Source organism: Phaseolus vulgaris, chromosome 8, assembly GCF_051622355.1.
Source record: "Phaseolus vulgaris cultivar YP4 chromosome 8, ASM5162235v1, whole genome shotgun sequence".
In the NCBI taxonomy this organism is placed as follows: domain Eukaryota; kingdom Viridiplantae; phylum Streptophyta; class Magnoliopsida; order Fabales; family Fabaceae; genus Phaseolus; species Phaseolus vulgaris.
Genome location: NC_143505.1, coordinates 59,524,711 through 59,649,198, shown reverse-complemented (window position 1 = coordinate 59,649,198; position 124,488 = coordinate 59,524,711). Strand labels below are relative to the sequence as shown.

Sequence of the window (124,488 nt, the reverse complement as noted above, 5' to 3'; positions counted from 1 at the left end):
TAATTATTCATTATAATTGTTTTTTTCATATAAATTTGTTCCTATTTTATCTTTATTAATATTTTATTTTATTGTTTTATTTTAGATATTTTACTCATTTTCTTTTTTTTTAAGTATTTACTAAAAAATTAATTATTCTTAGAATTAAATTGGACACTATATTTTTATTTTATTTTTAATATTAATATATTGTCATCTTGTAAAAAATAGTTATCAATTTTAAATATTAGATATGGAGTAGTTTGTCCAACCTAGAACTAAACATTTTATTAAACGTGGGATAGTTCTTACTATTTTTGAAACATTTTTTTTTTCATATCTTTGTCTCTTTTAAAAATTATAGTTTTTATTTCTTCTTATCATTTGATTTAGTGGTTATCCCCTTCTTATTATTTGATTTTTTTATTTATTTTTTGTAAAGAATATATGAATATAACAATGATAAAAATAAAAAATGCGACTACAAAGCAAGCCCCAGTAATAATAAAGATAATAATAATATATATTTTTCTATAAATAAAGGATTATTGATATTTGATTGATTCAGTTCATCATGAGCATCAACACATATATCCATGCAAATGTAACTACTGTGAAATTACGAATCAATTTCAACCAACACAACAACCAAATAAACCTCATAAAATAAAATCGAAATTACATAAACACAAAACATCCTCCATAATTGATTTTTTTCCTATGATAATCGATTATCTCATACAAAATACACACAACATCAATTGTCTCATGCATGTAGTTGATTACCTTCTAAAAAATAATTCATAAACAATTATAAAAAACAAATAACAGATTATCCATTACCACACTTTCTACATGAATGTTTTGCTGAAAACACCATATTTAAGACCATCAGAAAACCTCAGCTACACCCCCTCAACTACACAACACAATCAAACGCGTCAGGAATCTGCATTGTTCATTTGAATGCATGGCAACCAACTTTTGTGTAGGAATCTTCATTGTGCAGCTTACGAGCGTTTAAAAACCAATAAAGGGTTATTTTAAAATGAAAGTTACGAGCGTTTCTTGGTTTTTATCCAAAACAATATTGAGACGTACCAATTTAAAATAACCCTTATCTACTGTGGGGCTTTGGGTTGTATCATCTGAAATAATCCATTTTATTTTATTTTATTATTGCAATTTTAACAATCTGCAACACTCAATCTTCATGGAATGCCTATGATTTTGGGGTGAGTGAACAAATAAGAGTCTCACTTCAAAATATGATGTTGCAGCTTATGGAATTTTCATTGGGAAGTTCCAAGATATTCATATGGTAAACATGCCAACTATTATATTTTTTTTAACAAACAATAAATAAATTAAAACAAACACGAATATATAGTCCTTATATAAGTATCAGAATACCTTCCATCTAACTTTCATTCCTCATCTCTTCTTACAAAACCCAATATCCAGTTCACAATTCATTCTTTTAGGTCACGAAAATCATAATTGTCTAGAATTAACCTAGTTGACTTTTAATTTGGTAAATTTAAGTATAATACTATTTACAAGTACATATAATTATTTAATAAAAAAAAATTAAAATCATGTCAACTTCATAAATCAGCTTGTGGGGAGGTTTACACCCACTTATATACAATGAAATGTCATAATTTTTAGTTAATGTGGATCTTCAACCATCTCTAAACATAAAAAACTATCTACACGTTTAAATCAGTTTTTTTTTAAATATAACATTTGACCTATTAAGAAAACCGATTGGTCATAGTTAATCGATATAAATTTAATTACCATAACTTAGATTTGAATTCGTCTCTGATTATTAAATGAAATGTGAATAACCTGCACTTACCAGTTTCAAACAAAGGTGCTCCGGTTCTTTCAATTCTGTGGGTGCTTCAAACAGTTTTGTCTTTTCCATATTATTATATCTCCTGATTCAATAATTTTATATGAGGAAGTAGTAACCGAATCACTTAGTGCTGTTACTTTTAAATTTTCTATTGAAGTTGATTCTAAAAAATACTCTAATTAAATCAGTGATCGATTTCTTGATTTCCCGGTAAACCTAATTAAAAATCAATTCATAGAATAAAGTTTACAATGTTCTTATTTCAAAATATGGAAACAAAAGTCATAAAGTTTCTGCATACCAGGAGCTTCCTGCAACCAGAAACGCAACACTATAATAAACGCTTCCCAACTCTTCCTACCATTGACTATGCCAAATCTCTTGACATTGTACCAATTTCTGTTCTGCTCCATCTCAGATCCTTCCCTGCCTCTTTCAACTTCTCAAAATCCACAACCAAACCAAAAGCTCTGTCCTGTAGAAATCAAGTGATGTCTCTCCGAAATTTCAATCCTCTAGAACAGAAAAGTCTATGCAGAGTTGTGGGGTTTATCTCCAGTGTGATTGGACTTATCTGTTATGCGTTTAGTTCCTCTTTCAACCATCTATTTGGAGAGTGGAACTTCTTGAAGATCATCCTTTACACCATGGTAAGCTTCTCTATCAGCGGTATCATGTTATTTCTGAAGAAATGGAAACGTTCCGGTCGTTTCTCGCCGAAAGTTCACGCGGGTGTTCTGGTTTTGTTGCTCACTTCTTTCTACTCTTTCGTGTATGATAAATCTGTGAATGGAAAACCAAACGGATTAAGTTTGATTTCGTGTGGAGCCTTTGCTTTGATGTCTTTGTGTCTTTCAAGGCAGATCGACCTAGGGTTTGAAGCAGATCTCCTCAATTTCTTCCTTGGAAGTCTAACTGTTCAACTCATGGAGATCAATTTGATGCTCTTTATTGTCGCAGCGATCTTGTGCTATTGTTTCATGATTCTTCGTTCTAAAGAGTCTGAGTCTGAGATTGGAACAGTACCAATGGAAGACCACGTGACCATAGAACTTGGTACTGCATATGGTGGAGAAAGAGGAGCCGATGACCAACAAATTCCGTTATTGAGAATGGTAGGAGAAGGGTACAACTGGAAAAAATGTGAAGATAAAACAGGGAAAGGGAATGAAAATCAAGTAAGTTACTATAAATGCACACACCCCAATTGTTATGTGAATAAAAAAGTTGTTAGAACTATAGATGGGAAAATTGTTGAGATACATTACCAGGGTAACCATGCACATTGCAAGCGTCTGAATAACATGAAGAGGAACTCTTCATCTGAATATTTATACTCACTGCTAACTTCAGACTCTGTCACCACTGAATCATTTGCCTCCCAGAGCAACCAACAATTGGATTATGATGTGCACTTCAGGAGAACTCATCAGTATCCACATGAAATATAATTTGAGTATCGAAATTTTGACATCTCTAATAATGTTGCTTCATAATACAACTGGGTGACATCACAGTTTTAATATTAAAGAAAGAGTGTGTGGGTCTAACTTGCTGAGTTGAAAAAATTGACAAATTATAGCATTTGGAAGGTGCGTTTCTGAAAGGGTTTTGGAGTGCATTCGTGAAAGGGTTTGTGGAAGCAATAGAGTTTTTTCTTCCATTGATCGGTGCGTTTGAAAGGTAGGATTGTGGATTGCGAAGGGACAACGTTTGCGTTTGAGGTTCTTCATTGCAAAAGAACAAGTTGGAATTTGTGTGCATTTTGGATTGGGAGGGTCTCAATTGGTGGGGTTTTGGAGTGCAGCGGTTTAAGGTTTTGGATTGGGCGCTAAACAATTGTACGATGGTTATTAAAGGGAGAAGGAAGCTTCATAGAGGTGCGTTGGCATTAGGGTTTTCGTTGAAGAGTGCAATTTCGAATCAGGTATGTATTTTGGTTCGTTTGGTACGAGGTTATTTGTTTGATTGTTTTGCTTTTGGTTTGATTTTCGTTGTGTAGCGTTGAGTGTAGTGTAATTGCGTTTGATTGTTTATTGTTGTGGTTTTTGAGTTTTGAATTTTTAATTGATTTGGATTTCATTGTTTACTATTTTTTGCTCTACAATTTTGGGACTGATTTTGAATTTTGTGTGTTATGAGTTCCTGGTGATAGAATTTAATGTGAATGTTTGCAATGTGATCTATCTAGCTAAGTGACGGCCCCTTCGTTTTTATGTGGTCACCTCTGAAGGAGTTTTTGTACTGTGATTTTGTCTAACAATTTTGTTCCCAAAATAAAGCTTGTAGCCTTGTACAATTTAAATTACTAAAAAAAGCACTTTCAGCCTTTAAGTTTGGAAATTTTTATATCAATTTTCTAAAGAATATTAGTTAAAGAAAGTTTTTATCATTATGAAAAAGTATTGTAATGATTGTTAATCACAAATAAGTAAAATTGTTAGTAACCATCCTTGTCATACTGTTCAGTCATAGGGTTTGATTAGATAAAAATCATGAAAATGTGCAGATTGTTGGATATATTGAAAAAAAACAAAGAAGTTCTTGGAATTATAAATTTAGAGGAATAGAAAAGCAAATATTGCAAGAATAATGGACCAAAGAAGGATAAGTGGCAAATAAAATAGTGGTTGTAGGTCAGCTGACATAGATTTGGTATAAAACCCTGTAAGTTGAACATGTATGTACCATTTGTGTAGTTTAACTGAAAAGGGTCAATATCACTAAATTTATGGCATTGAAAAAATGAATTTAAAAAAAAACTTGATATGCAAAATGCAATTTCGTTTGTTTGTTTGATGTTATGGTTTTTGAGTTTTGAAGTTTGAATGGATTGGGTTTTCATTGTTTTTTGTTGTGCAATTGTGGGACTGATTTTGGAGTTTCTGTGTGTCCAGAAGGTTAGGGACTGAGTTAGTGGTGATAAAATTGAATGTGAATGTTAATTCCTGAATTAGTGACATTGTCATGGGAAAGTGGAGACCCCTTTGTTTTTATATGGTGTCCTATGAAACACTTTTTGCATTGTCACGTTGTCTTACCACTGTTATGTTTGCATGTGTTGTTTTGGTGTTGTGAGGGTTGAAAAGGTAGTGCAATGAGGTGATTGAAGGTTAGAGAATTGATCATTGTAAGAATAGGTTCAAATGTGATTTATGTAGGTATTTATGCACTATCTTGTAACCTTCGAAGTTAATGTTTGCTTTTGGTTTTATGAGGGTTGAGATGGGCAAAGAGGTTGGGGAAGGGGTCAGGTATCTAGGAATAGGTGGTGACCTGCCACCACGTTTATGCATAGTTAAAATTCGTGTGCTTTACTAATTTCTTGCATGTATTTTGGTAGGGTAGTATTTATTTTGGTTTTTGTAGAATTGAATTTTGGTGTTCATGGTTTTCAATTGATTAAATAATTACTTGTTCAGGATATAATGTCAATTAACGGATGCTCAAATGAGGAGGTTCTTGCGATTGATCATCATCCCAAGACTCAAGCTAAGGTTTGATTGAAATGATGATTTGTTATATTTATTTTTTGATAATTTTATATATTATAGTGTATTTCTATTTGATTTGATATACAGGTGTTTAAGCATATGACATTTTGGTTGATAATTTGTGTTCAGCTTCAAAATGGATGACCTAGGAAAGTATGTCGTCTATCCATTTGGATGGTTGTGTATATCTGTTGCAGGTAATATAAAACATTTTTCTTATTGCTAAATGTTTGTAATAATTGTGCATGTGTTTGGTGTTTGACTTTGTAATAAATGAATTTTTTGTATTCATTCTTCAGATATTGGCGATGGAGCATTTGTTCTCTTATAAGCGTCAAATACCTAGGAGTGGAAATAAATATCCTCATATCATGCATTTGATAGATGTTATAGTTGGTGACAATGAACTTCGATTGGTCTGTGTAAGAATATGGTATGTCATTTTTATTGGAATTTGTATTACATTAATGTTGTTCTGAATGTAGATAATTAAGTTTGGAATTATATATGTCAACGAACAGGTTATTGTTGAGTTATGTGCTTCCAATGAAGAACTTTGCAGTGAATTTGTTCAAGAAGTTTTTCACCAAATTGGTTGTGGAATTAGGAAGAAGAAAGCAACAAAGGATGAAGTTCGTGCAATGACAGTGAAAGTTGTTGAACTGATGCGCAAATCTGAGGAAAATGAAGTATTAATCATGAGTATGGAGAAAGAGATCAACGACATACTTGAGTTAATTGCAAGCAGAAGTTCTGTTCTATTCCTGAAGTTCGGTCATAAGTAATTGAAGTTGAACCTTTTTCAGTGGATTGCACATACTTCAGAAAGCTAGAAAGTAGTCATGAAGATGTAGATGAAGAGAAAGACTTACATGGAGATGAAGACCAGCCAAATGAAGAAGTCAACATGTTTCCTAAAATGAACCGTGAACCCAGGAAACGTTTCAAGACTGTTGTTTTGAAAATACCTTGGACAACATATTCAAAGGAAGCCAAAAAAACCCAAAAATTGATGCTTAAGTACTTCATTAATCGATACGTTTTACTTTGTTATTAGTGCAGTAAACCCAAAAACTGATTCTTAAGTACTTCATTAATTGAAGTTTGACCTCTTTCAGTGGATTGCACATACTTCATAAAGCCAGAAAGTATTCATGAAAATGTAGATGAAGAGAAAGACTTACATGGAGATGAAGACCAGCCAAATCAAGAAGTCAACATGTTTTCTAAAATGAACCGTGAACCCAGGAAATGTTTCAACACTGTTGTTTTGAAAACACCTTGGACAACATATTCAAGGAAGAAGCCAAAAAACTCAAAAACTAATGCTTAAGTACTTCATTAATCGATATGTTTTACTTTATTATTAGTGTCAAGGTCTATCCTATAGAGGGTCGATGTCTATTCTATATAAGTCTATTCTATAAAAATACTCCAATTAGGTCATAATTAATTTTTAAATTTTACATAAACTGATTAAAAATCAACTTATAAAATAAATCTTATTCAAATATTCTTATTTCTTATTTCTAATTACTAATCTCAAATAAAAGTCATAAATTTTGCACCTACCCAGGACCTTCTTCCAACTTCATGCAACTTGTTGCAACGCTATAATAAACGATTCCCAAGTCTTCCTACCATTGACTATGCCAACTCTCTTGACATTGTACCAATTTCTGTTCTGCTCCATCTCAGATCCTTCCCTTCCTCTTTCAACTTCTCAAAATCCACAACCAAACCAAAAGCTCTGTCCTGTAGAAATCAAGTGATGTCTCTCCGAAATTTCAATCCTCTAGAACAGAAAAGTCTATGCAGAGTTGTGGGGTTTATCTCCAGTGTGATTGGACTTATCTGTTATGCGTTTAGTTCCTCTTTCAACCATCTATTTGGAGAGTGGAACTTCTTGAAGATCATCCTTTACACCATGGTAAGCTTCTCTATCAGCAGCATCGTGTTATTTCTGAAGAAATGGAAACGTTCCAGGTGTTTCTCGCTGAAAGTTCACGCGGGTGTTCTGGTTTTGTTGCTCACTTCTTTCTACTCTTTCGTATCTGATAAATCTGCGAATGGAAAACCAAACGGATTAAGTTTGATTTCGTGTGGAGCCTTTGCTTTGATGTCTTTGTGTCTTTCAAGGCAGATCAACCTGGGGTTTGGAGCAGATCTCCTCAATTTCTTCCTTGGATGCTTAACTGTTCAACTTATGGAGATCAATTTGATGCTCTTTATTGTTGCAGCCATCTTGTGCTATTGTTTCATGATTCTTCGTTCTAAAGAGTCTGAGTCAGAGATTGAAACAGTACCAATGGAAGACCACGTAACCATAGAACTTGGTACTGCAGATGGTGGAGAAAGAGAAGCCGATGACAACAATGGCTTCGGCTACCAACAAATTCCATTGTTAAGAATGGAAGGAGATGGGTACAATTGGAAAAAATATGAAGATAAAGTTGGGAAAGGAAATGAAAATCGAGTAAGTTACTATAGATGCACACACCCCAATTGTTATGCGAAGAAAAAAGTTGATAGAACTATAGATGGGAAAATTGTTGAGATACATTACCAGGGTAACCATGCACACCCCAAGCCTCTGAATAACATGAAGAGGAACTCTTCATCTGAATATTTATATTCACTGCTAACTTCAGACTCTGACACCACAGACTTGCCAGATCAATCATTTGCCTCCCAGAGCAACGAACAACTGGATTATGATGTGCAGTTCTGGAGAACTCATCAGTATCCACATGATATATAATTTAGCACTCTGCTTCTAGATGTTATCACTCTTCTAATAAACTTAAATATGGACAGATATTAACTAGGTATTTCTGATTTTTTAATGTACTTAGATTTGCATCTACTTGTACACAATGAAATATTCTTATTTTTAGTCGATGTAGGATCTTCAACACACTCCCTCACGTCGAGAGAGAGTGACAGCTCGTGCGTGTGACAACATATTATAAGTGGCATAATAGGCCCAACAAACACTCGTATGATAGACTTTAAATGGTTCTAATATCAAATTACAAAGAGGACTTTGAGCCTAACTCAACTCCATAAAACCGGCTCATGGGATGAGGTTTTCATCCACTTATATATAATGAAATATTTTTATCTCTAGTCGATATAGGATCTCCAACAAAACATAAAACAATTCATCCTCATCTATTCTTCTTTCTTTAAATGCTACTTTATTTATATGATTTCATATACTTTAATTAGTTATTATCCACCTTCCTTTCTAAAACCAGATTTTGTTAATAATTTATATCATTAAAAAAATAATTAAATAATAACTAATTTATTATAGTGATTAAGTTAAATACTATTTTATAAATTAAAAAATTATTGATATCTTAAAATAGTTTTTATTATTAATACAGATTTATAAAGTAATTTAAACAACACTTCTTGGGTTTCGAACAAATTGGTCTTGATTGAAAAAGTAATCACGTGACCCGAAAATAGTATGGATTACTGCACTGTGGTCCTCCTGGACTCAGAGAAACAATGTGGTCTTTTAACAACTCTAAACCAGATGGCGTTGAAGTGTTTATGATGATTCAGATTAAAATGTGAACATAGATAACAAATAAGTATTCTAAGACTTTTTTTTTCTCTTACTCTGATTTGGTGCTTGTGTCCATAGTAATGTGTCTGAAATCTTTTTTGTTGATTTACCTATGTTAAATACCTTGTAGTCCAATATAACTATGGGATTCACTTTTATGAGGCTCCCTAGCTTAGATTTCTGTCATATTTGCAGGTGTATCTGAAAAAGAGCATCAACTGTGACTATAATAATAGTTTCTTTGGCTCTCAATGCTTCTGCTATGGCATGTGATATAATGGCCTCATTTAATACAGAGTACAACAGTAAAGTTTTGTGCCTAAGATTGAAAATTGGATTCAATCAATAATATACACATATGCTCACTTCTTACAAATATTATATAACAATGAAACTAAGTTCATATTGAAAATAAAGACAAGAGTTGTAATATAAGAAGAAAATTGTGATGTAGTTCTCAGTATTATTTGAAGAATAAGGGCAAAGTTACTCTTATAAGAGAGTCTGCAAGATAATAGTAAGAAGCTTCTGTTAAATGAATACTGTCCCAGAATACATACTTTGAGTGATTACTGCATAGAGGTGTAAATGCATTACATATCTCAATCACTTCAAAGTAACCGGATCCACAACACCCTCTGTCTGTTACCTCCATACCTATTTCATAAATTTTCACATATCTTCAAAATAAATATAAGAACATGATAACTTTCTATGAGATGAAGTTGATTAATTGATAATGAAGTGAGAGTTTTCATAGAGTACATATATTAAATCTCATCCCAGAAAAACTAACTATTCTTTTTTGCAGACAATATGTTATTTAAGAGATGAAAACAGTGTCTATTGCTAAAACAACATACTATAAGTATTGAATATGAATTACCATAATGTTGAGGATTAGTAATAAGGTTGAGTAGTGGGTGATAGATATCTCCATATACAATTTTGCTTTGAGGGAGTGTAGCTTGTAACTGGGACAATCTCTGTGTCAATTTCCTATTATATTTCTCACTGTCAGCATTTTCATCCTCCAAACACTGCCTATCAATTTTGAATTTTAGGGACAGTTGAAAAGGCAGGCAACCAAGGGGAGGAAGCCCACCCACACCAATGTTCCTGCATCCTTGGTCATATAGTTCCTGCAACATCACACACAAGATAGATAATTATTAATTATTAGGACTATTCTTGAATTAATGGGTTTTTATTTTGTTGAATTTGATAAGAAAACCTTTGTCTTTGTAAGGTTAGTTTCTACCACCTCAATTACAAAGTTCTCATAAGTCTGTTTTTCAGCACTAAATGGTTGGGAAAAGTTTTGTTTACTATTTTGCAGAAAAGAAGAAAAAGGTAATACACTATGTACTCACAATAAAACTTCATTCCTATATATATATTCAGTAGGCAGGGTCACATGAATAACAGAAGAGGAAAACACAAGAGAGTTTTAAGTATAACAAATTAATAGGTAATCAGTTATCTAATACAAATTTAAATGGCCATTAACTTACAGATTGTAAGTAAATTTTATGAAAATTTAAGTTGCATAAATAACATGAAAACTTTTATTTAAAAAAAATTAATAGGTAATCGGCTAATTGGTGTGAAAGTGTGAAAGTTGGTGGTAAAGGAACTTCAAATACATTTTTTTATTTGGTTTAATTTTTTTGGACTAATAGTTATTTGGATAATGTAGATTCCACTACAAGAAAATTATGAAATATAAATCAATTTTTAAATATAAAAAATAATTAGTTGTTATACTGACTAAATTAGATAAAATTTTAGAAACTAAATAAATTTTTTTTTTCTAAATTAGTTTCTATTATTATTAAATGGTTTCTAAATTGGTATCTAATTAACAACCAAGGTTTTTCTACCAAATTTAGCAAATATTAGTTAATTAGATATCAATCTAGAAATCATTTAACAATAATAGAAAATAATTTAAAAATCAAATTTTTTTTTTTGGTTTCTAAAATGGTTTTTAATTTAGTTATTATAACAACTAATTATTTTTAATCTCTAAAATTAGTTTCTATTTATTTATTTTTTGTAGTGGTCATATTGAGGTATATGTATTTGGATCAATTTTTTTTATAAACTATTATTAGTAGTTTTCTGGTAAAAGATTGAAATATTCTTAAATACTCTTATTTATTCATATTTTATTATCGATAAAAAAATAAAGTTTTCATAAATGTGTCAATTGATATCCAAATAAAATCAAGGAAAAATTTAATTTGATGTAAACTTATAACCTATATAAAACGGTTGTTTTTGCAAAATTATATTAGAATATCTTTAGTTTATCTTTGTTTTAATTATATTTACATTTTAAAAGTATTATTTTATATTATACAAAACACATATGAGTAGATTTAATTTGAATATAAATTTAAAAAATATTTACTAATAATAAAAACTTCTTAATCCAATATTTTTTTATTTTTACAATAATATATAATTTAGTTAATATAATAATTTATTTTATTTTTTTTAAATTAATTTTTATTTAATGATTTTTTAGTAATATTTCCTTTTTATTTGTGAAATAGTATAGTTATCATTCAAATTATATAGAAATACACTTTTAATTACCAGACAAATAAGAAATGGTTCAAAGATACTTCTCTTTGTTATTAAAGATAAAATAAGAAAATAAGAAGTGAAATGGTTCAAAGATATTTGTATACATGTTAGTTTGACAGTTATTTTAAATCTTTAAAGAGAATAAGGATTAAGTTATTTTTAGAGTAAACCTAAGAATTATAATTTATTTTATATTATTTTTTAACTTTTTTAATCTAATGATTTTTAATGAATGGAGCGCTCTTAACTATTAGATTAAAAGCAATAAAAAGATAAACAAAAAAAAACAAGAATATCTTTTCAAGAGTTCCTTTAGGAGAAATTTTATTAAATATTACAACTTTTTATAATCCTTATTTTAGCCAAGATAGGTGTTCTGAAAAATTATGAAACATTTTAATACAATGCTTATCTTACAAACCTAATATTGCTAAAAAATATTAAATAAAAATTAATTTTAGAAAAAAAAATATTATTATTATATTAATTAAATTAGATACTATTTTATAAATTAAAAAAATTTATCAAAAATATTTTTTATTATTAATAAATAGTTTCTAACTAAATACCAATTTAAAAATTATTTATGAATAATATAAATTATTTTAAATATCAATAATTCTTTTAATATTAAAATAATATTTAATTTAATCCAAATAATTAATTATTTGTTGTCTTTAAAAATATAATTTTGATTTAATAATTTAAAAAAAAAGTGCTATAACAAATATATTTGATGACTAAATAATTAATAAACAAAATAAAAATAGAATATAGGAAGCTCTAATATTTTTACAAAATATAGTTGTTTATCTGAAATAAAAGTATAGAAAAACTATTAAAAAAATTAAATATATAAAGTTATATTTTTTTTTCTCTTATGATTTTCTCATTATCAACTTTACAATTAACCCTAACAAAATAACTTTAATTTACCTTAATGATGAGCTCAAGCTTATCAAGCAAATAATCTTGGTAAGCATCAATGGTGATGAACAGCACTCTTCTCGTGGGGAAGTCATGGAAATTCAAAATGAAATCATTACTACCCACAGAGATCAGAACAAGAGCGTCTCCAAGTCTTTGCATAGCTTCATCTTCTCCCACCATTTCCTTCAGCTTCACTGTGTAAGCTCTGAAATATTCAACTTGCTGCTCCATGGATAGAACATTCGTTAGAGATGGAGTGAATTCATCAATACCAGATTGTCCCAAGGCAAAAGAAACTCCTGTTAGCAGTTCTTCATCACTGAGGTTTGGATTCAGAAAAGGAGGAACAGTGTCTTTGATATTCAAGGCAGATGCAAGAAAATCAGAAACCAGTTTTCCATTGCTGAATCTCCCTGTGGGCACATGCCCGGGGAAATCTATGCCATAAGGAAAATAATTAGCCTTGGAAATAGTTAGCAGGTAGTTGTTGTTACCTGAGTCAACTGTGGAATCTCCGAAAACAAGAAGGGATGAAAAGTTTGAAGATTCAACAACCCTAATGCAAACATACATTACCATGACAAGAAACATTGTTGATGACATTTCTGCTATATTTTAGAGTGATAACTCCTCACACAGAATACTAGGGTTTATATATATTGTGTTCTTGAGAAATGCAGTAAGAGGAAGTAGTGTGTTAATTAATGTCTACAGCTATATTGTCAGAAAATAAAGTATAGTTAGGTTTCGTGGCACAGTGACAATGACCTCTTAGAGAACATACTTTATTGTTAAGTTAATTTGGTAGTTTTCAGTGTTCATCATAGCATTATTTTTTATTTAATAGATTTTACACAAATTATCTGATAAGAAAATATGTTAAGAAAAGTACTTATGTGAGTAATGTTGAGGTTCTTGAGATTTAATCTAGTAATGTACTCTATGATTGATTATAACAGTTCTTTCTTTAAATATTTTATGTACATCTTTAAATTCCAATAGTGAATAGTTGGTGAATGATGTAAAATATTATCAAAAAGAGAACAGTAAAAGAAAGAGAATGATGTACATCTTTATATATTTTGATAACTAATATATTTTTGTAATTATATATTTAAAATGTATATTTATTAATTGTATTTATATTTTTGTAGTCACTTAGTTAAATTACACATTGACTGACAAATGGGAATTGACAAAATGAAATTCTACACTTACAGTCTTAGATTTAACTACAAGTTAAATTAAATACATTTAAATTCGAAATCAAAATATTAAGATTGTCATAATAAACTTAAAATAATAATTTAATTAAAATATAGAATAAAAGATTTTAGTCATTAACTTTAGCATCTAAATAATTAGTAACTAATTGTTCCACTAAGAATCAAACTCTTTGATTGTGACTTGGTCCACTTGACTTACCCCATGGATACTTATGAAATCATGATAAATTCTCCCTAAATAGTTGTCCCATTATGAATTGAAACTAGTGACCCTAGTTCTGATATCAACTCTTTGATTATTGGCTTTAGAAAGGAGTTGAGTAAATCTTAGACTCTTTTCGTGAAAAATTAGACTAGATCGTCTAACACACGAGCAACACAAATAGCACAATCAGATTTTATATTAGTTAATCTTAACTCATAGACTATACTTAAGAGGTTTCACCAATCAAATAAATGATTACACAATTACACAAACCACTTTTGCTTACCATGAGTTTACAAATCACTCATGGTTATATCATCTTAACCTTCACATGAGATTAAGATCGCACAAAAAAAGAATAAGAACAAATATCAAAGAAAGAACAATTCCAACTCATTAGGACTACTTCGCGTTGTGAAGTTGTAAATAATTATAATAGTTTCACTCACCCATACAAAATTTTTAACATTATATGATCACTAGAAGATAGAAGAATCATAGCTAACATTGCAACATTTCTTTAACTAAGATTTGATTTTTGCTTGATCTTTATCATCAACTAAGAATCTTCTATAGTTTTCCTCCTTGATAAACGTTCTGACTAGAAACTTGTCATCAATATGCTTTTTTCATTTTTCTTCTAACTTTCTGACTTTTATTTATAGGAAAAAAATTAAAAACATTTTGCATCACTAGTGCAAAAAGAAGAAAATGATACGTTTTATTTAGTGCGGCTTTTGCGCTACCCGCTTTCGAAAAAAACGCGGTGGCATTTTTGAAATTATTTTGATTTACGAATGCGGTTATTTGAATAACCGCATTCGTAAATCAAAATTCTTTGATTTACGAATGCGGTTTTACCTTTAACCGCATTCGTAAATCTTTTTTACCCTAAATTTTGAAGCGCGCCACACACAATTTCAAACTTTATTTCTCGTCTTTGCCTTCGTTTCGCGTTCGCACTCTGAGTTCGTCTCCTTCTACTGCATCTGCATTCCATTTGTGCAATGTAAGTTTCTTGAACTCTCTTTTTTCCTCTTCATCTTCACAAATATATGCATAAATGTTTTTCGTTTTTCTTATATATGTTTTTTTCCTTGCATTGGTGGTCTCGAAGCACTCTTTCATTGTCTTCGTGGTTTCTTGTGGATTTTTTGGTTTGCTTCGTTGCTGCTTCCCTGTCCGTCGTCGCTTTTGCTGCCGCCATCGTTGTTCGCTCCCGTGACTCTTCATCAATCTTGGCTTCACACAAGATTGACGATGTTTTAAAATTTTTAATTTTTTTTTAATGATTCGGCATATACAAGTGCGGTTAAAGAAAATAACCGCACTTGTAAATGGTATTTATAAATGCGGCTTATTAGCCGCATTTATATTTCTTGATTTACAAGTGCCTGTTGATCAAATGCGGTTATAAAGCCGCATTTATAAATTCAAAACAACCGCATTTGTTTTATGTTTCTGCACTAGTGCATATATAACATTTAATCATTGTTAAATTCATTTTTCACTTAATATTGTTTTCATAAAAAAAATTATTTCAAAAGAATCATGCCTACTAAAATTATACATTATTATATATTAAAAAATTAAAAACTTAAAAATTGTATGAAATATACTATTTTTTAATTTGACAGAATAAAAAAAATTAAAACTGAAAATGTATATTTTATATACAAATTTACATTGAAACTGTATATGAAATATACGAAATTGTTTTTTTTTAAATCATAATTTAGGTTGACAAGGTTAAATAAATAGTATTTTAAATTGAGAATTTATCCATTTCTGAAAAAAAAAAATCATTTTGAAAAATTCTTAAAAAATTACACTAGATTGAGAAAAAACCTCATAATCACTTTTTTTCTTTAGATAAAATGTCTGTGTAGTTGTTTGTGTGTGTCTAGAGTTGAATTGCTAAAGTCATTGCTGATGTTAGATTCTAAATTCAAAAGATCAAGATGTGAGAATGATACCAAAACAGCCATTTTATCTAAGCCAAAAAAAACTTAGAATTTTCCTGAATTTGATTGAGCTAAGTTTCCAAAGACAAATGGTTGAGAGAGAAACTGTTTTGGTCCACTGAAGAAAAGAAACCTGTTAAGTTCCATTTTTTATAAAGCCGAATTTGAGCCCAAAGTGCCTTTTTTTGTTAAACATTCAAAAACCAAAGTTTATGAAGAAAAAAAAAATAACAACAGTTAATGCGAGGTAGTTCTATGTACCAAAATGGAAATATGAATGTGGTTCTCTAGAACCAGAACAAAAATGAACATTATTGAATTTTTTTTTTCAATAAAGTTTAATATTATGTCATTTCAAGACCTAAACTTTGTCAACATCCAAAAGAAAAAATACTTATAATTAATTAAAGTAAATCAAATTCAAAACATAGATATGATATTAAGAAGTAAATTTTAAGTCTAACTTAATCTTATAATTCAGTTTAAAGTAAGGTTTGTACTTACTAATATATTATAAAATGTCCTAAACTTTGGTCGATGTGAGATCTTTAGTACATCTCTTCAAATCGAAACTATCAACTCGTATGTGAAACTATATATTTATGAGTGGTCCAATAACGACCTGATAATTGATAATGAGTGACCTAATAAGTCTTATATAAACTCTCGTTAAAAAATAGACTATAAATGACTCTAATATAATATTAAAAAGTAAACTTTTAAATCTAATTCAACATTATAAAATTGATTTATAAAGAGAAATGAACGTCAACACAACTATATGTTTATGATGTAACTTGCTGCAATAAAAATGGATGTAATAATGTTCTTGAAATGCGGTCTCTATGGATCTATAATTATGAATACTAGTTCTGAAAGGGTGTGGAATTCAAGTAACTTTGAAAGAAAATTTTAATTCTGGTTTTGTGCATTATGGGGTAAAAAATCTGCATATATATACTAAACACATTAAATGTATATGAGAGCATTGACTTTTAGCGGCATCATATCTTACCTTTATCTGTTGATTCCATGACTGTAAAATTGTATTGGTGCAAAGGTTTGTCCAATGAAGTAAATGCAGTGTTGCAGTTTTAACTTTTATGGTAGAGATGTTGCTGTCGGATCCAAGGAGAGGTTCAATGGTGGAAATTTATGGTTAAGGTGGAAAGATACTATAGCATTCAATGCTATCATGTTACTCTTTGAATGATATTGTTCATCAACATTAAGATGGCAATGCATATTGCACTGTCTAGCATAAGATCTTTTATATACCTCTCATGTATGGAATTTATTTTATATTTTTTTGAATATTTGTATATTTATAAAATAATTTAGTTATTAGTATTCAGTGTTTTGTTTTAAGAAGAATTGTGGATGTTGTTTTAAAGTGATATATCTAATGTTGTTAAATCTAGATGAGTGGATTCAATAACAACATAATTCATAGTGAATTGAGTTATCTATTCACTATGTAGATAAAAAAAATTATTTAAATATAAAAAATATGATGATACAATTCTAGAATATTCCAAAAAAGAAAATGTACATAGATTCGTCAATCAGGGCATAACAAACTTTTCAAACGTGGATGGATTGAGGAGATTTACAAGAACATGGTTAGAGTCCAAATGAAAAAAAAAACGTAAATATGAGATGTGGAGAACAAAAAAGAAAACAAACAAGACGTGATTGAAAATATGTATACCGGAAACTATCGTGCATGTGACTGCATAGAAAAGAAATTATTATTATTTTTTTAATTCTGTTGTGACGTTTGAATGCACTGCATAGAAAAAAATTATTTATTTTTTCTTTAATTCTTTGTGACATTTGAATATTCAATTACACAACTGTAGACTTATAGTTTATTGAAATAAATACATTCCAGCTATTTAATTATTGTTATAAACGGTTTCAGATTATTTGAGGGACAAAATTTGATTGATATTCTTTTTTATTTGAATTATATTCTTATTTGCCTTGTTTTTTGTTTTCTTTTATAAATGATTTGCCGTTACAACATTTACCAAGATGTGATCCTAGCAAAATTCAAATTCAAATTGAAAGTAGCACACATTTACCACAAACCAAGAATAGAACTCCAAATCTTAGTTACAAGTTTTGGAATGTGGAAGAGAAAACGTACAGAAAGGCCAATCACAAAGAAAATTTGAAGATGGGTCCAATAGGTAATGGTCCAATAGAAGGGCCCAGTCAATCTTTTCAAACAGTTGTTGATTTGGACGGTGCCCAAAATCAAACCTTACTTTCTCTAGATCATACATAGTAAGACATGGACATTTCACCAAATTGATTTTTGGGTCCACTTCCCAAATAAATGGTGGGGTTTTTATTTCCCAATATATATCTATGTTATATCTATTCCACATTTGGTGAATTTATGAATTATTGATTCATCTTTGCCGAATCTCAAAAATCGTGGACCAAATGACTTTTCTTCCTTTATGAATTCTTTGTTTTATTTGAAACATTAATTTAATTTAATCAAAAGTATAATTTGATTTTTTTTATAAAACAAAATAAAAGGTTTGAAGTATACTAATTTATTATATTGCTAAAATTTACTTGTGTCATACATTTTATAAATCGAGTTTCTACATTTATATTTAGTATGTCTAAGTTACGTTAAGTTTTAATTTTTGGTTTAGATGTTAAACATAATGATTTTTAAACTTCCAACGCTCATATTATTATATCTTGAAAAAGTATTAATGTACATTAATGTACGAAAAGTTAAATCATAGAACATGACAAAGTATATCACTTTTGTAAAACTTTCATTTTATAAAACTATCCCTCATTATAATGATAGTTTATTTGTATATCCTTCATTCTGAGTGATATCCTTGTATTTTTAATACATCTTTCTTTTATTGTAGATAGAAGTGATAATTGTAGAATATTTGAGAAAGATAGAAGTGATAATTGATTAATGAAATTTTTAAAGTTTTGTAAGGAAAAATTGGATGTAACCAAGTGTTAGATTAAATAAGTAAATGTTTATGTTTTCTATCTATTATATATGTATTATTCTTGAATGTCTTTCACAAGCTAATTGTCAAAATTCTTTTAGACACCTTTTCCAACAAGTAGAGGATCACCCAAAGACATCTATTAACGATCGTTTTGCAACAATATAAAAAAAAAATTGTTAACCTTTATTTAATTTTTTTCTAGAGTTAACATGTTTCTTTTCGATCTCTATAAAAAATTATATGATTATAAAAGGTGTGTTGAGAAATTTTGAAGTGACCTTAGGTTTAAAAATCAACTTCTTTGAAAGTAGGTGTGAAACAATTGGGGAGGAATATATAGTTGTGATTATGGCAAAGTTTTTCAAGTGTAAGATTTTATCATTTCCTTTTTTTTATTTGAAAATTCCTATTGATGCCAATTGGAGAAGAACATAAACATGGAGATCTATTATTAGGTAGTATGAGAATTTTGTTAGATGGAGAGGTGGACAATTAACTATGGTAGAGTAATTGTGTCTCATTAATTCAATGTTAACATCTCTTTTCTCTTTTAATTTTATCCTTAAGATACCTACTAAGGGTTGTTAAAAAGATTATAAGTATTCAAACAATATTTTTATGAGACTATAAATGAGAGGAAACAAAAATATCATAAGTAAGCTAGAAAAACGTTTGTTGTCCTAGAGTCATAAGACCTTGTGAATGTTGTGTTTATCTATTAGTTATGCGATTTGTTTTAGTTTTATGCATTTTGAGTAATAATTGATTACTTGAAGCTTACTTCACACACAAGCTTTATAAATAATCAATTGTATCAAAAAATAATTGATTAGGTTGTAGTTATTAAATTTTCAAATTCAATTAAGTTGAAAGTAATCCAGTTACTAAATAATGTATTAACTCTTAGTTTTTATATAAAAGCTTTTCCATTATTTCAAAAGATAAGAATTTTATATACTTAAAGACATTTTCTTGTTCTTTACCATTGATCTTCAAGAACTTTCTAGGATTAGTATTCTGTTTTCTAATAAATTTTTCAGAGGAATTTTACTTAATTGAGGATATACTTACATAAAATTTTAATATTAATTTTTTTTAATCAATTACATTAGGCGATATATTTCCATATTCCTTTCAAATTATTGACTTAATTTTTGTTTATATAGTATTTCACGTATAATTTATGTATTTTTATAATTTTTTTTAAAAAAATCATATCTCAAATGATTACATTTGTGTGTTTTTTTATCGACAATGAATTAATTGAATTAATAGAAGTATTTAAGAGATGATTCAACCTATATACAAAATATAGGTTAAAAGTCTCAAAGCAAAACAAAAACACATATGATACTTAACAAAAACCATCAGCATAGCATATTCTTTTTTTTTTAATAATATTTTTTTTTCATGTGGTGACAAATGATTGTTGTTACTTAAAATGTCAGCCTAACTGAAATATCAAGTTGCATAATGATATATAACCGGAAAGTTTTTTATATAGGTAAAAAAGAACCACCAACATAACAAAAGTTGAGCATGTAAAGATCACACTATGTTCCCCAAACTCCCTATTGAGAGGATTTAAACCTATAAGCTTTTTCAAAGCATAAATGAACTACCCTGCCACCAGTCCAAGAAAGCTGCAGTCACAAGCTCAAATGAACTTTAAAACAAAATGCTTTATGAAGAGATTAATAGACTTTGAGCACTAAGAAAGCTACAATATTAGAAATGATAGATAAAATGTGAAGCAGGTTCTTGTGTGAATTGATATTGTATGCATCCTAATACCATAAGTTTTCTATAAATATATACATTAGTCGTGCAAACTTTTCCTGAAACTCACTAAGATATTAGAAGAACACACCAGAAAACAGTTTGTATAATTACATTTGTATGTTAAGTGTGAACAATCTAAATATTTAAAATAGTGAGAAAATCTCACTCAAATTGTTATGATTAAAAATAAATATAAATTTAAAGAATTCAATCAATATAAAAAAATCGAGTTATTTCTTTAATAAAGTATTTTTAAGAATATTTATAAAAAAATTATAGATAAAATTAAAAGTTTTTAAATATTATGTTACCTTATGATAGTGTTAAATATAATTTTTCCTATACATGCATTACATATAATTTATCTCTCGTTATTTTTATAGAGAAACTCAAGTAAAAAGTAAAAGGAATTTTTATTTATTTATTTTAATTAAAATCAATTAATTCATCTTAATTATATTCCAACAATTTTAATCTTAATTACAAATATTAAGCTCTGAACTATATGTAAATTATAAGCTAACTGGAGAATGTTTGCAAATGTTTCCATAAATAAAAAACTCATGATAAAATTAACTAACTTACAATTAAACTACAAGCTATCTCAAATATTGTTTTAAACATGCTCAAAATCCGGTAGAAAAATCAATTAAACTAATTAATATAGCATTGACCCATAACTTATCTTACGAGTTTAATCTTCAATTCAAATTTAATAATCAACTTCAAAACTTCCTCTGCCCTACAAATTAATTAAATATTGCGTTTGCATTAAATAATCGATAGAACATAACCAGCTGTACATATAGCAGTTCTATATCTCTCTTTCTTCCCAATTCAGCTCTGGATTTTATTGCAGATGACATGATCATCTATTTTGTTTGAAAATTTAAAATGTGACTGAACTTTTTTCAAATTAATTGGCGACCAATAATTCACAACTAAGTATAAATGAGAGAAAATTATAAAAATTATTATTAAGAAGTGAACTTTAAGTCTAAGTGAACCTCATAAAACTGATTTATAAGGTAAGATTTACATTCACTTATATTATTATATATAATAAATAATAATTTTTTTTTATTCCTAGTTGAAGTGGGATCTCCAACACCGTTCTGATACCATATTAAGCTCATAAAACTGACTTATAAGGTAAGATTTACCTTCACTTATATATAATGAAATTTTCTTATCTCTAGAAGTAGGATCTCCAACATCGTTCTGATATCATATTAAGAAGTAGATTTTGAGTCTAACATAATCTCATAAAACCGTATAAGGTAACGTTTGTACCCACTTATATATCATGAATTTTTCTTATCTCTAGTCGATATGGAATCTCCAACCATTATTTTAGTTTTGATTTTTTTTTTGTTATATTTTTTTTAAAATTGGAAAAAAACACTAAAAACAAAAATCCTATCCATTTAAAATAAAATACTGGATTGAATTAAAAGCCCGTCTAACTCGCGCATGCTTCCATTGAAAACTTTTATATCCAATAATTTGTTCATTAGTGACGTATGTTGGTGTGTGTATATATGACCCACAAACTTGTAATTGGAAAAACTAAAATAATGTATGATGAAGGGAAATTATTTGAAATAATTTGAGGATGAGAATGATGGCGATTGGGACCTGGAAATGAGTTGATTATTAATGGCATGGTCCACATTTGAACTAAAACACTAAATACATGAATGGAGAATTCAAATGAGTTGAAGGACATGCAAGCTGGTTCGTACCTTCATATTTTGCCTCAATCACACAATTTATCCAATTCAAGCAACCCAATTATTAGTACCTGTTCATTCTGCACTCCAAAATCAAAATTGCTTTTAACATTCAAATAAATACACATATGATTTGGAGTTATCTATTATTCTTTTATGATTTTTAAGTAGTTAAAGACAATTTTGTTTAACTTTTGTAACGTAATTAGAGTTTATATTTGCGTCAAATTTCAAAGCATGAATATAGACTATATGTGCTTCAAACATTTATACATAAATCATTTATTCAGTTTTTCAGTTTTAGGAATTGTTTATTTGTTTACTTTTCTTTTGTTTTTCTCAATTTTTATCTAAATCTTTAGAGAAGCGTGTGATAAGAGGAATTGTTTGATTCTTGGATATTTGAACTGACATTTTCATATTCCCATGTGTGGGATTGGTTCGTACATGCAAATATGCAAATGTTTAAAACCTTTAATTATAAGCAATTTTCTGGGGTTGAGATAAATTTTATACAACTGCATCGATCAATCAATTATCAGGTAAGAGTATTCCAGATACATATGTTTAGTTAACGTCTACACTAGAAGGTATGTCAATATTAAAATAAAAATAGTATTTTTTTTATTAAGAGATTAATTCTTTCAAAAGATGAATCTGGTTTTTTATCAATAATAAATAAATAAAATAAAACGAAATATTTTTAAAATATCTAAACTAACCTCACTTCTTAATTTAAAAAAAAAATATATTATATAAACATGAATATTAAGATGAATTTATATAATATTATGAAGTGAATTTTAAATTTAAATTAATTTTAAAAAATTAATTTATAAGAGTGATGTTTACACTTACTTATATAGTATGAAATATATTTATTTTAATCCATGTATATTTTCAAAAAATTTACTTATTTTAATAATTTCAGAAAAGATTAAGTATTTTACAATTTATCTTAGAAAACAAATACTTATACCTCTTAATTTATGTGTATATCGTTGAGAATGAGCAAAATTTTGGGGTATCCAAGAGTCTCATATTTTGAACTTATTTTTTTCCATTAAATTGGTTGTTGTTTGAGGGATAGATTAGATGGTAAGTAACTTAAATGATTGGTTTTCATACATGAATTTAGGTCAAATAGGACAGGAACTAGTACTTAAAATAACGGTACTTTCCAGTTCTCGATTTCAATCCTTAACTACCTACCACCGTACGTTAATTTCCTGTACTGGCTCAACATTAATCACCCATAATCAATAACTTGTTCGTACAAATAATTGGATTTTCCATCGATACACTCTCAGATATATTTGTATATATGACAATTAAAACATCACAATTGTTACAATCACAACATTTAATACATGCAATTGAGATTTCAGAGACTACAATAACAATACCTAAAATTCAATTGACAAAATTGAATATGGGACACTCAAATTTTATTATTATTATTTGTTACTGCATGAACGAATCCTTACAATTGTATTATATTGTATTTAGTTTTTATTATGAAGAGAATTTTAAGTTTAAGTGAATCTCATAAAACCGGTTTATAAGGTAAAGTTTGTTTCTATTTATATACTATAAAATGCTCTAATTTCTAGTTGATATGGAATCTTCAAACACTCCCTCACGTCGAGAGTGATAGTTCGTGTGTGGAATAACATATTATGGGTGATCCGATAACAAATCTGATAGCGGGTGACCTGATAAATCTAACAAACTCTCGCTTGGTGTGTTGGAGATCTCACATCTACTAGAAATTGAAAGAATGCATTATATATAAGTGGGTGCAAAACTCACCTCATAAATTAGTTTTAAGAGGTTGATCAGACCGAAAGATATGGTCCAATGAAATTCAACTATGAAAATAACCCTAAGACCAAAACAAATTAAGAAATTCAATGAAAAAAATAACTTACTTTATATAAAAATACTTCTGCTAAGTGCAACCTGCAAAGTTTTGATAATGTAAAATGTTTTCTGGTTTTGTCCGTATTGCAAGAGGGTAAAGGGCACTTATCTTCATTTTGGTTTTTTCCCCTACCCTTTATTCCTTTGTCTTTTATGAGTGAAAGAGTGAATTTCTTTCTTGATTCAATGGCAGTATTTAAATTTATAATTTCCATGGTTGCTTCTGGACTCATGCATGATTATTGATTGATCAAAGCCCCACAATTGTATGGGGACTGGTGTTTTTGTTTTTTCTGCTTATATTATTACTATATTTTTATGTAGCTGCATAGTACTATATAATTATGATTATTGGAAGTGACTGGTAAATTCATTCCAAGAAGTTTAAATGTGGCCACATGATTGTCCTTGGAATAAATTGAAATTTGAGGCAGTGAGAGGAAACTTTTATGTATGTTATGGAAAATTGGATGTATTTTAAAGTTAAAAATTTGTATATTACATTTCACATTATACAGTCTGGTATTATTTATTTTTTATTTCACATTATTTTCCATCAACAGTTTTCCTATAAGGATTGTTTGCAATATTTTAATTGTAAACCGTATGTACTATAAAAGAACAGAGTATAAAGAGTCTAGTATATTTGAAGCAAATTGAAGTTATTTAGATACTAATGAGTGAGGCTACTATTGTTGGAGTGTGTATCTTGGATTTAATAATGTTTTGGATTTAAACATTGATGTAAAATATTACTTTTGAGAAGCAAAGAAAAAGTCTTCTTCATTTAAATAAAGTCCCAAATCAAGAAGCTTTGATGCCACAAAAACAACAACTCATAAATAAAAAATACCAAAGTATGTATTGGAAATAATTCTCTCAAACTTGCAAAAAATTTATGAGGAGCAACAACAATAAAAAATTACAATGACAATCACAAAAGAAACATCAATATTTTTATATTTTTCCATCTAAGCCATATTCTATAACAAAAAAAAAATCTTAAGAGAATGTGGAGCTACAAAATATCTTCTAAGATGTTATGCTTTGTATGGGGAATGCTTAAGAGACAAACTCTTGTAGAAGAGAAAAAAAGATTTCAAATGCACTTACACAACAAAATGGCCTTTTAGTTAAGAGGAGAAAAAAATATGCTAGCCACTTGCCCTAGAATATACACAATATGGGAAAAATGAACCATTTCGTTAGCTTTAAATATTCTACTATCTTGTAATTAGTAGCATTATATATGTCAATATAGACTTTGGAAATGTACATGAAAAGAAAATTGAATGAGAAATTTTTGGTATGCAATTATTTGGAGTTTATGGAGAGAGTGAATTTGTTGAGTTACAAAAAATTGTGTGTATGTGAAGATAGAGTTATATAATATGTCAAATTTAACTGCTAGTCTTGGAGTAATAGAATGTATCCAAATTCATGTTTGTCTTATTCAGTAGATATACTGCACAAAATTTATGTCAATCAAGGTAGTTGTTTCTCAACAATGAAGGAGTTATTGTTGCTACAAAATTCAGGTTCCAAAAAAAAGTTGGGATAAACTCCATCTCTGTTGAGTAGATTGATCTTGACTACTTTATGTTGAAATACTCCATAAGTGTCTGGATAAAAGTTAAAATATTATTTTATTTTATTTATTTATTGTAAATAAAAAATGTTATTAATAGTAATTTTGCATGTTTAAATGAAGGTTGTTATGAGTGAAGGAGTTGTTGGAGTGTGTGAAAATGTAGAATTTATGAGGTGAGGATAATTGAGGATGAAAAAAATGAATAAATGGAATACTAATGATTAAAATATAATTAAGGTTTCTTGAAAGAAACAGAATTGTTCAAACAAAGCTTCAAAGTCAAAGAGAGATAAAGAGAAGATGCTATATTTCTTGACTTAATTTTTGGTATTCTTGTTAGCATGCCTTGCTTGGTTCTTGAGTGGTAGATATGAAAGATTTCTTATGGATTTTGGAGTAATTTATGAAGTTCTTGAAGAAAAGTTGCAATTAAAGGCTTTGGTTTATGGAATAAGAGATTCTTGGAATGAATAGATCAACTTGCCAAAATGGAAAGAATGAATAAAAGAGTAATTTTTTACTCTAATCAAAATTTATTTTTTATCAACAATAAAGAATCAATAAATATAAGCTATTTCAGAGTAGTACAATCTTTATAAAAAAGTGCATATTAATCTTTCCTAACAATTAAAAATACCTCTAACGACCAACAAAACAACTCTTATGTCAAAAACATAAAAAACCAACAAAAGTAAAATTTCGCAAAGTCCAGCATCAAGAAAGCAACCTTATACACACTAAATGATCAAAAACACCAATCAGAGTAAAAAAACGAAACAAAACGTGACTTGAAAGTAAACCAAAATCAAACCTGATCAAGATTGTCCGCACCATAATATTCACTTTCAATTGCTACAAAATAAAATTGTATGTTTAAATTTAGACTTACATATGTTATTTTACCCTTTATATAAAAACAATTAACGTACTAATGAAATAAAACTATGAATGTAAAATAACTATCATATCTATACTAATTAATTATTTTTTATCAAGTGAATTGGCTAACGGAAGTATATTTATTTGTGTATCCTTCTGTAGGATACTATTCATTCTGTAGTGTGAAAATGGAGAATGTGTTAAACGTGCCATTGATGGTTTTCTTTTTCTATGATGAAAGGAAATAAAAGAAAGGGTGTGGAAATTATTGTGCAAGTTCGGCTACTTGTTTCCTCGTTGTTTCTTCCATCAGTGGATAAGCTTTTTGACTGCGTGTATATGCAGAGTTAGAGTAAGCCACGCCAACTTATATTTTCCTCAAAAAACCTAAATTTTTTTTCGTGCACATAAAAAGGTATAAAGGTGAACCAAAAAGAGAAAAAGAAGAAGAGGAATGCATTACCAAATTGACAAGCTCTAGTTTTATATGTCAACTCACCCTTTTTATAAAAATTAATTTATTTATAAAGTTTAAAAAAAAATGATTTAAAACGATTTATTTTGGTGTATTATGTTGTATTATCTTCATTATTACACATTAAATTGTATATATTGTTAGACATTGAATTATTAAAAAAAAATGGAACTACCATATTAGATTTTTCTAAAGTAATTGAATTTTTTAAAAGAAGCTGGAACCAAATTAATTTTTTTTTTTAAATAAAATTGGGGCGATATTAAATTTTTAAAATATAAAAGAGTAAATTGGTTTTTAATATAGAAACTAAAATTGTAATTAATTCTTTAAACAATTACTTATAAACTTGATTTAAAATTATAGGAAGACTAATTATTGATCGACAGTCAATAATATTACAACTTTCCATAAAGAGAATTCTTCCAAAGACATAACGTCATTCAGTCTGCATTTGAGAACAATAATTTCTTAATTTCTTAACTATATATGGCAGCAACCCTAGGCGGCTATAGAAGCGATGAAAGATAATCTGTGTATGTTTCTAAACATAGTAATTCGTATAATTTTGAAAGATAAAATAATATCTTATAAATTATATAACTATGAATTATATAAATTAAAAAATAAAAATTTATATAGTAGAAAGATATATTTTTAACAAAATTTGTTCTTTATTTTTATTTATATGTAAACTTAATTTTTTTTGAAATTAATACATTTTTTTATAAATTGTGTTAAAATAAAATTGTCAAAATTTTAATAAATATTTTTTAAATTAGACATTTTATCAATATATATTTTAGAAATTTGTATAAGTATTGATGTTCGATATATATCTCGATACGAATACACTAGATACATGTGATAAAACATAGAAACAACGTAATCTTTAAAGTGAGAGTTATTTATAGTTTAGAAGTGGTTGTTTTGGTTTAAGTGAAGGTTTGGTTTTGGATTACGTTCAAGTCTCTCTCTGATTTTTTTCTTATTTTTCGATTGGTGTCTCTAACCTTTGGTTTGTATGATGATGGTTTCTTGATTTATTTTTGAGTTCAGGTGCTTGTTTTTAGGGTGTTTAATTTTAAATAAAGTCAGCGTTTTTTAATCTTAGACGTCAAACATCACAAGTTTTAGAATGAAGTGACCTAGGTATTTTATTACATATAAATCGATAATTATTATTCACATTTATTTATTTTTTATTCTTCATTAAAAAAAAATGTGATAAAACATAATAACATAATAGAAGGGGGAGTTTGTGAACGTTAGTGCGAGAAAACTAAAACACATTGAAAACCACTCTTTTGTGGTGGGTAGTTTGGTCAATTCCAGTCCACAATTATTATTATTAAATCCACATTTGCATTATTATGATCGTACTCAAGGTGATTGGCTGTATAAATACCCATCTGAAGCACACAACTCAACAACTAAGATTCAAAGTTTGGAACAACAGAGGAAGAGGAGCTTCAAAACCACGTCAGAGACCAACAATGGGAAACAGCTTAAGGTGCTGTTTGGCTTGCGTTCTTCCGTGCGGAGCGCTGGACTTGATCCGCATAGTCCACCTCAACGGCTGCGTCGAGGAAATCACGCGTCCAATCACGGCAGGGGAAGTTCTCAAGGCCAATCCAAACCACGTTTTGAGCAAGCCTACTTCCCAAGGCGTGGTTCGCCGGATTCTCATTCTCTCGCCGGAGACTGAGCTAAAGAGAGGCAGCATCTACTTCTTGATCCCCGCGGCGTCGCTGCCGCCGGAGAAGAGAAGGCTCGTAAAGCATGCCACTGCCCGCACCACTCATCATATTGATAATCAAAAGAACCAGGTTAACTATAAAGTGTCTTCCAAGAAGAGTAACCACGATTTGTCACCTTCACAACAATGTGATGACAAAGGCTTAGTAATTTCTAGGGAGAAGAAATTCTCGCGGCGGGATCGCCGTAACGGCCGCGGCGGATTGTGGCGGCCGCGGTTGGAGAGTATCTCAGAAGACTAGTTTTTTTTTTGTGTTTTCCGGCGGCCGGTGCCGGAATCTGGAGTGGAACCGAAGATGGTTCGATACTTGAATTGTTAAAATGTAACATGACCTTTTTCTCCTTTTTCTAAATGTATCTAAATTTGTGGATATAGAAGAGTTTCTTTGCAGTCCTATGTGATTTTTTATTTTTTTTTCTCTTTTTGGTTTGAATTAACCAAATTTTGATTCAGAATTAATCAACACATGCTTGCGTTCTACAAATCCAAAAATGAAGAAAAGGAAAATAATCGAGGGGTTATGAGTAATAATGCATCAAGTTTGTTTTCTCTTCGTCTATAGAAAGAATATTTAGTTTTCATACATTTCACAAAAATTGAAATTCAAACTAACGCATTTTACGATAAATTATTATATTATTATGTATTATGTGACTATGGTTTTCATTAACCCCCATGTAATATTTAATTATATGTTCTTAATTTTTTTTGACAGAATTATGTTCTCTAATTAAAAATAGTTAAATTACAATTTTGATTTTTTTAATATCTGATAAGCAATTTTAGTCCCTATGTTTTCTTTCTTGAGATTTTAGTTTCTATATTTGAAAAATTCACATTTTTATTTATTTAATACTCAAATTTTCATATATTATATATTTTTAGTTTAGTTTAATGGAATATCTTAACCTAACATCACGAAAAATAGAGAATCTAAAACCTAAAATAAAAAAAAAATAGAGAATAAAAATGGCATTTAAGAATTAAAGAGAGACCAACATTATAATTGAATAAAATTTTGATTTTTTTATGACGTGAAGATGAACTCAACCATAATGATGCGACACCATATACCAATTTCCATTAAAAATCCTTAATCTTTCCTAATGAAAAATTAAGAGGCATTAGATTAATTTTTTGTTGGTTTTAAGTAATGAAGGAATGCACCCTAAACATGAAACATTAATGGTGGCATCCTGAATTAGATCCATATATTCCAATGATTAAGCTGGGTTTGTATTTGATTATTTAATTAGAAGATGCATGTTAGCCACCTATGTGTTCCCAGGAATCAATTAAGGAAAATGGAATAAAAGGCTTTGATTGACATTATTATTTCAGTTGCTAATTATTTGGTTGTGGGTCTCATTAAAGCAATACTAGTTGTATTACCATGGATCCACGGAATTCAAGTTAAGGCTGCAGTCCAAATTGACCCTCTAAACACGATTAAACACATTAGTTTTTTTTTATTAAACACATTAGTATAAACCTTAACTAATATAATTTCACAATAAATTAAATCATACAAATGTCAGATAAATGATATATGTGTTAATTTTGATTTAGTTTGGTTTTGTTGTTTTCGTTTTAGGTAGATGAGTTGTTTTTTGATGGGTGTTTTTGTTTAAGTTGTGTGTTTTTTATTTTTTGTTTTCTTTATGAATTTGTATTTGTTTGTTGAGACGTGTTTTAGGTTTTGTATAAAGATTGAATCAATATGAAGTGATTCTTATTTTTTTTTATTTTTTTATTAATAAAAAAATAGAAGTATTAATCATCAAATTAGGAGGGTTGATCACTTAATTAAGCACTTAATATTTAACTCATTTTCGTAGGAAGTGAGCAAAATTACAGATTGGTCCTAACTGAGGTTGATGCTTGTGCTATGCTTCCGGTTTAGATTTTTCGCAACTGAATTTAAGCTGGTTAGTGGACTTTAGCTGGCCAACATTAAAAAAATTAAGGATTTAATATTAATATCTTTGTAGGTAAAATTATTATTGTAATTCAAAACTCAATTTAACATGATAAATTAATATCACACAGGTCATTATATATGTTAAAGTAAGGAAATTCATAATTTATATTGCAAGAATTATTTTTCATTTATATATTACTATAATTGATATGTCATTTTTAACAATTTTTTTTATTAATGACTTGAAGTTTTGAAGTTGAAAGCAAATGATCTTCTTATAATAACTATTAAGATAAATTATGATAGTATCTTATATATAAATGATTACTTACCTCAATGCTCTATATATGATAATTTCCTATCAACTTGGTAGCAAATGATCCTTCTATAATAAATTACGATAATATCTTTTATAAATAAATTATTACTTAACTCAATAATAATAATAATAATATATATATATTATCTTTAATTGTATATAATATTTTAACCATATGATTTTTTTTATTGATAAATAATAACATAAAATAATTTTTTTAAAATAATTTAATTTTTATAGAAAAATCGAATACAATCCAAGTAAGAGACGAAAAAAAGGTTTCAGTATGTAAAATATAGTCTTACATTGTTCAGGAATCAAGACAATAAGTTCATACTCTTTTAATTTATCAAAATATTTTTTAAACTCTAATTTATTGAAACACTTTTTGAAAATAAAATCATCATATAATTTAAAAGTATTTAATAATTTAAGAAATAATCATGAGAAAAGAGAGAGGGGATATATTAAAATAGGTGGAAAGTAGTGTTGATGAATGAGTAGTGAGTAGAAGAGGTTTAGTAAAAGAAGTAATAAAATGAGATAATAATTTGTTGAAAAAGAGGGGTGGAGAAGAGAGAAAGGTGGGACTTGGTAGAAAGATGGGCGACATGAGCACGGTAGAGAAGCAAGAAAGCTGGCATAACCTCCTTGACTTGTATCTTATTAAATTACTCACTTCTTCACATGGATTCCTTCTCCTCTCTCTCTCCCATACCAATAATACAACATTTTTTCCCACATCCCTTTCTCACTCTCCAACTCATCCATTTATTATTATACTACTTCGATTCGACCATATACCTACCTTCTCTTCACACTTCGATGCACATTTCTTTTACTGAACCATAAACACTCTTACTTTTCCTTTCCTTTCTTTAAATCAAATGCTTTAACTTTAACACAACATACGTACAAATACAGCATCCATTCAATATTCACTTTCTTTAATTTTCCAAACTAAAATACTTTTGTATTTGAAGTGGTTTATTCTGAAGTTTTTTTCCTCACACAAATTAAAATTTGGTCTTGAATTTTTTCAAAAGTATTATAGTAAATTTCTGATTCTTTGACTGGTACTTAAAATCCTCATGCATTCGATTAAAAGTTGTTTATAAGATGGTGAGGTTGATCATTGATTATTTTGTTATCTTTAGTTGGTGTTGATGAAGTAGAGAGTTGTCGATATTTTTGTGTTTTTGTTTGTGTATGGAAAGAGATGTGTTTGCCTTTTTTACTCTTTACGAGGGTTTAATCACTCCTAAAATTGATCACATTTATTTTATTTTTTTTACCGTAATTTTTTTTTAAGATTCTTTCAAAATCTAATCAGGAGCTTCATTTAGGGTTCATGACGTTAAGAATAGATGGTCTCTAATATGAAGTATTTTAAACTCAGTTGCATTTTTGAAGATGTGTGAGAGTTGAACAAGACAAACCATTGAAACATGTTTTAGAGTGTTTAAAATTAAACAGAATAGATTCTGAACATATATAGACGAGTGAAATGATTAACTAAATAAAAGAATTGAATGAATTTGATTGATAATGAAGCATAATTATTGTGAGAAGAAGTGATAGAGGGAGATCCCAAGGACTGGAGTAAGTAGCATTGAGCCTTGTGCTGCAGCTGGTTAGGACAAAGCAGATCAAGAAGCAAAGTTAACGGGGTTCATTCTCTCAAAACATGCACACATATCCCATCATTGGAGATTGGAGTTTCAATATATAACAAGTGCTAGTTTGATGAGAATTGATGAAGAACAACTTGTTAATACCCTCTTTAATCACCTCTTATACACAATCATATATTTATGTTTCCCATAAAATCTCTTTGAGCCTTCCAAATCAAGCATCTATTGAACTTCTATCCATCAACTCCAAATAAGTATGTTGGGAATGAATTTTTGTAATAGAGTTATCTTTCACTCTCGACATCCATTTCAACCAATAACAAGTAGTTTTATATGCATTTTTAATGTTTGTAGAAGAACTTCTTTCATATAGAGGTAGGTTTTTTTGAACAAACCATTGCATAAATATTTGTAAGATAAAACATAAAAAGAAAAACCAAACCATTTTTTCATAAATTAAAACTAGCTTAGTCATAAACTAAAGTTCTACTATATAACTTTTCAAAATTTTTTTATTTTTGGTTTACTAATATTTTTTTTATTAACAAAAGAATAAAATTAAATAAAATTAAAATATTTAAAGGATATTTCAACGCTAGAAGCCAATATTCTAGTACAAAACCATCCCGATATCTATGAAATCCAAAAATCTAAACACCTATTATACCATCATTTTACAAAACCATGTTTATGTGATGTTTATTTTAATCATATTGGATTACATTTTTGTTCGCTTCCTCGCACTTCCTTCTTCCCTGCACTGTCACTATCTCGTTTTCTCCTTTCTCCATTGATCTTCCATTTGTTCCATTGCTTCCTTCTTGGGTTTCCATTTCCAAAAGCTTCTCTACTACCGTTGAGGCTCATTTTTTAGTGTTGTCTCCTCCGTGCCTTGCATATCTCTCACGCCACCACTGCCCACCACCACTAGATTAGTAAAGCTTTTTATTTCACTTTTTTTAAGTGAGTTATATATGTTAATAACTGCCACCTATAGTTGTGTTATAGAATACAATTATTAAGTTGAAATTATAGACCACATGCACATAGATTACGATTCTACAACCGTTGCCTAAGAGTTAAAAAATCTTTCTAAAATTATTTTTGAAAAATGAACTATAACAAGAGTTTTATAGATAAAATGAGATTAAAATACCTATCAGAGTACAATAAGAATGATTTTGGGTTAGAGTTACTTAACGAGGCCCATACATTCCTCTAAGCATAGCATAATATTTCCTCAGCATAAGGATATGCTGACTTCAATAATACCTGGTTCATTTGCTTCCGTAGTGCCACCTAAACCTCTTTCCGGAGCTGGTTACCCTTTTTACCAAGATAGGTTAAGTAAAAAATATTAAAGTTTTGAACTGAGTTATTATGTATGACATTAGAAATACCCACACAACTTTCACACAAACACCATACTTTTTGTGTTAATCCTACATTGAAAGAACATATGTTTAATTATCTCTAGATCTTCCAAACACATAGGGCATTTAAAACTAGAAATATTAACTCCCCTACTTTTGTAAACACATCTTAGTAGGTATAAGGAGCCTCCAAGCAAAGAATTTCGCAAATGGTAAAGCTTTGACACCTTCCATAAGTTTGTAAAGTTATCTTCCCACTCCATATTAACCTTCAACTGAAGACAATCATAAGCAATTTTTATTAAATAAATAGTTATCAGTTTTATTCTATTTCCATCTATCTACGTTTTCCAATTAAGGTTGAACACTTTTTAAACAGTTTAAGAACTTATCAACCATCAGTTTTTCCCACTCAAACCAAGTTCTTCTACCCATAATCCGACTTCATGCAGTCTTATAGTTTTGTCTTTTACATTAGATAATAACATAGGCCAAAGTTCTAATAAGGTTTCTTCCAAGCCACCTATCATGCTAGAAAAAGATCTCTTCCTCTCCTACTACCCAGGATTTCTTGTCCCAAAACCAATTTCTCGAAGGTTTAGACCCAATTGATTTAATATCTCTCCACCATCTCAATTCCTTACCTCCCTTTATCTTTAGAATATACCTTCACACTCCATATTTAGATTCAATAATCTCTCCATTTTCTTTTAGATTTTGTCCCCAATCGTCATTATATCCACTTGCTTAACAGGACTACATTGAAACTTTTAATATCCCTTATGCCCAAGTCCCTGGTCCTTTGTTTTACAAATGTCCAATCATTTAATCCATCAAATTCTCCCCTTAAAGAAAGGTTCAATTGAATTTTCATAATTTGTAGTAGACATTTTGTAAAAATGAGGTAAGAAAAGGAATACCAGTATGCACAGATTTTACAATCAGGATGGCAATACGGGTTGGCCCGTCCTGCATAGTCTCGAATAAGGATTGATCCACGAGTTTGCGGGCCAGCCCACATAAGCAATATCTTTTTAAAAATTAATAAAATAGATTTTTAAATAGAATTTTTGAATAAATTTATTTATTTTTTATTTAAATGCATTAAGAAAATGGTCTCATAATATTATTCTCACGAGACATACGTAGTAAGATGTTATTAAAAAATTTGGAATGTAAAATATGAGACTACATTAAGAAAATATGGGACTGCAGAAAAAAATTTATACATTTTTAAGTTATGCGGATTATGCGAACTAGCCCATCCTGCACTTAGCCCACAAGAACTGCGGGTTATGGCCTATGCGGACCAACGAGTTGAAATAGATAATTCATCCTGCATTTTCTTGAGCAGGTCGCGAGTCGGTCCACTCCACTTTATCATCCCTACCTTACAAGGCACACCCTTCTAGCAAATGATAGAATTTTTCCTTTCCAAACTATCAACTTATTTTATTTTTGCTTTTGTAGAAATATCTCTGAATTTTTTTTAATAGATTATTTCAAACATAGTGTAATGTGTGCGATTGGAGAAAAAACCCTTCTTGTATTTTAAATTGTCGTAAAACCACAGTAGAAACGAAATTACTCTCACTTTGACAAATTCTCTATTCTTTTATGTTTTGTAATATTTAAAAAGCTTTTGTGGCACTTTATATATAAAATGAATATACACGGATGCATCTTGTATATGTTTGGTTGATATATGGCGCAGAGTTTAGTTTTGACAGTATAATTACAGTCACAGAACAATCTATCCACGCAATTATATTTTTAAATGTCACATCTTTTATATGTTTGTTTCGTTTTTTATAAACACATTCCCTTAAATTAGTCTATATTTACAAATCAGTGTTGGCTAATTATTTATTAACAAATATAAGTACTTCATGTACAAAGTTTAAAACTACATTAATTCCTGATCTATACAGTGGTTAAACTAATTTTGTCATAAAAATGAACATTTGATGGATTTGTATGAATCATGACATCTCATCTAAATTGATATCAGTTCACCAACAATCCCCATCTTGCCAAAAACATTGTTAAGGAATAACATGAGATAAAAGGGTAGATTAAAAATCTAATCTTGGTTAGACTAATGGTCACACAGGAGGTGCAAAGTTGGTGTGTTTTGAATAGACGGAACTGTCTAGACGAAAGTCATTCTGAGCAACCCCTGTGTTTCTTTGTTGCTGCACCACTAACACAGACCCATCAAAAGCAGAATCTGGAGACACTAACATGTCTCCTATAGACCCAAGTTCCGGATATTCATGCCAATCCCCCAACCCAGTAAACAATGAAGACTTGTTCTCATGGCATCTACCAACCAAAACCAGATCATAGCAACTTTCAAGTGTCTTTATGGCATTGATCAATTCCACACTATCTCTCACAAGTTCCTCCCTGTAATCGTGGCGTTTGATTTGGATGTAGTTGTCCTTAAACTTGAGAACCAAGTCACTATCAGCGTCTTCACTGAAGGAATTTGTAATTCTATCGCAAGGATCCACCAACCGAATTACTGTGACTCTCACATTTGGGTGATTAGCCATGCGCATGGCATATGTCAAGGCTTCACGATCATCCGAACCTTCTATGAAGACAACCGCAACACTGTAGAAGAAGACACCGTATAAAGGGTTGTTCCAAACCAAGTTGCCCCGTTCAACTAAGATCCCAACAGAGCAAGGTGCAGTTTTGAGCAAATTGCGGTTCAGTTTTCTAATGGGGTTTGCACATTTGGAAACCTCTCCCGAAATCCACTGCATGTGAAAAGGCGTGATCAACATGCATACTCTTTTGTCAGCAGCTAGCGTGCATATCTCATCATGCATTGTCTCGTAGGGTGAGAGGGAGGTGAAGAGTTTGACCATGACGTTGCCCATGTTTTGGTTGTGGTATGATTTGAAGGCGCTTATAATGTTGTCTGATTGACTAGAGTGCAATGAATTAGACATGGTGTTTTCTTGATGAACTTTTAGAAATGGTGCCGATCTGCCTTTTAGCTGAATGAGGTGCAGGGCATAAAGGCAAACGGGGCTCGAAAGTGTGGAGTGGGACATTTCTAGAAGATTGATAATGGGTAGGGCGTTTTCCTCAAAGTGCATGCATGCTAGCAAGGGAAGTACAGCATTGGGAGGGGCATGCTCAATGGTCCTCTTGCTTAAGGACAAGTAACTCTTAGATGGGTCATACAGGAATTTTACTATGGGTGTGGAAACCAGTGTCAACCATACTAATGATACCATCATTTGAGCATATGTTTGTTCACTTATAATCTGCACACATGGATCATCACATTCAAATTTAGAAAAGCAAAAGAAAGAAAATAATAAGGTTAGGTTAGGTTAGGTTAGGTTAGGTTTCTTACACGAAAGTATAGACAACTCTGGAGGTAAAGCAAATGGTTGATGCCTTGGGAACTGGTAATAAGACCCACGGAGAAAGAATCAACGAGTGACATGTTGCAGCACATTGAAGGCAACATGGTTCCCAGCACCCTCCCAACGAAGCTAAATAAGGCCACAGGCTGCACAATTGCAAAGCTATGGCCATCGATTAGACTGATATTACATTTGACACCACTGGAGAAGTAGAAGATAGGCATGAACACTGTTGTGACAAAGGTTTCTAGCTTTTCTACCAACGCTGATCCCAGAGGTGGACCGTCTGGCACCGCCAGTCCCAGAATAACAGGCCCAAGCAAGTAGTGCTCCCCAAACACCTCACCAATGAGTGAACACCCCAACACCATGAGAAAGATGGAAACCATGTAGGCCTCACTGATTGGTGTCCCTCTGGGTGTTTTGCGTATCATCCAAAACATGATTGGTCGAAGAACAAAAACGATGAAAATCGTTAACAAAAGCAAAAAAATGGTCGACAACGTGACAGAGTTGTTATGCTCTTTCACGTCAGCTGATATCAGCCGTGTTATAACTGTTTGCCAAAACGCAGACACTGCTCCATTCAACAAAGATAAAGAAAGCGCTAGCTGACCAACCTCTGAATTGAGGAGCTTTAAGTCTTCTAAGAAACCAGCAGTGACGTGAAATGAACCAGACGATAAGAAAATTGCTATGAAAAATATGGACTCGTAGATTTCTGATTCCGGGTTCCAAAGTCGTCGTAGAACAAAAATAAAAAATATGCTAAGTAAGACTGGAAATGTACAAGAACAGAAGGCAATGGCCCAAGTCTTTCTCCCTGTTTTTATCACCATATATGGATCTATTTTGACTCCCACCAAGAACAAGAATAACATGCTCCCGAAAAGAGAGATTGTCTCGCATACATAGAATGGTTTTGTCGTCGAAATCAACTTTCCAAAGAGTCTAATATTTCCCAGTACTGAATGCCCCGCTATGAACCCTGCCTGCATAAATAAATATGAAAATAATATTATCATAGAGACATGCAAGCATGCATGAGCAGGTATGAAAAGAATATTATATTACCAGAATTTGTGGAACGAAGGTAGTTGCCCCAACTTGGCTAAGAAGATATTGAAAAGATGAGGAGAACAAACAGACTAAGGAGGCCTGCAAAATGAACATGGATAAGGTGTGGTTTAAAGGGTTATCGCCGAAGAATACTCCTTTTGTAAAACGTTCAAATCTAGTTATTCGTTCGCAAACCCATACGCTCCTTTCTGAGGAGGAGTTATAGGTTACGTTCACCAAACCCGCTGACACCAGAGGAGGAGGCATACTTGCAGTCAAATTTACCCTCTCTAATGGAATGCAGAAAGAAGGAAGATATTAGTCAATAGGGTTAGCCTTTGAAAACTTGAAATGTAAAGCCATTGTGTTGATTTGTTTGGAGGATGAAGAACATGCATTGTAATTCTTAATTTCAAACGGCTAACTTGTGGGTTTGTACCTTAAAATTAGTTTATTTTGTAATTAGTTGATGATGATGATATTTTTAGCACTTAATTCGTGGTATACTGCAAACAGCTACATAAAACCATGACTCTTTTCTTTAGATTAATGGGTACAAGTTATTGTTAATCAACATACACACTTCACCACAAATCCTATAGTGGCCATACTTTCACACCATAATATTCACTTCATAACTCAAAATAACAATATCTTAATTATATTCTTTTATGTGCATAATATATTAACACTCTTAATTTAAAACTAGTTACATATATTACAATATTTAAATATTCATCTTGCATATTTTTATTTAATTATCTATATTGAAAAAATTAAAACAAAATAGTTTTTGTTTATGTGCATGAGTATTTTTTGGATAGAGTCTCTGTAAATGCAAAAATATATGCATATCATTTGCATGTGGAAACATATCCATTTTATTGTCTTATTTTATTTAATTTTATTTTAATGTGAGCATAGTCATTTTCATGTCAAAAGCTTTAAATATATATTTTATGTACTTTAGACATTCTGAATTCGAAAAAACTAAGGCATACTAAAAAAAACTTGGAGATAACTTTTAAAGTTTAGTTGGTAATATGGAATGATATTAAAATTAATCTAACAATTTTTCCATATTTAAATTTCTTTTAATTGATTAAAAAGTTTTAGAATATTTGTGTATATTAATTTCAATGTTTTATTCATGTGAGGATTCATATGTTCAAATAACTCGTGACCTTAAATCAACCCAAACACTAGATGCGGATTTTGTTATACTTAAAGCTAGAGATAAATATAATTTGACAACCCACTTTTTCAAAACATCTACTTATAATTCTTTTTAATAATAAAATATTATATATAAAATAATAATAATAATAATAATAATAATAATAAATATATATGAAATATTATATTAAAATAATATTTTATTAATTCTAATGTGGTTACTAAAAAATATATAGTTGGTAAATGATCATGATTCAGAAAGCTAAACCAACATTTTCAAACCGGCAATTTCTTCCCAGTGAAAGGACAAAAATACCCTGAAAAAAGGTACACATAAAAATCTCTGGACTCCTTTTCCCATAACACAATAATCTCTTTTGAATAATTATTTTTCAGAATATATTATTTTCGGTCTGGATTTTTTTATCTTTTGATTTTTTTTTCTGGATTTTTATATTCGAAACACAATTATCTCTTCTATATTTATTTTTCTATAATAATTATTTTTAATTTCGAATTTTAATTTCCGAAAAAAGGGTATTTTTGGAATTTTTAATTTGTGTTCGGTGCTGGTTCAAAAATGTTGGTGCAGGGAGCAATTGCCTTCCAAACCTAGTGTCCTTTTATCCACTACTGGGCTTTCATTTTTGAACTTGCAAAAAGAATTGTTGACGTGGCACTTTACTTTTTAATTATTATCTATATTTTCTTACATTTTATTTTTTATTTTTTGTATTATATCTATTCAAAATCCAAATCTTGCACAGTCCTGAAGTTTCTCAATTTCATTAAACAGAACCAAAATTGATTGACACAAGTGTCTCTTAAACAGAAGAAAGTGTAACTTTTAGAATGATATTCATATATATTTTTTATCTGTGATGTGAAGGTCCATTTTCTAGAGTTATTATGATGTTTAACCTTAAAATAACTCCATTAGAAAACATAAAAAAGGATTAATAAAGAAACACAGCAATGCCACCTGTACAATAAAAAATGCAGTTAGCAGATTGATGACATCATTCATGGGGTCATCATACGTTATCAAACTATCTAGATGGTAACACATTTATGAACACATCAGCTGTCAGTTTTAGATCTTATCTATATCTTTCTGGATCTAACAAAACAAATAAATCTTTTGAACACCCAAAGGAACATATCCTATAATTAATTCTCAAAATAATTCCATTTTTTAAATTTGTGGAAGAATCTGTTTTTTTTTTCACTTTCAAAAGGTAAAAGAACATGTCAGAAACTTTTGTCTTCAAAAAATTGCATTATTTGTTGTAAACATCTTAGTGTATCATATTCACTCCATTCTTTGGTCAACCTTGGTAAATTACTTGTGAGGTTTACTGCATTGACATAAGAAAATTTGAAACCCTAACTTCCAACCACATTACTACAATAGATTATTTGGGTTCCTTCAATTTTGTATTGTTGAGGTACAGCAAAAACAAAGATAGAATGGATTGGCTTACCAAGGTAAGGTCGGCGAGGAAGGGAAAATGCATGTGTTGTGTGGCCCCATGACAGTGACAATGAAGGCCAGGACAAATGAATCTGCAGAATTTGGCTTATGGCCGAAGGAAAACGTGTTCATCACGTAAATGTCTCATTCCCACTTCTCCTACATCCACACAACTCTCATTAAACAAAAATGTGAAAACAAAACCCTTTTTTCCATGACTGTCCCTTCCCAGCACTACTCTTTCAAGCCCCTCCAGGGGCATTCATGTATTTCAACTCTACAAGACAAAATTTTGGACTACCCCACTTCCTTCTATAGATAGGGTTGCAACCTGGAAGCATCCATTTGTTTAAGGAAGAAAAATGCAAGGAAACAACCAAAGTTGACCTTGACTGGCTTACCCACCAAACAAGCCAGCACCCTATATTTGACTAGTATGGCATCCAATTAAATGCATAACTTGTCCTTATGCCCCTCCAATCATCAACTTCAACTTCTTTCTTATGAGTTCCATTTTCTTATAGGCTATGCAGAATTATGATTATTGTGTGTAAATCAAAGTCATGTGACACAATTTAATGTTTTAACAAAAGTAATTCACATTTCCTGTGATGTTTACTGTGTATGTAGTGAACAGTTGACAAGAAGAGATAACAATCTTACAAAAGATTAATGAGGTTGTCTTCCCAACTGAAGAGAAACCCCAAAGTAATAAAAAAATTTCAACAACACCATCTGTCACATACAACAGTTATGGAATATATACTATACCAATCCTGTGGTGGCTGTATAAATTTACAACAAAACAAACTAAAAAATGCAATAAATGGAATGAACCTTATTTGTTCAGTAAATCCTAATCCCCCTTTCAAAATTTTCAAACTTTTTTTCATGTCTACCAAAAGGGAAAAAAAATTTCCTTCAGCATAGTAGAGACTCAAGGAACACGTCATCTCTGGGCTCCTCCTTGGTTCTGGAGGAGAAAACATTGTCAGATAATTGTTGCTGATTCATGTAAGATCCCATTGGATTCCCAAAACCCGAGAATCCAAAACTTCCTGGACCTTGTAGCATCTCTAGGGTGAAGGGTGATTGCGCTTCTGGTGGTGCTTGTGGCCTTTGGGTTTGAACGGAATTGTCAGTGGGATGGGTCACTGCCAATGGCCTTATGGCAGTGGCTGTGGTGGTGGGGTTTGCAGCATTGTTTAGCAGGGGTCTGTTAACAGAATGACCACCACTGCCACGGGCTGCAGGGACATCATGGTTATGCTTTCCCTCATAAGTTGTGATCACAGCCCTTAGGTCATGTGAGGCTCGTTCCACGTGCTTCCTCACTGGACATCCTGGGTGTGTGCACTTGTAGTAACTCCTACATGTCACAAGTTAATAACAACATCAGACCAGCCAATATGAGTACTTTTATTCTTCTAAATCACATGCACACATGAGAAAAACCAAAGTTGCCAAATTTGACCAAGGAATTTCAGACAAGGAAAAGGAAAAACTGGTACAAGGATAGTAGTGTACAGCAGAATTTCCACAAAGAAAATCATTATGACAAGGTATGGAAAGATATAGGCAAAGAAAAAGCAGCCATCATGCAGTTATATAATGTCTATACCATATTTACATTTGACAAAATGGTATGTACACTTACAACATTACAAATTTTACACTACTGTCATATACAGTCAAATTCTACAATAACTACATTATCTACTATGAATTCCGATCAGTCCCCTAGGAAATTCTTTATATATAAATCAAACTCTTTCTATTATAATTAGAATGAGAATGAGGAGTTCCTAAATGGATTCTCAAACTACTATTTCTTCAAAGTATAACAACTTTAAAAAAGTTGGACAAATGTAAAACCTACAGTGAGTGTCTTTGTTTACCTTGGATTTGGATTGCCCTTTACAACTTTCTGTCCATATTTTCTCCATCTGTACCCATCATCTAGAATATCAATGTCACTGGTTGTCTGAACCACAACTCTAGGCTCTCTCACTGTTCTACTACCAGGCGCTGACATACCCTCATTTTCTGCTTCAATTTTCCTGAAAAATTAATGAAAAAATTAGCCGTGAAATTAACCACAGAAATGATCCTACAAGAAAAAGGCTACAAAGTGGAATAGGGAACCTTAATTATGATGCAAAGTAATAAAGTAAAAACTGACCATCTTTTTGCCTCAGGTTCATCTTCATCATATTCATCGCCTCCTGATTTACACTTTTGAGAACTCTGCTCAAAATCATCATCTCCTATTGATATTGATGAGTTATCTGGGGTGGCGGCGGAATCCATTTGTCCACTACCATGAGTGGCATATGATTGATCTTGGATTTCAGTGCTGATGGGATTTGAAGGAGGGATTGCAAGAGAAGAGGAAGACGATGAGTTTCTCCTAGTAGATTGAGGCTTGGGATGGTTATGAGTACCCTTATAAACTATCTCAGTAATTTGTCCATCTAAAGACCTCTCAACCTTCTTCTTCGTAGGGCAATTTGGGTATGTGCATTTGTAATAACTTCTTGGATTTTCACTCCCTTTCACTTGTTTTTGGCCATACTTCCTCCAATTGTATCCATCATCTGACTTTCTGCTCAAGGTCTGAGATTGTGGGGGATAATTTCCAAAATCAGATTGAAACCCATTGCTATGGTTAGTTTGGACACTAGCAATCTCAGGGGGAAAACTATGCATGGAAGAAGAGTTTTCAGTTTTCATCATACTCTTCCCTGAAGAAAAACTATCTTGCTTTGTGGTCTCCTGAAAATTCCATGGATGTTGCTGTTACAAGGCATCAGATTGAAGATTTAGAAAACAATATCATATAATGCAAAAATCCAACAAGAGAAAAACAACTGTTTTGCTTAAATGAGTAAATGCACCGAAATGGATCACGTACGTTTTGAACTGCAACATTTGAAGATTGATATGTTAGTGTGGATGAAGCAGGAGGCCTTGGCTGGGGCTGGAAAGAGAAATTAGAGAAGCTTTTGTCTTCTTCTTTGACAATTTGCTGGTTTCCCCCTGAACTGCTCTTCCAATTGAAGCTCTGAGAAACAAATGCTCCAGTTGTTGGAGATGGCAGTATCTTTATTTAGAAACACAAACCCATTAATTCAACATCAACAAAAAGCAAGTTGGTGAAACAGGAACCACAAGTCTGTATATAAGGAAAAACAAATTACCAAAACCAGAAAACAAAAATCTTAAGCAAAGCAAGTCCAAACTCCAAAGAAGTTCCCTTGTTTTAAAATACCAACCAATCATGTCTGATCCCAACAAAACTATCTATCAAAAACTACAAACTTTATTCATTTTTAGTCCAAACTTTTCTTAACAGCCTGACTCAAACAACAAAACAGGTAAGAGAAGAGAAGCGGGGTTGAAACTCACGTTAGAAGCGCTAAGGAGAACCGGAGAGTCAAGAAGCTCAGCAGGGCTCAAACCAGGTGGAATAGCGAAGTAAGAAGAAGGAGAAATGGGAGGAGGGGAGAGAGGCAAAGAAGGAGGTGGGGTGGACTTGAATTTGGGGACACCAGAGGCATTTCTCTCAGACAAGGCACCCTGAGGCTTGGTGTCTGTGGGAGAAAGAAGGAGGTCAGAGAAAGAAGTGGTCATGAAGGGGTGTGTGGAGAAGGTGAAGTTGGTGAAGGAGTTTGCAGTTGCAGAGGTGTCTAAACTACCGGTAGAAGAAGCCATGAGAAAGGAGAAGAAGGAGTGGAGAGAAAATCTTTGAAAGTTGGAAATGGAAATGTTTAATATAAAGAGGATGAGGGTACGTATTTCACAAGGCTTTGGTTTCTATTGGGGGACGATATTTCTGGGAAGGTAAGAAACAAGAAACGAAGGGATGGTTTGACCGCTGAAAATTTGCCACCGTGTATATCTTTTTTCTGGTTTTTGGAATTTTTAAAAGTGCTTTTTTTAGTCAAAACTCGTGGGTTTGACTGGGTGGCGGCTACCCTTGCACTCAGATTTGCTTCCTTCTTTGTGTTCTGCTATTTGCAGTTTCGAATCTCCAATGGGTTTAGCTTCTGTGCTTTAAAGCCTCTTTTTTTTTTGTTCCCTCTGCATTAAAGCCAACACGTTAGCCACTTTGTGTTGTTACTTTTGAACACTTTCTCTAGAGTGTTTCTTATAGTTTCCGAAGTTTTTAGCTAGATTGTGTAACAGAGATTGCTTTGTTTTTTATGAAAAGAAGAAACACACAAACGCCTTCATATGAACACTGTTTGACATGTTTTCTGTGTCAGGAAACAAGAAACATAAGGAGAAAAAAAAAAACAAATAGATAGATTGACAGATTCATAGATAATGTGTTGGAAAAAGAAAATATAATTGAAAAGAAAAAGATAAAGATATGATACCGAAATTGTAATAATAAAATAATAACTTGATGCAGTACTTTCTGTCAAATACTATTTATGAAAAAAATGGACTGCACCAAATATCATCTAAAATATACAGGTCGATGCTCTTTGTCACGCAGTGTTTTATCAAGGAAGATCTCATGGAATTCCTTTTACAGTACAAAAAGCCTTCTTGTCTTCTAATAGGGTCCCTTTTACAAAACAATAATAAGCTTTCCATGAAGTTATTCTTGAAAACAATAGCTAATAAATGTTTAAAATAATACTAACTATCTTGTCTTCCAGTGGTTAAATGACAAGTAAATTTGATTACTCTATCAAGCAGAGACACCCAAAATTAATTAAGATGGAAGTGGAGTGTAGGTGATATGAGTGTCAATTTTTACCATTTTTGTTAGTTTAATATTTGGTAATAGCTTTTTAGGTGGTTATATTGTGAAAATTTTAGGTTTAGAAGAGTAACTATAAATTGGATGTGGGTTCCTGAATTTAACTTTGCTTTGTTAATGTTTGAACCTAGTTAAATAAATTTTAATTGTGTAATTAGAATTTTAAACTAGAATTACTATATTAAAATATGGATTAAATTTTGAACAATTGGCTTTAATATTTTAACGTGTACTTAGTATAATCATTTCAATACGTTAGTTACAAGTTTAAGAAACTTTCTTGTTGTTTTTATTATGTATTAAACATAAGTTCGTGTTTTATCATATCATATTAGACTCAAGTTGTCTAAAGTTGTGTATAAAGTTGTGTAATTGGATAAGTAAAAGCATTATTTATATGTTTTGTCTACAAAAACAAGTGTTGTGCACATGTATTACTTAAAAAGTTTTTCCTTATACACACATAAACAAGTATAATTAATCAAACAAATTTTTGTTTGAATAGACAAATAAACAAGTATAATTAATCAAACAAATTTTTGTTTGAATAGGCAAATAAGTATATTTCATTTGACAAACGCAAGCCTGGGGAACTTCACAATATATGTCAAACTTTAATAATGCTTATTTTATGCTTGCATGACTAATAAATTTTTTCAGTCTCCCAATAATATCTCGCAACACCTTGTTAACATCAAAGATTCTTGAATAATGTGTTGAAAATCGTTTCATTCAAAACAACTTCTCTAGAAAAGGCAAGATGTCAGCGTTGCAAAGTCGGTCAGTTCAGTCAAACCCAACACTTTGTTCAAAGGTGGAAAGAAGCCACATATCCAAGCTTATAAAGCTTTTCCATGCTCTAGATGTGCCAACGAAACCCTACACATTCAATCTTAAGTTCAAAGCACTTAGTGTGTCTTGAAGCCTCAAAACATGCTGAAACGTAAGAAGAAGCAATCATTCACAATGGCTACAAAGATGTGCAATGACTCTTTTCTTCCAAAATATATATATATATATATATATATATATATATGTATGTATGTATATATATATATGTATGTATGTATATATATATATGTATGTATGTATATATATATATGTATGTATGTATATATATATATGTATGTATGTATATATATATATATATGTATGTATGTATATATGTATGTATGTATATATGTATGTATGTATATATGTATATATACACTACAAGAAAATCATGAAATAGAAACCCATTTGTAGAAACCAAAATAATTAGTTGCAATAGTAACTAAATTAGAGACTATTTTAGAAACTAAAAAGAAATTTGGTTTCTAAATTAGTTTCTATTATTTTCTATTATTGTTAAATAGTTTCTAAATTGGTATCTAATTAGCAACCAAGGTTTTTGCTACCAAATTTAGAAACTAAATAATTGGTAGTTAAAACCTTAGTTGCTAATTAGATACCAATTTAGAAACTATTTAACAATAATAGAAACTAATTTAGAAACTAATTTTTTTTAGTTTCTAAAATGGTCTCTATTTTAGTTTCTATTGTAACTAATTATTTTGGTCTCTTAAAATTTGTTTCTATTTCATGATTTTCTTGTAGTGATATAATATCTCGTTGAAGAAAATTAGTGGACAAAGATGACATAATATGCGCTATCTAAGGAACTAGTATAAAAATGAGCGAGTAATTTTTTTTCTTCCCTTATCTTGTTTAAATTTAATGTTATTACATTTGTACTAACTTAAAGAAGAAGATTTTTAAACTAAATTTTTAAAATTCTTTGACAGATCATCTATTGTTCATACTAGAAATGGATTTGGAGAGTTCCAATGTGAAAAAGAGAAGACTTTCTTATGGACCAAACTTTGTAGTGTTAACCAGTCATAAGGAGAGAAAGAAAGTCCACTTGTAAAAAACTTTTCAACGTACTTTTTGAGAGTTATTACCTATTTATAGGTCTTCTTGAATTCAGACCGTTAAGAAGATATTTAAACAATTATTAAAAATAATATAGAGACAAGTATTCAACAAAGATATGAATTTTGTTTTTCAAGGTATTACAACTCTTCGTCACTTATCTCACTCCTCAAACTTAACGAGTTAACATGTAAATGATGTCGAGATATGTCTTTGCTAAAGATATGACAATTTTCTTTTAATATGACATGACTCTTCTTCACTTAGCTCTCTCCTCGATTTTAAGAGCTCATTAAATATGTGATTTTTTTCAAAACTCTCTACAATTAACTTTAAATTTTTTATCATTGTACTATTTAACTCCATATATGACGTTGATGAAAGAATAATGTTATCTTATATTAGTGATATAATTTTTTATCATTGTACTATATCAAATATTAATTTGATAAACAATCATGTAACACTACAAGAAAATTATGAAATAGAAACTAAAATTTAGTGACAAAAAATAATTAGTTGCTATAGTGACTAAATTAGAGACCATTTTAGAGACTAAAATTTTTTTGGTTTATAAATTAGTTTATATTATTGTTAAATGGTTTCTAAATTATCTAATTAGTCACCAAGGTTTTTCTACCAAATTTAGAAACTAAATAATTGGTAGTTAAAACATTGGTAGCTAATTAGATACCAATTTAGAAACCATTTAATAATATTAGAAACTAATTTAGAAGTCAAATTATTTTTTAGTTTCTAAAATAGTCTCTAATTTAGTTATTATAACAACTAATTATTTTTTGTCTTTCAATTTAATTTTTATTTCATGTTTTTATCGTAGTTTAACACCACTCAAATAAAAAATCTATTAAAATATTATAAATAAATAACTCAATTATACACCATTCACATTTATTACACATTTAATATATAGCCATATTTTTTGTTGACTTAATACTAAGGTATTAAAAAATTACAGACCGGATTATAAAAAAAAGCAACATATCGCATAGAAAAGTAATTACATAACCCATCATATCTTAAATATATCAAGAAAGTGTTTTAAATGTCAGTATCTCAGAATATAAGAAAAGATAAACTAATGTTCATTTAATGAAATTATCACTAAGATGCTCTTGGTTTAATTGATTTAAAAAAAAATATTTCATTCCTGATATCTAAAGTTTCAATAGTTTAGGAAAAAAGAGAGCAAAAACAATTGTACGCTTCTAATTAATTTTCCTGATTAACGTGAATTAATATCTTTTATTAATATTCAAGATCAGAAAATAGAACATTTCTTAATTAACTTTTTTTCACTTTTACATATATATGAAAAGTGCTAATAATTTTAATTTTCAGTGCAAGTTAAATTTTAAATAAAACAATTTATTATTTTTTTAAAAAAAATCAAACTATGCAAATCAATAAAAAAAATAATTTTAAAAATCAAAATAATTAGTTACTATATTATTAAATTAGAAACCCTTTTATAAATTAAAAAATTATTAATATTTAAAATAGTTTTTATTATTAATAAAAATTTATAAAATAGTTTTTAAATTGTTATTTAATTAAGTATCAGATTTTAATCACTATCTACTTATATTTTAAATTAATATTACTTTTTAAAAATTAATTTAAAATTTAAAATATTAGTAATTTTGATAATTAATTTAAAAATCATATTATAATATTTTATTAATAATAGAAATTATATGAAATATTAATAATTTTTTATCTTTAAATTAATATTTAATTTGGTTAATATAATGATTAATTATTTTTTATTTTTAAATTTAATTATTATTTAATGATTTTTTTTTAGTGATTATTGTAAAAAATTGTAAGAAGATGAAAATGGTGGTTCTTATGGTATTATTAGGAGAAAGTTGGGGAAGCCATTATTTGGTGTTTGCATTTTCAAAGCAGGAACAGTGGAAAAGGTGAGAAGAAGGAAGAAAATGAAATTAAGAAGGAATATTAGAGAAAAGGTTAAATGTGGAAAAATGGACAGCTTCACATGATTCGATTGCTCCAAGATGCCGCAATCTATGCAAAATATATGTTTCTAGAAGACTAACAAATAACATCTAACGTATTTAACATTTACAATAGCGTGTGGAACAAATTTTCAATAGTGTGTTTCAGGTTACAATTATTACAACAAAAATAACACTCACATTTTTTCTATACTGCTTAAAAATATTAAATCATAATTTTTTATAGTGTTATTTTTCGTTTAATGCTTTTCTTTTCTAATATAGATACGAGGTTCATTATATGTTTTCTAATAAATTTTAGTTTATGTTGTTACAATAAGGACCAAGAACACTAGAATCAGGTTGACAAGATTAACTCTTATACAAATCTTTCGAACTTTGGGTTGAACTCTCTCGGTCTCTTCTTGGGCTGGATACTCTGGGCTTCTCCTCACATTGGGTGCTCTAGGCTTCTCCTCAAGGTAGATACTCTCGGCTTCTCTTTCGGCTAAGTGCTCTCGGCTTCTCCTTCAGCTAGATGCTTTTGGCTTCTCCTTCAACTAGGTGCTCTCGGCTTCTTCTCGGATTGGGCTCTCACGGCTTCTACTCGAGTTGGGCTCTCGGCTTCTTCTCCTCACAGGTGGGTGTGTGTACTTGCAAGGCACTCCGATGCCAAAGTCAGATATAGTTTTATGTTCATCAGATAAATTGAATCCCCTTACCTCTTGAGTTGAACCTCTATTTATAAGGCTCTCTTATTGGGCTTAAGAGTTACTTGGGTCTTTTCTTTTTGCACCTAACATTTTGAAAACACACCTGTATATTTGGACCCATCTTATTGACTTTGCTATAATCACTAATTTAATTTTACTTATTTACTTTTTATATTTAACCTTTCGATCGAGACTTTCGGTACAACCTTTCGGTCGAGACTTTTCGGCCTAGACAGTACAATTTATAATACCGAAAGTATTAGAAAAAAAAGGTATTGTTAAACTTTTTATTTATCAAGTAGACAAATTTATTGATATTTAAAAGTTTTTTTAGTTAATCTAATTAAGCCGAAAAGAACATAAAATATGACAAAGAATTGTTTCAACAAAAATCGAATTCCAACAATATTGGTTAACTTATTTATATATCATGTTTGGATCTACAATTTTTTTTTATCATTTTTACCTAATACGTGAATAAAACAATCACTTGTAATATTTGTTTTTTTTTTTTATAAAATATTTTTTTTGTCAGCTTATAAAATATATGTGGTTATGTTTTGCTTCTTATAGTTAAAGGTAAACTATATATGGTGAATATCATTGGATTTAAAAAATATTCACATTTAATAATTATCTGTGTCTTGAATATACTTATTTTTTAAAAAGTATACTTGGGAATTCCTTGAATGATAATTATATACATATATATCATTAAAAATAATAATTAAATAGTAACTAAAATTAGAGATAAAAATTAATTAATCATTATACTGAAAAAATTAAATACTATTTTTAAAATTTAAAATATTATTTATATCTAAATAATTTTTATTATAAATAAAATTTTATAAAATAATTTTTAATTTGGTATTTAAATTAGTTATCAAGATTTTAACTACTAATATTATATTTAAAAATAGTTTTTGAAAGATTAATAGATGCTAATTTAAAATACAAAACTAAGACTTTGGTAACTAGTAACTAATGATTAAATATCAATTAAAAATTATTTTATAAATATTTATTAATAATAGAAATTATTTTAAATATCAATAATTTTTTAATTTATAAAATATCTCTAATTTAATCAAATAATAATAAATTATTTTTGTCGTTAAAACTAATTTCTATTTAATAGTTGTATCTTATGAAAAAACTTATTTATTTATTTTCTCATTCTAGAAGTGCTTCTAGAAAAGTTTATTTAAATATTGATAGTGTAAACTTGTGTTGCCATGTTGAGGGTCAATATATGTTTTTGTTTAGGATAGTGATGATATGATATGAATAGTCTAACTTGTTAAACCATTTCATTTTAATGGCCATTTAATTGATTTTCTTTAACTTTTAAATTTTATTATACTTTATATTATTAGTTTGTAAATAAAAGTAGAAAAAATAGATTAAATATTATAATCGTATTTTTTGGTGCATTAATTTCAAATATTTTGATGATGATTTAAGAACAAAAAATTACAAAAGAAATTTAGAGTGATGAGCAAACAAAGATGAACCTAGTGTTAAGGCAAAGACTTTTCATCCATTTTTTTCCTTCTTGCCTTTTTCTATCTATCTTTTCTTCTTCTTCTAGTTTCTTGTTTCTTTTATCTCGATCTCTTTCTTTACCTACCATTTTCTAACTTTTCTCTTGTAGAATTTTTCTTATCTTTTCTAGAATAGATTTTAGTAACTACGGTGATTAATGTTGGAGATCCCACAACGACTAGAGATAAGGACATTTCATAATATATAAATGGGTGCAAACCTCAACCTTATGAGCCGGTTTCATGGGGTTGAGTTAGGCTTAAAGTCCACTCTTTCGTAATATGGTATCAGAGCCATTTTCGAGCCTATCCTAGCGAGTGTTTGTGTTGGGCCTATCGTGCTACCCGCTATCGGGCCGCTATCGGACCACCCAAAATATATAGTCTCACGCACGAGTTGGCAGTCTCGGCGTGAGGGGGTGTGTTGGTATCCGAGCCATTTCGAGCCTATCCTAGCGAGTGTTTATGTTGGGCCTATCGTGCCACCCGCTATTGGGCCGCTATTGGACCACTCATAATATATAGTCCCACGTACGAGCTTCTATCTATCACTCTCGGCGTGAGGGGGGTGTGTTGGAGATCCCACATCGACTAGAGATAAGGACATTTCATAATATATAAATGGGTGCAAACCTCAACCTTATGAGCCGGTTTTATGGGGTTGAGTTAGGCTTAAAGTCCACTCTTTCGTAATAATTAAATATACAATAATTTTTAACCGTAATTGATAATAAATATATTATTTTAATTGAAATTTATTCAATTAAATTTAATGTATTTTAATTAAAATTATTGATTAAATTCGTATTTTTAAGTTCATTAACATACTTGTCTTTTTTGATGATATCTTAAATTGTACTAATTGTTTCCAGTTATTTTAAATGGTTTTGAAAAGTTAGAATTCCGATCTTGATAAATGAATAAAATATTTTAAAGATTGAAAAATTAAGATGATATATGCAATAGATCGTCTGGTTGTTCAATGCCCATTGATCTATTTGCTATGAATTCTTCTACGATAATAAATTCTATTGTTCTACCTTATTAGTCCAATTTACTTATTTTAGACAGAATTGAAAACAAAATACCAGAAACAAAAATCTACAAAATATGAGAAAAAGAATTGAAGAATAAAATATACAAAATCTCAAAAACAAAATATGAAAAAATATTTAAATTTTTAGAATCCCTTGGGAGTAATTATTGAGCACCTCAACATGAAACACAAGGTTTGAAATGTTGAAGGTGGAAAGACTTGGTTAAAATACCAACTAGAACGTATAGGAAGAAACTTGAAAAACTAGGTTAAAAGCAATTTGTATGAAGAAATTGATTATCATAGTAAACCCATTTAAAGTGATAGTTTAAGTATAACTTTGTCAAGACACTCACTTAAGATTAAACATGTCAAAAAAAGTATCAATCATGTCCAAACCAGTGTACATTTTTTCTAATATTATTGGCCACGACCGAAGAAAACGAAGTCAACTCCATAAGTTCACAAAGTTTACATTGAAATGGTTGTTCAATTCTATGTTTGATGAGAGCCTTATAAAATAACATTTTGTTTTGTCCAATTTAGTGAGACAAGCCACACAAACTTGTTTACACTATTAATATTTTTTGACTTGTGGTTTTCCCAAGGGTTTGCTTGTTTTTGTGCCAAGTTGGCACTTTATACTAATATCTAGAAAGTTGTGAGGTGTGGATTAACATTTAGTTAGATTGTGATCCTCAAAAAAGTGTCGGCATTTGGAATTGCATCCTTAATCAAGGTCATTGTTGGTATTGGAAGATAAAAAAGGTATTAAAAGAAAGCAAAACCAAACCACTCCCATGCAAACTTTATTGACTCTTGCTTCATTACAACACTTTTAAATATAAGCAGTAAAATGGCCTTGTCAAGCTCTCTTTATTCAAAACGTATCACTCATGCCTCGTCAAACCAAATGGATCTACTAAATTATTGAGAGTGAATCATGTTGACTATGCTTAATTTTTATTGCCCTTTTTTCTATTTTTATTGTCTTAAAAAACAAAAGGTGATTTCCCTTTAAAAATCTATCATAAAAAAAAATATACATTTATTAAATTTAATTTAATATTATAAATCAGTTCATAAGGTGAGATTTGTATTATGAGTGGTTGAATAACAACCTGATAACGAATGACCTGATATAAGCTCAATAAATAATCGTTAAGATAAGTTCGAAATGACTCTAAACCTAACTCAACTCATACAACCGACATATAAGATAAGATTTGCACTTACTTATATACTATGAAATATTTTAATGAAATATTTTAATCTATATTTAATGATATCAACAAATTTAACTAATTTGATTGATGGATTTTTTTTTTATCATTCGCTTCATTTTAGAGTTTTGTTTACAGTTCCCAGTACAAGATTTTAATTGAGTCATAAATATTTGAAGAAAAAGTTTTACCGTCTATTATAATCCTATTGGGTTCGAATAATATTGTCTCCAATAAAAAGAATCTCTAATTTATACCAAAACGAAATATATAATTATACTATTCACGAATCTTGATATTTTTTTCTCAAGATATATGAAGTTTCTTGACAACAATTTTCTATAAGTCATTATCATTCATTTTCCAAACCGATGTGAACCCTTGCTTTATGAAAACTTCGTATATCTTTTAATTTTTTTTTATCACAAAATTATGCATTTATGAGACTCACGTGTATTCTTTTATTTATATTTTATGCAACAAGGTTTTTTTTTTTTCATTTGTGATCAAATTAACTTGGTTTAGTTTTAAATCCGAACCAAATTGAACACTATTTTCCCTGGAATCCTAACCAAAAATAATGAAAATAACCCATCTTATAAGTGAGAAACCAAAGTTAAAGTTGAAAAGGATTATAGTTAAGTAAATGCAATAATCAGTAGCAGAAGGGAAATCACTATTGGATGGTGCCCCTTCTAGATTTTATTTTCTTTGACCGTTTCTGCTATTTCATACTTTGTCATTTTGCTATGTGAAGAGAGAATAGGTCAAATACCAACAGTCACATGTTCACACTTAACCATCTCGGATTTCACTAAATTCTGACTTTCAAGCTCTGAACAACAAAATCTAATGGGAAAAATCATTTTTCATTCAGATGAGAAAAAGATTTAATATGTTGTTGTTTTCAAAATATTAAATGTTTTTATAAACTCGTGTCATACGGACACACGTATCGAACACGACACTCAACACTTATTGACAAAATACCCAATTTAAAAAAATATTTGTTAGATTTATGACAATTTTAGTAAGATTCTAACTATAGTACTTAGAATTTCGTCCATGGTCATAGTTGATCTGCGGTGAAACAATATAGAATGATTTTACCAGTATTTTCATATGATCTGCATTGCTAATTTGAATGCAGATGCGTATTAAGGCTGGTGCATTAGCATCACCATTATCATAATATTTAAACGCGCTTTTCATAAAGCTTTTACTTCCCACAAAAGTGAGTCCAAACTATATTTATTTAATCCAATCCATTTCTTGGCCCCTCCACATTTGTGTGAAAACAACATCGTCTTAATACACTTGAAAACAATGTTTTGCATCCACTTATTAGCCTTTATGTAACACTCTGCAAGGACTTTTGAACCCGTCAAAATACTATAACTTGTAACAAATGGGGCATATCATATCCATTTTGACCATTTATGATTTTGAAAAGCCAACAATGGAAATCTTTGACTGAGCCTAATGCACTTTTTGTTCCATCCCCTTTCTTCATCCCTTCCTCCTATGTTAGACACAAGACAAGCCTAGCAACTACAACTTTGTCTCTTTTTGTAACTTTGCTGTTAGTTTCCAAAGATTTGGCAGAACATTTTTGTTGCCAATATCAGTTCAAAGACATTCACTACCTGAATAGAATGTACCAGTAAAAATTAAACATCCAAACCTTTTTAAGTGTAGTTCCATCCTTTTGAATCTAGTCCCACCTGTCACAGTGCACAGCTTCCAGTAAGACATGTTGATTATTTGCATAAAACAATGTTAAGATTTAAGAATATCTTGTATTGTCGTTTTAAAATTCAAATAAACCATTTTTTATTTTCTAGTTACAGGTATCATAATATCTACTTTTGTCCCGGTTAGTCAAAATTGTATCTCATGTGTAGAGATAGTATCTTGTCCCCACTATGCAGAGAACTTCTAGTGGTTTTAATTGAATACCAAATTCAAGGATTCATGTATATCACTGAAGACTCAATTCATGCATATTAACTAGCTGGAAATAAAGGGCTGAGAAGGTACCAAGAGGCTTCAAACGTTTTTTCCCTCCAAACAAGCACACATCCACGAGCTTCCATGTATTTTAGAATTTGTTGAGGAATTAATGGCTCAAAGCATGCATGCAACTTCGCTTTAGTTAAATTTTGACAAGCCAAAAGAAAAGCAACTAGGCCATTTGAAGTTAAACCCTCCACGTGAAAAATGGATATATACTGCAGGCAGCTTATGCTAGCAAGTGCAATGAGCCCCACATCTGTTACTGAGCAATATGACAGCTTTATCTGCAATTCAAATAAATCAATGCTAGTTAGTTCTTAAATACACAGTGAGGGATTTGAAACCATAGTCCATCAGGAGGTAATGACAATAACTTCATAAATACTAGCATACAAAAGAATCTCCAAATGTATTTGACAAGTAAGGAATAGTAGCCTACCTGCTTTAGGCTTTGAGAATGTTGAGCCAGCTGAATAATTCCAGTATCATTAATTTTACGGCACTTCTTCAGGTCCATAGTCTCAAGATTCTTACAACCGACAACAATATTTGAGAGACCCTGTGGTGAAATATGAGGGCATCCTCGAATTTCTAGAGTTCTTAGTTTCTGGCATTTTGAAAGAAATGCTAGTGAAGAATCTGTGATGTTGCTGTTGTAAGCAATGTTAACAGCCTTAAGAGAAGGACAGCCAAGGGCAATTGCAACAATTCCCTCATCAGTTATTCTTGAGCTCCTGTGAAATAAAACAGAGCAAACTTTAAAGAAAAACAAAGGAAATTGTTAAAAAGTTTTATCCACTTGTCTAGAATCACAATCTTTAGATGAGATTAGAATTGTCTAATGTCTATGAGCCATCAAAAATAATCTTTTGCTGTTTACATATGCTTGATAATGAAGTTTCATGAAGCCTTTTCACTCATCTCTCACTTCAAAAGGCTGCAAATTTTCTCCCGTTAATGTTTAAGTTGGATTTAAATTTAACAAAGTTGAGATACAAGAACCTGTAAAGATCAAGATGTTTGAGCTGTGAACAACTCTTAGCAATATGCTTAAGTCCTTTATCAGTTATCATCAAACATATGCCCAACTTCAGACTAGAAAGTTTGGTACATCTTGAGATCGAACAAAGTCCTACACAAATCAAGAAGAATAAATCATGTACTGAAGGTAAAACATTTTATAATGTAAATGTAAGGTAAGAAATTCAACCTATGTCATCGATTTCAGTATCCGTGACATCTAATTCTTCCAAAAGTTGACACCGTCCAATAAACAAGAAACCTTCTCTGCTGATCAAGCTACAAGATTCCATTCTAAGGGATGTAAGCCGTAAACATGAATTTGTTAGGCTGGATATGAATTCAGGTGTTATTGTACGACAGCAGGTTATGTCTAACTTCTCTAGATTTTTGTTTGTTTTCACAAGGAAGGAGAGATTCTCATCAGTGACTCCAACACATTTACTTAAGTTCAATTCTTTGAGTGAGTTGCACGAATTACCAATGGCTTTTAATCCTGACTCCAGGCCCAAACAACCATCAAGTTTAACCAATTGCAATCTTGGAAAACTTTGCAGACATTTTGCAAGATCAGCAGTAACCTGAGAACACAAAATTAGTGGCTGCAAAACAACGCATGGTCCATAAAATGATTACACATAAATGATTAGCCATATTCACAACTTACAACCAGGCTGGAGGATAGGATAAGCTTTTCTAAGTTCTGAGCACCATTTGTAAGAGAAGCTATGCCAACATGACTAATATTTTGACATTTTGACAAGTTAAGCATCTGTCAAGAAAAGAGAGAACATGAGTGTTATCAAACAGGGAAAGTTAATGTATCCCCCTCCTTTCCGTAGAGCATACTTAAACTAGATCCATAAACAACTTACAGAATCCACAAGACTCACTTGCCAAATGTTTGAATGAATATCAGAGAAAAAATAAGTACAATTTCTTATACGTTGAAAATCACAAGCATTTCAGTCAGTCTCCATTGCTTGGCCACAATATTACTTTTCTCTATGAAAAAGATAAAGAACAGGCATAAAAAAAAACAAATAAAAGTTTACATGATAAAAGTACTTAGTTTATTTAAGGACAGGGCGTAGGGGTGAAGCATAAGGTGATCTTTTGACATTATCCTAAATCCTAATAACAAATAACAATTGCTAAATCCTACCATTCCCAAGCTGTGGAGAGTTTAAGAGAAGAGAGAAGAAACTTTTGAGTTACAAAGGCCCACTGCCTCCAGTGGGTCCTGGAAGGAAATGGAAAACCAAAAGGGATACCTTCATTGACTTGCAGTTTACTTGGAGGGCTGCAAGGCCGTGATCCTCAATGCCCAGACAATGCTCAAGAACCAAATCTTCTAGATGTTCTAATTGAAGGATATGATGAAGACATCTTTCTGTGATCTGCTACATTAACGAATTGAACATTGAATCAGTGCCAAAAACAAAAAATCCTCGTGTATATCTTCAAAAAAATTAACGATAAACTTGCACTAGGCATGCTTCAACATTAGCGTCAAAAACATATGCTGCTGAATGCTGTCTTAACAGTTAAACGTTCATGTAAGGAGCAATAAAATAAAATAAAGATAGGCAGAATAGTAATCCTTATCAGCAGCTGACTTTATCAGCATTAACATGATAACTATACTCACGATACTAAAGAAACCAATCATCTGAGTCAAGATTGACCATAAGTTTACCATTATTGAATCTGCACTCAATCAAGATCCTTCACCAATTAAACGAGCAAACAAAAACATGCTAAATCCACAACATTACACAGATTAATCACTCTAATAAAACATTCACAGGGCATCAAACTAACTAGGTCTTAAACCACAGCTCACAACTAAAATTACAGACAACATCAAGGCTTTTACACTCTCCACCACAGCAATTGTAGCCTCATCAGATACATTTATCTGCATTTTTCTTTAGTATCAAGGAAACTACAACCATAATGTAAAACCATAAAACTAATACAACGGAACAATTTAGCAAATTTCCATTGCGATTTTGAGCCAACCATCTCAAAATCCACGACAAGGACAATGCAGCTATTGAATAGGACGTGATTAACGATCACCAAAACACACAACAGTTATTAGACTCCACGAAAGCACTTATCCATTAAACATTTCACAATCATTAAACATCCAAATCATTACCGGCATATAAGAAAGATCCAAACTTCGAATCTCCTTGCACTTTATAGCAATCAAACCAGCCCCAAAATCAGTGACCCGAATGCACCACCTCAACCCAACATGCCTCAACCTGCCACACCTGACAGCTATGCACCCAATCCCCATGTCCGTTATTCCCTTACACCTTCCCAAACGCAGCCTCTCCAAGTTCACAGCCTCGGCGATTGCCTTGGCCGCCACGTCAGTGAGGTCGGGCCTGTTGGACAGGTCAACCTCCAGCAGGCACGTGCAGTTGAGAGCGAGAGCGGAGAGCCCCACGTGCGAGAAGAGCCTGCACCTGGAGAGGTCAACGGAGCGCAGGGAAGCCCGCCAAGCGAGCGAGAGGGCGGTGAGGGCGAAATCGTCGACAGAGGGACATAGCGTGAGGTCGAGGTGCAAGATGGAAGGGTAGCGCTGAGGGGCTCTGGGGAGGAAGTCAAGGCGACGCGGCTTGAGAGCGGTGCGGTGTGTTGACTCGAGCGCGTAGAAGGACTTGCAGGCTTGGGAGAAGAACTTTGGGGCAAAAGGGTCGTGGCGGAGGTGGTCGAGGATGGCGTAGAGAAGGTCCTTGGCGAGAAGATCGAAGAAGTTGGGTGGTTCCATGGTGGCGCAACGAGAGTGAAAGTCAATGGAACATTCTGGTCTTGGATGTGGTTCTATTAAGGTTGTTAACTGAAAGAAGAAGAGTGTTTGTTGTGTGTGGGCAGTGATGGGGAGTTTCGTTCTTCAGTTGAAACCGTAAAGCTTTGAGTTTGGTCGCAGGTGATGACCAACGTGTCAATGTCAGTTCATACTTCTGCTCACTTTCTCCTTCTCGTTTTGCTTTTGCTCTATCACCGAATTGCCCTTGTTGCAATTTTTTCTTTTATTTTCTAGTATTTTAAATTTATCAAAAAATTAAAAATTAAACAAGAAACAAGTTTAAAAAGGTATATAATATATCTTTTTAGGGATATGAGACCTAGAGAATTATTGAAGTCTTAGTCTTTGTCTTTTTATTGTATAGGGTTTTCTTAAAATGTATACATCATTGAGTTTGATTAGTGAAATGAATCATACTTATAGTTGCATTACCCAATTCTTAGTGATAGTTTAATTTCATTTACCTTGATTTGAGTGTTGATGGCTATATGTGTCACGATCAATTCGATAAAGGTGTCCAAAACACGTGATCATGTGGGTCGGTCATGCCAATATATATATATATATAAAAGAAAAAAAAAGGAATTATTCTATGGTGAAATAGTTACCTGGTGGGATAGTACAGCTGTAATGCCACATGGTACGGCGACCACTAAAGCAGATCTTGACTTACGTTATTGATTATCAAATTATATAAGCAATACTTTATCAGAAACCATAACAAAAACCACCCAAATTTCGGTAACAGTTCTTCCAGGCCCAAATTCCTGTGTGCATGTTACGTACTAGACTTTTCCTTTGTCCTCATATCAAAAGTTAATATCACAATCTTAACACGCGCACAACAAATTACGTTCTTATACCTTTACTTTTTGAAAAAATATCTTTGGATACTATAATTCAATTAATACATCTATTAATTTTGTTAATAAAATATTATCCTATTTTGTCTTGGTGTTATAGATATAGATTTGTTATATTGGAAGAGAAACATATTATTATTAATGATTCTAATAGCAATGAACAGGAAGTTTATTATAAAGCTTAAAAAATATCAAATAGAACCACCTTTATGAGAATGATTGTCTTAAATAGAATTATGACTGTTCTTTTTAAAATAAAAAATATAAGTTTATAAAATTTGTGAGAGGACGCTTCCAAACAATTATCAATGTGTATATTGATATCATAAAGTTTTAGAGTTACATATTATTCATGAGCATAGTTTGAGAGTTACATATTATTCATGAGCATGTTAGTGATATGATACATTTGCAACAAGACTTAATAAAAACACATTTTGATGCTCTTGGATCAAATTTTGTTCTATTTGTTGACAAAGTGCTAGCATTTATGATCAAATTTGGTTTATTGAAGATCAACCTTTCTTGAGTCAACCATCACAAACCATTCTTGCACCTTGTGATAATGCTGAAAATAACAAGTGATAATAACTGTGAGTCACATATTGAGGTTCCAGAAGAAGTTTGTTCCCATATAGACCAAAACCTCAATGAAGATCATAACGTAGAACAAAATTCTGAATCAGATCAATCTGTCCGAATGGTACAAGAATAAAAAAACCACCTGAGTATTTAAAGGATTATCATTGTAATATTAATGTTTCCAATACATCTTCAAGAGTAAAATATCCTTTGAATTTTGTTTTGTCTTATAACAATTTATCACCTTCTTACAAATCTTTTGTTATGTCTCTTTCTTCACATGTTGAGCCAAATACTTATTCTGAAGCTGTGAAACATGACTGTTGGAGAAAAGTTATGCAATGTGAGATATTTGCTTTAGAGTCAAATCAAACTTGGGAGACTGCTCTTCTGCCTAAGGACAAAGCTGTCATAGGTTGCAAATGGGTATTCAAAATAAAATATAAGGCTGATGGGACAATTGAAAGGTATAAAACAAGGTTAGTGGCAAAGAGATACACACAAATAGAAGGCATTGACTACCTTGATACTTTCTCTCCAGTAGCAAAAATGACCACCATAAGGTTACTTCTTTCTCTAACTTCTATCTATAATTGGGAATTGAAACAATTAGACATAAACAATGCCTTTTTACATGGAGATTTGAAAGAAGATGTATACATGGTTGTTCCTTCTGGATTGACTTCTATTCCACCATGAAAAGTTTGTAAACAAAAAAAGGCTTTATATGGCCTTAAGCAAGCCAGTAGAAAGTGGTTTGCCAAACTGTCATCCTTTTTGCTTTCTATGGGATATACTCAATCTATGAATGATCATTCCTTGTTCATTAATTTTTCTTAAGAATCTTTTACAACATTATTGGTGTATGTGGATGATATAATATTGGTAGGAAATGATAAAGAAGAGATTGCTCAAATTAAACAAACCTTGAATCAGACATTCAAGATCAAGAATCTTGGGGATTTAAGATATTTTGTTGGTCTAAAAGTAGAAAGAAGTAAGAAAGGAATAATGGTGAATCAAAGGAAATATGCATTCTCCTATTGATAATCATGAAAAATTCTCCTCTACTGGAAGTGTTCCTTTCACAGATATTCAAGCCTACAAAAGATTGATTGGAAGGCTTATGTATCTCACTAATACCCGACCTGACATAACATTTTCTGTGCAACAACTTTTTCAGTTTCTTGCTAAGTTTACAACTGCTCACTATACAACAGCTATTAGAATTCTCAAATATATTAAAGGAACTTTAAGTCTTGGTTTATTTTTCTCTTCCAACACTTCTGCTCATCTCAAAGCCTTTTGTGATAGTGATTGGGGCACCCGTAGTGATTCAAGACAATCGGTGACTGGTTTTAGTGTGTATCTTGGGAATTCTCTCATTTCCTGGAAATCAAAGAAGCAAGGAACAATATCAAAGAGTTATTGTGAAGCTGAACACAGGGCAATGACCACAGTTACATATGAAATTCAATGGTTAACTTATCTTATTCAAGATTTCATCCTTTTGAGCAACCATCTCTTTTGTACTGTGACAATGACTCGGAAAGATACATTACAAAACATATAGAAATAGATTGTCACTTTTAGAGAAAAATATTTGTTTCCCATTTCCACCACAAAACAATTGGCTGACATTTATACCAAAGCTTTAAGTCCTCAATCCTTTAAGAGTATTTGTTCCAAACTAAGTCTCATCAATATTTGTTCCCCAGCTTGTGGGGATATTAAAGGATATGGATACAAAGGTATAGAAGGATCCTAATATTAATTGTGACTTTTATAATTATTAGTTGTTTATCTTTATAAAGGTGAATAACCTTTATTTTGGTTTTGTCTGTTGTGATTTTAGTATTTATTTGATTGATTATTTCTCTCTTTAATTAGACGTGTACTGCTTATATATATTTAGACTATTTGTTATTTGTTTTGATCTCAACAAATATTCATTCTCATATCATTTGTCTTTCTTTTACTCTTTTGTTCATCTTTGTTCTATTTTATATTACAAAGCTTCCTATAATTTACTTTTCTTATTGTGTGTTCTCAAATAGATTGAAACTGAGAAGACTATTGTTTTCTTCCTTGGTTTGTTATCCCTCCTCATCTCTAGTCTCTCACACCTTCACAAACTTCTGAAAGGAACTTCGATGCTCAAGTGAGATCTCGGTGTTCGATGTAATTAATGTGTGATGATAACATACCTTTTCATTGAAACTTGTGACTATTTATATGATTGTAACAGATCCATTGTCATTTGGCCAAATTAAGATCTTGGATGATAATTAAAGATGCATTAATCACTGTTTAGACATGCTAATCTTATGTTAGAGTTTAATGAATTTGTTTGGCCCAAGCCGAATGCTGATTCATCCATTGTTCATCCGGTACTGACAGGTATTCTGTGTCATCTTTAGTTTTCTTTACAGATACGTACTCCACGATTTCTTCATTCACAATAAATTAGGATTACACTAACTTTCTCTCTAAAATAAACCATAAAAAATAGTAAGAACAAAGTAACTAACACACTCCAGTAGTAATTACTAAAAACTTCAACCAGTAATAATTGCATCTCAAGTTCATTAAACTTTACTAACGCTCTTCATCGTTCTTATTTCTGTCTTGTCTAAAATTGAATCACGTTTTCTCCTTTATGGCAGTAGGTTTATTCTGTGGCCAATCTCTTTTATAATTCAACACTCAATTTCACTCAGCATCATAAGTTTTACAGTAAAACTTAAATAAAGAGATGCATTTGTCACAAATAACACTTGAGACATGATACTTAAAATTATCCACCCTCCTTGAATCCTATTGTTCATTCTCTATCCTCAAATTCTCCATTGTTTTATATAATGAAGCCAAAAAACTTAAATCACGTGACTCCTAAGAAGATATGATCAATTTTTTTTACCTAAATGCAATAACTGTCTCCAACAAAGTAAAGTCTTTCCAGAGCTTGTTACCACACCCCTAATTTTTTTTATTTCCTTTCTTGACTCTTCAATTAAAACTATAGTTCAAGAACCTATTACAATATTCAAATGGACATGTTTGAGTGACAAGATTAAAACCAAACCACGTAAAATCAATAAACATTATAACAGCACTATCTCAACCTTTCCACAAATGTGGTTGAATTCTTACTCTGCCTTACCGGTTTGACTTCCTGTAAACTTACAATGTCTGCAATTAGTTTCTCGAAGATCTACAAAAATACAGACTACAGAAAACTGATAAGCTACTTCTTAGCAAAGGTTATATTCATGGGATTCAGTGGAGTGATTTTGAAGCCATTAAGAGCCTGCATGGCCATGGATGATTGCACCTCATCTTCAAAATCAACAAATGCAATTCCTGGCTTGGCGTCAATCAAGCGCACTTCCTTAAAACCTGGGTATTGTTCGAAGAGCATTTCAAGCATCCTACCAGTAGTTTCATGAGGCAAATTCTCTATGAATAAAATATTATTAGGAGCGGTTGCTTCTTGGGCACTGGGTCCTTGACGGAATGATGCCTGCAGATAATAGTAGATATTCTATTTTAGTACAATAAACATTACCATCATATCCAACGACCTACAGTTAAACAAAAAACAAAAACTATGATAATAATCATTGTTCTTTAATTTGCTAGTTTCATTCATACTTACAAGACTATCAGACATGAACATTGATCTGATGAACCAAATTTGCAAGAGAGAAGAGAAAATCAGGCACCATAAGTATAAGCTACAATAATTAGAGAAACTTACAGTTGGACCACCATTACTTGCACTATGTGTTCCATTTGGTGCAGCAGATTGTTGGGATTCGTCAGCACGCCGCTTTCTTTCAGCTGAACAGGCAAAATTATGTCAGTCTAAATTAAAGTAAGAAATTACTACCAACCCAACAAATGAACTAGTAATAATTCTTATGCAACAAGATCAGAAAGATGGAACTTCAAAACAATTTCCAAAAGATGAATATTGATATTTTTCTTAAAATGTCAAACATTGAATTTAAATGGATATGCAGATTTGTTTACACTGAAAATCTAGATGGCTTTATCATTTTGGTTTGCTGTCCATGTGTGCATGCAGCAGTGGAAGGGTGATGTTTTTATTTTTATGTTTGGAGGGAGAATGGGTGGGTTAATTTACTGATCTTTCACACGCATAGTTGTCCATAAGCATCATCAAGAAATCCATGCATATGGTCAAATAATAAAACTGGCATCACAAACCTATAACCACTACAACTTCACTGCTAACAACCTTACAACAGAGAATTTCTATCATTTTATCTTTAGGCCTAAGAAATATGAGGTTGATAAAGGTTTGCTAAAATTCCGAGGCAAAGGAAACGAATATAAATAAAAAACTACATCAGCTGCATTCCCGAGTGACCCCAACAAATGACCATTGGGATCAAACCACAGTATGATCACCATCATATATTTAAATACTTTCAGCTATTTAACTTTTTTTTCAGTTTTAAATTCTCCATAGAGAGAAAGTTGCAATGTTATGATAAAATAAAATAACATTAATTATTTCTTCTTTATAGCTTCATTGCAGATTCCTCCCATTAAATTCTAAGGACTAGTTTTTGCAATGCTACAATCTCATTATATATGATTGTTTGGCCAGTTCAAACCTACAAAGAGGGAAATATAATAACGGTACATGTAGTATGCATGCATGGGTTCTACAATTCAAAAAATGAGGAAGGAAACAACAAATGACAGTTATGCTCACCTTTCTCCTCTTGTTTCTTCTTCTTTTCCCTCGGAACATAACTACCCTCTTCTTTTGCGATACAATCTGACTTTGTTTTTGCATATTGGATTCTCTGCATCAAATTATTCACACAAAAAGCCCTTAGACACACATTGATAAAATAACACATTAACCAAAATCAAAATACCAAGCAACTTCATAGGAAAAAGTGGTGGAGGATAAAGAACACAGGATATCATCCATATTTTGTGTCATTCTTGATGATGAAAATAGTTCCAACAGGACAATAGAAATTTGGATCAAAGAAATTTTAAACAAATTTTTTAAATAATAACTCTCAGAGGTAAGTATATTTTGGCCAAAACATAAATTCAGAAAAACAGTGACGTAACCTGCTCAAGCAACAAGAAATGGTTCCAAAAGTTGGGTACAAGATACAACAGATTTACGAACAGAACTGTAAGGAAATTAACAACACCATAACTTGATTACCATTGGTTTTTCATAAAATGGGAAGTTTTGCATTTGTCTCACAGCATTGCTGGCTGCAGTGACTTCACTGAAACAAACCCATGCCTGTCCTCGAAGCTTGGGTGTCTTTAGAGCAACAACATCCAATATTCTTCCATATTGAGAGAACAAGCAATACAGTGATCTCTTCAACTCTGCCACATTGAAATGAACAGAATATAAAATTAAATTCTGTTACAAGGTCAATATCAAAATTCAAAATGAATCTATTTTCTAAAAACCTAATGTTATATCAACAAAATCAGTAAAATAACATCAGATTACAACATCTAAGATGCAAAATCATTGGCAAGCATAAAATAATGCCACAACATCTTGGTTTATAAAGACGCGATTGCCCAATTGAAACACGACCCTTCCCCGCAATAAAATTTCAGCCAAAGAGATGCAAAATCATTGCTCCTCCAATGTCAAATCCATAGTCACCCCAATTAATCAGAAAAAAAACTTCCATATAATCAACATCAAATTAATTTTTTGAAAACCCTAGAATCATAGAAACAAATCATCAAAATAACAAATCCAATTAATTGTAAACTTTCATAGAGGGTCAACATGAAAATTCAAAAATCAATTAATTTTTCTAAAAATCTAAAGCCATATCAACAACATCCGCAAAATGAGCATATCCTATTATAGCTTCTGAGATGCAAAATCACGGGCAAACAAAATAAAATGCTTCTACACATATCTCCAGTTTATTAAGCTCCACGTTGTCTAATTGAAACATACCCACATCATTAAGTTTCCTTCACAATAATCAACAAAATTTCAGCAAAAGTGATACAAGAATCACAGCTCCTAAGCCAAATCTAGTAACTCTAATTCATCGGATCAAAACAAAATTTAAACACTATCATCCTGCCCCCAAATTATATCCCCAATTCACTTAAAACTTTACGGGCAGAAGTGCAACCTAGCAGAGTTAAAAAAACTACAGTGAACCTAGAAAATGGGTGCAAATTAAGCAGACAGTAAAAAAAAGCACGTGAAGAAGGGTGTGAAAAGATGTTACCATCTTTTTTGACCTTCTCATTGAGATTCTTGATGTAAATAGTCTGGTTTGGAGGTATGTCCCCTGATAGCATTCTCTCTGTCTCTCTGATAGAGATGAATGAACACAGTGTAGCGGTGGTGCCCTAACCAAACAGAGATGAATATTAGGAACAAACCGTTGTTTTCTATTATGGGCTCTCTAAAAGAAATTCAAATTTCTTAACTTGGGCTTGGCCCATTTTTCGTTATAATGGGTTTGCCATTTCCACCCCCTTTTTGTTATTGAACGAGTACATAATCAAATATAAATATTTAAAAATTAAATTAAAAGAGATATAATATTATAAAATATAATATCAAAGGACACCTACCTTTTTTTTTTTAGTACTAAATAAAATTGAAAAAAAATTATAACTACATAAATATTGAAATAGAATATCAAATGAACAAGGAAGGTTTAGTAATTTAAAATAGGAAGGTGAATAAATTTAAATAATAGTTATTAAAATGAATTTATTTTTCATCCTTATTTATTATTATAAGTTAAAAATTTAAAATGATAAGATAATTTTAATTGACATATATATATTTCAATGTTTAGGTATCTCTTAGATTGAAAGATAGAGATTAATTGTTAATCTCCATTTATTATAAATTAAAATGACGAGATACTTTCGATTAGTGTTTGCATATTTTTAAAAAAATAATGTAATGATAAAAACATAATGGACGAAATTTTTTTAACTTAAAAAAATTTGATATGTTTGTTTTTAATTTGATTAAGTTTCCACAAAATTTTGATTTGAAGTGTATAACACAATTATCCTCCCTTTTTGCTTGTCCTAAGTTTTCTTTTATTTTCTCTTAATGTTCTCTCCTTTCTTATTATGATGTATATCAAGCCTTGTTTCAACCTCTATTCATTCCACCTATTACCAATTAAAGCGATATATATATATAAATTTATTAAACAATAACATCAAAATTTCTCTAATAAATTATTTTAATTGTTGTAACCTAAATGAAAGAATTAATATGAATACATAATAATATAAACGACCATAACATAAAAATTAAATTTTAAAAGTAATCGATCAAACTTAACATACTTTATTTTTCTTATATTTATATTTTCTTGACAAGATTAGCAACAATTAAATCTTCATCACAACATAGCCTCCCCCAACGTATCAACAATTGAATGAAGATCCTTAATTTTAAAAGTTACTTTAAATAAAAAAAATTCTTTAAATGCATCAATATCTTCTGGATGAGTTATTTTATCACGACCCCATAAATGAAGAAACAACTTTTTTTAGCACTCAATATGTCTCACAGTTGATACACAAGTTGATTATAATTATCGTCAGATGTTTGATTATTGTAGAAATTTGTTGCAAAAAAGTATTGATTAAATCAATTTTTATAACACATAGCATGAAATGAAATAAGATAAATAAATAAAAAACATATTTGAATTTCAATTAATAAACATATGGAAATTTTGGATTTAGAAACAACTTACTATTATGTGTTATTAAAAAAACTCTATTGATCCTAAATAAATAAAAATTTATGAATGATAAAAACGTAATAAATTAATAAGTTTATATAATATTATCTATTTAGTAAGATCTATTATCTTAATTAATAATATAAATTAATATCAATAGTTTTTTAATTTATAAAATAACATGTAATTAATCAATATGATGATTAATTATTTTTATCTTTAAATTAATTACTATTTAATAATTTTTCATGTCATATCCCAAAAACAATTAAATGTGAAACACATATATATACTAATAATTGAAAAGAGTGTTAAGACAAAATCACTATCCTTATAAAAAAAATTCTTAAAATTTTGGAGGAAAATCAAACTTACTTATTTACTATATAAGTGAATAATATGAACGGGTTGATTGATAATTGAATAATTTATGATAATATCAAATCATAGGATATTGTTGTAACAAAATATCACATTAAATAATAAAAACGAGTAAACCTTATCTTTAAGTTATTACTAAATGATCTCTCTATAATAATCTTTTATAAAATATTTAAATTATATTTTAAATATATTAGATACAAGAAATATAATAATAAAAAGATAGTATCGTCCATCTTTTTTCAAATGAAAAACAGTCCGAATTAATTTAAAACCATATAAAATAATTGAAAGAAATTTGTGAGATGAAAGAAATTTAAAAATAGTTGTTGTTCTCAGTGTCTCTTAATTAAAAGTATAAATTTGAGTTATATACAAATGTAAATATTTTTGTAAAGAACAATCTGTTAAAAAGCCAGTAACACAATACCCTCTATCAGAAGTGAAAGAGTGTTATTCTGGATACAGAACTTATAATAGCTTAATCATAATATAACTTGATGCAGACACACTAATAGAATATCAAACTTTTTGTTTATGCAATACCTCATTTTTTGGATTCCCATCTCAGTGAAAACCTACACAAAAAAAGAGGATGTCAAGAATCTCAAATTCAAGTGTATCTTGGTGACAGTCCTCTACTAAGAATATAGTTGAAATAAGATTTCTGCAGACTTGATCATCAGTACAAGGAATTGACTTCTCTTGTATCTGTTAACAATTCTATTTACAACATATACCTCTTCATTGCTGATAAAAAAAACAACATATACATCGTCTAAAGCCAAAAACCTGAACAGCAAAATCAGCTTCAAAATATCAGAAACAACACCACAATCAGCATTATACCAATCTTTAGTTCATTATTTGTTTTTGAGAAGGAGAAAGGTTATGCTAATAATGAGTACAAGGGTAGTTTATAAGCAATACTGCACATCATATTTCTTGTTACATTCATATGTTCTAAACTAAGTCAGCTAAACCAGTTCATAACCATTCGTCACAATTCTAATGATTCTTCTGCTTTTCTCTTCTTAGAAGTGTTTCAAAAAATAATAATATGTCGTTATCTCTTCTTAGAGATTGAAAATGGAAAATGTAAATAGGAAAAGTTGCTCAAATAAAGAAATAATGTTGTTATATATCTGGATTTTGATGTAGTTATTTCTTGACTCAATAGTTAAATGTAATTGAAGATACTAGGGAACGATGGAGAGAGAATAATACTTCAAAAGGCATGAAACTGGAACATGATACGGTAGTAACATAACATTTATTTATCCTGCCACATCGATTTCAACAAAACCTAAACAAACACAGAACAAGGAAAGATGGCACAACCAACAGCAAGAAGATTGTTCCATTCAACCTAAGTCACACAACACTACACTGACAGATATATAGCGAACTTCACAACCAACCAACCAACCAAGCCTTTTGGAACTGCACTTCACTAGATGGCGAGAATGAGACCTGGAACAGACTCATCGCACAGCGTGCTCTGCCAGACGCTTTGACACATGGCAGAAGCAACCACATCGTCGGAGCCATGGAAGCCGAGCCTGGTGACAGTGACGGAGGTGTTGACGTACTCCCGAACCTCCGTGATGACGCCGTCAGCGGTGGTGGTCCACGCGTGCACCCACCACACCAAGTTGGTCTCGTCGAACCCTTCAGCGATGGTCACTGATCCGAACCCAACGATGTGGTCAGGAACCAGCACAGGCTTGGAGGGGGAGGAGGTGGCGGTGGCAGTGAGGAGAGGAATGAGGTGGTGGCGGTGGGAGGGTGGGCCGTGGAACCACCACTCCAAGTCTGGGGCCAGAAGACGGTACATTGTGTTGGTGTCCTTTGAGGTTATGGCTTTGTATAAGTCTGTTACGGTTTTCTTGTTGCGATCTTCTTGATCGTGTAGCCATGCTTTCTGTGAACTCGAGTTTGCCAGCTCCGGAGAATGTTGAGAGTATGTAAAATGATTCAGTTCTTCTTCTTTGCTTTTGCAATAAGAATGAGAGAAAAGTGATGGATTTGAGGAATTGGAGTGGAAGAGAATGGTGGTGAAATGTTCTTATATAGTTGTGTGGAAGCTTAGCTGAGACATGTTTTCAAGTTTTAATAATTAGGGTTAGTGAGTGCTGTAAGAAAAAAATCTATCAATAAAACTATTTTATTATGAGAGCTGCATTAGAAAGTACAAGGGTTTGTTGCACACTTTTCAATCAAAATTTTCATTGTTGATTTCTTATTGGCATATGTTTGCATTTTCTTAATTATAATAAAGATTTGATATGTTTAATGTCTTTATACTTTTTGTAAGAGACATAATTATTTGGTGATTATGAAGAGATGGCGAATGTGCTCTCATTATTTAAATTCAATGCTCGTGCTACTAATTAATAAATAATCAAATTAGATCAGAAGCATTTAATTTAATATTACTGAATATTTATGACTCTGTCACTAATTAAATTAATAATTTTCACAACAAGAAAATTATATTAGAAATTAATTTTATAAATAAAAAAATAACTAATCATTATATCAATTAAATTAGATATACTATTTTAAAAATTAAATAAAATTATTAGTATTTAAAATCGTTTTATTATTAATAAATAATTTATATTTGATATTTAATTAGTTGATAGTTAAAACTTTCGTAACTAATTAAATACTAATTTAAAAACTGTTTATTAATAATAAAAATTATTTTAGATACCAATAATTTTTTATTTAAAATAATATTTAATTTAATTATTATAGTAATTAATTATTTTTATCTTTAAAAATATTTTTTTATAGTGGTTATAGTTAAATTTGTCATGTTATTATATAACTATTAACAAAACCAATTATCCCTGTTCAATTTGAATGGAAAATATTCCATCACAAAATTTCACTATTAATCGTTAAATAAATAAAAAAAACAAGTAATTAAGAAAAATGATAAGATTGTCATTAAATATCAACATTATTCTGTCAATACTAAGCTGTCAATCGGTAATTTAATTTTGAATGATTTCACCCATTAAATAACTCTAGTTTATTATTTAGTGGGAGGAGAATTCACATAAGAGAAGATGCATATATTTTAATAAACTTTTATTACTTGTTCAAAAAAATTAGAGAAAAAAAAGAGTACACTCTATGGTCTGGGATAACATTATATATTTACACTCATGCATAACCACATAACCACTCATGCATAACCACATAAGTAAGTTGTAAATCACTACTCAAGTTACCATATCGGTCCATGTGTAGCAAGTCCAAACCTAATATTTTCTGGATCATTGGCAAAATTTGGGAACATTAAATCAAATTTCTTTCATTACAAACCATCTGTCGGATGCCTCATATAATCATTCTTTTTACATCCATCTACATGTCATCTAACAAGTTTTGCATCATCCGTATTAGTGAATAATTGTTTTAATCTTGAAACTATAGGAAGATACCACAACACTCTCGCAAGAGGACCCCTCTTCTTAACATCATGTTCGAAATCACCATATTTATTATTTTATCGAATTATCTCACATTGTGCATATTGATGTAACTAGTATAAAAGAACAATTGTTTCATCTATTATTGTTTACCTTCCTTTTGTCATCCTTGCACAATATTTATGAATATTTTTTTGACCAATAAATGATCCCATCATACTACTTACACTTAATACACTACAAAAAAAAATCATTAAAAAAACTAATTTTAGAAACAAAGAATAATTAATTACTGACAAATTAAATTTAGAGACTAAAAAGTTATTGGTAATTAATCTTTCTTCTTTATCTTTCCTATTACAATTCTAATAAAAAAAAAAGTAGGTTAATTACACATATTTCATATTTAATTGGACCTAGGCTATAAGTTTTTGATTGTTAAAACATTTGTAGCTAATTAGACATTAATTTATAACTTATTTATTAATAATAAAAACTACTTTAATTATTAATATTTTTTTAGTCTCTAAAATAATATTTAATATAGACAATATAGAAATTAATTATTTTTTTATCTAAAATTAATTTTTTGTAGTGATAATTTTTTTTTAAATATTTATCAAAGTTAACTTGTTCTTTTTAGATAGATAATTCACTTAGAAAAAAGATACTGGGGAATATTTAAATATCATGCAGTCCGGTATTTGAGTTGATCTTCATGGATAGAAAGTGAGTTGTTTTGTCTATAACTTGAAGTTGAATTTTGATGATTCAATGAAAAGAATTTTGTATATTTGATGGAGCAAAGGTGACAAAATACTTCCGAAAATCAAGAAGTTAGAAATTGCATAATGGAAGGATCTCTTGATAGAGGAGAGAGTTCATAGATTGTGCAAAATATTGAAGTAGACATATTTTGATATGTATTATGCAGAAGCACAGTTATCGTGCTAGTTTTCATACCTAAAAGTGTGAACAACTGAATTTAGCTTTTTGTTTCAGTTTTCGCTAGATTGAATTTGACTTGAGCATAGAAAATTATTGAGTGGCTATGTATTATGCAAAGAAAGGTTTGAAAGAAGTATGATAAATTAAGATTATATATGCATGCAGGTCAGAGAGATTTCAAGCATGCACTCCAATTATAACCTTTAAATTCAACTAAGAAAGAACCTGGTGAGGTGGGTTGAATATAAAAGCTTATCCCATGCACACACAAAATTCAGATTAAACATCACATAGTGGATCATACCAGAAGATACACCGATTCACCGACCTAAGCATGAATGGATGCAATAGAAAAACACAATAATTGGCCACACTATGTTCTCCTTTCTTGCAAAAGCCATGTTTTCCTCCATTATGTTCACTTACATTCCTCATTTGCATACAATTATTGTCATATTTAATGGTGTTCTTGTCACCATTTGCCAATATAATGTGGTTTATTTAGTAAATCATTTAGTGGTATGTCTCAAGAACACAAGTCAAGCATAAGGGCACTTACTAGCTTGTAACTGAACCTATATGTTTATATTCTTATAATAAGATGATCGTGAGAAATCAAACCCTAATTAAAATCAATGCATCAGCATCAAAATGGACCACTCAAAAATGGAGACATTAAGCATTTATTCGTGGTGCCTTACACGTCGCATGCACATGTTGTATTGCTTTGGGTATTTTGTAGTTTGCTTTGCACTAATTTGTTTTTATCTCATTTATCTGAATTGGGCATGCAATCTTTTTTTACGCTGTTTTTGGTAAAAAGTTCTTTATTCTTGTGGTAGTGGTCTTAGTATGTAGTTCACTTCTTAGGGAGATCTTGTCATTCCACTTCCTCTTCTTCCCAATGAATTCCTTCTAAATTGTTCTCTTTCATTATTTAAAAACAACGATAAAGAAAGGAAGATATATCAAGATTATATGAGATATTTGATTCATGTATGATTTTGAACACGTGTCAACTGTATATTTCTTCTTTCAATAATTTTATGATTCATTAAATAATCACCAATTTGTAGATTTAGGATTCATTAGAAGGTAGTTTTGGTGTATTTGTAGGAGTTAACTTACAAGCTTATTACGAAAATACGTTGACCTACGGCATTGACATAATTAAACAGAGTTTGATACCTTCTTATAGAAGGTTTATTTCAGTAAGTCAAAGCGTATTATAAGTCTTCAGAAATATTTAAGATAATAGAAACTATTTATAAGATAACTATGTTGGAAATTGAGTCTATGATAGAGTCTCATAATTGGAAATGGGTTCAACGAGGATAATATACAAAGTAAAAACAACCTGCAATTCTTTTTTTATCAGAAAAAAAACCTGCAATTAATTAACATATAACATCATTTAACACAGTATGCCAATTTCGGAACACAATCATCCAAATCGAGGTATGGTAATTGATATTTTTTATTGTCAATAGCATGATCCTAGATAAAGTAAAGCAACTTTAACATTTTTAAGCAATATTAATTCTTCCTTTATCGTAAAATTTTCAATGAATTATAATTATTATATTTAATTTCAAGTTAGTTTTATATTTCTAACAAAAAAAGTATGGAATTTGTTATGTTTTCTAATTAAGTTTTTCAACCCAAAAAATAACAAAATAGTCAACTATATTTTGTTAGTTAATAATTTGAGTTTACTTACTTTCAAACATGTAACAATCAATTTAAATAATATAAATTAAAATTAATAAAAGAATACATAAAAAAATAAAATATTAAAGATCTCATGATGTGATCCAATTCAATATATATGCATAAATGTAATACTCCCCTTACAAGTTGATATTATAACTTAGACGTCACATTCACTTTTTGAAAGAGTCTATTCAAATAAATACAACTTGTTTTTATCATATATCACTCAGTTGAACTACTATTAGTTCCACATTTTATTTAATCTTCAGGAAACGGTTAAAAATCTTATCAAACAAAGATATAACTAGGTTATAACATAATAATCACCTTCAATAAAACTCATATACCGACTTAGACAATGTAACAAAAATATAAGTAGACAGTAGCTGACTAGTTCAGAACCAAATTGACATAGAATAAAATAAATGTTTACTTGATCGCTGTTGAACTTCTACTTCTACTGAATTTCTATAAACACAGGTAAAGACCCTTTTAAAAGTTAAACTTTTAGTATGATAATATTTTTTTTTCTAATAAAAATCTTTCTACTTTGACCTGTTGAACCTATGACACATATAAGCCTGTGATGTATCGTTGCATTAAATGTTGCTGACCAAGAGTGAAACGTGAGGATGACGCATACTACGCCCTCCCTAGATGCACTGTTACTGTCATTCGGTAATGTGTGATTCCCTGACAATCAAATAATCTAAAATTTACAAGCCATTCTGATTCAGACTACCTGCTTTGATCAGAACAAAAACAATGCAAACAATAATTATTACAACCATGGGAACAAAATCCAATGAGAGGATAATATGACAAAAGAGAAAGGAATCTGGTACACCTCTCCTAATGGAAAATATGATACACCCATGCTGTTGCCGCAAAACCATTGTTCAACTTCCTCTTTAATTTCGAGAAGTTGAACGCTATCTGTTTAAAAAGAAGCTTAGAGGAGAAAAGAATCAGGAAATCACGTCTGCTTCCGTAACCAGTTGAAGTTTGTGAGTTGTCCCTCTGCCTCAATCAGCATTGATTCTCAATGCTTGGAATTAGTGTTGATTCTCATATGTCAGACATTCACTTCATCCACTACTTTCAGTGCAAGATATCACCAGCAAGCAAAATTGGTAAAATTGAATTCATTACTCAGGGTGCAAACCATAGAACGGAGATTGACACAATGGGCATGATGATTTGTGAGAAGTAGAAAACCATTTACAAAGACAAGCAGAATGAAATTTGTGTTTGCATGTCTTGCAAGCAAGACGAGGAAGACTGTGGTCTGTGGTGTGAATTACACTGTAACAGATCGGGCACTCCTCAACACCTTCAAACTCTTCATCGAAATTGCGCTTCCAAATTCCTATAGCTTCTGCTAAAGCTCCATTCTGCAGGACCAGAAAAATAATTGTTAACTTCAGCGCAAACCTGCTCTGATAATCATTAATTCTCAAATTAATCCATTGTCAACTGAATTTCACAAAGGTTTATATACTGGGTAAAACTAAAAAGTAAATCACAGGAAAGAATTTTCAGCAAAGTTATATTTGAACTAATCATGCAATGCAAACAAAAAGGAGTAACTTCAGCGCAAACATGCTCTGATAATCATTAATTCTCACATTAATCCGTTGTCCACTGAATTTCATAAAGGTTTATATCATTCTACAATACTGGTATAAACTAAAAAGTAATGGATCACAGGAAAGAATTTTCAGTAAACTGTTATATTTAAACTAATCATGCAATGCAAACAAAAAAGATTAAGTTATACGAGTTTTGACTCTACACAGTTAACTCTAGGCAACTTGCAAAGTGGGCAGCAGAAGCCGTCTACAAATACCTGATTACGAACAAATAGCATCATTGACATCAACCATTTTCTTTGCTTGGTCTCAGCAATCCCAAGGCTCCTTGTACAATCAACATCTACTGGCCTTAGTGGATAAGATGCAGGGAGACGAATGACTAGATCCATTCCCGTTTCATCCTTGGTGTAAGTAGCAACAATCTCATTTGCTGATTTGCTTACACTTACTGAGAAATTCTCATCACGAAAGTCCGCTTTCTTAATCTGCATTGGAGATGACAAGTGAACATATATATCAGAACTAGGCTTATACATATATCAATTACTGCATGTTACAATAACATAAAGAACAACCAAAGCCTTTTTCCACTAGGTGGGCTGGCTACATGGATGGATTCTTACATAAACAAGTGTTTAGAACTTTAGATAGAACATTTAGATTTGATCCACACAAAAATAGATTCTCTGTAACTATGAAATACAGATTCTACACAACTGTTACCGCACAAAATCTATTTAACAGCTGCAATCTATGAAATAAAACATGAAAATTTTGAGATATACTAGCATCGATGTTCTGAATCTTCCCCCAGTTAACTTCTGTTAGAATTCTTGTTATTGCCACCCTTGAATCATAAGATTTGTATATAGTACTTACATTCAAGGTTAAAGTTTAGAACACGCATATATTTGTATATATAATAATAATATAACTTTTTCCGGAGAGAGTAATTTGATGTGATGTGATGTGACTATCACTAAAATGTTTAATTAATTTCTGCTATTCAACAAATATGTAACTATCATGCAACTTTAGGTTAAAATGTCCACACTCTAACAGATTATGCTATTCCACAAAAATATTTATCAGACAACAAACTACTTACGCGGACAACAAACTACATAATACCTGAGACAATTCATTTGCAATGAGAGGAGGGCTGCAGCAAGTCCTTGTAAAGGATTCAATGACAGCTGAAGTGTTACGGTCACGTAAATCACTAAACCAGCCACGTACATAAGCTGGAAGAACCTGGAGCATTAAGCCATATATTGCACCAGCAAGCGATGCAATTTTCTCCAATTCAACAGGCCAAAGAGATTCTACAGAAAACAAGAGTGAGCCAGTTGTGGTGGCACGAGTTGCAGCACTTGCAGCTTCGGATAAGCCACCAGAGAGCCCTGCATCTTTCTTCTTTAGACTCTGAACTGTGGAAATCTCTGCAGGAATATGCTGAAAAAGGCAATCCAAAATAACCGGAGTAGCAGAGTCTTGTATGTACTGAATCAGTCTCTCCCTCTGAGATGATGATGAAGGTAATGACTGTAGATGTGATAACAACAAAGACCAAGCAAGGAAGACATTTACCTACAATGTATTTTGTAGATCATTAGTACCATCAATGAAACGGTAAAGTAAATGAATAAATAAACATTAAAAAATGTTTATGAAGCATAGTTCAACTTCATTCCCATACAAAGCATTCTTACTCGTTGAGGTGAAAGAGAGTCCACCCCAAGAACCTCAAAAGGTGCCCTTTCTATCATGACAGATATTTCCTTTTTCAGATGGACTTTTTCTTCTATCGGGATGTCATGCCGTCTGACATCATCGTCACTAGCAGCATATATGTTTGAGTTGCAAGCATTATCTTCAAGAACAGCAATGCTTAAAACAGGCTCATTTGAAAGAACAAAAAATGCAGCAGACTGCAATAAAGGAATTGGCTTCGAAGTAAAAAGTAAAGCATACAAAGAGCTAATAGACCCTTTCCTTAGTCCCCAAAATTCAACTGATTTCACTGCTTTATCTCTACATTGTGATGAGGAATTAATAACTCCAAAAGCTACCAAATTCCAGAAGTGTGTATATTCAACCCGTGATGATGCAACAACTAAGGCAGCTTCTTTATAGCATTCAGATGCAATAGCCTCAGAAATGGCAGTACAAAATAGTAGGCGGAGGACACCCTCTAGAATTCGATCTTTAACAGAATCAAAATTTTCTGATTTAAATGTATTTAAATTATCTCTCTCTTCATCTTGTTGAAGTTTATAATGCTTAAGGAGAAGCAAGAAAGACAAAAGGGCATTTTCAGAAATTTTTATGAGAAAAGGATCCGAAATCAACATAATTTGCCCAATTTTCTGACTCATCAGATTTAAATTATCAGCTGAACTATCAACAAGACCATTTATATTTTCAGTTACATCCTCCATCACGACAACTGCGGATTGAATCCAACACCTTAGGTTAGACAATAAAAAGTCCCAATCTTCTTTACTGAATTCATTCCAGCAATATCCTACAGAAACAATCATGAGTTTTGATAGAAGCATCTGCACCACTGTAAGCTGATTGAACATAGCTGATCCACCAGCAACATGCCTTTGCTTCTGGAATAATTTATAGAGAAGCTTTCTCTCATCAGAGCTGATACTTCTCGCTGGCTTCAATGCTTGTTGACCACCCACTGAGATGAAAGGATAACAGGCAATAACCAACTGAAGCCAATCTTCCATGTCTACAAGAGGAACGAGCAATTTCATTAATACTAACATTATTCATCGCAAGATGTTTTGGATAGAAATTTTTCATGGTAACAGTTTCATTTGAACAAAGTGAAGAATTAGCACTATCACAAAAAGCACATGCCCATATACACTATCACGTACACACAAAAATACAGAATTTTAATGAATCTCTATCCGTACTGATAAAAATGCCTTTCCAGAACAAGCTGGTGAATTATCAATTTTAATCTGAAGAAAGAGAAATTTACCTTCTCCTGTTTTCCACGTGACTAAAGGTGGAAGACCTAGGGCCCTCTCCAGCCAGTCTATCATAGTATTTTGCACAAATCTTTCTTCTAAAGAACAATGATGGACACCAATACCAGGTTCCTCATACCCATAGAATGGTTCTAGAAGTATATTTATAAGCAAAGGTAGAATCTTAAGACAATTAGTATTAACTGTTTCACCAATAAAGAGTTTATTCACAAGAAGTTCTATCAGACTGGATGCCTTTGCTGGGCCCCATATTTTCTCTTTGAACAAAGCAGAGAGAAACAAAATAATTGCTCTCAAGAATGGTTCGTCAACACCTTCCACTTCATCAGCTGGAACTGGCCACATACTAACGGAACTCTTTGTGCCTGTGCCTCCATAAACAAGGGAACCATCAAGCAAGATTCTTAATGTTTCATCTAACAGGCTTTCCTGGAGAGAATTACTTCCCCTGGCATAAGCACAGAATGAAGGTATAAAAGAAGACATAGCACAGCTTCCGGGCCATCTCCACGTGCACAAGATTTCAGCAACTAACCATGCAGAAGATGCAAGCCCTTGACCTTTTCCAAGCAAAGATGGATTAGGAACACCACACCCAGAAATAACTCTATCAATCCCTATTTTTGAGATTAACTTGTCAATTAAAGCTACAAACTTCTTGTGTCCGGAGGCCTGCATTCAGTATAAATTAGTGGTTAAAAGTAGCACATAATTTTTTCTATATATCATGCAGAGATTTAACATGATGTTTTATTTCCTAGACGCAAACCATAACTAGCTTTATCTTTATCATAAACCACTGTCTGAAGGCATTAAAATTTCTTTTAACCATTCACAAAATAAATATGAAAAAAGAAATAGCAAAAATTCTAGCTACATACTCTGAGAGTCAATAAACTCCACAGGAGTCTTATTCCCTATTATTTGGTGAAGCAACCAATAGCTCAATTAGCTAAGGACATGCATGAATAAATTTCTCCATAAGAACTACTAGAAGAAATAAATAAGAAAATAAAACGAAAAGAGTTTCCTCCATAAAATAAAATTAACTTATACATAAATTAATTGGGAGAAACTCCTCCATAATAGCTTTTTGTAAAATATGATTTTTAATTTATGCATGAGATAAAGAGAAACTTATTTCGTGTTCCTTCTTATTTTCTTCTTCTATAAGTGTTTCTGAAGAAATTTATTCAAAACAAACCCTATATTCACATTGATGTAGTTTTACATGAAATTTGTTTCCAGAATGTATGTCAAAATAAATAACATGAATCATTCCATTTTACTTTGTAAGTAGTACATTTCAAAAATAAAAGATAAACACATAAATATTAATAGAGACAAATAATCATGTGTACCTTTGCCATGCTAAAATTTGGAGCAACAAACACAGGCCACATTTCATCTTTACTCAGTAGATAATGTAGCAGACTTTGTTCTTCATTTTCATCCACACAGACATGCTCAAGAACTTCAAGAACCCATGTGCAGCATAATGATGCAATTTCATCATTAATAAGTCTGTCTTCAGCAAATATTGCAAATCTTATTGACTGAACTAAGATATTTGACAATCTCTTGCGGCTATCTGAGGAAAGGCTTTTCAAAAATTGAACATTTATCTTGTTATGGAAAGCACACACATATTCACCAAATGTTTGCCTGGGCTTGATTTTTGTCATTGAATTGTCATCAAGTGAATTATCTAGAGCTTTGCTTAAATTACATTCCCATTCAATGACAAAAATTGCAGATAAAATTCCAGATACAAGTCCACTTTCCGCATCAAGAGTCTTCAGGCTATAGAAACTACCATCAAGTATTTCAAGAGCAAATTGAGCTATCTCAACAATGTTGAGAGAACTATCAAATTCTACACAGATTTTTTCATCATTGCTTAAAACAGAAGCTGCATTCTGTACCCAAAAGAAAGGTGAAACCTGGAGAAAACTTAGTAACTTCCTGAAAATCTCTTCATAAATAAGAATCAAAGCATTTCTAGACAGAAAAGAAGATCTTCCTTCTGTTAAACCACCAAGAAGAGAGCTGCAGGTGAAAAACACAAGATCAGAATGAAGTCTACACAACTTAAGTTGTCAATCCTTTAGTTCTCTGGGACAGGTTAAAAACAATATTTAGATATCTACTCAACTTGTACGTCTGTCTACTGTACCAGCTACATATGCCTCCCCCCCCGCATAAGCCTTAATGGCTTCAGAGATGCATATTATCGTCAACTTTTCAACATCATAAACTATTCCACCTTCCAATATCTTGCATAAATAGTAGCAGGTTCATGGATATGATCATGTTTAAAAGGGACTGACTGAATTAGCATTTGTAAGATTGGAAAAATAGGCTGTCTAACCACCACAAATCCTTTTTTACAAGAGATAATGAATCAGTAGACTCAGTCAATTCAATCCTCCCTTGATTTCCCTCTCCTTATTCCCAAACCCACCCAACAAAACAAACTCAGTTTTATGGCAGTTCTTTTATGAGACTAAATTATGTACAAACATATGGATGCATGCACAGACACAACCAAAAATAGCAACAATTGTCACCACTTGATGCATTCCATTTCACACCCATTACTCCCCTCCCCCTCCTAGCCAAAATGAATTTGTTAGTTTCTGAACTATTATTAGAGAATTTTAAATAGGGTACTTGAACTTATAAATCATTTTTATTGGACGCTTGAGATGGGACTTTGTCAAAGTTAGACCATAATCTGTCTTGATCCTTGTGAAAGTACCAGCATGTTCTTGAAAATTCCCAATATTTCAAAGATCAAATTACTAGTTTAATGTTGTCCTGACTATGTGGAAATTTTAAAATAGGTCTCTACATTTAAAGTGGGGTCAAAACAAAAGTACTCTGTCCAACATCAACATAAACCTAGCCCACCAACCAGATCATAATCTTTAAGTACAAGGACCCATTTAAAAATTCTTACATAATTTATGGATCAATTGATTAATTTACCCTACTTCCATTTTTGTTTGCTATATCCAATTCCGAAAATTACTCATCTGTTTCATGCAAGAAATGGGATCAGAGACTAAAATATAGGAAGATAACTGAACTTTGGATTTAAAACAAAAAAGAAAGAGAAGAATATAGCAATCATACTATAGACAAGTATAGTTCTTAACAGGTGAATTAATAAATAATGCATGCTATTACTTCATCTTGACACTGAAACTTTAAATTTACATACCATACAAACTGCACATGAGAATTGCTCAAAGGCAGCAGAGATTGAGAAATAGCAATAGCAGATGATTCGAGATATTGATGATGCCAATCTTCAGCATTACTGCCTGGAATATGACTGGAATCCTCTTTCACTTTTCTCTTCATACTCCCATCCCTTGCTTTTTCCAGGAGCATGGACAATATGGCTGCATGATCAGCATCCGGTAACCTTGGTTCAAAATCAGAATAACTTTGCCCAATCACATAGTTGACGATGAAGGACCATTGTTCTGAGAAGTACTCATCATCCAGCAGTGTCAACAACAAATCTAGCCGAGCACTGGTTGAGCAACTATTTGATTGCAGGCACCAAGGAACAAATATATTCTTGAAAATTTGCATAAAGTCTTCTGCTTTCCCTACTTTATCCCCATCATATGAACCCTGACTAGAATAATGCCCTTTGTTTTTAATAAAAACTTCTTGGACAATCATTTGTGGTCCAAATATTGAAATAGCAACTGAAAGAAGTCTCACAGTATCTGGTGAATCCTGATATTTAAAAAACCAGGTGAGTCTGGAAAAAAATGGTAGAAAATGAAATTTATTAAATTTAACAGTAACGTAACGCTATACGACTTTAAAGCCAGGCTAATACAACAATGATGACATATTAACTGATTCCCATAAGTTGCTAGTATAACTTACACCAACTATTACATCATTCAATAACTTCTAATTCAATTACCAAAACCCACCTGCATTGAAAGTTCCTTTCATGTAGATCATATCTACAAAATTTTATATTAACTGAAAATTATTTGATACCTTATTCATATCAATCAAAATCAATGTAATATGAATTTCATTAATGTCTTGTTGTTTGTTTTTTTATAAAATTTTACAATACCATCAATGTAATATTAATTTATAATTCAACCGTTGGATTGATTAAGATTACATTCATTGGTGTAATGGTTGTTGTAAGTCACACTAGTGAAATAATTGATGTAATATATTATATGAAGCATAATTCTAACAACTTATTTATATTTTAATTAATATAAATATAATGCATGATCCAGATGTGATACGTCAATACCAAATTTCTCATTATTTTACCAATGATTAAAATTACAAAACAAGAATAAGATAGATTAGAGTGTCACAAGTGTATAGAAATATCAACTTACTGAAGATTTAATGAGCGAGAAAGACTTCGCTAACATTGGTCCCACAATATAGGGCAATGGCCAAATTGCACCTTTCAGCACAACATGTTTCTCCAGCAAAAACATGAACAAAATGATTCGTTCAACAATGTCCACATTACCTGCTTGCTGAAGAGCAGTCATGCAATTATCCTCAAGTTCCTCAATAAAAACAGATAGAACATTGCTATCCAATATATAAACGCCTAAAAGGATTTCAACAAAGCACTTTCCCAACTCTTCCAAATAAGGCATTGGATAATTCATATTCGGCGTATCCACTTTCTTGTTTTGAGAAACATTTTCCTCCGATGAAACTATTGATTTTCCTGAGTTTATTATGTCATTAGCTCTTGAGCTTCCAGCTGTAAGGAAATCCTTCCAAAAAAGCTTTACAAGGACATTATCAACAAGAGTAACTCGGAAATGACTGATTGAGTCTCCTCCATCATTATATCTATTACAAGCAGAAGACAGGTTAAAGAAAGGGACAAGGAAAGCTAAATATTTTCTTTGGTGGGTGTTACAGACATGTTGTAAATAGATTCTCAAAATGCAGCCAAAGAATTAAAAGGAAAATTTGTGTACCTTGAAGCATTTTTAAATGACCAAAGAAAACATTCTTGCAGTGCCTGAAAAAATGTCAATCTATCTGTAGATAGAGAAATTTTCCTTCCAACCCACAAGTTCTTGAAAAATTCAAGAAAAAACTTATCCCCTTCAACAGATTTAGGTGGCACACTGTCTAAGAATAAAACCAAAGCTGGATAAGAAACCTGCTGGGAACCAAAGCAACCATTCCTAAGAAAATTCCAAAACGGATTTAGTATGCTTTTTTTAATGTTTAAGGAAGACCAACTATCTGGGAATTTTCTACAGAAAAGCAATATTACATCCCACATTGAGGGATGACAAATTGGATCCTTCTCATTGAAAGCACCAAGAATTGCACCAGCAACAGTTTTTAAATTTCCATCATTAATAGCTTGTGGCATATTTTTTATTAAGCTCTTCAATACACTATAAGTAGCTGATCGAATGCTAGCCTTTTGTGACCTCAAAAAGTCATGAAAGTATTTATGATCTTTGAACAGCTTCTCAGTAAAAGAAACAGCCGCCACCCTAGCCTTAGATGCATGTTTAGGTTCAGCAGTTATGTTCTCAAAACCAGGTCGCTCTTGTTGTAAGCAAATTAAAACATCAAGAAGTGTGGCCAATGCTAACAACGTTGATGATATCACCTGTTACATGAAATGAATATTAGAATTCAAGTAAAAAATGTATGCCACCAAGATAGTTCGACACATTTGAGAAAAAAATTAAATGATAATATTAAAAAATTATAAATAGCTATCTGCATGCATAGTATCAGTTTGTAAAAATAGCTTCCACGATGCAATAAGCATACCATAATTTTAAAATCCTTACATCATAAAATAACTAAAATATGTTTATATAATATTTGTGCTGGAATATCTTTCATTACCGTAGAGAATGAGTCAGTTTTATGAGGTTGAGTTAGGCTTAAAGTCCACTTTGTAATATCTTTCTTACTCCACTAAAAAGGAGAGCCAGTGCAAATCAATAAATCAAAGACTTTGATTTCTAAGTGTGTTAAAGTGATTCTCACAATATACCTGCTGATATATCTCATATAATTCATCTGTAGCTACAACTTTGTCAGACAAATTTTGTGGTGTGAGCTTTAGGTTTTCTTCTAAATACATAAATATCTGTGTTGTGCATAAAATCAAAGCATCGAGTCTCTTTTCCTGTGCTGGAAAGGCTGCCTGTCACAATCAAACAAAGGATTAACATGAATAACATAAAGCACAAAATTTGGTCATAAAACTGCTCAAGTACAAGCTTAAAATCCGTTGTGTAGAATATACCTAGGTAAAACACAAACCCTACAAATTACAAGTTACTGAATTAACATTCAACTAAACACAACATGCCTGCAATTAAAATGGAATAAAGTATGACATCCATATACATTTTAAAGATACTTTAAGACAAAGTCTTACATGTTTCAGTTTTCAGTTTAAGCATATCAATACCCTTCATGTTCATTTCATGTAAATTATCACTATCTTCAAAGCATAGCCTGGTAGTATAACTAAAGCATTAGATAGTGGAAAAGGACTAAAAAGTGCAAAACCTACTTTCAAATTGCTAAATCTTTGTGTCATTTTCTAAAAAGTTTTTCAACAAAATTGGGGCATCATCTTTCAGCATGGAACATACAAGCATGCTTGCACACAAGGGTATGCATAAGAAAAGTATATGCTCAAGACTTCAAGAAATATTTCCCATGATAATCAGTTCAGTTCCACACAAATTACATAGAACATTTCATTCAAACTTAGGAAAGCTCCCCATCATCTTTTGAACTTATATTTATACTGAAATACATAAAAAGAAAAGAATTTTTCAGATGGATGATCCTTATCCTGACATCACAAACGGATGCAATAGCCCAAGAAACCCGATAGGCTTGATTGTTGATTAGGCATGTAGCATGCCTAAATCACATATAGCATAAGTCTAGATAGGACCACTGCAACTGGGAATTATTAGAATTTAAGATCTATCTCTCAACTCGACAAAACTACTGTCAAAGCATTATAAGTATCTTTAGAAGATGTAGGACTAAACCACTACCCTGGAAGCTGCAATTAAAGCAGTCCCAAAAGGAACTGTTTTAACCAAAGAAGTTGCAACTACAGCGGGCAAGGGGTGACTATAATTAGGGGGCTTTTCAACACACTTTCTCACGCCGAGGGCAATAGGAACCATATATTTCTTATGCATTAATAAGAGGACTAGTCAATTTAAGACCAAGTACAAACTATGCAAGCCAGGACATGGTACTACTATCTACAAAACTTTTGCCACAATATTTTTACTTACATCCCAGCTTAATAGAAAGACATTTTTCAAAAGAACAAGGAAACTACCAAGACCTCTAAGATACGCAATAAAACTAATAAAATCTAATAATTGCATCTTGGTCTTGCAACGCCACTAAAATATTTGAAGAACTATATCTATGAATTTAAAAATTAACTCGACAAATCTCAACGAACCAACTCTTTCCAGAGAAACATTTTCCTTTATAAACCTCTCTCTCATTCTATGAGAACATTATTACAAATTAAAGTGGATACTTGTAGATAAGAAACAATGGCAAGACATGTACTTCCTATGCATAACATAATATTACAGTAAGCTTCCAGAACTAATCAATTGTGTTCCTGGCAGGTTGAAAACATTTACATGAATGAAACATTCAATTATAAACAAGTTTACTATACTTAAGATAACTTGTTCTAACATCATGAAAGAAATAATTTAGAACACAACTGTAATTTGTGATAACCAATGTAGCAAACCTGGAAAGACCTTTTTGCTGCCAGAGAAACTTCAGAAACTGGATCAAATTGAGCAAACCACCATGGTCCCATCAAAGTCTTCAAATGCAGAGCTAAATCTCTCCTGAGAAGGATGTTAGAAGGGAAATCAACTATAAATCTTGTACTGGGTTAATTAAGTTCTCTCCAGAGAATAGTCAAAGTTTGGACCAATAACACAAGTGAATAACTAATATTTAATCTCTCTTCAAGAAAACATCGATTCTAGAAACTGGTAGAAATGCAGTTTGCAGCAGGCAGGTAGACTATGAGGCTATTGTCAAAAAGATGCTTGGCTTCCCCATAAGCTATTTTCGCAAGTAACTTAGAAGATATAAGCAATCAGATAATTGAAAGAGAATAATAAAACTAGTACGAACAGTAAACATAATATAATAGAAAACAATATGTCAATATCCCCAAGCATTTAAGGCCTTACGTGCTATTGCCAAAAGAGTATCCATATAAGTTTTGCAGAAAATGAAGCAACATATATTCAAATTTCCATGTTCAAATATTAAATTATACAGTTGAGAAAGCAAAAAAAAGAGCATATAAATGTCCATTAGAAAAGTTCTAACCCAACAGAAGTAACAAGAGCAGTCATGGTATCATGAGTGGCCCGCCTAACCTCCCTATTGTAGTCCAGCAACAGCCTTTTATACTCAAATGCCTACATAACAATTTAAATAGTCAAATATATTAAATAAGTATATTAGGAGATTTACACAAGTGGATTTCTAAAAATTAAAGGGGCACATATCTACCAGATAAGAAAGGCATGATCGAACAAAATAAATGGAAGTCCAACATCCAATGCAATGTCCCAAGTCCCATCCTTTTCTAGATATTAAAATTGGAGGTCTATTTATTTTTTTCACGTCAGAGTACAGTTATTGTTAGTTTGTCAAATCATGTCTAGAGAGAACCGCATGACCTATGAACTTTGCAATGAATGATGGTTTGCTCCATCGTGTCATGCTATGTAAATAAACTTAGAAGGACCCTCACATTATTGAAGAGAGTCCAGCAAAATCCTATTGAGAAATAGCGTGAACATTTGAAAAAATCTCCCTCCTATGATTTTCTCCCTCTTACTGAATTATTCTCTAATTTCCATATTCCAACTCACACACTCAACTTTTGTTAGCCCCACTAACCCTCATATTTACTTTTTTGTATCTCTCTACCTACCCTCAATATTCTCTCAATCCAATGAAAAGTTATCATGCAATTATTCAAGCTCTGAATCGATGGGAAGTGAGAATGATGAACAAGGTCTCAAGGGACAAACATATAAAAGGTTTTATTCTTCAAAAATATAATGCTTTGGATTTAACTATATAGGAGAAAATATATTTGTGATTACTATTTTATGTATAATTGTAGGAGATCTCACACCATCTAGAGATATGGTCAAATTATAGTAAGTAGGTACAAAGCTCACCTTCAAAGTTGATTTTTGAGGTTGAGTTAGAGTTGAAGTTCACTTTTATAGCATTAGAGTTGTTGGTTTGTCTTAGTGACCAGCTCGGGTGAGTACAATATGGAATAGATGATGAATCCTAAGTTTGTGGATTCTTTGTATCCTAACAAAGGTTTCAAGCAAGTATGTCCCGTTGTGGTCACCAATGAGGCAGTCAATTAAAAAAAGGTGCTTCCACTCAAGGAGAATGTACTAATCTGGAAGGGTCACACTTGAGGGAAGAGGGTCCCACAATGGGTAGAGATAGGCAAGATAAGCAACACATAAAGAAAAAGACTCATAAACCTATTTCTTTAAGGTCTTGGGTTGAAGGTGGTGTCATGGTCTCTTAAATGGGTTTGCTCGTGACTCATTGTTGTTAAATCTCCCCAAAATCTCTCCTTAAAAGAACCCAACAAGCAATTGTTAGATTCAAGTGTAAATTAGAGTATGACATGGGGTAGAAATAGGTAAGATGAGCAACATACAAAAAGAAAATACCCACAAACTTATTGCTTCAAGGTTTTGGGTTAAAGGTGGTGTCATGATATGTGGATTTTTTCATGACTCATGGTCCCTAATAGTTTGGCCATATTATGTCATCCTTTATTCCCATGCTCGAGATTTCCAGACTTCAACATAAGATGTGTTAGAAATCCAACATTTTCTAGAAATATGGCCAAATTATAGTATATAAGTGGATACAAACTTCACCTTACAAACCAATATTGGGAAGTTCGGTAAGACTTAAATGTCTAATTTTATAAGAACTTTCATGAAGTTGGTTTTTGGGTGTATGTACCTAGCCTAAGGATTGGATGTTAGAAGTTGTAGCGATTCCCTAAAATAGATTAGTTGAAAACAAATAATTCATTGATTTTATCACCTCTAAATTCAAATTGGTATCAAAGTAGGTACGATCCCAATTTGTCTTCACCTGTCATAAACCACCATGGTCCTTTATTTTTGGGCACCATTCATCATTATCTACTAACATTCATCTTTTCGTCTGACAAAGTACAACCAGATGTGCCTCTATGAGTGTGGCCCTACCCCGATGGTTGGGTGATCAAAAGACTCAAGCCGTGTTGATCTCCACCAACGCTGCACTAGGAATGGGTGTCCCATGAGTTGCCTTCTCGTGGTCGGAATCACAAAAAACTGAATTTATAAATTTGGTTGTATATTATCATCAGCCTAATAAACCATGACTAACACATGATTGATCATAGTGACATTGCTCATTGTTAGGTTGAAGTTTTGCAGGCTATAGCTTCTTGCATAGATGTTTGTTTAGATAGCTTTGTGGACTATGTCTGAGCTTGCCTCCCAACTATCGACACAAATACCTACTATGAGTAGTGTGTTTTAATTGGGGTTTGGGTGGCAACCCATAGTGCTAGTTGTTATCTTGGGATATTCCGCAATTTATTTGAAATGTTGATGGCTATTGGCACTAGGCTTTTTGGAGATGTTAAAAATGTCTTCTTCTTTGTCTTGAAGGCATTTTTCGCTCTACTTGCAAAGATACGCAAGGCAATCTGCTTAGGTGGTGGTTCTCTTTGAGCCACTACCTTCAAATAAATTTTATTTCCAAAACCACAAGGTTGTTCACACCTGGGTATTTTGTTAGTATCATTAGGGTACTTTTGTTGGGACAATTAGGGTGTTTTTAAATTTTCGTGTCATTAGGGTACTTTCAAGTACCATTAGGGTAGTTTATAATAATCACTCTTAGAGTGATATTAGTATCCTATTGTGTCCTAAACACAACAATTTTTTATGTTTTAGGTCTTTGTAGACAGAGGTAAAAAAAATATTAGGAAGTATGTTTAAGCATTATTCATTCTCACAAAACAAACTTAGTAAGATAAGGTTTGCACCTACTTATATATTATAATTTGATCACCTCTCTAGCCGATATGGAATCTGCAACACACTCCATCGCGTGAGGACATCGATTGTGGGAATAGAAGGGATCGATAGTGGGTGGCTTGATAGGCCTAACTAATCTTGACTAGGATAGACTCTTAATAGTTTTGTTATCATATTGGAAAATGGGTTTCAATTCCTATTTTCCCTTTCAATTCCCTCCAACTCCAGTATTAGGGAAAAAAAATAGAAATGCACACACATATCTTATCACTCCCATCCAGTTGGTATATCCATCTCTTTTCTCAATTTCACTTCCATAACAGTTTTTACAAATGGTAATCATGATTTTATGTGATAAAAATCTGACACGATTAAATTCCAAACAGTTAGACCATTCAGGGGATAGAAAATTCTTTTAAGGGAAAAAACACCATGCAAAGAACAACCAGTTAACTTCCATAACAGTTTTCAATAAATGGTAATCATGATTTTATGTGATAAAAATATGACACGATTAAATTCAAACAGTTAGACCATTCAGGGGATAGAAAAATCTTTTATTCTTTTTAGGGAAAAAAACACCATGCAAAGAACAACCAGTTCACTATTCAAAAGTATATATTCTTCCTATAAATGGTAAGAGAACTGACGCAGACAATACAGAGACAAACAAGTTATATAATATGAAGACAACATACCCATTGGGGAACTATTAGAATGATTTCTTTTGCAGACTTTTCTTGAAGCAGCATAGATAACGCTGTCAATGCCTTGAGCTGTTAAAAAGAACATGGAAAACAAGAAGCCTTAAGCACAAACTATTAATAAGAGATGTCATATGCTCACTTAAGCAAAAGCATATAACCAGTAACCCTAACAAATAGCAAAGTTTGCTTAAAGAGTGAAAATCATAAGGCAGCATGAAATCAAAATGTCTCCCTTAAGTGAGGCTTCCCTCTTGCTTAAACAGGAAGTTTGTATTAAGACCCAACAAATTCTCTTGTATTTTTAACATGGCCCAACAAATTCTCTTTTCAAGGCCCAACAAGATCTTTTATATAAAAGGTCTAGAACCATGTGCAGACCTAACTTTGGTGTGAGGGAAAAGATCTAAGACTCTCAAAGTGATGACAGATCCTTCATCATCACTCATTAAATTTGTCATAGTCATGAGTAATTAATCAACCATTGTTGGAGGTTGATATAGCTAGACCCAAAACTCAAGTAACTTTTTGGTTTCAATCTAACTTTTATTCAATTATATTTGTTATTATAGTTTATATTATCTTTTGAGCAACTTTGTAAAACTTGTTTTTGTTGTACCTATTTGGTCAATGTTTGGCAAGGAAAATGTTATTCATCGCCTCTCGTCATAGTCAGCCACTGTCTTTTTCTGTGGTAGATCAAAAGTGACTCTACGAGCGATCCAAAACCTAACTAGTCATGGAGGCAGATTCCACCTCACATGCCACACAAAAGTGGCTCACTTGGGCATGTGACGTCCATCTGCCACCATCCGATTACCAAAGCAATGTTGCACCACCATCTCTTTGGTTTCATCAACCTCTCTAGTCCCTCTTCCAATCCTCTTTCCATCCTTACACTACAAATTGAAGTCCAAACCCCTTGGGGGTTTCTGTTTTTACCCTTGCCCCCTCCAATATTGTCTTTCAAACCTATCCACTTTTTTTCTAGGTCTTACACAAATACTTCTTAGAAACCTAATAACAAAATTTACCTACCTTGGTTTGCATCTTTTGAGCTTTGATTTTTTGGCCAAGGTTTCCATGATCACTTTGTACTCTTTTGCAGCAATTTGTGAAAGCCAATATATTGAAACCCACAAAACATTCAAAACCTGTAAATTCCTTTGAAGAATGCACAAAGTATTTTTGCAAATGACATTAACAACTTTATGATTCTGCCCATAAATTGAAATCTCTTATTTGGGATCAAATCTGAACTGGTCAAGCAGTTTTGTCAAATAGAGAGCTTAATGACAACTTCTTCGTGTCTCAACCCTTAAAAGCATAAATCTTCATGAATCAATTGAATCTTCTACTATAGTGTCTATCTACTCATGGAAGGGGAAGTAATGGCAATAGAGGAGGAAATGGTAATCAAGAACATGCACAATACTCTTCTTGTAAAAGAATGGGTCATGCTCAAGAGAATTGCTACTCTTAGCATGGTTTTCCTAACAAGGTAACCAATATCTTCAAAATTTTAAACAATTGAACCAAATTTTTTTGATGAATAATCTCAAGAATATTAGAGGTTAAAATCCAACAATCTAATACAACCTTTTACATACCCCACTTTGTCAACAACTTGCATTTCACCGTTTGAGAAAAGTTGAAGTCTATATAGATAGTTGATTCAGGTGCTTCTGGTCATATTTTTGTTAATACCTCCTTGTCCTCTTCCATTTCTTCTCTTAAATTTTCTCACCTTTTAACCTTAGCCAATGGATCCAAGGTTGCTTTTGTAGGTGTTGGTCAAGTTTCTCTTTCTCCTTCTCCTTCTTTAAACTTTAAATATGTTCTTTTTGTTCCTTCATGGCCCTTTTTCCTTATTTCTTTGTCATTAAATTGTTCAATAACCTTGATGTAAATTAACTTGCTATACAAGAACGTGGAACCGGTAGACTAATTGGCGGAGGACATGAATCTAGAGGAATATATTATTTTGGAACTCGTTCATTTGTGTCCTATTTTGCATCCCTGTCTCCTAAACTTTTGCATGACCACTGAGGTTATCCACTATCAAATGAAGAAAAAGATTCTTGAAATTAGCAGACTTCAAGTCCTAGAGTTTGAATTGTGTCAACTAGGGAACATGTTAAATCCTCTTTTCCCAGGAGAATTGAATCATGATGTAACATTATTTTTTCAATCACTCATTCTGACATTTGGGGGCAAATCATGTCATATCTTTTGGCTTCAAATATTTTGTTATTTATCCAAACTTTTGTCCATCTTTATATCTTTCTTTAAAGAAATCAAAAACCAATTTGGACAAGTTATTAAAAATTTTATGTAGTGATAATGTAATATTTTTCCTTTGATTCAACTTTTTTTAAGTTCACCAGGCCTTTTACTTTCGTTTACTTGTCCTCTACACCTTAGCAAAAAGGAAACATAGGCAGTTTTAATTGCATGTACCATATCGGTGTTAATATACCTATTCATCATTGAGGTGATGTTATTCTTACGACTTGTTTCGTTATCAATAAAATGCTTTATTCTTCTCTTAAAAATAAATATGTTGTTGGAAATCTCACATCGATTAGAGAGTAGATTCATTTTATAGTATATAAGTGGGTGCAAACCTCACTTTATAAACCGGTTTTATAAGGTTAAGTTAGGCTTAAAGTTCACTTCTTAATATGGTATCAGAGTCATTTAGAACCTATCCTAGCGAGAGTTTGTTGGGTTTATCTGGTCATCCGCTATCAGATCGTTATTGGATCACCTATGATATAGTCTCATGCACGAGTTGGCAGTCTCGACGTGAGGGGATGTGTTGGAGATCCTACGTCGACTAGAGATTAGAGTCATTTCATAGTATATAAGTAGGTGCAAACCCCACCTTATAAGCCGGTTTTATAAGGTTGAGTTAGGCTTAAAGTCCACTTCTTAATATATATTATACTTTATCCATATTTCTAGTCGATGTGAGATCTCTGACACACCTTCTCATATCAATGATTGGACATATCGAGTGTTGAAATAGATATTTATGGATGGTTTGATAGCAGCCCAATAAAAGAGGACATGATAGACCCAACAAATCTCGTTAGAATATGCTCTAATACTACTTGTTGGGTTCTTCAAGGGAAAACATCAAGGAGATTCCGAACCAATAAGTTAAGAGCAACCTTATATAAGAGGCCAAAACACCACATGTGTTTTGTACACAAAGTGTCTCCAAGTTTGGACACACTCTCGACAAGAGCCATCAAATGTGTCTTCATAGAATATTCTCATCTCCCAAAAAGGTATTGATATCATTCTCTTGAAACAAAAAGGTACAACATGTCTAAAAATTTCACCATTTTTTAAGAGGCTCCTTTCTTTTCTTCTTCAATACAAGATGTTATCTCTATTAAGAAGTGGACTACTTCTTAATAATCTCTATCCGGTAAGTCTTATTCCATTAGTTGAACTTTTGGTATCCCCTACTCATAACACCCTAAACAAAACCGATACTCAAAGTTCCATTCCTACTCCAAGTCCACTAGAACCATTATCACCACCTATTATCATCTACTAACACAAGTCACAAGTGATTGGTCTGATGTTACCTGGTGAATCCTCTTCATCAAGTCATTCATCATCATCACTAAATGCAATGGCTCCTGTTAATGAATATTTTGATTGGCCTATTTCTCTCCAAAAAAGGCATTCACTCTACTCCCAATTTTCATCATTTTCACAAATTTTCTAACTTATCATTTGTTGTCTCCTTCCTATTTTTCATTTATCCCATTTGTCTTCTATTATGATTCCTAACAATGTGAATAAAGCACTTAATCATCCTACATGGTGACAAGTCATGACGGTTAAAATAGAGGCTCTTGAACATAATAGCAAATGAGAATTAGTTCCCCTTCCACCTAAGAAGATAGTTGGATGTTGATAGGCTTATGCCATTTAATTTGGGAGAAATGGTTAAGTTGATCACCTTAAAGCTAGACTAGTGTCCAAAGGATAACATTTAAATATATGAATCTGAAGAGAGATCTCACAAGTACCTTTACTCGTATTTTTTTTCTCTCAAGTATAATGTTCTTTTTCATGTGTGTATGAGATTGTCACCTTCTACTCGTTTCATTGGTGTTTGATTGACACTAAAAGATACTTTTAAACCTAGAATCTAGGAAGAACACCTCATTGGGATTAAACTGTAACTAGTTGCAGATGAGCATGTTAGATATATCTACAAACTAGCTCACAAGTTAATCCAAAATTACCTTAGTGGTGGGATCTTTCCTTCCTAGCCTCTTCAAGTGAACCGCAATCTCACTATCAACATCCTGCATATCCGAAAATCAATATATTGACATTAAGGCAAGGAATAAAATATCGTTCGCAAAGCAACACTGAAAGACTAGTCAGCTCTACTAACTCAACTCATAACTCTCATACAAACACAGAATGAAAGACACCGCAAATTAAATATTCAAACTCAGTGTATCCAAGTAGCACATGCGTGCTAATTATGAACTCAATTTATTGAAGCAGAACATGAAACTCGCAGCAGCAGTACCATTCCAGTATATTAATTATAACCAGAAAAACAGACCTAATCAATACTCAATTATAGACACAACAATCTCCAAAAAAAAAAAACAGTAGCATAAAACTAAAAACACATACAACAAAGGGAAGGGAGTCGTCGGACGAAGAAGGAAGATCGAGGCGCGAGCTACCGACAAAACCACCAAATCCGACGGCGGCAGCGGCGGCGGGGCCGGTAGACAAGAGCGAGGCGGCGAGACTGCGAGGAAGAAGAATCGATAAGACGAGGAAGACGAAGTTGAAATTCCAAATTAGGGATTGACGCTAACCTGCTACTGGAAGGGCGTGACTTGCTTCTGGCGTTTTCTCCTTTCTGTTTTCCCATTATTCTCTATGTAATGCGTAAGCAAATTTCTCTTGTTTTGTGAAGTGTTAGTTAGGGAAACGAAGAAGAGAGAATAAATACAGTAATAACAGAGTCAGCGTGCGTTGCTTCGCAAATGAAATCTTCAGCTACTGAATTTATGTATTAGTGCTTGGACGATGGTGGTGAGAATCGCAGAGAGAATTGCGAGAAATGTCTAAGGCGAGTTTACGATTTGCAGCTAATTTATACCAATCACCGTCTCATACACTATTCGATGTGTTTAAAACCCTTGTGTAATATAGAAGCATTATAAATAAATTTTTATATTTTAAATAAGAATTTTTTTTATTTTCTCAAAAATTATGTACATGATCATATTCTAATTCTGTTTAGCAAAAAATATTGAAATAAAATTTTTTTACAAATATTCTTTTGATGTCTTTCATATTTTTTATCATATTCTTTTTACAAATATTTATTTTTTAAAAAGAGAATCTGAACCGAGAGCGCGAATTATTTTATTAAACTCTCAAGATAAATTCAATTCCCTATAAGAAAAACAAATATCCCAATTTTCAAGAATTATGTTTATTTTTTATTTATTATTGTTTAAAAAATTTAGTCTAATTCTTATTTAATTTTTATCAATCCAAATTTAGCTTTAAGCTATTATGTCAAAATAATAAATATAATTGAAGTGGATATATATTAATTTAAACGATTTATTTAAAAAAAATCCTTCAATTTTAAAAGTTGTTTTTCTTTTAAATATTTTGAAGTGTCATCAATAACAACAAGCATATCTCAGTTGGCCCATTATTTGTTTTAATTTTTTCTTTCTTAAAATATATAATTCCACCATTAGATAATGAGGTTATTTATATCTCTTAATATTTCCATTTGTACTTTTAAATTTCAAAATACTAATACCTAATGAGAAACTTGCTAGATCACATTACTTGTGTTATTTATTCGTAATTTATGTCTAAAGCCATCTTTATATTTTAAATGAATGGCCCTTATATTTATAACAAATCAAATGAATAACTAACAGCTTGTTCCTCCAAATCTGTGTCTATATTTGAATACATCAAGGGGCCTTTCAGGAGTCGTTGAATACATACTGGCTATGTGCCAAAGGAATGGTGAGAATATTATCTAATAAGGACAAATGACAAATGTTTCATGAGTTGCCCAGTTCAATAACAAAGTAAATGTTTCTGGGGCTAGGATCTAGCACCAGTTGAAAATAAAACATTGCTTCTTATAAGGAAGAATATCTCATTTCTTCCCCCTATTAGGCAATGAAATGATGTTATATGAGCAAAACAAATCTGTGAATGAGTGAGACAGAAAGATCATAAAAGACATTAACCAAAACCTTTTTTTTCTCCTTGCAGTTTCATGTGGATGTTACTGTTAATGTACTACTTTCTTCCACTTAAAAATATCACAAACAAAGCCACAATTAGAGCACGATCAATAGTCCCCGGAAAGATTGTTAGGCGAAATTTTCCCCTGCCGACATATATTTGGTGGAGCTTGTACATCAGGCTACTCTGCACAAATGTATAATGAACAAGTAAATCAGAATCAATTATTTTGATACCTTGGATTGTAATGAACTTTCATCACCGTAAACTTGTAAACCAGGCTCCTCTGTCATAATATACAAGTCTCAGCTTTAAATTATCATCAGACTCATCATATCAAATCATGCCTGTAGTGTTATTAATTCATACACAGAATAATTCTGCTGCATCACTTCCATATATTCAATCTTCTGAGGCATAATGTGTCCAATGTTATATTATTTGGAATCTACCTACTAGGATCAAGGACTTTGGATAGTTTGCATGAGGGTCATAGATTCAAACACCATTGCCACCATTGTATAATAATAAAATACTTATTGTTTGAAATCTGAATGCAGAGTTTCTTGGGTTCAGGAAACATAATTTCAATTATACATGGGCGGGTGGTAACTATGAGTCTATGAGTAACAAATAATTTATGACATAAATTTTAAATGGGAATTAAAGAAGTCTAAGTGCTTGTTTGACAGCATGCCATTATAGGACCAAAGATCTCAATTACCTTTAGTAGTTCCAAATTAATTATATCAAAATCAATTTTATCCATATAATAAATAGACTCTTGAATCACTTAAATATAGCATGAATTTAGTACCTGTGCCACCAAGTCAGCATCTTTATAGATGCAGCATGATCTCTGGAAAGGGGAACCCTTCACTTTCAAATCACAACCTTCACCATTGGATCTTCCACTCTCGAAAAGTACTTCTAACTCAACTCTAGTAAATGTTTTGAGGGTCCTCTGCACTCTAAACACCAGCTCCCTGTTCCCATCACTGTCTCCCTTATAGCACTTCCAAGACCCATTCTATCAAAAGAAAAAGAAAAAACATATTTGTTTAAGAAAGGAAAATTTTATTTAGTTTATTAAGAAAGAGAAATTAAGATAAGGGAAACAGACATGATAGCGGTAGATGGAGAAGAGGGTATTGCCTGAGGCATCGAGCAAGAGTTTCTTGTCCTTGGGAAGGGGCGATGAGTTAGGATTGGGTGGGTGGCGGTTCACCCTGAAGACTATGTTACCAGATTCATCTGCAAATGCTAGAATACCACGAGAGACTCCAGCATGCTTTTTGGAACCGAACAGATCAATTGGGATCTCCCAATTCCCTGACCCTGGATATGATGACTCTGAGGTTCCCAATTCCATCTTTCCTTGGTTATGTGCTATTCTCTATCAGCAACCCACCACTAACTGCAAAAATTTATTTAAAAATAAATAAAATAAAGGAAAGGAAAGGCGTTGTAGGATATCCATCTTTTATTTACAAGTATCACAAGGAATAAAGAAAAAATGACAAGAGTTGTGGAGAATGGATAGTGTTGAAGTCAACAATTGAAGTGGCTGTTTTATTTTTTCCACAATGATTATAAGACTTGGTTGCAATCCTTCATAAACTTTGAATATTAAGGAAAAAAATTTAAGTTTAACTCAACCTTATAAAGTCGGTTTATAATCATTTATATATTATGAGATTTATAATCATTTATATATTATGAGATGTTCTTATTTCTAGTCTATGTAGGATCACCAACACACCCTCACACCAAGATCTTTCAACTCATGCGTAAGACTATATATTTATGGATGATCCGATAACGATAGCGGGTGACTTGATAAGTCAACAAATTCTCGTTATGATAAACTCTAAATGACTCTGATACCATATTATAAAAAAGAACATAAATAAACAAAAGAGAAAAAAGAAAAACAAAGGATAAGAGAAGGAATATCTCTTTTGTTTTTTCTATTAAAATCAAAACAGATGGTATGAATATATACAAACAATACACTCATTATCGGTCTAGTTAAAGAGAGAGAATGGAAAACAAAGAGCCAATCAATAAAGACTAGAATCAGAACACACAAAATTAATATTAGCTTTCTTTTAGAAATCCATATCCTTTGATATTGAAGGATAATGAGCAAGAAATATATGGTTATAAATCATGTTTCCAATTTTTTGAACTTTGAAATTTATCAAACCAGTTCACTGAATAAGCCAAATCATTCATGTGAACGTTTTTTTTGGATGTGAAGACGTACACCCAACCTATCCCTTGTTATGCATGATCTGTTGTACAGCCATGTCGATGATGTCAAACATCTTACATTCAATACAAAACACCAAGAAATGATTACCTTTAACATTGAATCTAGCATCTAACAAAGTCACCAAACCATACTTCACACTCTAACACAGGGAGTAGCACATTATATTCAATATTCATGATCTATGATCAACTAATTGATAAAGGGGAATTCAGCAAACTTGGAGAAGATGCATAAAAGAGACATACAGAATACTATAATTAACTGCACTTAGCACAGAAGTTAATCCAAAATCACCTCAGTGGTGGGATCGTTCCTGCCTTTAACTGAACCACAATCTCACTATCAGCATCCTGCAGATGACAAAACAACACAATATTGAGACATTAAAAATTGTCAGAGTAAAATTGACAATCTCTTCCAAGCTGCAAGCAAGCCTCTTGGTACATTAATATGGAATGGAAGACATTTGTTACTTCAAATCAAACTCAGTTTACTAAAGAAAGACATGTAACCAGCAGCAGCACAATTATGTTTAAGAGGTAGTTTAGACACAAGCTTAGAAGTATTTTTCAGAATTTTTGAATGTTAACAATGAACACAAAAATCAAAATTGGACCTGCCCAATAATATATGACAATTATAAATTATAAGTAAAACCTGATAGCACGGAGGTGGAAAGAATGCTTGGAATCAAAGTATGGCACGGAACCTGATAGCACCCAAATATTAGTAAAAAGGCAGTCCTGGTGGTGGAGAGATCTAGTCAAGGTGTGTAAAGAGGGAGGAGGTGAAGGATGGTTCCAAAAAGAAGTTGGGTGGGTTCTAGGAAAGGGTGATAAAGTGAAATTCTGGGAGGATGTGTGGATTGGAAATCAGCCCCTTAAAAATGTATATCCTAGATTGTTCTCTATATCCTTAAACCAGGGTCAAAGGGTGGAAGAGGTTGGTCTGTGGGAGGGAATGGAGTGGCGGTGGAATTTAAAGTGGAGGCGGGGTAGATTTGAGTGGGAAACCCCGATGGAAATGGAACTTGGCATGCAGTTAGCTAGGGCAATTGTATCTAGGGATGAAAAGGATACACAGAGGTGGAGAGGTCATGACTCAGGTTGTTTCTCGGTGAGTTCTGCTTATGAATGCCTAACTAAGCATGATAGAGGACCCCAAATTGACGTATTCAAGTATCTTTGGAAGATTAAGGCATTCCCGAATGTGATGGTAACAGCTTGGAGGGTGTTGTTGGGAAGAATACCGACAAGAGAATGTTTGAGTAGGAGAGGGGTCATGCTCAATACAACTGGATGCGCCTTGTGCCAGGTTAAGGAAGAATCGTGTCAACACCTTTTCATAGAGTGCAGATATGCTTGGTGCGTGTGGTCCCTATGCTTCAAATGGGTCGGAATACTATATGTACAACATAAAGAGCTTATAAGTCACTTCGAGAGTTTCCAACTAACTCAATGTAGTAGCAAACAAAATCTGGTCTGGAAAGGAATTTGGGCAGCTGTTGTGTGGTGTATATGGGAGCATAGAAACTCAATTGTGTTTAACCAAGGGGTTGCAGATGTGGAAGAAATCTTCTCAAAAGTCCAGCTCAAAACGTGGCTTTGGATGAAACACAAAGCACATAACTTTAGTTATTCATTTGCAGAGTGGGTCCTGGACCCAATTACTTGTATCAGGAGTTATAAGTAAGTGAGGCTAGGCGGAGGCAATCTGGTTGTGAGTGGAAAGGTAAAATGCTGATAATGATGGATGTTGTAAACCCCCAATAGGACCATTCAGCATGTCTCGGTCGTATAGACCAATGGATGATTACTGGCACTAGATAAGCTCTGTTTGGGGGTTATACAATGATCTGGCATAACATGCACTGGAAGAAGTTTGGAAAGGTGGATTATGGAGCTGGTGGAGTGTTAATCCTTTTGATGCAGGATGGTATATGGTAAGTAGGAAGGAATGAGCTTTGGAATTGTCATTAATGTGTAGGTTTGTCGAGGCACAGAGAAGGGTTTTATGGTGCAGACCATGCTAGATGCCAAAAATATCTTGTATAGATGTGGTGGTATGTTGAAGAGAGTCTTGAAGATCAGGGAGCAGGACCACTAGAGTGTAGTACATCTAAATAGGAAGTGGAAGGTAGAAAGGAGATGCTGGATTTTGTTGGAAAACATAAGGTCGTGTAGTTCTTGGTGGAGGTTACTGAATGGGAGATAGCATAATATAGCTATATCATGATGCAACATCTGTAGCATATCAAAATAGATGGGATGGGCGCGGCGTGGCAGGTGTTTAAGCCAGCTGGAAAGGAAGTTTAAAGCATAAACTTTTGGTGGTGTTATTTGGGTGGTATAGGGTGAAGTTAAAGATCAATTTGAAGTTTCTGAAGATGCTGCTGAAAGCTATTCTGGTGGGTAAAATGCTGGTTAGGGTCTTGGTATCAGTGCAGCAGTATAATAGAATTAGTATGGGAGCTGGTGTAGATTTTTACTTATGCAGTACTTTAATTTATGCAGTAGGTTACTCTCTTCCTGTTTTGGGGTGTTTCTTTTGGACACCCTAGGTTTGGAGTTGTAAAGGGTTGGGTTACCCCTTTTGTATCCCTCTTAATTTAATTTCATTCTTTGATAAAAAATAAATTATAAGTAAAACAAAATTGAGCTGAAATTGAAATTTCTGTCACCACACCAATATCCAGCAAAAGGGGACAAAAAATTGGGAATGCATACTTACATACACGGAAGAGGAGAGAGTCTTGAGATGACAGAGGTGGATCAAACTCAAGCTACTGACAAAATCACGGAATCCAACTGCGAAGATTGCGAGAATTGGGGCGATGTCAAATTTCTCAATTTAGGGATTGGTGTAGAATTCCGAACAATAACAAATACATGTTTATATGTTTATTTTTGTCTGCAAGTGGTGTTTATAAGATTATACTGTGCAGTTTAGTTTTGACACTGTTCTTAGCAGTAGAAAGGTAAACTGAATCAGATTCTAAATTTTTTGAAATATGAGTGTTGTCTAAACAAGGTTATCTTATGAAGTTTTAATTTAATTCTTTAGAGTTTTATTATATTATAATTTAATTTGTTTAAATTTCATTCTTTTTTACTTTTTAATATAAATCGTTTTTTTTATATAAATTCACATTGTAATTAAAGTTTATTTAATCATTAATAAAAATATATATTTCTAAGATAAACAAAATTATTTTATGATTTAAGATTTTATATTTTATTTTATATTATCATACTTCCTAATGAAAAGATTTTAAATTTATAATTTTATTCATCACTTTTACAAATAGAGATGTTATTACTAGGGCACTAACACCAATTCGGTGATATGTATGCTAAATACTAATAAAAATAATTTATTTATTTAATAAAATAAGTAATTGAACAACTTTTGTATACTCTAAATAACTAAATAAATTTTTTACTTAAAAATAACGTTATTTATATTTTTTAATCTGATTCTTACAAATATATATATATAATATTTAGTATTTTTTAATATCATTTTTAATATTGAAGTTTATTTTTTAATGTAATAAAAATATAAGTATACTTGAGTAAAGGTGCATGTGTTTTTGTTAATATTTTTATTATGTTATATATTGTAATTATTTGAGAATAAAAGACAATTATTGAAGAAACTTGAAAATTTGGCATTTTTGGATAAATTATGTTTCATAGAAATGGATGAATTTAATATTTTTGGAAAATGCATTATAAAATTTGAAGTGTGTTTAGGAGGTAGCTTAAAGGTAATTACTGTTAAAAATTAGTTGTACAATAATTATTTATATGTTTAAATTGTATTTAAGTTATTTAGAAATTGTTTATAGTTTTAGGCAAACGGAGATGGAGAATGCTACCAGAAATGTCTTCTCCATATTCTCATCTTAGCATATACTCGTGAAAAGTATTGTTTATAAATTTAATACCAGACATTTCATAGTTCTCACACTTATAGATATTCACTGTAAAATAAACTGTTTATAAATATTGATTTAATGACCTTTAAATTTAAAATATTGGTTGGAAAAGTAATTAAAAACTAAAATAAAAATTCAAAAGTAACTAAAAGTTTAGTCTCAAAATTTGGACATTGATTTAAGGATTAGTTTAAAAACTTATTTCATAACAATAAACTATGATTTGAAGAATATTAACTCCTTAATTTTTAAAATATTTTTTAAGCTAATTCATAAAAATAATTAAATATTTTGTTTATCTTTAAATTAATTTATATTTAATTTCTTTATTTGTTTAGACAACTTTCAAAAATATTTGAAGCTTATCTTGTCATATTATCATTTGCAATTTTATGAAATATAAAATAATATACTTGAAAATGTAAGAATAATAGACTCTCTTCCACATAGTCAACTTTATACTAATTTTGACTTAGAATTCGACATATAATTTTATAATATAAAATAATGATTCAACAAATAGCAGTTGAGTCGCTTCATTATACAACTCTGGTTCAATTCCCTATCTAACACCATTTAATTTTTATTTTTCTAACATCCTTTTGTTTTTATTTTTCTATTTAGCATCCTTTTGTTTTTATTTCCCTATCTAACATCCTTTTATTTTTTATTTCCCTATCTAGCACCATTTCAAAAATAAATAATAAATTAAATATTTTTTGATAATTTTAATTTTGAATACATTAAAAATAAGTATTTTTAATGTTTAAAATAGTTAAAAATATAATTAATGAATAAAGAAATGAGTTTTTACAAAATAAAAATAAAAAAGTAATAAATTAAAAATGTTTAGTTAATTTTTTTTTAAGAATGAAGAAAATAAAAAATTAAACTCTACAACATCATAAAAGTTGAATCTATAAACATAGATTAGTATTTGTTTTTATTATTATTAATGATGTAATCATGTTAATTTAAAGTAAACAATACAAGACATCATTATAAAAAAATCAAAGTCAATTAGTATTAATTAATATTGAACGCACAAATAATATCGAAGTGTCTATCTACCCTAAATGCAAAATCCTAAAAAGAAAAACTAATGTAATTGCTACACTTAATGCTTAAAAATGAGAAGAAGAAAAATGTAAAAATAAATAAATATAGAAAATAAAAACAACAACATTGCAACAGATTTTTCATGTTATGAAAGACTATTTGATGGAACTCATAAATGAAGAATATTGGCCTGCATATACTGGTCAAATACTATGCCCAAGTCTCGATATGAAAATAACCTTAAAGGGAATACATAAGTCAAGTCGAATAAGAACTGATATGGACACAAGAGAACAACATGATCGAACAAAAAAATGTTCATATTGTCAAACACAAAAAGAACATGTCCCAACATTATTGGATTGTGCATTTCTCGTCATTAATTATGTTTCATTTCGCACAAACTATTTAATGTACAATTGAAGAAAATATTAAATGAATGATCATCTTTCATTTATTTTTCTTTTTATGATCAATATCTACTTATTTAGTATCGTCTTATATCTCTTATCTTTATCTTGTTTGGATTTTTATATTTTTCTAAATCTTGTATATTTATCTTATTTTATTTTTCCTTTATTTTATATCTTATATGTTTTTAGTTATTATTTTTTCTGTCATTGTTTATTTATTTATTTATTTTGTTTTTATTTTATTATTGCTGTTTTTATTTTCTATACTTATTTATTTTTGCATTTTTTTCTTCTCATTTTTAAGCATTAAGTGTAGCATTTGCATTAGTTTTTTTTTTTAGGATTTTGCATTTAGGTAGACACTTCAATATTATTTGTGTGTCCACTATTAATTAATACTAATTGACTTTGTTTTTTTTTTATAATTATGTCCTGTATTTTTTCCTTGAAATTAACATAATTACATCATCAATAATAATAAAAATAAATACTAATTTATGTCTATAGATTCAACTTTTATGTTGTTGTAAGATTTAATTTCTTATTTTTCTTCATTCTTAAAAAAATAATTTAAACTAAACATTTTTAATTTATTACTTTTTTTTATTTTTATTTTGTAAAAACTCTTTTCTTTATTCATTAATTATATTTCTAACTATTTTAAACATTCAAAATACTTATTTTTTAATGCATTCAAAATTTAAATTATAAAAAAATATATTTTATCATTTATTTATTTATTTTTGAAATGGTGCTAGATAGGGAAATAAAACATAAAAGGATGCTAGATAGGGAAATAAAAACAAAAGGGTGCTAGTATAAATGGGACTAGATAGGGAATTTATCCTACAACTCTCCACATTACAAAATTAATATTATTTTATTTGTAGTTGTGGGTTTCACAAAAATATTTTGAATAGATTTAATTAGAGCATAACAAATTGGGACACCGTTACTCTTTCACAATTAACTTTGTTCTTCACTTTCTTCTCCTTCATATTCTTACCTTGCTTTTCTATTATCCTTCATCCTCTAGTGGCTTTTAGCTATTGTTCAGTTAGTAAAGAAATGAATCGTTGAGTTAGTAAATAAATGAATAGAAAATATATTATCTTTATCATTAATCTCTAAACTCATCATCATGAAAAGTGATAAAAAAAAGTGATGAATAGTGGAAGAGAAGGTGGAGGAGAAAGTTTGAGAAAAAGGTGGAAGATGATGCGCATGACAATGATACGCATGAAACTGGACAACTGAATGAGAGCATTTTTAATTAAATGTGCAAAACAAATGTGGTATTTAAGATGTCTATTTTTCTATTAAAAATGACACAAAAAATGCATAAACAAAATAACAGAAAAAATATTCCTGAATTTTTTATTTGGGTCTGTTACTCTTACATATTTTTATTAATAATAAAAAAATCATAACTTTTTTATTTGGATCTGAGAAGAATTAACCTTACTCTTACATATTTTTATTAATAATAAAAAAATCAGGATTACGTAGTTCTGTGTGTAAAAATTGTTTGTTTGTGTGTTGATATTGAAAGTTTTAACATTTTTAAAAAACTTTAGATTTTTTATGATTTGGACGGATTAAAGTACAAGACTATAAACGTCTATGCTTAATACTCTTACAAATCATACAATATTGTAGATTATTGTGTATTTTTTTTTAATTTTTTTACCATAATAATATACAAAATATAAGATTATGCATCCAATCATTAAAATATTCAAACAATTATTTTTTATTCAAATTATAATAATTAAATACGGGATTATGCATGTGATTATATAAGTGTCTAAAATTTATTAAGCTTACAAACAATAATACACAAACTATTTATTTATAAAAAAATTAAAATAATAAGCACTATATATAAGACGTGAGTGATCATATAAATACTTAAATGACTTTTTAATATTAAAGGTAGTGTACACTACCCAGTTATATAAAATAAATCGGTGCATACGGAATAAAGCTAAAAACATTTATTTTTAAACACAACCTAATTATGATTTGATTGGTTGTGAGAATAACAAAAAATTAAAGAGGTCTATAATCAAAGGCCCCAAAATTTGATCCAATGGTGTAAAATTACTATTCATTTCCTTTAGTCAACCTTTTATCTCTAAATCCACTTCTTCTACTTTTCTCAGACACCTATGCACTTACCATATCTTTTAAATTCACCATCACCATGTTTACTTTGTAATATTTAAGAATTCATGATACAAAACAAAAAAACATGATCTTATTCTTACTTCATTTAAATAATTAACACATGGACATTAACACATGCACAATAAAATATTTTATTATTATTTGAAACATCACTCATAAAAATAAATCTTATCTTTAATTTAATTTCACAAAATTAATTCTTTAAAGTGAGATTTATAATACTATATATTGTCTTGTGAATTATAATATGTATAACCATATATATTAATATAAAATCTCTAATAGAACCTCATAGCATCAGATCTAGAGGTGAGAAAGTGAGGCAGGTCGTGCGGGTCGGTCTTCGGCCTACTAAAAATACGTGAGGCGGGTTGCTTATTTCAACTTGCTGGCCTGTTTAGACTCGTCCCGCATAACCCGCAGCCTACGCGGATCAAGTGCGTGGCGGGGTGGATTGACCCGCATAACCCCCATAACTTTAAAATGTATAATTTTTTTTTCACACCCCTATATTTTCTTCATGTAGCCTTATATTTTACATCCCAAAATTTTTAATAACATTTTACTACACATGTTTCATGAAAATAATATTATGAAACTATATACCTAATGCATCTAAATAAAAAAAATTCAAATTTTTTATTTTATTTTATTTTATTTAATAAATATTTCTTATGCGGGTCAACCCTTATGCGGGACGGACCAACCCGATCCGCTTTTTGCGGGTCAAGAGCGAGACGAACCTATACGGGACGAGTCAGCCCGCATTGCCACCTCTAGTTGAACCATTTTGTCATACTAGAAAAGTATTGCTTCTCCATTTCCAACTTCTTAAGAGTAGTTATCTCTCAATCAATTCCCAAAAGTTTTGAAGACTATTTTTGTTGAATTTTTAACGTAAATCTAACATATTTTTTCAAGATATTAAATAACTATTCTTCTTTAAAGTCATCTTTGATATGGACCTATGAATATAAATTTGACTTTTAGGTTAACCCTTTGATAATTTTTTCTCAAACAAATTTGAAAAATTTGAAGTAAACATTTTTCTTTTTCGTTTTCACATTTTAAAAATAGTTCCCAAGTGGTTGCGAAAATTATATTGAAAATTATTTTCTAGTAATCCGTTAAGTATTTTGAAAACCTTTCATTCTAAACAGTTCATCATAATTATCTATCCACTAAAATATTCTCATTTAAAATTAAACAGACTATGAATTAGAATATAATTTGAATTCACCATACATTCACACCCATCAATGATATTAATTTATTAATGATCTACCAAAACCACTAAATTTTTTTTTACTCTTTTACAAGAATCTTAGTCACAAATATACTTAAAAAATCACTTCCTAAATAATAGAAAATATCTTGTTGATTAAAATTTCTACTCCTCATACAAAAATTTAATTTATATATCTGTCTAGATGCAATTGGAAAAAGAAATTTTTTAAAGTTCTGTTTTGAAATTTTTTAAAGTTCTGTCTTTGAAAATGTTTTACTTATGTCTTATGTCTCAAGTGTTGCATGAAGTGTATTGAAAGTCTATTATTAAGAAAACCTTAAGCTTAACTTAATCTTATAAAATCAACTTATAAATAAATTTTGTATTGATTTATATACTATGAAATGTTATAATTTTTAGTCGATGTTCGATCTCCAACACTTATATATTATTGATGGTTTGTAACGCCCGATAGCGGGTGGACTGATAAGTCCAATAAATACTCATTAAGTTAGATGACTCTGATACTATATTAAAAAAAAGTAAACTTTAAATTTAACTCAACTTTATAAAACTCATTTAAATTTACATTTATTTATATATTATAAAATATCATAATATTTAGTTCACATATAATCTCTGTCCTCTATTCAAAACATGATTGCGACTCCATAAAGATAATGTACATTTCCATGGTATTTTGAAGCCAAAACTGAAAATGAAATGCGACTCCATAGAGATAATATACATTTCCATGGTATTTAGTAGCCAAAATTGAAAATGAACCTAAAAATCATTTAGTGATTAGTGAATAAGTAACAAGTTTGAAATTATTGCTTTTGGCATATTAACCATCAAATCATAGCTATTTGTCCTGTTCTATTGATTATCCACTCTACTTTTTATGAATAAAAATCCATCAAATCTTATATAAAATCTTATGAACAATTATATTAGTAAAAGGAACAAATTTGCTTTTAGTATCACTTTAATAATCTTCCACGAGTGGGAAGTTCAGAAGAAAAAGCTGTAATCAACGTAAGGAATATTATTATATATCCTACACTCATAAAAAGTTTTGTCAATTACAGAAGAAAGTAATCCACAGCACAAAAAGATATGCAGTTGTTCATTTTCTGCGTGGCCATTGCTTTATAAAAAAATTGTTTCCCACTGTCAACAATAAAACAATCTTTCACTTGACAGTCTTTATAATAATATAATAATATAATAATATTTAAAATAAAAAAATAAAATAAATATAATTGAAATATTAATTTATTAAAAAGTGTCGACACTTCTCTTGTCACTAAAAAAACTATTAAATAAAAACTAATTTTAAAAATAAAATAATTAATTATTATTTGATTAAATTAAAAATTATTTTATAAATTACAAAAATATTGATATTTAAAATAATTTTTATTATTAATAAAAATTTATAAAATAATTTTTAAACGGAAATTTTACTATTTATTATTTATATTTTAAATTATTTTTTATTAATCTTTTAAAATTTAATTTATAAACTTTTATTAATAATAAAAACTACTTTAAATATAAATATTTTTTTAATATTTAAATTATATCTAATTTAAATAGTATAATAATTAATTATTTTTCTCTCTAAATTTAATTATTATTTAATATTTTTTTATAATATATATTATTATATTTAAATTAAAATATTCAAACAATTCATTATAATAATATAATATTTAAATAAAAAGTAAAAAAATATTCATAAGATCTTTTACAGGTATCCTCCTAAAAATCAAAGATATAAAACAAGAAATAAAAAAAATAAAAGAAGGAAACCGACCAAAAGCGAAATAATTAATTAGATTTTCTCAATCTCTCCGTACAAACAATTTCCAATTATATATAACCCTTATACCTATGTTTTCTTTTTCATAAAAGTTCAAAGAAAATAAAATTCACACCTGTAAGATAGTAAATACAATATTCATTAACGAAACATTTGAGGCGTATAAAAAAAAGTTTGAAAACTAATCAACCTATCTATCCGTGTATATAAAGTCTAATGATAGGTTTACAAATATATAATAAAATACATTCACTCAACAATTCAATAAAATAATATTTTAATTATATTTAATTTATTTTTAATTAAAAATATTAATATAGTAAATATGGCATACTTTTTTAATGTATTTTTTTTTAAAGAATAAAATTAAAAGATAAAAGAGTATCCAATCTTTTACTTAAACCAAATCACATTAAGAATTAAAAAAATAAAATGACGAATAAATACTCTCTGGACAGAATAATTTTCATAACAAAAAGGTTTGAAAGCTAGTGAGCCGAACTTGTTGACACTACGTGCTGATAAAAGAAAAAAAAAACGTGCACACACTACGTGCTGATAAAGAAAAGTGCAGACCCTACAGTAATAGGATCCAACCTTAAGACTTCCAAAACCTATACAAGGTTGCTTATAAATAAAGCTAAATAATGTGAGGTTCCATACCCCAAATCCAACAAGTAGTTAAAGGCAGCAAATAATGGGATCCCATGAAGAAGATCAATCCGCGAAACTACTGAAAGCTCAAACACACGTATGGAATCATATTTTGAGCTTCATAAACTCCATGTCCCTTAAGTGTATTGTTGACTTAGGCATACCAGACATCATACACAACCATGGCCAACCCATGTCCCTCTCAAACCTCATTTCTTCACTGCCCATTCACTCATCCAAAACTCACTTCATTCATCGCTTGATGCGAATCATGGTCCATTCTGGCTTCTTCTCTCAACACAATCACACCGAGAATGAGCTTGAAGTCAAGTATGCACTCACTGATTCCTCTTTACTTCTGCTTAAGAGCAATGCAATGAGTGTCACACCTTTCTTGCAGGCCATGCTTGATCCAGTTTTAACAACTCCATGGAATCAATTTGCTAATTGGTTCAAAAATGGCAATCCTACAACATTTGAAATGGCACAAGGGAAGCCGTTTTGGGAGTATGCTGGCAGTGATCCCAGAATTAATAGCTTATTCAATGATGCCATGGCAAGTGATGCTCAGTTAGTCACTAGTGTGGTGATTGAGAAATGCAAACGGGTGTTCATGGGACTGGAGTCTTTGGTTGATGTTGGGGGAGGTACAGGAACCATGGGAAAGGCCATTGCCAAATCATTCCCTCAGTTGGAATGCACTGTATTTGATCTTCCACATGTTGTTTCTGGCTTGCAAGGAAGTGAGAACCTTAAATATGTTGGAGGAGACATGTTTGAGGCAATTCCTCCAGCTGATGCCATTTTGTTGAAGGTAAAATATTGTCACGGATCATAGTTAATAAGGAGCTATGTAGTAGCATATGATATTGTGCTCATGCTATAGTGAAACAATTTTAGATCCACTCAATTTTATTTTTTTGGAGGATTATTTATATATATTGAGATTAATAGTATTACATGAGGTGCTAATTATCTCCTTTTGACTATTGTTCTGATGAGTATTACTTTGAATGAGAAAACAGTGGATATTACATGACTGGAGTGATGAGGATAGTGTGAACATATTGAAGAAATGCAAGGAAGCGTTATCGAGGAAAGGCAAGGAAGGGAAGGTGATAATCATAGACATGGTGGTGGACAAAGAAATGAAAGATGATGAATCATTTGAAACACAGCTCTTCTTTGATATGTTGATGATGGTGTTCTTCACAGGAAAGGAAAGAAACAAGAAGGAATGGGTTAAGTTATTTTCCTCAGCTGGTTTTAATAACTACAAGATAACTCCCGTTGTGGGATTAAGATCTCTCATTGAAATCTATCCATAGTAAGTGAATAAGATTGTGTGAGGCTATTAATCTTTTGTTTCATGAATGTTGGGGTATATGTAACAATAAATTAATGAGTCAGTTTGTTTGTATTTATAATTTTAAATAAAAAATAAGCAAATCTGAATGTTTTATATGTTTCTTTAATATATATATATATATATATATATATTTATTTTTATTTTTTTTATTTTTTTATTTTTATTTTTTTTTAAAAAACTACCTAATCTTTTAATTTGGCTGTACAATTGTTTTTTTTGTGTGTTTGAACAGTATGGAAAACATCCAAAGAATCCAAAAAACATCAAAATTACTAAAAACAGTTCATGTCTTTGCGGTCTTCAATACTAAAAGCAACCATTTTGTATAAAAAAAATCAAAATATTACCTTAACAATTTCTTTTTAATAATATATTAATATTCTAAATTAAAAAAAACATGTAACTAATAAAATATTAACATAATTTACTGAGAAGTATTTGTTTTATTGTCATAATGTAATCTCTTTGTATATATATCACAAATATAAATGGACACGTAACGTAATGAATTTTGTGACCCGTACATGTAATCCTTGAAGCATATGTTGAAAAAGTTCATAAAATTATGATAAGTAAAGAAAATTGTGATGTCAAATATTTTCTTTAAAATTATGTATGAATAGAATGAGTAGTAACTTTTGTAATAAAGGTGTTACTAAGAGTGAATTGCAAAAATTGTCAAGAAACAAAAATTATCACTTAAACAAGACTGCTTAAACAAACAAGAGATAAGATGTTTGTAACATGAGTGCTTTGTAGATAAAATGTCAAGTTATCATTGATTAAACATTGTGTTTCACTTCCACTACAGAAATCAAGAAAAAAAATAAAAATTTAGAGATAAAAAATAATTAGTTGCTATAACCACTATATTAGAGACCATTTTAGAAACTAAACAAACTTTTAGTTTGTATTATTGTCAAATGATTTCTAAATTGCTAACTAATTAGTTACCAAAGTCTTTGTTACCAAATTTAGAATCTAAATAATTGGTAATTAAAACTTTAGCTAATTAGATACCAATTTAGTAACTATTTAACAATAATATAAACTAATTTAGAAACCATTTTTGTTTAGTTTCTAAAATGGTCTCTAATTTAGTCACTATAACAACTAATTATTTTTTGTTTCTAAAATTGGTTTCTATTTCATGATTTTCTTGTAGTGTTAAGTAAGAGATAATATATTTGTATGTTATGTTTCTTTAATATATTTATTTTTGAAAACTACCTAATCTTTTAATTAACCGATGGACAAACATTAAAAAAAAATCATAAAATCATTAAAACTACTAAAAAACAATAATGTTTTTCAGACGTAGATCCATAATTTTCAAATATTAAATTAAGTTTATATAAATATATAGTTTATTATTTTTGTTTATTTTTTTTGAATTGCTTTTAGTTAAAAATATAAAGTATATATATATATATATTTAAATATTTTAAAAATAAATAATTTAAGAAAGTATAAATATATTTTTAGACGAAAAATAAAATTGATGGTGGATATTTTTATTATTATAATGTCAACTAAATTTTTTTGAATGAATATAAGTACTCATCAATAGCAATTAAGAGGAATAATAATAATAAAAATGTAACTTCCTTTCTAAAAAAGGAGTTGAAGAGAGTGGATAGACATAAGAGTTTTATGAGATAAAGGGGAGATGATGTTCAAAAGAAATAGAGAAAGGAGTAGGTATTAAGAAAGAAAGAAAAATTCATGAAGCTTTAGTTCATATAATATAATGTAAACAACATCTTTTATGTAGTTTATTATTTTATTAAGTGAAGTTTGTGGATAATTTTCTTTCTTTTATTAAGATTGATGATAGTTCTTTGATTAAATTGATTAAGCTTATTGTGATAACTTTTTTTATTCGGATGTTATGCGTATGAAAAATTATTCTAGTTTTTAGGATAAGATTGAGGTTTCTAGGACTATTTTGGTTATTAAAGATTTAACTTGTTTAGTGGGTAATTCGTCTAAAGCTAACACTCGTACTGATAAAGTTCTACGTCCTCTTACTGTTAGATGGGAGTTTCCTTCACCAGGCTGAGTTAAAATTAACACTGATGAGATTGCTAGGGGGATCCTGATCTTGCTACTTGTGAAGGTATTTTTCGTGGGAGTATGGAGATTTATTGGAGTTTTTTTTTGCGTTTCTTGAAGTTCAAACTGCTATGGTTGCTGAGTTTTATGAGGTTATACATATGAGGAAACTCAAAAGATGGGGCTTACTAATGTCTGGCTGGAATGTGATTTTGCTTTGGTTTGTGTCGCGTTTACTGCTAAAACAAATGTTCCTTGGATGCTTCGTAATCTACAGAATACTTGTCTTAATTACTGTGGGGAAATTAAGTTTAAGGTTACTCATATTTTTTGTGAAGGAAATGCGTGTGATGATAAGTTGACTAATTTTGGATTTATTCATAGAAAATCTTTTCATTGGTATAATAGGCTACCACCTAATCTGTTCTTAGAATTATTTATGAATAGGCATAGTCTACCTATGTATCGTCTTTGTTAACATATGAGTTTTGATATAGTCCTCACAGATTTTTGTATTTTTGTATTTTTTTTTAATAATACCTTTTTCATGTGATTATTGTTACTTGAGGTGTCAGCATAGCTGAGATGTCAAAGTTAAATAGTGATGTCTAACATGAAATTTTTTATTTTAAAAAAAAACTTCTATAAATGAATATTTTGATTTACTATACTAAATTATGCAGTAGGATTATACTAAATTATGTAGTAGGATTTGAGTTTATTAGGTGTAATATTTTGAGTAAACTTATTATATGGCTTGAGTATAGAAAATAAAATTGGAGTAAAAATTGAAAAAAATGCATATTAACTATATATAGTTTTAGAAAAAATTATTTGCAAACAAATATTTATAGAGTATATACAGTGAATTTGAATAATATTTTATTTAAGTTTTCACATATTATTTTGAAATTCATTTTTATAAGAAAAAAACTTATGAATATAAATTGTAGATGTTATATCCATTGCCGACACCAATCCATACAGAAAACAACCATTATGTATATGAAAAAAATTAAATATTACCTTAACGATTTATTTTTAATAATATAATTATACATAATAATATTTTTAATTAGAAAATAAAAATATTAATATAATTGTTCGAGAAATATTTAATTTGGTTGTCAAGATATAATTAATTTGTACATATATCATAAATATAAATGGGCACACGCATACCTAAAGCATGGTCCATGCCTAAACCATGAAAAATATTGGAAGGTTTGCAGTTTTATGATTGAAGCTATGAGAAAAAGTTAGGAATGTGAAAGGACTCACCATAATTAATACGAAAACAAAGATTTGTCAAACTACTTTTTGTGTATGGAATATAAATGGGAAAACAAAAACTTAACTATGTTGTTCACTTTTACCAAATGTTAAGGTTACATGGCTTTCAACTTTGGAGGATATCGTGTGGAAGCGTGATAGTTTTAATTAAAAATTATGAAAAATTAAAGTAATAAGAAAAATAAGAATGATATCAAATTTTTTTTGGTGAAAAACTTTTTTAAATAAAGGTAAAAAATCAACGATGTAAGAATCAAAATTTTCACTGTAATGGTACTGGGAGTACAATGAATTCTTCTCAAGCTAATAGATAAATAACCTCAAAACAAATTCTTTCTATATGGATTAAACACTTACATCGAAGAAAAAAAAAAATAGAGAATATATGAAAGGAGAGAGAAAACAAGTGAATGTTGTTGTTTTGTTGTGTTACATTGCTCGGAGAAAGTCAGTATATATAGTGGTTCTAGGAGACAATAATAATAAATAAATAAATAAAATAATTAATTCAGAATGGTAAGTAATTTTCTTTTGATAACAATTAATTGTAAATGATAAGTAACCTCTCCCACAAACTCGATCAACAAACAAATTATCATCATAAGATTGAATTTATATTTCCAACTACATAGATTTTCTTTTTCTTTGTAAATTCTTTTAGGATCGAACTACTCATTCCATTTCATTTTTAAGTTTTTATATTAGTAAACTTTAAGTAATTGAAATTCTATAATAAAAAATTAAGAATCTATAATTAATAATATACACATAGATAAATAACATGCGCGAACAATACTTCATCAAATTCTTTATAAGTTATTATAACATATATAGAATATTATTAGCACTTTAATGACAACATTTTCTAAAGAAAATTAAATTTTATTCATTATAAAATTTGGTTAGGCCAAATATTCATTGAAGAGATGAAAACACATTTTTTATTACTTTGTGTACCAGAAATCGTCACATAAAAGTTTAAATAGGGAAATCTCCACTTTAAACTACTAAGAAATTATCATTCACTTAAGGGAAAATTGTTTTTATTATAAACAATAATTTTTAAGCTAATATTTGGTCAAGTGATAGCAATTGCGTTTGAAGTGATATATATATATATATATATATATATATATATATATTTGAAATGGTTATCATTGTTTAAGGGAATGTAGGTTGGAGATCCCACGTCCATTAAAGATTAGAGTTTTTCATTGTATGTAAGTGGGTGCAAACTTCAATCTTATGAACTGGTTTTATGGGGTTGAGTTAGGCTTAATATGGTATCAGAGCAATTGCGTTTGAAGTGAAATATATATTTTTTTGAAATGGTTATCATTGTTTAAGGGAATGTAAAAAATTATTAAATATAAACTAATTTTATATAAAAAAAAAGAATTATTTATTATATTGATTAAAAATTATAAACTAATTTTTAAATTGGTATCTAATTAGTTAATTATTATCTAATTAGCTAACTGTTATCTAATTACTTAGTCAAATTTTAGTAATCAATTCTAAAATATAAAGAACTTGATAAATAATTAAAAACCAATTTAAAAAGTAATTTATAAATTTTTATTAAAATATAAACTCCTATAGTTATAATAATTTGTAAAGGACTAAGAACATATATCAGATTAACTATGAGTTTTATAAATAATTAAGATTTTATTTTCAATCCAAAATATTAAAACAGTAAATTTATAAATTTATAATTTCTTATTTCTTATTAAGATTTGCCTCAAATTCATTCTTAGTAATATATAATCCAATAATAAAGGGGCATTATAACTCTATGCTTTTTTTCATAAAAATTCAAAGGAAAGCCATACACTATAATGTGACTGCTTCCGTATTTGCTTATAAATAAAGCCAAATAATGAGAGGTTCAATAGCCCAAATCGAACAAGAAGTTTAAGGCAGCAAATAATGGAATCCTGTGGAGAAGATCAATCTGCAAAACTACTGAGAGCCCAAACACACGTATGGAATCATATTTTGAGCTTCATAAACTCCATGTCCCTTAAGTGTATTGTTGACTTAGGCATACCAGATATCATACACAACCATGGCCAACCCATGTCCCTCTCAAACCTCATTTCTTCACTGCCAATTCATTCATCCAAAACCCACTTCATCCATCGCTTGATGCGAATCATGGTCCAATCTGGCTTCTTCTCTCAACACAATCCCACCGAGAATGAGCTTGAAGTCAAGTATGCACTCACTGATTCCTCTTTACTTCTGCTTAAGAGCCATGCAATGAGTATGACGCCTTACTTGCAGGCCAAGCTTGATCCGGCTTTCACAAATCCATGGAATCAGTTTTCTAATTGGTTCAAAAATGACAGTCCTACAACATTTGAAATGGCACATGGGAAGCCGTTTTGGGAGTATGCAGGCAGTGATCCCAGATTTAATATATTATTCAATGATGCCATGGCAAGTGATGCTCAATTAGTCACTAGTGTGGTGATTGAGAAATGCAAAGGGGTGTTCATGGGACTGGAGTCATTGGTTGATGTTGGGGGAGGTACAGGAACCATGGGAAAGGCCATTTCCAAATCGTTTCCTCAGTTGGAATGCACTGTATTTGATCTTCCACATGTTGTTTCTGGCTTGCAAGGAAGTGAGAACCTTAAATATGTTGGAGGAGACATGTTTGAGGCAATTCCTCCAGCTGATGCCATTTTGTTGAAGGTAAAATATAGCTATGTAGTAAAATATGATTATTGTGCTAGTAAACAGTTTTATATACATTCAATTTGATTTCTTTGGAGGATTAATTATATATTGAGATTAATAGTATTACATGAAGGGCTATTTAATTCCTTTTGACTATTGTTCTGATGATTGTTTCTTTGAATGAGAAAACAGTGGATATTACATGACTGGAGTGATGAGGAGTGTGTGAAGATATTGAAGAAATGCAAGGAAGCGATATCGAGGAAAGGCAAGGAAGGGAAGGTGATAATCATAGACATGGTGGTGGACAAAGAAATGAAAGATGATGAATCATTTGAAACACAGCTCTTCTTTGATTTGATGATGATGGTGTTGTTCAATGGAAAGGAAAGAAACAAAAAGGAATGGGTTAAGTTGATTTCCTCAGCTGGGTTTAATAACTACAAGATAACTCCCGTTATGGGAATAAGATCTCTCATTGAAATCTATCCATAATAACTGATTAAGATTATGTGAGGCTATAAATCTTTTGTTTCTTGATGTTGGGGTATATATGTAACAATAAATGAGCGAGTGAGTTTGTTTGTATTTATATTTTAAAAATAAAAATAAGCAAATTTTAAAGTTTTACATGATTCTCATTGATTTTTAAAAATATCTAATATTTTAATTTGTATGTGAAATTGAATTTTTTTTAATATTATGTGGAAACACATTCAAAGAATCCGAAAAACATCAAAAATACTAAAAATAGTTCATATCTTTCCCACTACAAGAAAAAAAGGTTTTAATAGAGGTTATTTAGTGGAGGTTATTTAGTGGAGGTTAATATAACCTTAGGAATTGATTTAATTAATGGAGGTTTTTTCTAAAACCTCAACAAAATAACGGGGGTTTTTTAACCTTAGCTAAATTCTAAAGGTTTATTCTAAAATCTCAGTAAAATAACAGAGGTTTTTTTAACCTTTATTAATTTCTAAAGGTTTATTTTAAAACCTCCGCAAAATAACGAAGGTTTTTTTAACCTTCGTTAATTTCCAAAGGTTTATTTTAAAACCTCCACAAAATAACGAAGGTTTTTTTAACCTTTGTTAATTTACAAAGGTTTATTTTAAAACCTCCATAAAATAACAAAGATTTTTTTAACCTTCGTTAATTTCCAAAGGTTTATTTTAAAACCTTCGTTAAATTCTAAATATTTATTCTAAAATCTCATCAAAATAATAGAGTTTTTTAATTTTTTTAAGTGTTAAAAGTTTATTGTAAAACATCAATAAAATATTTTATATTTTATATTTTCTCAATTCTTAATAAATAGATATAATTAAATTTTTTAGTGAGTTTAGCCTAAACTGGTATATATATTTAAATATGCTTTGAACTTAGGTTTTAGAGGTTGATTCATTAATTGAAGTTAGAAGGCACTTCATTAATTGAAATTATTATTCAATTCTTAAAGATTGTTTTTATGAATTTCAATAAGTAAAAATAAGTTGTTTGTGAAGTGACATTAACTTATCACATATATACATTATCATAATTTATTTTTTGGTTACATTTGCATATCAAATTTTGAAGAATCAGACACGGGAAACTATTCATTATAATAATATTTATAATAATATTAATAATAATATTTATAATAATAATATTAATAATAATATTTATAATAATATTTATAATAATATTAATAAAAATATTTATAAAAATATTTATAATAATATTAATAATAATATTTATAATAATATTAATAATAATATTTATAATAATATTAATAATAATATTTATAATAATATTAATAATAATATTAATAATAATATTAATAATAATATTTATAATAATATTAATAATAATATTTATAATAATATTAATAATAATATTTATAATAATACTTATAATAATATTAATAATAATATTTATAATAATAATAATATTTATAATAATATTAATAATAATATTTATACTAATATTAATAATAATATTTATACTAATATTAATAATAATATTATTAATAATATTTATACTAATATTAATAAATATTAATAATATGAATAATATTAATATGTAAATGTAATATTAATTATAATAATAATATTAATATGTAAATGTAATATTAATTATAATAATAATATTAATAATAATGTTAATATAATATTAATATGTATAAATTATGTTAATAATTATAAGTAAAATAAAAATGATAATATAACCAAAGAACTTCTCTGGTCTAGTGGTTAACCCTTCCCTGATTACTGGAAGGACTTGGGTTCTTTGCAATATTAATTGTGGGTGTTTGGGTTTTTATTTTACGGAGGTTTTGAAACCTATGGTATTTTACGGAGGTTTTGAAACCTATGGTATTTTACGGAGGTCATGAAACCTATGGTATTTAACGGAGGTTATGAAACCTATGGTATTTAACGGAGGTTATGAAAGCCTTTTCCTGGGGTTTAAAAAAACCCTGGGAAAGCGAGGGAAATCGCAACCCAGGGTAAACCACTTAATGGAAGTTTTAACCTTTGGTAATGTAAAAATAAACCCTCGTTAAAACCATTTTTTCTTGTAGTGTCAGTTGCGGTCTTCAATACAAAAAGCAACCATTTTTGTATATATAAAAGTTGTAAAAAAAATTATCAACTAAAAAAGAATATATAAACGAGAGATAAAGTGTTTATAACGGGTGTGCGTTATAAACAACATGTTAAGTTAGCATTGATTTATTTTTTATATAGCTTTGATATGCGGTATTATTATATAACTTGAAATATCAGTTATCTTGACATCTCAAGTAACAACAATCATTTGTTATTATACAAAAAAATATTATTAAAAATAAAAGAAAATCTAAACAAAATATGATGGGACTAGAACAAAACTCACATGTTAACAAAAATGGTATATAGGTAGACTATACCTATTCATAAAGAATTCTAACAATAGACTATAAGGAAGTCTATTATTCCAAATAAGGATTCTATATGAATAAATCATAAATTAGCCAACTTATCAGCACATGCATTTCCTTCATGATAGTTTGCACCACAAAACATATGTAGTCTATTTATAGAAGCAACCTCCCCAAAGGGTAGTTTATCGACCATGAAAAAAGGTTTTTGAATCAAAACTTGAGTGACTTTCAAGCACCTAAGGGGAGTGAATTGTTTAATGAAAGATTTTCAAAAATACTGAACAAGAATGAAGATTATTGAAAAATCACAAAAGAAGTAATTAGATCAGCCAAGAAACAAAACTGTTTTAAATTGATTCCGAAAAATCAATCGGTTGTTTATGCGAATCAATCAGATGTTTTTATCAACAGTTTACAAAAACATAGATCAAACAGTTTTAAAGCAGTGAAGGATAGAGAGATTCACTCACAATGTTTATATTGGTTCACTCTTTACCTAAGCTACATCCAGTCCCCAAAAACCCCTAGGTATTCCACTAGGTAATCAACCAAATATTACACAACACAAACACCAAAGAGGTGATCTTGAACCCTTCAAGAACACTCACCCTCTTTGATACACAAACACTACAAGTCAAAACACCCTTTGACTAAGTCAGAACACCATGTACACACTAGTGCCTTACAAGTTTAACAAATATGAAATGAAATACAAGTAATTACAGGAAAGATCACCATGTAATCTAATCTCTCTACATATAAGAGATGTAAACACCAGCTATATAGCCTAAAAGATAGTCGTTTAAGACTTTTAATCGAGGGCCAAAACAATTTTGAATCATGGAAAACAGATTTACCAAACTTAACCTAATAAGATTTTTTAAAAAACAATCGATTGAAAGCTCGATTCAACCGATTGAATTGGCCTTGACTGTGAGGTCAGTCAATTTCAAATTTTTCAAAACCACCAAGTGTAAAACAACCGATTGAAACGATAAACCAACAGGTTGTTTTTCACCACTTTGAAAAATATTTTTTCTTTTTTAAAGAACTTGATTGATTCAGTTTTGGATTAAGCTAAGAGTAGATTGATAAATTCTAATCTACCTAGAACCCATACCCACAAGCAACAACCTAGTCTTCAAGAAATCTTCATGGATTTGGAGGCATCAAAGCTTTAAGTTCAATACCTCATATCGCTGGAAAACTCACACACAACTGTGGATGGGATCAAGTTTTATCGGGCCCCACAGTGGGCGCCAAATGTTCTTGTCAGTTGACTTTCTTGCCGTTTGACTCTGGTGACAAGTTCTACCTCCGGTCTGTTTCCTCTGGAATCTGTTCTTCGTCTTGTTGTACTGGAACGTGGCTCCATTTGAAACAGAGGGGGCCCTACCTGTTGATCACACTCCGACGATCAAGTCAGTAAGGGCTTACTAAAACAAAGAAGTATCCAGTTTCAGTCTCAGAAACAACGCACCTTTATCTGGGGTCTTAAGCCCCCTTTTATAGCTTATCTCTTGTAACAACTTTCTCTCATGAGAATTTAATCTCATCTGAAAGCATACATAATAGGACAACAATCTGTTCATGGACGCCTTCTCTCGAGGTGCTACAACAGAAAAGAATCTTATCTCTAATGAGAGCATAAAATAATAATAGAACAACCACCTGCCAGCAGGACACCATCTTAGGCGCCAACAACATGGATATATTCTACTTACATGGGCACTCTTACTCATGGT

At 30.6% G+C, this 124,488-nt stretch overlaps 13 protein-coding genes across 21 annotated transcripts; 5 read left to right on the top strand and 8 right to left on the bottom strand.

Annotated features, from left to right (window-relative positions):
• The first annotated feature begins 2,057 nt into the window (after positions 1-2,057).
• LOC137825821 (uncharacterized) lies at positions 2,058-8,236 on the top strand. Of its 2 annotated transcripts, none has more exons than XM_068631610.2 (5): positions 2,058-3,770; positions 5,266-5,340; positions 5,425-5,534; positions 5,637-5,770; positions 5,859-8,236. In XM_068631610.2, exon 1 carries the CDS (start codon positions 2,095-2,097, stop codon positions 3,292-3,294), a length of 1,200 nt encoding a protein of 399 aa, XP_068487711.1. In that variant the 5' UTR covers positions 2,058-2,094; the 3' UTR covers positions 3,295-3,770; positions 5,266-5,340; positions 5,425-5,534; positions 5,637-5,770; positions 5,859-8,236. The 2 variants fall into 2 exon arrangements, with proteins under 2 accessions (XP_068487711.1, XP_068487712.1); XM_068631611.2 differs by having other exon boundaries at positions 5,467-5,534; positions 5,859-6,700.
• Positions 7,109-8,236, top strand: LOC137825822 (uncharacterized). The gene has a single exon (XM_068631612.2). It carries the CDS (start codon positions 7,109-7,111, stop codon positions 8,096-8,098), a length of 990 nt encoding a protein of 329 aa, XP_068487713.1. The 3' UTR covers positions 8,099-8,236.
• Positions 8,237-9,375: 1,139 nt separating this feature from the next.
• Positions 9,376-13,045, bottom strand: LOC137826056 (GDSL esterase/lipase At2g30310). Its single transcript, XM_068631899.2, has 3 exons — positions 12,449-13,045; positions 9,804-10,059; positions 9,376-9,574 (listed from the first exon to the last, which is right to left on the bottom strand). The coding sequence occupies exons 1-3, from the start codon at positions 13,043-13,045 to the stop codon at positions 9,381-9,383; spliced, it is 1,047 nt and encodes a 348-aa protein (XP_068488000.2). The 3' UTR covers positions 9,376-9,380.
• Positions 13,046-28,638: 15,593 nt separating this feature from the next.
• LOC137826918 (uncharacterized) lies at positions 28,639-29,375 on the top strand. The gene has a single exon (XM_068633074.2). The coding sequence runs from the start codon at positions 28,719-28,721 to the stop codon at positions 29,220-29,222; it is 504 nt and encodes a 167-aa protein (XP_068489175.2). The 5' UTR covers positions 28,639-28,718; the 3' UTR covers positions 29,223-29,375.
• Positions 29,376-36,211: 6,836 nt separating this feature from the next.
• Positions 36,212-39,072, bottom strand: LOC137825935 (cation/H(+) antiporter 15). The gene is made up of 3 exons (XM_068631747.2): positions 38,692-39,072; positions 37,605-38,609; positions 36,212-37,512 (listed from the first exon to the last, which is right to left on the bottom strand). Exons 1-3 carry the CDS (start codon positions 38,941-38,943, stop codon positions 36,334-36,336), a joined length of 2,436 nt encoding a protein of 811 aa, XP_068487848.2. The 5' UTR covers positions 38,944-39,072; the 3' UTR covers positions 36,212-36,333.
• A 2,835-nt stretch (positions 39,073-41,907) lies between these two features.
• Positions 41,908-45,598, bottom strand: LOC137823325 (WRKY transcription factor WRKY24). Its single transcript, XM_068628407.2, has 5 exons — positions 44,735-45,598; positions 44,241-44,429; positions 43,509-44,122; positions 43,225-43,386; positions 41,908-42,695 (listed from the first exon to the last, which is right to left on the bottom strand). Exons 1-5 carry the CDS (start codon positions 45,038-45,040, stop codon positions 42,248-42,250), a joined length of 1,719 nt encoding a protein of 572 aa, XP_068484508.2. The 5' UTR covers positions 45,041-45,598; the 3' UTR covers positions 41,908-42,247.
• A 10,122-nt stretch (positions 45,599-55,720) lies between these two features.
• LOC137825681 (F-box/LRR-repeat protein 3) lies at positions 55,721-60,590 on the bottom strand. Of its 2 annotated transcripts, none has more exons than XM_068631412.2 (8): positions 59,719-60,590; positions 58,826-58,954; positions 58,219-58,323; positions 57,742-58,132; positions 57,534-57,663; positions 56,971-57,265; positions 56,556-56,815; positions 55,721-56,239 (listed from the first exon to the last, which is right to left on the bottom strand). In XM_068631412.2, the coding sequence occupies exons 1-8, from the start codon at positions 60,337-60,339 to the stop codon at positions 56,230-56,232; spliced, it is 1,941 nt and encodes a 646-aa protein (XP_068487513.1). In that variant the 5' UTR covers positions 60,340-60,590; the 3' UTR covers positions 55,721-56,229. The 2 variants fall into 2 exon arrangements, with proteins under 2 accessions (XP_068487513.1, XP_068487514.1); XM_068631413.2 differs by having other exon boundaries at positions 58,826-58,951; positions 59,719-60,583.
• Positions 60,591-64,788: 4,198 nt separating this feature from the next.
• LOC137824323 (U2 small nuclear ribonucleoprotein B'' 2) lies at positions 64,789-68,271 on the bottom strand. The gene is made up of 5 exons (XM_068629909.2): positions 68,099-68,271; positions 67,045-67,217; positions 66,571-66,664; positions 65,584-65,666; positions 64,789-65,346 (listed from the first exon to the last, which is right to left on the bottom strand). The coding sequence occupies exons 1-5, from the start codon at positions 68,169-68,171 to the stop codon at positions 65,071-65,073; spliced, it is 699 nt and encodes a 232-aa protein (XP_068486010.1). The 5' UTR covers positions 68,172-68,271; the 3' UTR covers positions 64,789-65,070.
• Positions 68,272-71,194: 2,923 nt separating this feature from the next.
• Positions 71,195-72,035, bottom strand: LOC137824423 (wound-induced protein 1). The gene has a single exon (XM_068630066.2). It carries the CDS (start codon positions 71,808-71,810, stop codon positions 71,427-71,429), a length of 384 nt encoding a protein of 127 aa, XP_068486167.1. The 5' UTR covers positions 71,811-72,035; the 3' UTR covers positions 71,195-71,426.
• A 4,665-nt stretch (positions 72,036-76,700) lies between these two features.
• LOC137823513 (HEAT/U-box domain-containing protein) lies at positions 76,701-97,736 on the bottom strand. 3 transcript variants are annotated; one of them, XR_011083138.2, is made up of 17 exons: positions 97,430-97,721; positions 97,239-97,359; positions 96,833-96,895; positions 92,556-92,633; positions 89,099-89,190; positions 88,500-88,602; positions 86,742-86,894; positions 85,693-86,345; positions 85,087-85,561; positions 83,916-84,445; positions 82,051-82,738; positions 80,680-81,361; positions 79,388-80,421; positions 78,807-79,265; positions 77,930-78,160; positions 76,928-77,474; positions 76,701-76,822 (listed from the first exon to the last, which is right to left on the bottom strand). XR_011083138.2 is itself a non-coding variant. In XM_068628687.2 (16 exons), the coding sequence occupies exons 1-16, from the start codon at positions 97,483-97,485 to the stop codon at positions 77,229-77,231; spliced, it is 5,664 nt and encodes a 1,887-aa protein (XP_068484788.2). In that variant the 5' UTR covers positions 97,486-97,736; the 3' UTR covers positions 76,701-77,228. The 3 variants fall into 3 exon arrangements, 2 of the variants coding, with proteins under 2 accessions (XP_068484788.2, XP_090150078.1); XM_068628687.2 differs by having other exon boundaries at positions 76,701-77,474; positions 97,430-97,736; XM_090293952.1 differs by lacking the exons at positions 89,099-89,190; positions 92,556-92,633; positions 96,833-96,895; positions 97,239-97,359; positions 97,430-97,721 and having other exon boundaries at positions 76,701-77,474; positions 88,510-88,602.
• Positions 97,737-98,525: 789 nt separating this feature from the next.
• LOC137826207 (LURP-one-like protein (DUF567)) lies at positions 98,526-104,121 on the bottom strand. Of its 5 annotated transcripts, none has more exons than XM_068632092.2 (5): positions 103,849-104,121; positions 101,413-101,468; positions 99,964-100,257; positions 99,658-99,870; positions 98,526-99,026 (listed from the first exon to the last, which is right to left on the bottom strand). In XM_068632092.2, the coding sequence occupies exons 3-5, from the start codon at positions 100,210-100,212 to the stop codon at positions 98,895-98,897; spliced, it is 594 nt and encodes a 197-aa protein (XP_068488193.1). In that variant the 5' UTR covers positions 100,213-100,257; positions 101,413-101,468; positions 103,849-104,121; the 3' UTR covers positions 98,526-98,894. The 5 variants fall into 5 exon arrangements, with proteins under 5 accessions (XP_068488193.1, XP_090150692.1, XP_068488195.1 ...); XM_090294566.1 differs by having other exon boundaries at positions 99,996-100,257; positions 103,849-104,016; XM_068632094.2 differs by having other exon boundaries at positions 103,853-103,998.
• An 8,346-nt stretch (positions 104,122-112,467) lies between these two features.
• LOC137824443 (putative O-methyltransferase 3) lies at positions 112,468-113,892 on the top strand. Its single transcript, XM_068630091.2, has 2 exons — positions 112,468-113,244; positions 113,456-113,892. Exons 1-2 carry the CDS (start codon positions 112,474-112,476, stop codon positions 113,756-113,758), a joined length of 1,074 nt encoding a protein of 357 aa, XP_068486192.1. The 5' UTR covers positions 112,468-112,473; the 3' UTR covers positions 113,759-113,892.
• A 5,183-nt stretch (positions 113,893-119,075) lies between these two features.
• LOC137824404 (putative O-methyltransferase 3) lies at positions 119,076-120,330 on the top strand. The gene is made up of 2 exons (XM_068630040.2): positions 119,076-119,850; positions 120,028-120,330. Exons 1-2 carry the CDS (start codon positions 119,080-119,082, stop codon positions 120,328-120,330), a joined length of 1,074 nt encoding a protein of 357 aa, XP_068486141.1. The 5' UTR covers positions 119,076-119,079.
• Positions 120,331-124,488: the final 4,158 nt, after the last annotated feature.

Coding starts and splice junctions, on each gene's coding strand:
- LOC137825821 (XM_068631610.2), top strand. CDS start 2,095: ATGTTCTTATTTCAAAATATGGAAACAAAAGTCATAAAGTTTCTGCAT.
- LOC137825822 (XM_068631612.2), top strand. CDS start 7,109: ATGTCTCTCCGAAATTTCAATCCTCTAGAACAGAAAAGTCTATGCAGA.
- LOC137826056 (XM_068631899.2), bottom strand. CDS start 13,045: ATGTCATCAACAATGTTTCTTGTCATGGTAATGTATGTTTGCATTAGG. Junction 10,060..12,448: donor AGCTTGAGCTCATCATTAAG/GTAAATTAAAGT, acceptor GTGATGTTGCAG/GAACTATATGACCAAGGATG. Junction 9,575..9,803: donor TACTAATCCTCAACATTATG/GTAATTCATATT, acceptor TTTATGAAATAG/GTATGGAGGTAACAGACAGA.
- LOC137826918 (XM_068633074.2), top strand. CDS start 28,719: ATGGGAAACAGCTTAAGGTGCTGTTTGGCTTGCGTTCTTCCGTGCGGA.
- LOC137825935 (XM_068631747.2), bottom strand. CDS start 38,943: ATGCCTCCTCCTCTGGTGTCAGCGGGTTTGGTGAACGTAACCTATAAC. Junction 38,610..38,691: donor CCTTCGTTCCACAAATTCTG/GTAATATAATAT, acceptor TTATTTATGCAG/GCAGGGTTCATAGCGGGGCA. Junction 37,513..37,604: donor AGAGTTGTCTATACTTTCGT/GTAAGAAACCTA, acceptor CCATGTGTGCAG/ATTATAAGTGAACAAACATA.
- LOC137823325 (XM_068628407.2), bottom strand. CDS start 45,040: ATGGCTTCTTCTACCGGTAGTTTAGACACCTCTGCAACTGCAAACTCC. Junction 43,387..43,508: donor GAACCTGAGGCAAAAAGATG/GTCAGTTTTTAC, acceptor TTAATTTTTCAG/GAAAATTGAAGCAGAAAATG. Junction 42,696..43,224: donor AAGGGCAATCCAAATCCAAG/GTAAACAAAGAC, acceptor TGTGACATGTAG/GAGTTACTACAAGTGCACAC.
- LOC137825681 (XM_068631412.2), bottom strand. CDS start 60,339: ATGGAACCACCCAACTTCTTCGATCTTCTCGCCAAGGACCTTCTCTAC. Junction 58,133..58,218: donor TCCTATCCTCCAGCCTGGTT/GTAAGTTGTGAA, acceptor TTGTGTTCTCAG/GTTACTGCTGATCTTGCAAA. Junction 56,816..56,970: donor ATTCTCAAAGCCTAAAGCAG/GTAGGCTACTAT, acceptor TTTGAATTGCAG/ATAAAGCTGTCATATTGCTC.
- LOC137824323 (XM_068629909.2), bottom strand. CDS start 68,171: ATGCTATCAGGGGACATACCTCCAAACCAGACTATTTACATCAAGAAT. Junction 66,665..67,044: donor CATTTTATGAAAAACCAATG/GTAATCAAGTTA, acceptor AATTTGATGCAG/AGAATCCAATATGCAAAAAC. Junction 65,347..65,583: donor CAAGTAATGGTGGTCCAACT/GTAAGTTTCTCT, acceptor TATTATCTGCAG/GCATCATTCCGTCAAGGACC.
- LOC137824423 (XM_068630066.2), bottom strand. CDS start 71,810: ATGTACCGTCTTCTGGCCCCAGACTTGGAGTGGTGGTTCCACGGCCCA.
- LOC137823513 (XM_068628687.2), bottom strand. CDS start 97,485: ATGGGAAAACAGAAAGGAGAAAACGCCAGAAGCAAGTCACGCCCTTCC. Junction 84,446..85,086: donor TCTCGCTCATTAAATCTTCA/GTAAGTTGATAT, acceptor TTTAAATATCAG/GATTCACCAGATACTGTGAG. Junction 81,362..82,050: donor CAAATTTTAGCATGGCAAAG/GTACACATGATT, acceptor TACTGAATGCAG/GCCTCCGGACACAAGAAGTT.
- LOC137826207 (XM_068632092.2), bottom strand. CDS start 100,212: ATGGAATTGGGAACCTCAGAGTCATCATATCCAGGGTCAGGGAATTGG. Junction 99,871..99,963: donor TCTCCATCTACCGCTATCAT/GTCTGTTTCCCT, acceptor TTCTTTTGATAG/AATGGGTCTTGGAAGTGCTA. Junction 99,027..99,657: donor ATGCTGACTTGGTGGCACAG/GTACTAAATTCA, acceptor ACATTTGTGCAG/AGTAGCCTGATGTACAAGCT.
- LOC137824443 (XM_068630091.2), top strand. CDS start 112,474: ATGGGATCCCATGAAGAAGATCAATCCGCGAAACTACTGAAAGCTCAA. Junction 113,245..113,455: donor CTGATGCCATTTTGTTGAAG/GTAAAATATTGT, acceptor ATGAGAAAACAG/TGGATATTACATGACTGGAG.
- LOC137824404 (XM_068630040.2), top strand. CDS start 119,080: ATGGAATCCTGTGGAGAAGATCAATCTGCAAAACTACTGAGAGCCCAA. Junction 119,851..120,027: donor CTGATGCCATTTTGTTGAAG/GTAAAATATAGC, acceptor ATGAGAAAACAG/TGGATATTACATGACTGGAG.